The 144,179-nt window shown below is 44.8% G+C and overlaps 1 protein-coding gene across 4 annotated transcripts; it reads left to right on the forward strand.

Moving 5' to 3' along the window:
* Positions 1 to 31,566: 31,566 nt before the first annotated feature.
* On the forward strand, positions 31,567 to 114,562 carry PAX2 (paired box 2). Of its 4 annotated transcripts, none has more exons than XM_054276656.1 (10): positions 31,567 to 31,669; positions 35,503 to 35,671; positions 37,013 to 37,210; positions 65,713 to 65,798; positions 67,848 to 67,967; positions 89,339 to 89,514; positions 91,339 to 91,465; positions 106,487 to 106,588; positions 112,429 to 112,515; positions 114,422 to 114,498. In XM_054276656.1, exons 1-10 carry the CDS (start codon positions 31,627 to 31,629, stop codon positions 114,496 to 114,498), a joined length of 1,185 nt encoding a protein of 394 aa, XP_054132631.1. In that variant the 5' UTR covers positions 31,567 to 31,626. The 4 variants fall into 4 exon arrangements, with proteins under 4 accessions (XP_054132631.1, XP_054132627.1, XP_054132629.1 ...); XM_054276652.1 differs by having other exon boundaries at positions 31,627 to 31,669; positions 114,441 to 114,562; XM_054276654.1 differs by having other exon boundaries at positions 31,627 to 31,669; positions 35,506 to 35,671; positions 65,713 to 65,771.
* Positions 114,563 to 144,179: the final 29,617 nt, after the last annotated feature.

Below are 144,179 nucleotides of genomic sequence, written 5' to 3' on the forward strand. Positions count from 1 at the left end.
TCTTCTGCCTTCCTCACCCACTTCTTGGTGATGAACATCTCCCTGAGTCATTTATAATGAAGATAATGGGTTTAAGAAGAGATGAGCAAACCACAATACATGGAGCATTTACCAAGTCCTGATAATAGGCTAGAGAGGCAGAAACACAGCCACCCTCCCCATCAGTGTCAGCTCCTTCTCCAGTGGTTATGGCCACAGCCTATTAGGTGCCAGAATGTTTTCCTCTGTGGCAAACTTCTCTGCATGGCACCATTTAACATTGGAGACCCCAGGCAAGACAGAACAGAGATGGGATATGCACTTGCTCAGCACTGACCACTGTGGAATTAACAAGGAGATCAGTGAGGAGTTTCTACTAAAGAGATCTGATTACCCATGCTCTGTCCTCCCCACCTCCCTTCTGCAACTTTGACTCACTGACCTGTCTCCCTTAAGTCTTCTCCAGCCCTTCCATTCATCCAGCCTGGGCACTTCACTGGCACACAGTCAGCCTGTAAGAACAAGAACTGCTCCAGAATGTAACTTGAATCCCAGGTCACATCTTTGGTTCTCTGACTACAGCTCTGGCTCTGCTAGCAATAGAAAGAGCCTCAAATATCCAGCATTCCAGGTGAAAAGATCCAACAAGATATTTTGCCAGGGTGGGGCAAAGAGCTGCAGATGGGCAGGGAGAATAAAAAAGGAATGGGAGTGAGTGTCACAGAACATCGAGGCACTGTACTTGAGGGATAAATGATGATGCAGGAGAGGTGAAACTGAAATACTGCCAAACTTCAGAGTCAGTAACACACACTGGTCACAGTGCTGGGCTTCATCTGTACTGCCATCAGTCTCCCTAAGCCAAACTGGAAAGCATGACATGTCCTGTTTGATACTGGGAGGTAACTGGAGTCCTTCAGACTTGCAGGTCACTGTGCATCTCTACACTCCCCTCTAGCACACTAAAAGATGATGTGAAATAATGCAGCCCCCTCTTAGCACACTGCCCAATAATACTCACAGAGCAGCCTGCACTGAACTGCAGAAGAGATGGAGACTTCAGATTGCATGGACACACAGTCCAGATGACTGCCATGGAAACAACTTGGCTAGCTTGGCTCCATCAGAAGGAATACCTGCCCAAGGCCAGCAACCCAGCAGGAATACTGCTCCATTGAAGAGAATAGGAGCCCATTTCCAGATAATTTCTTCCATTCCTCCTGCCAACATCAGCTGTTCCCCTATTGTCAGGCTTTGGCCAGGTGCTTTCCATCAAAGTATTCTCACAATCTGCTTTCCATTTTCCCTAGGCCAAAGAAGTTGCAGTTACATAGGAAGATCCTAGAGTAGACAAAATATTGTTAAAGAGCTTCAGAAAGCAATGGAGGTATTTAGTTCTGGAGTACTTGAATAAAAAGAAGGTAGGAAAATGTTCAGAAGTATTTAACCTGGCCTTGTAGCAAACAGAGATGAAGAAATCCTAATCAGAGTGTGTTAGGAGAAGCACTACAAGCCACTTCCATTCTCAGTGCCTGTTTTTATCTCTTCTCAACTTTCCAGCCACACTTACCTCAGAGCTTTTAGACATACCTGCTCTGTGTCTACAGCACCTTGCATACAGCTGCTGCCTTACAGTGGTAACAGTGACAAATTCCATTGGCAGACAGTCTACTGGGGAAGTTGGGAAAGATCTGGGACACACGTGAACTTGTATCAGTACAGGAAAGCAGAGTGAGAAGTCCAGCAGTATTGCTGTAGCCTTGAAAAACGGGCCTGGCAAAACCCTAGTAGGAAAGCAGCAGCAGATGGGCTTGCACAGAACACCATCCTGTGGACTGGAACCTGGCTGATAGCCCCTAAAACAAAGGTAAAGTAACATAGTAATGATCAGCAGGGAGGAGGGAATAGCTGAGTATCCTTCAGGCCAATTCTCAGATTTATTAATGACATAGAGCAAAGGTTATCAAACATTTCAGTAGATGATACTAAATTTTCTCCTTTGTCAGCTCAGCAATGAAGACAGGGCCAAGTGAATACTCTTGTTTTATGCTTAACACAAGTTCTTGTGCCACAGTTATGGTCACAGCATCCACTCTGTGATGATCACTTCCCTTGTAAGAATGAAATAAACCCCATCCTGCTCAGCATCCAAAAGGAAAAGAGATCAGTCTTCCTAGCAAAGCTGGAGGCAAGCTGGTGTGCGGGGGGTTACCAGAATGCTTGATGTTTGAATCACACTATACTTCATCATGATAAAAAACCAATAAGAAAACAGAAAAGACATGAACACCAGCTATATAAAACAACTACTCATGGGTGCTTTTCAAGACCTGGGAAATTCATAGTAGCTTAGTCTTTTTTTCTTTTATTATTTTTCTTTTTTCTTTTTTTCTTTTTTCCCTGCAGGAAGCGTTAAGAAATGAGGAATGTTTGCCCTGGATGACTTTGCCCTCATATGGAGTGCTGCAGGACAAGGACATGCACAGAACCTGCCTGAAATAACTAATGTCCAAAGCATTCCCAAGGTCATTCCACCCCATGGTAACCAGCTTGGCTGAATCTCAACCAGCCACAGATGAGAATTTCCTGTTACCATCTGAGGACATTTGAACACCATGGCAGTAGCTCCCAGAAAGTAACCATCAGGATCTGTGCAATCAGCACTTTAATTAGTTTGGCTGTAAGTCGGTGGTAAACACACACCAGTCACAGAACAGGCTGATACCCTCCAACACCACTTTGGTGGCATTAGAGAAACCAGGTAGAAAGAAAAAAAGGAGAAAGGTGGCTTTTCAGCCGAGTAGATGGGAATGTCCCGTTAGAAAAGACAGTGAGCCGGCCCTCAGCTGCAATATACAAAGCTCATGAGCAAAAGAGGAGTTTTGTTCACCAATGAGGGAAGGAAGAGGCAGTATTTCTACAGAACACCACAATAGAGGAAGATCTCACTAAATGTAATGGAAATGAAGCAAGCAAAAGCCAACTTGCAGGTTACATGGAAGTACCCCAAGAGAGGATGAAAGCCTTGGGATTATTTAGGCCACTTGAAACTTTCCTGGATAAGGTATCTAATCACACACAGTGAAGAAAAACTTCTGCTCACCACTTGAGGGATACCTAAAGGACCAATCCATGCTCTCTGTGCAGGAGTGGTTTCCACCAGAACAGGACTGGTGAAGCATTCAGCTATCCCAGAGCATTACCCAGTGGTTAGCAATGTAGCCAAGTGCAGGCAGAGCAATACTGAGGGCTCCTTGCAGGCTCTCGAAGCAGTATTGGGAAGTTTGGCTCATCATCAGCCCCTGATGTGAGTTCCTTCCTTTGCCCAAGCAGACTGCTGATTAACTAGGAATTAAGCTGGCATGAGACAAGAGCTTGTTGATGTCTCTATAAAGCTTCAGCTGATAGACAAAAATAACTTCCATGTTGTCTATTCTGCTTCATCTTCTGCAAACATGCCTGGTTCTGCCAGACTGTCAGCCAAGGTCCTCCCCACACTGCAGTTTTCTGCCTGTTCTCAGAAGGAGGAGACGTGCAGCTTGCTTTGCTCCCTCGCCCACACATCCTGTTCACCCATGTGCAGGCTCACATTCACACGTGCCCCACAAGTTCCCACTCATGACTCAGACACCTGCACATGTGCTCACACGTAAGAATCCACAGGCTGCCTGCATATGGTCATTCACCACGTGTTTGAGGATACACAGGGAACTTGCATTGTCACATAGGCACACACACCTTCTCACCTCACCCTCGGGCATGGTTGTATCCATATAAATGTGTGTGCATGTGTGACACTGCCTTCACCTGCAGAGATACATTCCATCTCCTATTCATTCACCATCAAAGCATTCACAGGCACCACAGCACAGATTCCATATGCAAAACCCATACCCTTTAAACATACGGCAAATTAATACTCAAACACAAGACATGCATGCAACATACTTGCAGAGTCTGCGAATACACTGCAAACCTACAGAAAGAAATATTTTTAAGTCATAGTCATTTATGTGTGTGCAAAGCAACCTCACTGAGAAATGAATTGCAGACATTTCTGTAAGGGGAAGAGTTGCTCTTTACTAACAATTAAGCTCTTTTTCTCTTTGCAGTTCATCACCAGGGTAGAAACATGGAGCAGTTATAAACGGCAGACACTTGTTCCCATAGTTAACATTAAAAATTCCTCACAAACCAGTTTAAGAGAAAAAAAAAATCTGCCCTACTCCCTGTGCCCACCACTGCTGCTTATACCACAGCAGTGCCAGGTGAGGGTCAGGAGCCCACAGTGAGCTGTACAGAGTGACCTGACAGCCAGTATCTGAATTCCTTCCCGTGTAGCACGATAGGTGATGACAGTGGTGGGGCCTGCTGTGCCTGGGTGAGCAGTACCTGCTTGCACCCTCTCCCTTTCCCACTGCACAGCTCTGTGCCTCCAGCTTCCCAGCAGACAGCCAGAGCTTTCCCCTCTGGACTCCCCCAGCTCTCACCAGCCTCTGCAGGGGACGGCGCAGATCTGTGCGAGCGCTGACACAGGCAGCTGGGACAGGGTGAAGACATAATGGTCTCTGACACACACATTTACATCATCAGCACAATCACTGAGGGGAATTTGAATCCTCACTTGCACAGAAAAATATTTTCCTCTCTCCAAAGGTGCTAGTTCATCACTGATCTTTCCAATGGGAATTTTTCATACTATTTTGAAAGTATATATTCTTCACCAGTTAGTGATCTGCTAATAACAGGACAGCTACATGTATGAACTTACTTTTTTCAGAATTATGTCTTCTCTTTCCCCTAACTCTGCCCCCAAACGTATGAGGTGCTAAGTCCAAAACTGCTAGCACTTACACAGAAAACACTTCAGTAGATCTGACCAAATCCCTCCAGCAGTCATAAGCTAGCTTCAAACTGAAAAAAAAGATTTTCAGAAGAGAAGCAGTGTGTTTAAGGAAAAAGAAAATAATTATGAGGAAAGGCTCTGCTGTATTTTTGTTGTTAAAGTGAAGAAATTCAAGTTAGCTTTGTTTCACATGCCAAAACAAACACATGGGTGCTACTGTTCCAGACTAAGAGAACACCAAATTTAAGTCAAGGATTGCAAATTTTCATATGGTTTTTGGCCATAAGGGCTCATACTAGAGCAAACATGGTCATATTAGAAAAGCATCTAGAAATGCATTCCTGGAGTATTCTCAAAAGCTTCGGGAAAAAGAAGGTACTGGCACTAAAATATCCTAACACAGATGTTAAGAAGGAGAAGAGGTAGTAAAAAGAAGTTTAAAGTCCCTATAAGGAATAATCAGAGATTACAAAGATTTTGATCTGAAAAAGTATCCAAACTGTAAAGGGAAGGAGAACGGGAAAGGAAATGTTCTTAATATCTCCATCAAATTTTGTCTGACCAAGAATCCTTCAGTGATGCTAGGAAAGGGGTTTGAATGTTGATTTCACAGACAACAGAAAAAGGACGCATCTTAAGTGCCAAGACTTCACAAAATATTACTTTCTTACCTTGCAAGTATTTATTGAGCTCTCACGATGAAAAGCACTCAGGAGTATAGGCTTTTAGGTAATCTTTCTAATTCTTGACTGCTGCCAAGATAAAAACAAACAGTATCAAGAACCTCAAGTAATCCCTTGATGGAGCCTTCAGGTCCCTGTTTGCAACATCAACTCTCAAAAAAAATTACATGCAAACCTCAAGAGGAAGCATAGAGGGCTGCAGTAGCTCTGTGGGATAAGCAAAGACATCTGTGAGGGAAGAACAAGGGCCAGCTGTGCACTCAGGGAGAACAAGCCAGGGGCCAAGGGCAGCCCCAGCACAGGCACACAGTGGTGGGGCAGGATTGCAAGTGCCTGAGCACAGCAGGCACAGCCAGGAGCTGCCAGCAGGCTCCATCAACAGGGTCAGGCAGGACTGGAGAAAACACTGCAACATGAGCCTAAGACCGTGCAAAAGTCACAGCTAACAGACATAACTGGAGGTAAACTGTAAGATGTGTGTAAGGGGGACAGCCAGGAAACAAGCTACTTACAATGCAAGGCCAAAGTCTATCCAAAAGGGCAGGAAAACAGATCCACCTACTGCAGAAACAAAGCAAGGCCCAGATCTGAGCTTAAATAGACTTCTGGGCCCCAGCCCATGGGCCAGACAGTGTGGGGCGTGTGGAGGCTACAGGTGAGGCTGGTTAGAGCATTAAAGTCCACTGGGACATTTGACACCATTTCTCGGGAGAAGGTTCTTTGTCCCAGTAGGATGCAAGCAGCCTAACATGCAGCCCTGCTCAGAACAGAGTGCTCTATAGCCGAGCCACTTCATGGACATCCTGAGAAAGAGCACCCAAGAACTGCCAGGTCCTTCTGCTAAAAGGAGCTGCTTTCCTGTGGGATTCAGGAAACCTGGTGTGACCTGCTGGTCTCTAGACAAGAGCAGATCAAACCTGCTCTTGATTTTGTCCAAGCCTGAGGAGGCAACTGAAAAATTTTGTTTAGTAGTTTTTTTACCATGTTAGCAACAACCTGGTTCCCAGATCTGCTACTCCTCTTCTCTGTACCTTCCATCCACTTTTGCCTTTGCTTCTCACCAACAACACAGAAACATCTGTTTTTCCTACTTATCTGCTCTGTGCTAACTTCAAAAACCATTTCTGAAAGGTATCCCATAAGGTTCTCAGATAGGTGCTTTGAAGAAAAATTCTTTCCTAAATGAAGACTTTAGAGTAAAAACTAGTCTGTATCTTTGCCTTCCAAGGTGACACCAGAGTATTTCCTAGCTAAATAATGACATTTCCATTAAAATAATCTAGTTTACCTGCCCCATTTTATTTTTTAAGACAAATTTGCATCTATTAGACTTGTTCAGCTTTAAACAAATGCATTTAAAAAGGAATAGTATAACTGAAAAATAGTTTCTAAAATTTAGGTGTTTTTTTATTTGTGTGCTTTGATTTCAGGTTATTCTTCAACAATAACATGCAAATTTATGGGATTAGCCAGCTGTAGACTTCTAAGAGAAAAATTACACTCAAAAATGACTAGTAATCCTGTTGTGTGTTTTAAAAGGAGAAAAATGTTTTGATTCATAAAATACAAAATATTCCCATTGCCACTCCCAAACCCTGTATCAGTCATGAGTCGGTTATAGCTTGAGATACGAACAAATTTCCACACTTTACATCCTTCTCATTTTATTGCTAAGGCTTGAGCTAGGCTTTTCCTCACAACTGTACTAGCTGAAAATACATTAAAGCTGAGAACTGCATTTAATCACTTGACGCCAGGAGATGGGACTGAGACAAGCTGCTGTTAGGGTAATCCTGGGGACAGCATTCCAAGAGCTCTCAGGGCAGCTTCTGAAGGTAGCTGGTAGGTAAGGCTGAGGGGCAGCCCTCACATATGCCCTGCAATTAATACAGAAATTCCTCCAGTATTTAATTGACACAAGACTCAGGCTGAGCCTGAGACAAAGTTCTTAAAATCTAGCAACCAAGGGAAATAACAGCATCCAATCCATGTTCAAAATGCAGCCCCTCAGCTAACAGGAACTCAGTTCATTGCTACTGCATGATTCCTTTTTCTGCTGGTTGATGATCATTTCTGCTTGCAAGTCTGATTAATTTTTAAGGGTATCAGAAGTTGGGGAGCTTGTAGGGTGGGGAGGAGGGAGGGTGATTTCCAGCTTTATTTACATCCAGAGGGATTTATTTCATTAGGAGTCCAAGTGCATTTTCTGAACATGTACCTCTTATAGATGCATCTCAGACTACTCAGCAAAACAAACAGCTAGGACTTGGGCACCTCCAGCCCAGCTGAGGTCAACAGAAACCAGAGAGCCAGTCGAGCTCGACTGACTGACACCAGCAGGACTTGCTCTAAAGCTGCTGTTGCTCTGTGGAGCATCTCAATCAGCTCACAAACAGAAATAAGGAAGAAGAGGGAAAACAAGTGCCTAACTTTGCCTTCTTGTGGGCAGCCCTGAGAAGGCCTCCTGCTCACACCTGCAGCACAGGCAGCTGCCAGCAGCACACAGCAGCAAAGGAGGGGGTGGGGGGCAGAGGGACGAGAGCTGGACAGGCCATAGCCCCCATCCCCAATGAAGTGACAGAGCTGGACAATCACCACCCCTGGCCCACCTCCAGCCCTGCCAGAGGCACACCCAAGGAGCACAGCAAGGGGCAGGGGCTGGGGCTCCCAAGGCATCACCCCTCCCCGAAAAGGGAAACTGAAATAAAAGGCAGAGGGAGCCTTGTGTGTGTTTTTATTATTATTATTTCTGATTAAAGAGGAATTCATTTCATCTTTGCCTCCTGCCAGGGGCTGAGGTGCCGCCATTGAGGTTAACGGTGCGGAAGAATACAAAAAAATTTCATTGAGGAGGATTATAAAAGTTACTAGCTGGAACATTAACAGAAGAGTAACTTGTAAAAAATGCAATATTACAATATTCACAAGGACGGTAGAGCGTGGTAAAGCTATAAAATTCAACATTAAAATCTTCTACAGCCTAGATAACCTAGTTAACAAACATTGTATTGGAACTACTTTTTTTCCGCGGTGCCGAGGTGCGCGGGGCCGGGGGCGGCGGGGCCGGGCCCGGGGCCGGGCAGAGCCGCTCCGCGCTCCGCTCCCCGGGCGAGCAGCGCATCTGCGCAGGGCACGCACCAAGGCGTGCAGCCGGCGCCGCTCCAGCCCCTGATTCAGCACTGATGAACTTTATGTCATTAGCAAAGCGTGGGAAGTGATTTGTCTCATCCAAACCCGCAAACAGGAAGCACGGATTCGTGTCATTTGTCACCAGCACCTAGTGCCCATACGAATAACAGCCAATATCTTTCCCTGCGCTGATGGAATTCAAGGGGAAAAAAAAAAAACCAACAACAAAAAAACCCCAAACAAAAAAACCCACCAACCATACCAAAAAAGCCCACAAAAAACCAAAAACCCCTACAAAACCCCAAACAATCAAAGCCCAGGAAAAAAAAAAAAAAAAAAAAAAAAACAAAAAAACAAAACACCGAACTGGCGAGGATCAGATATTATTTTTGGTATTACTATTGCTATTATTATTACTAATATTCTGCTCCTAATAATGGTCTCATGCAAAAACATCGACTTCAAAGATAAACCGATGCCATTCTCCCAAAATCGGCAGAGAGAGTTTGAATCTTCAGAGTCTCCTACATCAGGCGAAACTTATTTCTCTTGCAAGAAGTAGGTACGCATTTCCCCCTGTTGTGAGTCATTTTAATGCTGTTTGTCGCCGCATCCTTCTCCCCCCAGCCCGTTCCCTCTGCGTCCTCGCTCCTCTGTTCTGGGGGCTGCGGAGTCGCGAGAAGCAGAGAGTGTGAAAGGGCCGGGAGAGAGGGAGAGGGAGCGAGAATTGCTCTGAGCGACTGCGGAGCGGAATTCAGTTCCCTGGGGAGTTAGCAGACAGTTTGTGGAGATGTTACTCCAGAGTTTCAGACTATGATAAATATGATAATTTGTATAAAATTTGAATGGGTTCTTGTTTTCAGGGAGAATGCCTCCGATGATGAATGTTCATGATTTTCAGATAGATGGCTGATAAAAAGTGTATTGAATTGTTGAAAGCGATTTTAATTTTAATTCTCTACCTGCAGATGTCTGATAATAATAATGTCTCCTAATAAAATAGGAAGGTGTCAGTTTAAGCAGCAGTATTTCGCTTCACTTCATCCTTCCCATCCCCAGACTGTGGCAACATTAACCTCTTCTTATAAAAAGGCACATAAAATTATTATAATTACAGAGTTATTAATTTTAAAAAGAGGGTTAGCAGGATTTTTTATTATTATTAATAGAGCTCGCAGAGAACCCCTGCAAGTAAATCCCCGTGTGAAATGATGGATCCGATTGCTAATTCTATTATTAGGTATTGCCTAGGAATTGCCTTTCGGGTTTTTAATTAGAGTAATTGAAACTGGAAGAGGCGGGGCTGATTATTTTTTATTTTTTCCCCTTTGTTATTATTTAAAAGTCATTGATAATGTTGCCTGCATTCAGATACCGTCTTCAGAAGGAGACTTGCAACAAAGCAACAAAGGGAAAACAGACAGATCCGCGGGTCTGGAGCTTGAAACTCCCAAGCCAGCAGTGTGCGTGTATTAGGTTAATTGGGTTTTGTGGGTCTGGGGGATCTCTGAGGCTGTCCCCAACCTAGTTCTTACTGCCTCTGAGCTGGGCTGATATTTCATGTGTGAGGGGGAAAAAAAAAAAAAAAGAAGAAGAAAAAACCAAACAACAACAACAACTCTGGTAACATGAAATCAATGACCTGGCAGTTACACTCTAATTAGCGCCTCCTGCGAAGCAGCCCAAAGCCAGCCCGGGCAAACCGCACGCAGGCACGGCACGCCGGGGAGCGGAGGCGGGCGGGCTGTGGCTCTCCGTGCCGGGGGCAGCCCGGCTCCCGCCCGAGCCTGCCCGGTGCGTCTCCCACCCGCGGCCGCAGCCGCGCCTCCGGCTCGCCCACGCGCGGCGCGGAGCGGCTCGGCCGAGGAGCGGGGACCGGCCCCACCCGGCTCCCCGTGGGGCAGCCGCCCAGAAGCCCCCGGCTTCGCTCTCGTTTGCCCGAGCTATTTTTCTCTCGCCCTGAAAAGAGCAGACAATATTGTCCATTCATCAGAAAGGCAGGAATTTGGTGCTTCTGGTTGACTCCGAGACGGGTAATTCAGAGAGAAATGAAAGCTGGATAAATGACTCGGTAGTGTGAATTAGTACGGAGGGTGCAAGCCGCCTGGCAGAGAAGTGCGATTTTATAAACAACGGCATCATCTGGCAAAAGGGTAAAGAACTGCGCAGAGCTCACAGCTTTTCTAAAGCATCACATTGATATTTTATAAATGGAGAAGAGTGGGGGGGGAGAGAGATAAGTGTGATATATGTTCATGTGCACAGGCTATGCAAGCACAAGGGAACATTCCCGTTCAGATCCCCACACAGGTGCATCTCGCCACGTACTAAATGCTCCCTAGCTGTCTCCAAAAGAAATAGCTATATGCAATAAAACATATATAAATTAAAGTCTCTTCATTTTGATATAAAGATGCGGGTTTGTATTATACATTTCTTATGTATTGCTACGTATTCCTCTCCACAGACGAATCTATTTGGGGTATATGTGCGTAGTTGTGAACATAACATATACACTTATAGTTACACAGGGAATCTGAGAGTTGGCAATACGTCTGGCAACGAGAGCACTCGTTATATATATGGTTGCATAAAGGATCGTGTACAGTTACATTAAGTCCCATTAAGACAGTGAATGTCGGTCCGCACCGCTTCGCACACGAAATTACAATTACAAGTTCCTGACTAAAGAGCACGAGGAAATTGTCAGAAGCTGGGGTGGTCCGGTCCCCCGGCCTGGTGCCTGCGACCTCCTTCCCACTGGGGTGCCATCGGACCTAGGAAACCGGAGATGGGAAAAGGTTTTTATTCAGGGCAATTAGAAAGCAGGTACCGCTTCAAAAAAATGGATTTATTAAGGGGGAAAGGAGTCGAAATTATTGTTTAAAAATGCGCATAAACGAGTCTAACAAAGTAGGGAAGCAGAAGCATATTGGCGTGTAAGGTATCACACTGGAACTGCTTCCACTTCAGACCTCGGGATTAATCAAAGAAATCGGTGCGGCTGATGAGGAGTTATTCAGCAGCTGAGCTCTGGAAAACTGCATCCCTGCTTTCTTTATACATTTTATTATTTTCAATTGGTTTGAAAAATTAGAAGTGTTTAGAAAAAAGAAATACACATTTCTTCTTCCAGCGGGCTGGAAAGCTTTGATTTTATCCCCCCATCCCCTCTCTCTCATCTTTCCTTCCCTTTCTATTTTTTCTTCCTCTCAAGTTTGTGACGGGTACCGCAGGGAAGGATGCTTTTGAGAAAGAAATTGAAGCACCTTTTTGGAGGGCACTGCTCTCCTTCGCCCCACCCTCAGCATTCCTAATTCCTGTTTTTACCGACAATGCCAGCCTGGAAGCCAGCAGCCCGGGCGTTCTGTAACCTCCGACGCCAGGCAGGGGAGAGACAGATCAGGGCTCTCCCTGACAGTTTCCCTTCATTGTGCTGTTCAACCTCCCCCTGGCTGGGCTCGGCAAGCGCTTCTTTGTCCGCTTAGGAGTGGCCGTGGCAGGGGGAGGCGAGCTCTTCCTCTCTACATGGACATCCGTCCATGCCAAAACTTTCTTAGGAAACTTGGAGGAAGACTCAGCTTCTGACAATCGGGTAGAGATGACAACTGCCAGAGATGCCCGTGGCCATTGGCTTTAACTTTCTCTCCTTTCAAAACCGATGGGAAAACGCCTCTTTCCAGAATGGCCATCTCCTCCATCGAGTACTCTTAAGTGCAAATCTTTAATGCTGAATCAGAACTTCTGTCTCTTGGCCGGTTCGCAGACAAAGTTGACAAGCTCAGGGGAAGGTGGGGAGCGAAAGTTACTGACACGAGTGAGTGGGACAAGGCAGGAGTGGCCGCACCCCTCCCTCCGCACTCGCCGGGGGTCACGCCTGGCCCTGTCCAGGCGCATGGACCGCTCGGGAAATAATCCCCCGAGAGCGATTCCTATTGATCGCCGGGCGAAGAGCAGCGGATTGCATCTCTCCCCTGACGGTCGGCGACGTGTGACGGCGGAGGGTATAGGGCGGGGAGGGGACTGGGGGGGTAGAGGGGGCTGAAGGAGAGAGGGGAAGAGGGAGTTCTTGGGCCAATTTATCAGTTATTAAAGGACCCTTCCTGGACCTACAGAGCTCAGGGGCATTTCTCATCTAAACTCCAAATAGAAAAAAAAATGTAGTCAGCTATCTTTAATCATTGACTCGAGGGCACATTTCACATCATCTCTCAAATCTGCATTTTTTATGAAGTGGCCAAAACGTGTGCTGTGTGCCTAATTTTCTCTCCCTTACAGGCGTTAAGAAGAGTAATGAGAAATCGGCTGGAAATTAACTTGCTTCTGCCCCTGCAGCCTTCTCCCCTCATGAGAGACTGGAACTTTTATCCTCCTCACACACACTTTTATATCAACTGGTTCAGAGCCCGGGGGCTGCCGGGGTTGCGGGGCAAGGGGGGCAGGCGGAGGGAGCTGCCTGCAGCAGAGTTAGGAGACAGACCTGCAAAGTCCCCTTTTCTCTACAGCTCCTAGACCATAACAGAGATTCTTGTCACAAGGACAATGATTGTGTTCCCGGGAAAAGGTGAAAGGCACACGAGTTATGTCTCCCCTGGATTTTACTATTCCACTCTATGTTTCTCTCTCAAACCTACTCCAGCCTCCAAAATACTGAAAACTCAGCGTGTTCAAGAGATCCGGGGAGCAGGGAGGCAGCGGATATAGGAGGATATTTATTTTCTGTGCTTTAATATACGGAAACACATTATCATTGTTGTCATTATTGTTCCTCTTATCATTACTAGTGCCTGGAGTGTTGGAGTTTTCCACCGAGGTTTGGAGTTTTCCATCGACGTGGAGACGGCGTGTAAGGACAGGCTATCTGGGAAGGGAGGAACCACTGCTTCCTCACTTCTTGCACCTTGAGGTCTATTTTTTGTTGTTCCCGTAGCCGTTCCCCAACACTCGCCCCCGCGCCCGACAAGAGCAGGGCAGCCCAGCCGTGCCGCCGCTTGCTCCCTCCCCATCCTGGAGAAAGCCGTGCCCGGGGAAAAGCAGGCTCTTCTTCCTTCCCTTCCCTCGACGTGCCGGGGAACTGTTGCTTCTGCCCCGAGGCAGCTGCGAGCCGCTCCTGCTGACAGCCCCGGGAGCCGCCGAGGGTGGCCGGGCTGCAGAGCCGGAGCTGCCGCGTCCCCCACGGGCTGCCCGCTGCCCGTCGGCCCCACGGGAGGCGCTTGTTTGAGGGGCAGCTGCTCCGCCTGCTCCGGGCCACTCGCAATGGAAACTGGAAGTGAACCTAAAAAAGAAAAGTGCGGCGGAAAATAATTCTTACAGCTCAAAACAGCGTAAAGCTGAGATTTAGGAGCTCCATAAAATGCCAATGGGGAAATCACCTCGGCACAGGCTGCCATAAATGTTTCAGCTTTTCTGTTCTAATTCTCATGTCTACCAAGTGTTTGACGGCTCTTAAAAACCTCTTTACTCTTTACTTATTTTCCTTTTATCCTTTCCTCTCTTATCCTTTCTCTTCCTCTGCCCCCTCATTCACTTCTTTCCGTCCACAAATGCTAGAAAGATGTGGGGTTGTTTTCCTCTTCTCATATTTTTTATTTTTCCCCCATTCTATTCATTATCCATCCATCCATCCATCCATCCATCCATCCATCCATCCATCTTTCATCATCAAATTAAACGTTCCCTTCTTTATTCAGACCTTTTTCCCTAATATTGTTAAAATCAATGTATGTCTCTCTGTCTACCCATTCATCCTGATTTCCATCTTCTCACTTAGTTCCATGCTTCTTTTATTTTCACCTTCTTTTGCACATTGGCACGGGGCGTGCTCTGCTGCCGCAGTCTCTCATGGTTTTTATGTGATCTTCCTTTTTTCCTTTCCTTTTCTCCAATTCTGGCAACGGCGAGCGGAAGTCCCTCACCTACGTGTCCACCTCCCTCATTCCTATCCTAATCCACGCTGGGACTCTCCAGATTCCCTGCCTGTCCAGATTCCCGGGCCGTGCGGACCCAGGCTGTCCCTAAGCACCGGGCGCCCGCAGGCCGTCTGGCTGCCGGGTCCCCTTCCTTAAGATAGAAACTTGTGTTGAAGCACCTGGAGAAGGAATAAGAGATTCATAGCGACGTCTCCCCAGCTCTCGGGAGAGCATTGCCGCCCGTGCGCCCACAACCCCGCACAGAGGTGCGGTAGCCCCGACCCCGGGAGACTTCACCGGGTTTTGCCAGCCGCCCTCTCCAAAGGGGACCACCAGCCGAGGCCGTGAAACATGCTGGGAAGCGCTTTTGAATCTAAACCTCACCAGAGGGCAGCGAGGGATTAACAGTGCCCGGCTCCGGGGCTGGGGCAGCACCCCCGGATGGGCCGAGGCCGGGGCCCCGCGCCCGGCGCCGCCGATCTGCACTGCCCCCTCTGGCGGGACGCGCGGCCCGGCCGCCCCGCGGGTACCGGCCCGAGGCCGCCCTGCCGCTGGGCCAGAGGAACAGCACCCTGCCCCCGGCTGCCCCCGGCCGCCGCAGGAGCTCCCGGCCGGGTCTTGCCGGGGTCCCGGCTTCCCGCAGCCGGCCTGGTTCCGTGCCCCGGGGCGCCACCGGCACGCCCGCCCAGCCCGCTCCTCCCTGCGCCACGTCCCGGTCGGCAACTTCACGCCGAGGGCCCTGCACCGACGTCGCCTGGCGCAGCTGCCCTGGCTCCATCCCTCCCGCCCACCTCCCTCCCCGCCGGAGACCCGAAAGGCAGCGAGAGCCCCCGCGGCTGCGTCCCGCGGGCGGCCCGGAGGGTTCCATCCTACGGCAGCCCTAACCCACCGCCCCCAGGCATTCACCCCACCCACCCCAAAGTTGTCGTAAACCCTTTCCCACTCGGCTGCTCTGACACCAGCTCAGCCATGGGAAAGGCAGCCTTTTCCCGTGCCAGCAGCATCCCTGCAACTTTGGTAACTCAAAGTACTCCTGCTCATCTCACAGCCTCTACCGAACAAGGGAGAGGCTCACTCCTTGTCCTGCTCCTCTCACCTCTCCCTTTGTCCTCCCCCGTTCCGCCATCACCATGAAAAAGCACCAGGTGGTCAGCCCAACACTAAGGCAACAGTGCGGGGCAGAGCGGCAGCGGCACGGACACCCCCCACATTTGAAGTCACCCCGAAACTCTCGGGAAAGGGCTGGATCTGCCCCTGCACGGCTGCCGGCCGGACGAACCGCTGGGAGCGGCCTCCGAGTGCCGAAGACCCCGGCCGGGGTCCAGCCTCGCCTCTGTCCTTGCATCTCCCGTGCCCGTTCCTCCGCAGGTCATCTTTTGAATATCCTCTCCACCCTTCAAAGCACACCCTGCCTCAGAGAAAGGGAGAGGAGACGTTGGACGAAGGGAAGGGCGCCCATTTCCTTACAATGCTGTCAAGCCAAACAGCCAAGCAGCCAAGCAATGTGAATTTCCCCCAGCCACTGGAAATCGTCCCTGCTCCCCGTGTCGCTAGTGTCTGCCCTATTACCTGTTGCACCACTTTCTCTCTCGGACTATGGGGAAAGAGCCTGTCAGCCTCCCTTTTGCACACCACAGCCCCGTCAGGAGTTTATTCCTTAAAACACTCGGTCCTGGTTTCCTTTTTGCTAAAAGGTGCAGGCAGCCAGAGCCCAGCCCGCTCTGGGGGGATTTTCCCGAGTGCTGCGAGCGGCCGCGGCCAGGGGGAAGCGGCGGCCGGCGCTGGCTGGGAGCAGGGAGAGCTGCGCTCCCTCTGCCTCCGCATTTCCCTGGGAACTTTCTATTACGGAGTTAACTATTAACTGCAGCAAAGCAGGCAATTTTCTTCGGAATGCGAACTATTTCCTTTATCCAGCAGATAGATGTTTGAGGTGATTGATTAATATGGAAACTGATATTAAAATATGTGTCGTAGAACACTTTCCCCGTAGTCAGTCTCACGGCTACCGCCGCACGGAGGAACAGGCGTCCCGGGCAAGCAACGCTCCGAGCTGCTGCCGAGGGTTTTCCTGGTTCGCCAAGAAATGTTTTAATTGTGAAATACATGCAGATATAGTTAAAACAGCTCGCATTAATACATCTGAACAGTGCTGAGCGAAAGGGCACACTGAAGGCGCACAGCAGGACTCACGCGGGGGAAGAAAGCCGGGGGTCCCGCCACAGAAGGGGAAAGTGTTGGGATAATGCTTGGCGCTCCCCTCGGGAGCAAAGGCGAGGGTGGGCGTCCAAGTTGTCGGCAGGGTAAAGAGCAGATATACACGTATATAGAGATGGTGTAGAGCCAAACAGGTACGCTATAACCATTCGTGGGGCACCAGTTTGCTGCAAGGGGAGAAACAAGAAATTTTAACAGAGAAGTCTGTATTTCTAGACTCTCGTTGGATTGTACTTCAGCACAGCTTTAAGGTAGGAAGAGTCGTGTGTCCGTTAAGGTCCCCATAATCGTTCACTCCGTTTATCTGTAGCAGCACCTGCCCTCCTTGATTAAGGGTCGCAGTCTGACACCGAAGAGGAGTGTTACACACTGGGAAACCGGGAAAAGTCCGGTTCCCGTTTATCCCGGACCCACCATGTGTTGCTGTTCTCCCTGGGCTAGCCTGGTGCTAATTAACCTGTGCCCCTTTTAATTAAGAGAGGGCTCTCTTGGCGGTGCCCCCCGCTCTGCCCGCCGGCGCGCAGCCGCAGGCCGCCCCTGCCGCCCCCCAGGGGCCGAACCCCCGGGCAGCCCCAGCCCGCCCCGAGCCCCGGGCCGCCCGCCGACCCGCCCCATGGCCCCGTGGCCCCGTGGCACAGGCGGCTGGCATGGGCACCTGCCCTTCTCGGCCCGCTCGGCTCAGCCTCCTGACGGTATTTTTCGTGCTTTGCCCCCCCCCCCCCCCCCCCCCGTTCCCTTCTCTGCCGATTCACACAAACATTTTATACGGGGAAGTGGGAATTTTCCAGTCTCTTTTGCTGCTTTTCCCCCTCTTTCCCGGGTTTACCCCTCTCCCCCTTGCTCCCTTCCCTTCTGCTTCCTTGCCCCTCGCCCCCCCGCCGCCGTTTGTTTGTCCCAATGCCCGGCCGATCATCGCGGTGTATGAAGTTCTAACTGGTTTGTGTCAGGCAGCTCTCTCTAAGCAGTCTGGCGTGACGGATTAAACATCAACTAGTTAAATAAAAATTAATATCAACTGCCTCCTAACTTCTAATGTCATGTTGTTTATAACTAATGAACTGATTAGGGGATAAACACATCAGGAAGACATTTCTGCTTCCCTGCTCTTTCGAGAGAGATTTGCAGAATTCAGAGTAAATCTCCCAGAGTCCCTTCTGGGTTTCTCCCACACCAGTCCGGGGAGGGAGGACGGGGATTCCGTGGGGTTTGCTGGGGTAAGGTCGGAGGAATCTGGTGCATGTGTCAGGGTTAGCTGGACTTATTTAAACATCTCACCGAGGAAGCATTTCAGCGCGGCTGCGAGCTGGGCTCGGGCTGCAGGGAGGCGAGGAACCACTCCAGACAGATCCAGCGGCTGCTGCACACCGGGCTGGAGACGGCGTCTGAGGCAAATACTCGTTGCTGCAATTATTGACTTTTGGTGCCCCATTTTAATATTTAAGATGAAACTTTTTTTTTTCTTTGCTTGAAGAGGCAATCGATGATTTTTAAGTGATATGAAGGAAAGCGTTCCCTCCGCCTTCCTTATTTTTACAATTCTCCACTTGTCTGGGGCGTGCTTTTCGCCAGTCCGCGTTGTTAACATTTTCCTAAACACTTTAGAAAAAGAAACACATGCACACACATAACCCTCAACAGCCTCATCTTGGAGAGGTCCCAAGCTTTTAAATACTGTTTGCCCAGCACCGCCGGCTCTGACAAGACAATAATAACAGGGGAAGCTTTTTAAAACCAATTTAGCAAATGCAGAAATGTAATTTTAATGAAGAATCGATAGCAGAATGGTTCATTTTTCCTGGGACTCCTTGTTGGAGCTGAGAGAGACTTTCAATCAATGGGGAGATAGAAGGGGGGGAGTAGAAAGAGAGAAAGAAAAATATTCGTTCAGTGATGTCTTTAGCACTAGGAATTTTTCTTCTTTTCTTTAGAGCTTTGTTCTATTTATTATTTATTTATTTTCAGTCGCAAAGCCTTTACCAAAACGTGGTCGTAAGGGCAGGACAAGAGACGAGTGGACAGATGGATGGATGGATGGATGGATGGATGGATGGATGGATGGATGGACGGACGGATAAATAATCTCTCAGAGGCAAAAAGCTAGGCGCTCACAGAGGTAGACTTCACAGGATTGCCTTCTGTCGCCTCCAAACTAAACGGCGGAATCCCCATCCCCCGCCACCCCAACGGGAGTCTGCCCGGACCCCGAGCTGAGAGCTACCGGCTCCCGGGTGGGCTGCGCCACCATCCAGACCTGTTCCCCGCCCGTCCCCGACGCGCTCCCCCCTCAGCCTGAGCCCACCGCCTCCTTTTCAACTTGGAGGAAGTTCCTCCTCTGTCCCGCGTCCCCCTCTCCCTTGCCAGCCCCTCTCCGAGCACATTTTTATGGTAATAAGACAACAAATTAATCTGCTGTTGCAACAAGACTTCCCTACAGGTAGCCAGCTTGAAGGAGGGGGGCAAGGGGAAGCAGATTCAAAGTCCAGGCGTTGTCCCCCCTCCCGCAGGATCCCCGCGGGACCCCCCCAGCCCCTTTCCTCCCTGGCTGCACAGCCCTGGTAGACTGGAGCAGGTGAGCCCCTCTCCAATTTTATAAGCAGCAGCGCTGCATTTGCTTTGATTGTTATTTATTTTCCCCTCCTTTTAGCCTGTCCCGGCTCAGTAGAGCGGCGTTTCTTTCTCTGTGGCTGGCTATTTTTTTTTTTTTTTTTTGGTGGTGGTGGTGCTCTGGTGTGTGTGTGTTGTTATCTAAACCGTTTAGTTTTGGGTGGTTGCGCCTAGATCTCGAAAGTCAGCGGGGGAAAGCAAGACACCCAAGCGGGGAGGAGAGAAGCGAAGAAAAGGCCGCGGCGGATCTACTGGCTTGCAGCCGTCCCGGGGAGACGGGCCATTAGGCAGAGGAGCCATGGCTCAGAGCTCAGGGAGAGCAGGTAAGGCGGGGGGGGGCGCTGAATATTCAGCAGGGAGGGATGAGACCGTCACCCCCAACTCCCTCCTTTGGCAGGAGGCAGCCTGCTTCTGCTCTCCTCTGCGCACATTCTCCTCACCAGATCTCCCTCTAACACTTGCTATCTCACCTGAAAAATATCCCTTTTCTTTACGGGTGTCCGCTCCAGCACCCCTTGAAAGGCTGGGTTCCCACCGTGTTTACCGTGGCAGCTTGGCCAGGACCCGCAGCGGAGCCCCCACACGCGGCGAGAGCCGGGCCGAGCCCCGGTCCCTTCCCTCCCGCCCCGCTCCGACCGCCAGCGGCCCCGGGCGCTTTCGCTCGCCGCCCTCCAGGCGCCCCGGGCGGCCGAGCCAGCCCTCCGCCGGCCTTTGTCTCTTTGCCCCGATCCCGGAGGTGTCTCCCCTCCGCAGAAAGTTCAGGGCATTGCTTAAACTCTTCCTCCACCGACTCCCTCCCCACCTCGGGAAACTTTGCACGCCGTGCCGGCTCTGGATGTGCGCTGTCCCCGCCTCGGGCCCCTCGGGCAGCCCAGCGCCTTGCCCGGGCTCTGCGGGGGCGCAGCGCGGGGCGAGGCGGGCGGGGGCTGCCGCTGAGCCCCCCAAACCTGCTCCGCCGACGGACGCGTCTCCGGATCGCCCCCGTCTCCCAGTCAGCAATTTTATGATTTGCAAACAAAGCTTCAAACAAACCCCGCCGGAGAGGTTTTCCTCGGCGCTGCCGCTCGCGGTAAAAGCACAATTACGCGGTTTGGTTCCCTCAAATTAAGTATATAAACAGAGCTTTTAATTAAGGGATTTTTTTGGGGAGGGGAAAGAGCATAGAGGTTTAAAATACAAACCTCACCGACTGTCAGCACAGAGCCGAGCTGTTGCCCCGGCTGCCAGTCGTTTGCTGCAGGGGAGGCTTGGAAAAGAAAGGCTGCGGCGAGCGCTGGGAACCGAGGCTAGGAAGTGGAGCTAACAGCGCTGGTTTTCTTTTATCATTTCTGATGGAGTCGCAGGGTGAAATATCTCCCATCTAGAGAGGGATTCAAGGGCACAAACAGACACGTACGGGAGGCAAATAAAAATATTCGCCCTTCAGAAAACCTCATCTCTTCAATCGATAGTTTCCCCATATATAAATGTGTCTGCACCACCTCTGTAAATCTCAATTTTAAACACGTTGTGTGTGAATATATATATATGCATATACACGTGCAAGCTTATGTTTTCATAATCGAACCAATTAAATCTATTATATATGCTGTATACTACATATAAATATGACAAAGATTCACCAAACATGAAAGAAAATTACAAAGGCAACGAAAAGGGCCTCCTAAAAGAAAAGGCCACAGAGGCAGATTTTTGCTATTCTGCACCGAAAATCTTCTAAGTCAAAACTGGAAAAAAACCTTCAGAAAGTTTGCAAACCCCTCTGTTCCTTTTCCCTTCTGTGTTTTTAAAGGATCTGCCGAAGTCCCTTTGCATCTGAGGTTTAAATAGGGAGATCAATAGAAAACAGTTGTAATGATCTAATTAATTATGGCAAAATTAAAAGCGAGTAGAAAATCAATCTCTGATGGTGTTGAAGATGGAATTAAATTGATAGTCCATCTGTTCACCTCCTAGACCGTATAAATATGCAACCCAAGGACGGAGCTAATGGGATCGAGCTGCCTGGGAGACTCTCTCATTCTCTCTCTCTTCTTTTTACTTCATTCCTTCCCGAAGTTCACCCCCGTAGCCCCCGTGCTCCCGCTCGCAGCCCTCTGTTCACCCAGAGTTCCCCCTCTCGCTGGAGACACGCAAAACGCTGCTTGTGTCGAGCAACTCAAACCGGCAGCAGTAGCCCGCAAATCTGAGGGTACAAAGCCGTGTGATTGGGAGGAAAAAAAGAAAGCTGAGGAGACAGCGTTCAGTGAGAGCGTGCTCCCTATCGTGCTGTTTTTAAATCAAACGGACATGATGATGATGACGATGACAACGGAGTAGTTTGAGGATGTTCTCCTCCTTCTGAGCATCTTATTTACATTGGTCGTGGGTTCAGGAAAGTCAGCCCTTTCTGTAGCCAGATTTCTATAAAATACTGTGTGTGTTCTGTCAGGGAGAGGTGACACGTTGAATTAGTTTTGTTTGTCCGGTTTTCCTGACTGCGAAGCTCCAGGAGCAGAGACCCAACGGGAGGCCCTCGGTGCCGCCCTGTCCTGGCGCTGTCCCCCTTCCCCACACCTGCCCTGTCCCTGCCAGGCCAGCTGTCCCCAAGTGGGCACTGGGCATTCCCGCGCCGGGCTGTGCTCGGGCTTCTACCCGCCTGCCCACCACGGTGACATTCTGCTGAACGACCAGCGCCACTTGAAAATAAAGGAGAATCGGTGTAATTGCTAAATTAGAGGCATTACTGCATTTGCCCGTTAAAAAAAAAAATCTAATAAATACCCTCTTTCCCCATTTCCGCGGTTATTCGTAGGTGTGGAGCATACGCTAACAGCAGGGAGAGCTAGGGCGAGCTGTCAGGCTGGAGGAGTTCCCCGCCATCCCGGCCGCTTTTTAATTGTGAAAAATTAAAGCTAGGGGCTGCGGTTCTATTGAAAAATAACCAATGAAACCGATGATACTATTGCCCGGGTTAGAGCTGCTTGGGATGGGACGGTGGGGGAGGGTCGCTTAAATAAGTGTAGCCTAAATATAAATTAAATAAGACGGGGGGTCCCGGGCCCAGATCTAACCGCGTGTGCACACCCCCACTATCGGGGCGAAAAAAACTGACCGTATCTCACCAAGTTGTGTCAATTTAGTTCTGCCAAACCCCGAGAGCCGACGGAGGGAGTCCCGCCGGCTTCGCCTGCCGCCCCCAGCGCCGCGCCGAGGCTGGAGCCGGTGCCGGAGCCCCGTGCAGGGCCGGAGCGGGGGAGGAGGGAGGGGGAGGGCGGGTCGGGTCGGGCTCTGCCTGCGGGGACTTCCCTGCCAAAGTTTGCCTGCCCCTCACACTTCCCCATCCGGCCGAAAAAGAGCGCCTCGGGGGCGGGGGGGGGGGGGGGGGGGAAGGGGGGGAGCAGCCCGCAGCACCAATCGGATTTATTAATTGATGTATTGAAAAGAAAGATTGATTGACATCTCCTAATGGAAATTACAGCCTCACTTTCCTGCTGCACGCTGCCCTCCCGGCTATCCCTTCATAAAGAAACCCTTGAGGCGAAAGGTAGATTTTCATTTAAAGTGCCCCAGTCCTCAATTTCACAGATTAGATACATTTTAAACACAGACGCACATATTGCAAATTAGAAGCTAATTTAATTATAAATCAAAACTGGGCATAAATCTGCACTCACCACAAAGGATCCATTTAGCAGAATGCAACCACTTCCCCTAACCCTGGAAAACTGCCTTGCAGAAATAACACTACATATACATTGCCAAAGTTATGGATTGTGCACAGTTTAAAGACATCCACGGGAGATATTCTTCCCCATGCTGGGGGAGGGGTAAAGCCCCATGTGTCAGAAATCAGCCTTTCACATGGTGACAATTTCTCTTTTTCCTAGATACAGGAATTCTCCGACAAATAAAAGTTTGCATAGATGTAGAAGGTTGTAATTCTGAACTTACAGGCTAGGAGGGAGTCAGAAGAGGCAGATTTTTGAAGTCCAGCAGGTCAGGATCAACAACCACGCTCACACACGCACACGCACGCACACACGCACCCACAGAGCCGGGGTTCGTATTGATTGGTGACGTTTGGTTTGCAAACCTCAGAGAGGAGAGGAAGGAGGAAAGTACCAGGGTCCGAGTGAGGAGAAGGAAAGGCAGGCACCCGGGAACAATGCTCCGCTCCCTGAAAACCTCCCTCCCTCCCTCTGTCCGTCCCTCTATCCCGGATCCGCTCGCCCTCTCTCCTCTCTGCGTGCCACTCTCCCGCGCCCGCAGAGTTGCTCTCTGACTCCTCATCCCGCAGGAGCTGCCCAGATGAGGCAGCCAGGGAAACTGGAGGGATTTGGTGTCGGCTCACAGTTCAGTCCTTCCCCGCCCCCTCCACCTTCCAGTTCCTTTTTATAAGTTAGAATTCTCTACTTCACCCACCCTTCCTTTAATCTCTCTTTCTCTTTCTCCACTACGCTGAGACACCCCCCCACACTTCTTTCAGCCCCTCCGTTTCCCCGCACACTTCATCCCTCTGCCTCTCCCTCTGTCTTCCTCCTCAGAGACAGTAAACTCCGAGGCCATTAACAGCTGATGTTAAAGAGGCATGAGTCTTCCTGCCACTTTTTTAATTAGGCGCCTAACTTGAGCTTTGGCGGCTCGAGGGGAAGGGAAGGAGCGAGCCCGTCTTTGCCAATGGCACAGGAGAACAGAGAGCTAAATTCGCCCCTTTTCCCGGCTTTCCCACAAAGAGGGGAAGGGGGAAGAAAGTTTCCCCACCAACTTACGACCAGTTTCTCCTGAAGCCCTGCAGACTCGCATCTTCCCCCCCGCCGCCGATTCAAGCCCTGCTCCGCAAGCAGGACCCCCCGCGCCCGGCCGGGCAAGCCCCAGCCCTCACCTGCGGCTCTCGCACGGGGCGGAGGGGCCGCGCCAGGTCCTTTGTTGGTGCGTTTCCAGCCTTTGTTTAGCGGTGGAAACGAGCCTGCCTTCCCCGACCCAGCTCCCGGCGCATCCCATCCGACCGGAGAGCCGTCCGTGGCGGAGAGAAACGGGGGCAGGAGCAGGGCTCACAACGGGGCTTGGGAAGCACTGCCAGAAACGCAACCGCGGCAACTTTCTCTGGGGAGGGGGATTTGTGTGTGCACAGAAATTGTTCGGGCTCAGCTTGGCAGGAAAGAAGGAAAAAAGGAAAGGAAAGGAAAGGAAAGGAAAGGAAAGGAAAGGAAAGGAAAGGAAAGGAAAGGAAAGGAAAGGAAAGGAAAGGAAAGGAAAGGAAAGGAAAGGAAAGGAAAGGAAAGGAAAGGAAAGGAAAGGAAAGGAAAGGAAAGAAGGGAGAAAAGGAAGGAAGGAAGGAAGGAAGGAAGGAAGGAAGGAAGGAAGGAAGGAAGGAAGGAAGGAAGGAAGGAAGGAAGGAAGGAAGGAAGGAAGGAAGGAAGGAAGGAAGGAAGGAAGGAAGGAAGGAAGTCTCGAGGCATATCCATCACTTTCTAGTGCATGTGTGAAGAAGTCTGCTTCCAACTTCCCCCACCGGCCCTGCGGAGGGAGTGGAGCGAAGCAGTCGCCCCTCTCCCCGGCGGGTCTTTCTGTGCGATCATTTTTGGAGATGTGAATCCCAGGCAGTCATTACCAGACTTTGGCCCCTCTGACTGCTGGAATTACCCTTTCCGGGGACTTTAATGGGCAAGCCATAGGGTTTTTCGCTGATCCGCAGCAGTTTTCGCTGCCTCCCCGTTTTTATGGGTGTATTATAGTTAGGGGTTATATAAATGTTTTTGCGTGTGATAACTGTAAATCCTAACATTTGCAAATCGCCCTGAGGCAAACTAACCTTGGACGGGCAGATAGAGGGAGGGAGGATCTCCCACTACTGCTGATTAAAAGGAGACTTTAATAAGCGTCTAATTCACTCATCGGGAGTTTTATGGAGAAATTACAGGACAAAAAAAAAAAAAGACGTCTCCATCGTGGGGGGCAGGAGGAGGCAGTAGAGGGGGCTCCCACGCCTCTCCCCCAGAGGCAGCCCAGGGCAAAGCCAAGAGACAGCTGGGCCTTGCCAGTGGCTCAGTCTCCTACCACGAAAGAGGCAGGGTTCACATCTGGGCCAGTTCGTTTTTGGGTCAGAGGAGCAACACGAAACCCCCTGCCCTCACCCCCGCTCCGCCGCTCCGGGGCAAAGAAATGAGCAGGCAAAGACCAGAGGGGCTCTGGGACTGCGGGACAGACAAACGGAGAGATGAGTGGCAGGAGTTTTGTAGTGAGCGGGCGAAGCCGGCCCGGGGAGGCCGCCTCGGCGGGAACCAGCTCCGGGGACCCCACTTGCAGCGGGGGCTCCTCCAGCCCGCTCTGGGTGCGATGTTCGGGGGCAGGGACGGACCGAGAGCCCAGCTCGGTGCTGGGAGCCGTGTGTCCGCTGCCTGCCGGCCTGCCCAGGGTGGGAAGGGGCAGGCTGGGGCGGGCTGTGCTGAGGCCGCCCCTGTCTCCATATGTCTATGGTCTATGGGGAGACTTGGAGAGTCGCCCCAGCTCCGGCCGTCCCGGTGCGCTGAGAGGCGGCTTTGTTGCAAAAGTGTCTCTTCACATTGTTGGCTCTCCTCTCCTCCCCCCCTCCACTCTTTCTTTCTTTTTTTTTTTTTTCTTTTTATTCTTTTTTTTCCCCTTTCCTTTTTTTTTTTTTTTTTTTTTTTTTTTTCCCTCAATGAGGCTGCAAAAGGTCTTCGGCTTGTCTCGTTTTTGTGGCAAACGCTCTCTTGTAAAGAGGAGAGGTTAAAGTGTCGGTGACTGAATAAAGAGCAGCACACGTGGGCTATTACCATTCAGGGCAAACAAATGCAGAGAAGGGAAAAGCCAGCAGCAGGCAGGGCGAGGGGGGAGCGCAGCCCCCCGGTACACACACGCACCCGCCCCGCTGGCAGGGCCCGGCCGCCGGCCTCCGCGCGGCCCCGGCGTCCCCCAGACATGCAACCCACCCATGGCTCACAAAAGAGCTAGAGAAAGAGAGAGGGGGAGACATGAGGGGGTCTTAGATGGGAAAAAAAAGAAAGTAGCTTTAGGGGGAATGTGCTGTGGAGTGTGAAATTGCAGCCCGTGGTGCTCCATATTGTACCAGAAGCTCTCCAAAAACTCATCCTCCAACGTGACCAGAGGTGCTTAGAGGGGGAGAAAGAGGGAGAGGGGAAGAGGGGCTCGGAGACACAGGGGGAGGGGAAGGATGGGGGTCTTTTATTCTTTTCGCGCCCTCTTTCTTACTTCGTTTAAAACCTAAACTTTATGTTTATTTGCTAAGCTCGACCACCAAGAGCAATCGCGGGTCTTCTGGGCAGAGCGGCTGGGGGGCACGGGAGGAGCAGCCGGACGCTGGCTGCCTCCCCCCGCCCTGCCGGGCCCTACGCACCCTTCGGAAATCTCCCGCAGCTTCGGCCCTGTTTCCATGTCTCCACGCTACTGCTGGCGCCTCCGCCTTGCCCCATCGGCCGCTCCCCTCCGGCATGATCAGACCACAGCACCCATACAGCGAAGATGTGCATACCCCTTCCATCTGGGTGCTCGTTGGCGAGAGGCAGCGAGAAATCTCAGGCCAGAATCATCCTCTCCTCAGACAAAGCACCCAAAAAGTCGTCCAGGAATGTGTTTTCAAAGCGTCCCCTTCCTTGAAGATCTCTCTGACACACACATACCGACTACTTCCCTTAAATGCTCACATCTTTGGGCAGGGAAGATGTGTTATAATTTTTTTCCTCTATCTTTTTGCAGACAGGGATTTCGCCACTGACTTTCCCAGGGTGGGAGTTAACTTAGTTGACGCAGAAACTATGTGTCACAAAAACACACCTAGACGGTCAGTGTAGATTTATTCTGTGAATTCTTAAATGTGATGTTGAGAATTTTAAGGGTTGAGCTAAATCCCCTCCAAACTACCAACATTTAGGCTGTAAGCATTTGCGCACTTGACAAGAGGAAGAAGGCAGACAGGGTGTGGAGCCGAGAACTTAGCGGCATCTCCATGGTGTAAATCCAAAAGTTCTACCTCTGCAGAACCGTCCTGCATTCTGTGGCCATAGGTCACGTTTAGCTGTTTTCCAGCATAAGTGGCTACAGACAACCCGCAGAAACCAGGGAGCCAAGGTGGGCGCAAGCCCTGGCTCTGGAGCCAACTGCGATGGCAGGCACAAGCGCTTGCTCCAGGCCTGGGCCCTCCGAGGGGCTCCCCCCTCCGCCCGACCCCTATTGTTGTGGGCACGGCGCCCTTCCCGAGCCGAGAGCGGAGCCGGGGGAGCAGTTTCGAGAGCAGCGCCTGTAGAACCGGGCTCCCAGGGACGGCAGGCTAGGGAAGCCAAGGCGGCTCGGGAGAACTCCAATGACTTCGAAGGGAAGCTGACAGGACCCTCGAGGTTATGTGTATTGGAACCAAGGGTGGGAAACAGGATCAATGGAGAAGATTTCGACTTGATCAGATGGAAAAAGCCGGCTAATGAAGCACATCGAAAGATGGCTATCATTGTAACTCCCCCAAAAGTTTATTTTTCTTGAAATTTCCGCAGAGAGGCGGCCGTCTCTTTTGAAGTGTAAATGTTTCTAGCTCGGGGGAAGGCGGGCGGGGGGGAAGGCTGGGTTAGAGAAGAAGGGGGAGATCCTCAGATTCTCTTTGAGAAAAAGAAATAAAAGCAGGAGATAAAAAAAGGAAAACCAAGGCAAAGCAAAGCAAAGAGATTAGAAAAAAAGAGAAGATTAATCTAAAGTGGGAGAGGGGAAAAAAGCACAGAGGGCTCGTGAAGTGGAATAGATGGGAAGCCCTGGGAGTGGAAAGAGGCCCGTGGTGTTGGCCTCGCCCAGTCCCTCAGGGCACACGGCAGTGCCCGGGGGCGCGCAGACAGCTCGGTACCTTTAATTCTGGTTGGCAGAAATTGTTCAGTGGATTTAAATGTTGACAAAGCAACACTTCTAGGAAGTCTACTGTGGGAAGGGGTACCAGGTGATATTTTGTCATGTGTGGTGGGGGAAGGGGACAGCAAGTGGAGAGCCTTCCCTTCCCTTCCCTTCCCTTCCCTTCCCTTCCCTTCCCTTCCCTTCCCTTCCCTTCCCTTCCCTTCCCTTCCCTTCCCTTCCCTTCCCTTCCCTTCCCTTCCCTTCCCTTCCCTTCCCTTCCCTTCCCTTCCCTTCCCTTCCCTTTCAGAAAGCCGTCTTGTTCTACCAGGCTCAGGGCTCCCCGGTTTACTGGGGTTACCTCCCTGAGTGGGATTCAGGCTTCGTGTCGCAGAGTGCTCATTTTTTGTATTTCTCGAGCCTGCTATTCCTGTCTTTCTTCTCAGTGATATGGGAAAATAGTGAAGAAACTAAGGCAAAATACATTATCGGGAAGATGTTTGAGATTCGCCGGCTGCCCCAGACCACCACCAACTTATCTCCTCACTGTGCAATCGTCAGCTCCAAAGGCTCGGAGCATCTCAGAGAGGGTCCATGAACTCACCAAGTGTTAGTGCAGGCGCAGGGAGCTCCTTTCCACCCGGCATTGCCGGGGGCTCCTGCCCGCACCTCCCGCTCTGCCTTCGGCTCGGCTGAGCGCCTGAGCGCGGGGCAGTCGGGGCTGCGTGGGGCGGAAGGGAGCAAGGCCGGGGGTGACTGCTGGAGGACCAGAAGCGACCTAGACCGGTCGGTGACGGAGAGTTGTGACAGGGCCGTTTCCAGCCACGGGCAGCGCGGGAGGCGCCGAGCGGCGGGAGGGGTTCCCGGCAGCGGCGATAAGCGGGCTCCCGGCCCCGCCGTGACCAGGAGACTCTGCTGCCGGGGGGACTCGACAGCCACCGTTGTCTCACCGACAGACACGCAGGGGCCGGGCCGTGCCGGGCCGTGCCGTGCCGTGCCAGGCCAGGCCATGCCGTGCCGTGCCGTGCCGGGGATCCCGGCGGGATGGAGGTGGCCCGGGCCCGCCGCCGGCTCCTCTCCGCTCCGCCAAGCGACCGGAGGGCTCCATCTAGAGGCCACCGTGGGCAGCGCCGCCGCCCGCACCTGAGCCCGGCCGCCCCTCAGGCGCTGCGCGGGGCGGTCCCGCCGCGGCCGGGCCCGGGCCGGGCCGGGAGCGCTGCCGAGGGCCCTGGCGGCTGGGCGAGCTGCGGCCGGCGGGTCAGAGCCGCGGGCAGCGGGGCAGCCCGGCCCGGCAGCGGGGCAGCCCGCGGGAAGCGGCGGCCCTCAGTTTGGCGCTCGGCGGGAGCTCCCCGGGAGAGACGGAGCCGTGCCTCTGCCTCCGCCGGGCGGGCGGCAGCGCAGATCCCGAGCGGGCAGGGCAGAGCCCCCAGTCCCGTGGGAAGTCCACCCTGTGCTGGAGCTGCTGGCAGGGGCGGGCAGGGCCGCCTCAGCCGCGCCTGCCCGCAGCTCAAACCCGCAGTCACCGAGGACTCACTTCCATGTAATCCCCGTGGCATAACAAAAAAATTTCTTTTCCAAATCATCCCTTTTTTTGCACACAAGGGAAAGAGAGAGAGGAGAGAGAAAGATAAAACATCAGCTGAAGTGCCAAAATGATTTATGAGACAGTGAAAAATATTTCATAAAGATCTCTCAGACATTCTTTACTTAAAGCGGTTAGGGGAAAAAAAGGGGGTGGGGGAGCGGTTTTGTGACAGATAAGCAGAGGGATGGGGAAGAATGAAGGAAGAAAAGAGAAGGAAGTATATTTCAGGTGATGGTAAACTCTCAAGTCTGAAAATCAAAATTGAGCTCACAGCAATTTCTGTCTTGCCTTTTTGCCCCTGGTTATTACCCTAAGAAGCTGTTTCTTACTTGCTCTATATTTCTTGGCTAAGTCAAAGCCATGTCTATTTTAGCAGTAATAAACTGCTACAATAAGAAGACTAATTTGTAAAATAATTTAAATAATTTTAAAATCCCACTCTAACATAAAAAAAAATTGAAAGAGAGAGAGGGAGAGAAGCAGCAGAGATGTGGAAATTGTGAGGTTGGATTTGCTGTTATTTCCCCAAATGTATATGAGGGGAAACTTTGCAATGACTGAAACGGGCCTAATCTCTTGGTTTAAAGAGGTGCGAGAAGCTTGCTTGCTCTTTCGTTCTGTCTCGTTCTTTCTTTCTCTCTGTCTGGTTTCTATTTATATTTCTTTCTTTTCCTTCTTTATACATTCCTCTCTTTCTGTCTCTCTCCTTTTTCTTTTCCTCCTTCTCTTCCTCTCACCTCCTTTCTTTCTCCCACACAAAGCCGCACACCACGGAAGCCTTGATGTGTATCGAATCCCCAGCCTGTCCCGCTTTACACCGAGCAAAGTCTCCGGTAAAAAAACGCGGAGCGTGAGAAGGGAGGTGAAACTAGCAAGGCGTGTGTGCTTGCGTTAAATAAGGGAGTTAAGGATCCTGGGCCGCAAGTGACAACAAAGCGGGGCTCCCGTCCGTTCCCGGGGCCGGGCAGGGGCGCCGCCGCCCCGCACACGCACGGCCCGGGGCGCTCCGCAGCGAGCGGCCGGGGCTCCCCCGCCGCCGGTCCCGCAGGCGAGGCCCCCCCCGCGCCGAGCGCCGCCGGCCCGGCCCTCCTCTCTCTCCTCTCCTCTCCCCTCTCCTCTCCTCTCCTGGCCGCGCTCGGCTCGGCGCGCTGGCGAATCAGAGAGTGTCGGAATCTATTGCCTTTGTCTGACAAGTCATCCATCTCCGGGGAGGCGGGCGGGGGGCTGAGGGCGCTGCGGCTTTTAGAGAGACACACACCGGGAGCGGAGGCTCCAGTCTCCGGCCCCGGCTTCTCGCAAGCACTTCCCACCTCGGGCGAAAGTCCGCCGGGCGCCGGATCCACCGCCCGGCCGAGAGGAGGGGTCGCGCCCGCCCGCCGCTCGCCGCTTTCCCGGGGATTGCTACTCTGCTCTGAACTTAAATGAACTAGCCCCGGACCGCGGGAGGAGGAGGAGGGAGAGCCGCGTCCTCCTGCGCCTTCAGCCGCCTGGCCGCCGGCCGCACCTTGCTCCGGCACCCCCTCCCCGCCGCCGGGGATGCTCTGAGCCCTCCCAGCCATGACACCCACCTGCCCCCCGGCGCCGCCAGTCCCTCGCTCCCACGGACTCTGCTGACTCCCCCAAGGCCGGCGCAGCCCTCCCGCCCCCCGGAAAGTACTTCGCTGCCCGCTCCGCCGGGCCGGGGGCCCAGCGCATCCCGCCGCTCCCCTCCTCTCCTCTCCTCGTGTGCTTTTTTGTTTTGTTTTGTTTTGTTTTGTTTTTTTCATTTTTTTTCTCCCCTAAGTCTTGAAGTTGAGTTTTAGAGGCGACACGGCGGCTTCAGCCGATTTCTTCCCCTTCCTTTGCCTCCCCATGGATATGCACTGCAAAGCAGACCCCTTCTCAGCAATGCACCGTGAGTACTGGAGCCCGGCTCCTTCCGCTGCTGTCCCTTTCTCATCCTTTCATTCCTCCTTTCCCCGCCATCCTTCCTCACCTGATCCTCCTCCAGGTCCACCTTTTCACCCTGGCCGATGCCGGGCTTAGAGAGGCGTTCAGGAGGCAGGACGGAGGCTGCCGGCCCGAGCAGCAGAGCAAGGATGCCGGGCAGCCCCGAGCCGAGGGGAGCAGAGCTCCGTGCCGGCAGCGGGGCGGGGGCCAGCACCCCCAGTCCGAGGGCAGGGGTCTGAGCGCTGCTGTGCCTGCGCTGCGTGCCCTGAGCGTGCCAGGAAAAGCCCCCTCCGAACCGGAGCTATGCTCTGCAAATGCACTTTCCCCATCGCCCCTCAGACACCAAGAGTTTATTCTGACTCACTCGTGCCAGCCCCCGGGACGGGCCCTTTCCCTGTCCGTGCCCAGCCGGGCCGGGACTCCCCGCAACGCTCCGCGGCTTTAACCCCCCAGATTTCCCCGCGATGCGATGCTCTTTGCTTTGATTTTGGATTTCGGTGGCAGACAGGGAAGACGCCAGTTTCGAATTAATGGCGGGTTAGTCCGTGCCTGTTCTGTGAGTCGTTTTCGTTGGGCGAAAGGTTGGACTGCGGGAAAAAATAGGACAATTGTATGGGAGGGAGATGAAATGGCTTTGGAGGCTCCCAAGAAGTCACGATCCCACCTAGTTTATTTACCAGATACCCGGTGTGAATTTTAAATACATTTCTGCTACAGAGGAAAGGGCATTCGTGCTACATTTTCAATTTTAAAAGCCTTTCTTAAGAGGGGGACGAAGGAACGTGAAAAGCCTCTTTTACCAGGGACTGTAACAAGGAATTTCCAGTGATTTTAATTAAACCGCAGGGGAGACAATAATTCCGAGATTTAAATTGAAGAAGAAAAAATACGAACAGAAAACCGAGATTGAGAGTATGTTGAGTCAGGAAATGAATAATTAAGAGCAATTTGTAACTTTTGACACCGAAACTTTTGAGGACACGCCCTGCCCGCTGCATAAAACACAAATCGAAAAAATAGAAAATGGAAATGAACTTTAAAACTTTTTGAACTTTAAAAAAATCCCCATTTTGCCTTGAGAAGGAAGGTGCAGAAATACAAACCTAAGATTAAATCCCCAAACGCGGATGTAGGTAATTGCCTTTCTGTTTCCTAATAACCGATTTCCAGAATACATTGCTTAAAATGTGAGGTTTGATTTCCAAAGAGCTTTAACAGCAAACACCCCGTGCTTTAGACATTATTTTTAGTTTTCAGCGGTGCGATCTGTTTCCAGACGCGATGTCAGTAATTCCAGCTCCAGTACGATCCGAAACATGTCAGCAGACCAAAGAGGCATTTCACTGTCGCTGATTTTTTAAAAACTCCAGGGAGATTCCCGACCAATTTTTGGCTTCCGACTAGGGGAAAAGAACACCAAATCTAAACAAAACAATAAGACCCCATCAACATTTGATTCGTTTCCTAAAGTGTATTTCTAGAGCTACAGACTTGGATATTATTAAGCAATTTAAAGAGATGCGGGCACAGGCTCTGACATACAGACAGCACACACGATCGGTACCACAGCGGCACGACCGAGCCTGTGCACACACAGATGCCGGCACTCACACGCAGACAAATACACGTAAATATCTGACTGCTCTGATAGAAAGAATCTTAGAAAACCACGGGGCAGAACAAAACAAACTCGTGTGAAAAATATCCGGACTGCAATAATTTGAATTATTAATTTTTAATCTTTTTGCATCTGTTGCCCTTTAATACTTTGTAATGCGAGTTATAATAGCTGCTTTGAATTATTTATCGTGGAGTTGCCGAAGAAATTGCTATCTTGTAACTTTAGAGGCAACATGTGCAGAAGGGGTTCTGAACAAATGGAGGAATAACACAACAATATATACCCGCGGGTTTCAGTGGAAGAAGATAAATATCCCCCGTCCCCTCTGAAACCCTAAATATGTTTTTAAAAAGACTAACAAAAGAATGCAAAACATAACCCCGGTTCAGCGGGAAACGACGAGGAAGGCAGCCGGCGCCCCGGCCGGTGGGGCGGGGAGGGGATGTGTGAAGGTGTTACTGAAGGGGTGGGGGAGATGGGAAAAACTCTATTTGTACGAAAGGACTTGGATCGATCGCAGGGCAATGAGAGTTTCCACTAAGTTCAGAGCCAATAAGTCAGTGTCAGAAGCAGGAGAAAAAAAAAAACACAACGAAAATACAAACAGATCATTTTTCAGCAAACTGCAAAACGAACTAAGATCTCTTGGAGAGGAAAATGCTGGAGGTTAGGGTTGCGTGAAAGGAAAGCTTTAATACAGAGTGCACTGCACAGCTATATCAGCTGGATATTCCGCTGCTCAGGTAGCAGCGCCAGCGAAGCTGTGCCGCCTGCGAGCGGGCATCTCCCCGTGCCCTGGCAACGGCGAGCTGCTCTCGGCTCGAACGTGCACGCCTGATTCACGACCATCTGTCTTATTGCGTCCCAAAAGGAGATATTTCCCTTAATCCCTGCCACTCCGTTTCTCGTGTCCACTCTTAGCAGGTGCATACTTATTTTTTTTTCCCCCAAGTTATTTCTAGAAATGGAGAAAGACAGATCGGGGGGAAAAAAGCCATCCTAGCAGTGCTATCTGAGCGAGAGCAGGTTTTTGCCTGAAAAGGGGGGAACAGAAGAAAACGGAGAATTTAAATTCTCCATGAATTAGATTTGTACGGTGGGGGAAAAAAAAAAAAAACAACAAAAAAAAAAAAAAAAACAAAACAAAACAAAACAAAACAACAAACCCAAACCCGAAACAGTACGGGTCTGTTATTTTTTTTTTCTGGATTTTTTTTTCTGTAAAGATCGAAACCTAATGAGAGAGAAAGTCTGCCTGTAAAGGAACACCAGCTGTGGGACTCAAAATATTTTTTTCTCTCTCTCCCTCCCTCCATTTTTTCCTTTTCTCTCTTTCTCTGTGAGTCCTTTCAACTCGCATCCCAAAATAACGGGATAGGACTGCTTGCATGGGGGACATGCCGCGGGGTGAGGGAGGGCGGAGTTCGCGAGGAACTGTAATTGATAACGTGATAGAAAATCCTGGAAAGAAAATGAGAGAAAAAGCCCAGGAGTAAAGAGAAAGGGGACTGCGGCAGAGTCCGCCCGGAGCCTCTAAGAGGTCGAGCTCTGGAGTTTGGGAGTGCATCTCTGCCCTGCTCTGTTTCCATGTTCGGCCCATCACAATGGCCGTGAGAATCCACCGCTCCGGCATCCCGATCGGGACCGCAGGACGAGAGCGGCTCGGGGAGGGAGGGCGGCGTGCGGGAAGGTGGAGAACAATCTTCCTCCGTCTCGGGAAAATCCATTCTGCCTTCCCTTTCCATCTTTGCATCATTCCTCCTCTCCTTCCTTTATCTATCTTTTTCTTTCTTTCTTTCTCTCTTTCTTTCTTTCTCTCTTTCTTTCTTTCTTTCTTTCTTTCTTTCTTTCTTTCTTTCTTTCTTTCTTTCTTTCTTTCTTTCTTTCTTTCTTTCTTTCTTTCTTTCTTTCCTTTTCTTTCTTTCTTTCTTTTTTCTATCTCTATCTCTTTCTCTCATTTTCTCATTCTCCCTGTTTTTAGCTCCTTTCTCTCCTTCTCCCTCTTTATCTTCTATCGCTTCCCCACGTCCTGTTCCCCACTCTCGACCCCCTGCCATCACCTCCATCCATTTGTAATGACTGGAGAATTTGCAGCGCGAGTGGTAAAGAATCCACGACTAACGGTGTGTTTCTGGTGTGCGTGGGTTGTTGTGTGTTTTTTATTTCTCTTTCCCCAGCAGGGCACGGGGGTGTGAACCAGCTCGGGGGGGTGTTTGTGAACGGCAGGCCCCTACCTGACGTGGTGAGACAAAGGATAGTGGAGCTGGCTCACCAGGGGGTGCGACCCTGTGACATTTCCAGGCAGCTGCGGGTCAGCCACGGTTGTGTCAGCAAGATCTTGGGCAGGTAAGGAAAGAGGCAGCTCCTTCCCCTCCCCTGAGACTGCAACGTTGCATCCCTTCCCCGCTCCAGTATGACCTTCCGCCCTTCCCGCGGCACCGGGCTCTCCCCGCCACGACCCCGAGCGGCCCCGGCACCTTCGCACAGTGGGAGCCCGCGGCCGAGCAGGGCCCCCTCCTCCGGCTGGCAAGGACGTGTTTCTCCCCCGCCTCCCCCCTTCCCTCACCGGCGGTGTTTGAAAACTCCTGGGAGGACAAAATAATTCGAGAAGAGTGGGTGGGAGGGCGGAAAAGAGAAGGGACGGGAGAAACAAAACGAAAGAACGACCAAAAATCCCCAATCCATCAGGAACAACAACAACAAAAAAAAAAAAAAAAAAAAAAAAAAAAAAAAAAAAAAATCCTAACTCACAACAAGCCGTAAGCAGCCTTACCAAATACACGCGTAAATAAACAAACAACGGGGCAAACAAATAAATAAATAAAAGCCCGCGGTAACCGATCATCGCCAAATGAGGTGTGCAATGTCCCCAGGGGCTGCTCGGGGAGAGCCCGGGCCCTGGCCGGCGCTCGGCTGCGGAGCGCTGTGACAGCGGCAGTGCCCCAGCCGCCCGTGCGAGCGCTACGCGCGCCGCCGTGCCCGGCGAGGGCCGGCACAGAAACGCGGCGGGTAGCAGAGCTCAGGGACCAGCGGGGCGCGGGCTGGCGCTGCCCGCTACCAGCATCCGCTTTAGAGGCACCCCGGGGCCGGGATAAACCCTTCTCCTGCATCCGCAGCCCGGCCAGCGCCCCGATTCGGAGCGGCCGGCCCGGAGATCCAGGCGGGGGAGTGCGAGCCCGCCACTGCCCGCTCCCCACGCCCCCTTCCCGGCCCGATCCCGCGTTCGGCGAGCTTCGCCTCCGCACGGCTGCAGCGGCGAGAGGGTTTCTGTTTAATTTCCCGACCCCAGGGCCTAAAAGAAGTGTGTGCGCGTAAAGCGGGGGAAGAGGGAGGCAGCGCCCCTCGCTTCTAGCATACACACACACATACAAAAAAAAAAAAAAAAAAAAATTAAAAAAAGGGGAGGGGGGGAAGAGAAAAAAAATCAAACCAAACCAAAAAAATAAAAAAATAAAAAAAAGGAGAGCGAGCCCTAGAGAGACGAAGGGATCGCCTTAGCCCCAGGTCATGCCGCCTGGCGCCTCGCGGAGCGGCGATATGCAGCGCCCGAACGGCCACGGCCCGAGGCCGCGCACCCGCGGGCCGAAACCGAGGTGGGGCACGGGGCAGGGGTCCGCGGGGTGCTCTGGGGGCCACTGGGGCTCTGGGTGCTCGAGGATGGCAGGGCACTGACCATCTTTTGTGCAGGTATTACGAGACGGGAAGCATCAAGCCCGGCGTGATCGGAGGCTCCAAACCCAAAGTGGCCACCCCCAAAGTAGTGGATAAAATCGCCGAGTACAAAAGACAAAACCCGACAATGTTCGCCTGGGAGATCCGGGACAGGTTATTGGCCGAGGGCATCTGCGACAACGACACGGTCCCCAGCGTCTCCTCCATAAACAGGTAAGAGCAACCCCGCAGCTCGCGGCCCAGTCGCATCTTTACGGCCCCATAAAACCCCTTCCAACTGCAGGGACGGCCTAATCCTTCCTCAGTCAGGGTAGATCCAGCCTTCTCCGGTCCCCTGTCCGCAGCGGGACCCGTGGGCATAGCCCGCCAGTCCCCGGCCCTGTCCAGCGGGCGCTCCCTGCCTTCGCCGTGACCTCCGAGCCCAGCTCCGGGCAGCGGGACGGAAAGCAGCTGCCCGTTCCCGCAGCAGCCGCCCCGAGCAGCGGGAGCGCGGATCCGGGCCGGGGCTCACGGCGGCAGGGCCGCAGCTTGTGCCCGCCGCCCGGGCCGGGGGCAGCCGGGGGCCGGGGCAGCGCTGCTGCCAGAGCAGCTGGGCTGCCGCCGAGCAGCCCGGCACTGCCGCAAGGTCTGGGTGCACTTCAGGCTGGAGGGGTGACGGGCTGCGCAGCCGGGGTTTCCCGTGTCTCTAGAACACCCCTACCGGGGTGCAGATGACCTCCAGCCTTGCCAGGGCACTAGAACTCTGAGCCGAAAGGCTGCCGTCATCTTCTGCCAAGCCGGGCTCAGAGCCGCGAGCCGCTGGGCGCGGGAGGAAGGATTCCCTTGCACCCACTCCCCCGGCTCACTCCTCATCCATAGCCTGAGGGAACGGCTAAATTCGCCGGGCGGTTCTCTACCCGGCTGGGGAGCGCTGCTCTCCGCGGTCCCTGTGGCCCGACTCCGTCTGATCCCTGATCTCGCAGAAGGCTGGGCAGCAGCAGAATCGATTTCGCACTAGCAAACCATTTGCCCCCCTCCTCCTGCCTCATTTTCTCCCCCGGCTACTAGGGTGCAGATTTTGTTGATTTTGTTCTTGGAGGGACTCAGATTTGGTCTCAGGTTTGAGGTGACAAAAATAACTATACGACAGGCAAAAAAAAATCGGGATCGATGCAGGAGAAAAAGGAATAGATGTAATCAAGTACTGACAGACGTCAAAGCACTCAGACGGCTCACATGCCTGCGCGTTCAAACACAACGTACATCAGATCTTCACACTTTGGCAACACAACACTCTTGTGCACACAGTAAAAGTAATTACACCGTTTTAGTGTTATGTATGTACAGATACCTTGACTGTGCCCACAGAAATACAACCTCTAGAAACTGAGTAATGCAAAAATATTTGCAAAAGGTACATACATAGGCATGAAATACCTCACCAACAGAGTAAAAATACATGAAATTTTGGATGCAATTCCAAATGTATGGGTCTTCCCAGCCAAATAAATATACACAGTGTATGTGTAAATAAGCATGCAGGCTTTTGTAGTGTCTACATAGATAAAATGCACAAATCAGTATACTGGCCTTTTTGATATATAACAAATTTAGCCAGATTAAAAAACCAAAACCAAAACCTGGTGTATTTATAGCAAGGGAAGCAAAAAATAAATAGCAAGGAAAGCACAGTGGTATTTTTTTGTCTTGCACTTTTCATGGCAGATTTATCAAAATATGTCTAATAACTCAGACTGTGTATTTCCAAATCTGGCATCCTATATAAATGGGTTTTAATATTTTGCAAATGATATGGAATTATCCCAAATCATCTTGAAAACAGCAGGTAGAATTAGCTAGTGGAATGTACCTTGGCTAAGAAAGATTCCCTCAGACACACTGTCTCTGTAATATACTGCTAGGCTACCCTAGGAAATTATCCCTGTGTGTGCCATCTGTATTAAAATGGTTATTAAGTTATGAACAGGGTAACATAATACTGATCGGCTAATTATACACCCTCCTAAAAAACCTCCAGGTCTCTGTTACTCTCTCAGTCAGGTATTGAAATAATAACAGTTTGACATTCAGACACCTTACAAAGGCAGCTGTGGAAGGACAGACAGCTATACCTGTAAGGAAGTGAGCTGGTGGCAGGGAAGTCCAGAGGAATGGCCATAGGCTCTTTGGAGAAACAGCATGTACAGACCCAACATATATTTATACTTGAGCTAGCTTAAGGGATCTCAGCATCCAAAAGTCACTGAAGTCTCAGTCTCATGCTAGCTCGACCCTGTGCCTCACGTCTGGGTTGTGTTGTCCCAGGCAGAAAGCTGAGCACCAGATTTGGCTCCCACCACGCTACCAGTCTGCAGCGGGGTTTGGGGAGTTTTGTACCTCAGTTTCCCCACACTGGAAATGAAAACTAATTTTTCTCAGAAGGAGGTGGAAACAGATGCCAGTTAGATTGTGCTTATAAAATACTTTGAGGACAAATGTTTTGTAGCTACTAAGTATTATTATACTAGAGAAGCTCAGCTGTGACCCACCATGACAATGGTATTTGAGTGTGTAGTCCCCAAGGCTCAAGAGCATTTTAGCTTCATAAGACTTAGTTTTTCCCCATTCCTTGTAAAAATTCACACCAAACTTCCCACTGTTCACCTTTGTATGAAGCTCCTCAAAACTCACATCTTGAGGAAGTGAGCCCATAACACAAGTCATAAAATTTGCAAGTCTGTCTTAGACAAGAACACGACAAGAACAGGGGAAAAATTGCAGTGAAATAGGAAATATTGAGTATATTAGCAACCAATCCTAGTGCTGTGGAGAGTAGCGTGAGCTTCATCACTCCAGTGACTTTCATGACTCCAGCTCACAGAACTCACAAAACACAAAGAAGCTCACAATTTAAATATACATTTTTCTCTCCCTCATTGTAAAAATTCACATAGAGAATCTGGACAGTTTCTTTGTAATAGCAAATCCCTTACCTGCAGTAAATTGTCATCTCCCTGATCACCAATCACAAATTGGAGTTAATCTAACACTTAGTCTCTGAGCAGCTTCAGAGAGATGACAATTTTAAAACCTAGCCATCAATAAATATCTGTCTTCTTACTTCTGCAAAATGTGGCGTTTCCAGTACAAAATCTGCTTTTACCCAATGTCTAGAACAGTTAGAGCTACATCCAGGAGCGTTTGAGCATCTTAAGGCAAATTAGCAAGGCATTTATGGAAAAAGAAATTACCTATATCCCTAGATAGACTGTGAATAGTCTTCAAAATGGAGATATCCTTGTAGACAGAAAAAAATTACTTTCGGTTATTATAAGACTTCTCGAAAATTTATTAATTATCTTTTATTTTCTTTCTGAGAATTAGTCTAACATTAGTAAAGGTCTTTGGGTGAGAGACTACAGAACAACAGTTTCAATTCAGTTTTAAAATTCTCCCTTAAACATTTAAAATGTTTTTACGATTTTTTTTTTAATTCTGTGTGCCTACATTGCCATGATCTGTCACTACTGCACTGAGAATAGAAGGACTCTTTTGGGACAACATGCTATTTAGTTCTGAGTTATATCAAAAACTTTTTCATTCCACACTCACGCAGACAAAGGGTAGATACAAGTTCTAGTGAAAAAAACATGACAAGTTCTAGTGAAAAAACATAACTACCCTGTAAAGATTCAGGAAAAAATACTAAAGTCTTCTGCTATAGAGTAGATTTCTTTTAATTACGGGAAAAATCTAGGGAGTATATGAGTTCATAAGCAAAGTGCACCAGAAATGACAGGACCAAGATCAGTTATCTCTGCGCTTTCCTGTTCCCACTTCATACACTAAGCACTATGCAGCATATACCAATTGTGTATGTTTGGTATACACATAACATACATACAAACGTGTATATGTACGTGTATATATGTAAACTCACACACATATACACAGTGCATGTAATTGAGAAGCAGGCAAATGACAAAAGTGTTAATTCTTTGGTATGCAATTAATGTTTTAAATTGCTTGAGCACCTTGCTTCTTGAGCACTCTGCCAGCCCAAACTTTCCCATCTATCATATGACTATAAACCAGTTCTCTTTGGTCCTTTCAGGTTAGACTGTTTCAAGTGAATTTAGACACTGCTAAATTTAGATGCTCCTTGTGGCAGTCTCCTAAAAATGAACTTGGAGGCAGGTGCTAGTGAGAACTTTTCCTTTGTTTAGCAAATCATATAGTTCACCTAAGAACACAGGTTTCATGAGATGATAATCGTCCCAGAGAAATCTGAATTAGACAGTGTACGTTAGTAGGAACAGGAGGGAGCACGTCACGGAACACTTTCACAGTACTGTAAGTTATGCAATTGTTGTTTAAGCACTATTTCCTGCTTCTCTTAAATTAATGAAATATCTTGGATTAATGAATGAGGTCCAGAAAGGCAAAGCAAAACAACCTCCCCCTGATTTTCACCTCTATCCCAGTTCTTGGATGGCCAGGTTCAATAATGGGAACTCCCAGTTCGTTCTTAGTCAACGCATGTCAAAGGTAAAGCATTTCAGAGTTCAGTCAGTCTTCTGGATACACTTTGGACCCTGAGTTCCTGAGAACAGACCTAACTGATACCCCATGGCAGAGAACAGAGTTTAGTTCGTGTATTATCTCAGTCAAACTGCTGGATGCTCTTTCGATCTTCTCTTAGGTATTGGGTACCAATTAATTTCTAGTGTTAAGCATATGGTTTAGGGAGATGTTTCCATTTTCACGATATAGCAATTGGCTAATGATGCCTAGTTAAAGTCTCCAGTAATGATGTGCTTTTAAAAATACATATGGAAAGACACATACATTGACTTGCGTTATAAGGACCAGTGAAATATATTTATACATTGAAATATTATTGAGCATATGGCCAATTTCAGTGGCTGCAGGCCAGCCTGTCGTTTAGAGCAAAGAATGGCATATTCAAAGATCAGATTGCTCTTACCAGTTCTGACATTATTTTTCTGACTGATCTTAGGCAGGTCACACGGACTCCTTAGAAGGCTATTTTGCCATCTGTAAAACAAAAATAACAGCTTTTAGTTACTTTTGTAAGACTCAGTATGATCTTTCACTAAAACTTTCCATTGAATACAACACATAATGATAAAAAGTTCAAAACTGGAGCTAGGTTGTTTTACATCAGCTGAGGCTTTAGCTCATGCAATTGAGGTAAATGTAACATTTCAAGACAATTATCTGCCAAGAAGCAGGCACGTTAGGGCAGGAGTTGTGTTGTATGAAGAAATCAGTATTACGCAAACAGAGCTTTCTGAGCCACCCTCGCTAGCCAGCAGCACTTGAGAAATCCCCAAAGGACATCCCACCAAAGTCACTGTGAATCTCCTTGTTTTTCCTTCTCCCTGAACAAATCTGGAATTCTTGGAAGACAGGTATTGAGTCTAGGGAGAATCTGTAAGAGTACAGAGTATCTCCAATGGCAGCTTGCTCATAGTGATCAAAAGTAGTGACAACTGCATTGTCTGCAGTGAGCTTGGGGTGAACTGCCTGAGTTTTAACCTGCAAGCATGTGTGTGGGTGTGCGGGTCACACAAACCTATCACCACGGCTGGTATTTAGTAGGCACAAATCAGTTTTCTCAATATAGCCACCAAATATTCGATTGTCAGATACACTGGGTTTGCCTCTGTCTGACATTGTTTTGGTGCAAGGCAGGGGTGAAGAAAACTTGTCCAACAGTACTCAATGGAGATTACCAGGACTTGTAAACTGGCCTTCCTAGCGCGCAGGGAAGAAACTTGGGATTCTAGCAGGAATCCTCTCTCCCAGCTGATGCTGAGTTTAAGGTTCCTATGTGGTTTCCTGCATCAGGGCACACTCTCAAGGTAGAAGATTTCTCCTAGCCAGTTGCTTTCAGCGGAGCAAAGAATGTAATCGGGTCATACAGGGCTTCATTACAGGGAATATACTCCTTTAAATTCAGACTCTTTTCCATCAGACACAAACCTGGTATTATCTTCTTTTTATCATTGCAAATAAAGGACAGGCTCATAAAGCAGAGGTTACAAACAATGTTACTGCAGCTGAAAGAGTAAATGAATGCTCACAGCATTTCTCTTTGTCTTATTCATCATATCTGACCATTGGAAGGTTGTATGGGGGGAAGTACAATAAGCTAGCTGCATTTTTTCTAATTTTCATATTGCAGAGATATTAGCTCAACAGAGCCAGTCAGCAAGTAGAATTGGTTGTGCCTGGGAAGTTTTGAACTCCCTGTTCTCTGAACCTTGAAGTTCAGAACCGTATCGGCCCCTTTATCACCTAAAAATCCCAGCCCTTCCTTTTTCTATAGATGTACAAAAAGCTTGATTTTTTGCTGGAAGTCAAATATTTTCAAGGTTTTGCAACTACTGAATTATTGCTGCATTCTGCCATAGAGGTAGCTGCAGTTTTGTGCTGGGTGAGTGAGTCTTATGGAGCTAAACCTCACTTACCAGAATCAGTATTATATGGAAAAAACTCATTTGACTTTGAGAGAAAAGAGGAGAAAATATAAGTGGCTTGGCCAAGAAATGATGAAGGGGTGAGAACAATATAGTGATCTGAAGGGCACAGTCCTTCCAACAGGAAAGGAATTATTCACATTTAAACAAAGCACTATAGGCAGGAATGAAGGGAAGCAAATAAGAAAGGAAACATTTAAATGGTAGCAGAAGGTATCCTCTGATAGGGAGGTCCATTAAAATGTGGAATTGCATCCCATAGGAATTCCTGATTTCTTGGAATATATAAAAGTAGGTGGCATTAATAACAAGCAAATATACAAAAAGAAATAATCTTGTGCTGGCTAAAGAGACAGATAATGGTCTAGCAGGCCAGCTGGACCTTTTATGATATGACATGATGCATACAAAACAAAGTCGTGTTTTCAGACATATATCAAATATCAGAAAACTCCCATCTCTAACCCCAAAGCCTGTTCAAACAAAAGATTTTCATTTTACTTGAATAACAGTATACGACTTCAAAACAGTTGAACAAGACTGATCTTCACTTAGATTCTATTGTCCTTAATTAAGGCATAGTGAAATTCAAATGTAATTCAAGCTCTCCACTGAAAATCAGCAAAATATTTAGACATCACACTTTCGCTGTTGGTCTCTATAAATAGAAAGCCAAAAACTTCTAAAAGCATTTGCCATTGGTCTGACATCCACATAGCTCACTGGGGGTTTAGGAAATCCCATCTGTGTGTAGATGGCTCCAACAATGATTACTAGTCATGAAAGCATCAGAAAGGTTTGAGTTCTTCTCCCAAATGATTATTTTTTAAACTGAGACTAACAGGAATGAGGATTTCTTTCCACTCTAATTCAAATTAACCTATTGGAGCCTACAGCTGCATTGCCATATTTATCAGTCCCAACTGTTTAAAAATGCCAAGGTAGAGCCTAAACTGTGTAATTGGCATAAGAATCATGAGCACTTGTAATACAATGTAGGTTTGTTTTCACTTGTTTTCTCTTTTCTACTCTAAATTTTAAAGGGGATTTGGATATCTGACTCCTATTAAACATCTTTAAAAACATCTTAACAATGCAGTCCTTTGAGTCCTCTGAAAGCTGACAGGTCCCTTTTCAAGCCCCCACAAGCACTGGCAACATACTTTATTAAATGAGAACTGAAATTCTCATGCTACCACTTGACTAGAGGAGATGGAAAACCCCAAAAAACATGGTTCGGCTTCTGATGAAATACTAAACACTATGATATTCAGCACTAGCCTCCAATTTTCTCTATTGCCAGAAACTGAGGGCTGATTTTGCAGCACTTACATGGCTATCTACCCAGCTGAAAATCACAAATCTAATCACTTGCTTTCCAAATTCCTCAGGGTGCACTTACAAATATTCATTTCCAATCAATTTACACCTGCTAATATTTCTCAATGCCTACATGTGATCACAGAGTCAGATGAAATGCCAGTGCTTACTATTTCTATTGCAATAGCATAAAGAAGCTCTGTGCATAGATCACAAACCATTGTCCAAAACAGGCACAGCATAAATAGGAATTTCTTTCAAGAGGCACTTTTAGAAAATCAGCATATACACATGTCTTGGTTTACACCAGCCCCTTAGCTTCTACTAGGCTCATAATTCAGACAGTCCTCAAGGTTTCAGGGGTCCTGAAACAAACATCTTTGTCTGTCATAGGAAATGAGATATGTGGGAAGGGCTCACTCATCAAGTCCAAGTCTAGGTAAAAAGCAGAGCAAAACTGAAGAGTCCTTTTCTATGGGCTCATATTTGACAAGACGGAGACTGCACACCAGCCAGGCTGAAAGAGCCTCCCCCCTTTTCCATGATAAGTAGGCATATAAATAAATAAATAAATGGCATCCTAACTGCACTGAGAACTCAATAAAACAATCACATCAAATATGAGGAGGTATAAATCTCATGTCTGCACAGGTAACCCACTCAATTGCTTTTATTATGGCTCAGCCTGACTCCATTTATTACCATCCGTGGCCTGGGTGAAGGATGCTTGCATGGAGGGTGGTCTCCTGGTGAAATCCTATCCCTGAAGCAGTGACAATCAGCCCATACAGAGGTGGATTTTGGTGGGGAGACCAAAGGCAGATCCATCTGTCTGCATGAAAACTAATCAATAACCCTGTAACTAGACCCCGTGTCACTGGGAAATGGACAACACAATAGTTCAATCCTGGAGCCATTGGAGAGGAATAGCTGTGGTTGAGGTATGAAGAATGACAGGATATATGCATGAAATGTTTGAGACATGGAGAGAATAAGTCTGTCCATACTGACATTGAGGAGGAATGAAGATAAGAAGGAGTGTACAGGGTACATTAGTATATAGTAGGCAGATTTGAAAGGTTAATGTGTTCAGAGGTGGGTATAAGGAACAAAAAAGCCAAATTATACTGCATTTTTTGTACAGGACATTTATACAGGGACTGTAAGTGCAAGGCAGGTAGGCACCTTTGGGAAAACGTGCCTGTTGGTTGGATACTACATATTGGTATATGGTAGAGGGCATGTGTCTCTGAGCAGGCACGTAGATGGTGACACAAAATGCTGCTCTGCAAAAGGAAGCATATTCAGGAGTTCAGTGCAGTCAGGGAAGGATATTCCTTTGTCCTTTGTCTGGCTTGGGATTTATGTGTGTACTAGTTTTGACAGAGAGGAGGAAGAGTGATGTGCCAAAGCCTGAGCTAACAGACTGTGAGTACCCAGATAGACTTCCCAGAAAATGCTCTATATGAAACATTTACCCAAACCTCACTGTTAATTCAGGAAGGGAGATTCTGGTGGCTTGTCCCTGCCTCTATGAAAAATAGAAATAGGACATTTCTTGCTTTTGTCATCCCTTAGCTCTGCAGTTCCTGTAGCATTTCTAAAACCTGCACAGCATACTGTTCCCCAGACTTCTAGCAATTCCCTAACACATGCACACATACACAGGTAGGATGAAGTTTGCCTCTAATAATTGTTCACTCCTGGGAAAAAAATTACTATTCTCATGTTTAGCTCAATTTTCAACAGATCTTCCTCCTTTCAAGGTAAGAATTCTTCCCTCTCTTATGGTTCCAAGGCATAAGGGTTAAATACCCATCTCTGCTTGGAAGACAAATTGCTTCAAGATCAGTGATCAGCTCTGCTCAAAATGCCCATCACTGTATTTCATTTGAGAAGGGTGGTACCCATGTTTTGCAACCAGACTGATGTCTGCTTGCTAATTTACACAAGGAAAAGCAGAGACTGCAACCAGACAACAAAGTCACAAAAGAAACCCTCACGTATCTGTCAGACAGGATGCCCTGTACCACCTCTAGTTCCAGGGTAGTTTGCATAGTTCTGGCAACAAAAAGAGCACTCATTTCATTGGTCAGGAAGGAATAATATCACAGCCCTTTGATTCCCAAAATCAATCCTCATTTGTTTCAAGCTGGGCGAAAATACAACAGCAGCATCATTATCCCACTGCTCACTTTCAAGCTCTCACTTTAAAATTTCACTAGATTCTTTGAGCACTAAGATTTGGACTCTTCTTAAAGGGATTATTGCCTTTCAATATACCCATGTTTCTCTAAAAATACTTTTACGAACAAGTTTTGGTCATCAGCCTCTACAAAGAAAGACCATAGCCTGATGTAGCTAGGTAATAGTGCCTGCTGTTAATATTTGCCTAAATTTAGGCCACTTCTTGGTTGTTTAACTTCAGACTTTTGAACTTGAAAAATTAAAAATTTATACATAAATTACACATACACAAAAATACATATAAATTTATAAAATCAATATGAATGGAGGGGATGTATAAAAGAAGAGAAAAGGAAGGAATAACATTTCTGAAGAAAAGGATATAATGTTTGCAATCCGAGTGCATGGGGAAGTGTATTTCAGGGATACACTATGTACAAACACGCCAAGGCAGTGCCAGCAGAGGCAGAGTGGAAAATGTGCAATGCCCCAAGTTCCCTTTCTCTATGGAACAAAAGAAAATTTAGAGTTTAAAAGAGACAATATTTGTAGTGCTGATTTTGACAGATGAGCCACAACATGAAGTTTCCAAAATAGGAAGAGAACACAGTTGGGTGGGGTTGGATAAGGAAAGAGCAAGAGATAAGGATGGAGGGAAACGCTGAAGCAGATTTGAATTGTATACTGTCAAAATGAGAACTGCTGCAGCTTTGCAGAAGGCAGTTTGGGCCACTGTGCCAAAGAAGATGCCGAGTCATTCAGTATTAACATCCAGCTCCCTTATGTGGCTTTAGCAATTTCAGGCTACACATGAACCTGAGTTTAGGGTCTGTGAGTATGAAGGCAGACAGGATGGGGACAGAGTAAGTGGGTATGGCTGCATGCAGATTCATGTGAGGGGTGCAGGCTGGAGAGCAGGGAGGAACTGCATGGATGAGTTTGTATGCTTGCACATGAGAAAGAACTAACAAATTTGTAAAAAGATGAGTGCCCCAATTCTAAACCCCCTTTGCAGTTTGCATGAGTTTCTGTGACCTGCAAATATTTAAAGAAAAATACACATTTATGGTATACCTATTGCTCCTCATGCCCCACAGAAAAAAATTAGAGAGCTGGTGGCAGAGGGTGACATGAAATGGAAGGGAGTGTGGTCCATTTCAGGTGGATGTGTATACAAGGAAATGCCCCTGGCACAGTGAAAGACAAGGGATAACGTGATCCTGGGGAACACAGTCTTTTGAAGCATGCATGCTTGAGGAGGATGCCAGGCCTGTAAATGAAGCCTTAGCACTGCTCAGAGCACGGCCTTCCAAAATGAAAGCACTTTCTGCACCTCTTGAATATGCTCCAGGATCACTCTGTGCACAGTGAAGTAATTTGAGCATGGAAACCTGGGTGCCTTTGTGCAGATAAACCTTTGAGTCTCTATTGTTCCACTAGACAATCTTCTCTGTAATGGATATTTGGGCGAGACATGCCCTATACCCCGCGACATGTGTACAAGGAGGAGCATTGGGCATATCACTAGGGCAACATGTCCAGCTGGGAGTATAGACTTTTAGCAAGTAGGTATTATTGGTCTGTGTAAGAACTAAGAATAGTCTTATCCATGGAAACAACGTCGCAACTCTGCAGTTACATGCAGGGAGCCACAGTGGTGAGCAAAGGCACAGCAATATGTGGGACTCTGCACGGGATTCTGCGTCACTGCTTCCCAAGGGCCAGAGAGTCTTGTAAATGCACCCATGAGCTATGGCTCTAAGCAGATGCAGGGGAAGTCCTAACAGTGCTCATATCTTCACCAGCAGTTCTTTTGGACAGATGTGGGGATAAGATGCTTTGGGAGCTGTACCACCAATGTGCTGAGGAAACACAGCTGGTGAGATGGGCAGCGTCAGTAACAAAAACACGTGTGCAAGTGTGTACGACAAAGTGGCATCTGCTGAACACAATATGTGTATGACAGGGCAAATACATATATAAAAGAAAATGTCATGCACAAATGTAGGGACGTGTGCCTATTGCGGGTACCAAGTGCAAGCGAGGGAATGAAGGGTGTATATGGCGTGATACATTTGTCAGGGAGTGGATGTGTGGTAGTTCACCTGATACATGATGCAAGAAGAGGATATCTAGGGATAGCAGGGGCAAAGGAGATTACACAAAAGGAGATATTTCTAATTATAGCTATAGTTTAATGCACTGGACTCTGCCCTTCTCTCCTCTCCCCTCCCTTTGCACTCTTTTCCTCATTACCCAGGTTATCTTGTTTGGGTTAAGAGGCCAATTTCAACAGACTATAATTGAAGAGTGAAGAGAATCTGATAAGATAAGGAAGGGACATCATTCCTCAAGGGATCAATAGAGGTTTCATGTTCCTCCTTCCCCTGCTGTGTCCCTAACACGCTAACACTCTGTGTCCATGGGCCTGGTTTATTTACTCTGCTTGTCTGCAAGGCTGGAAAGGAAGTGTGGGAGTAGAATGGGGCTGTAGCCCTGTCTGCCACACAGCCAGAGCAGGCAAGGGGGCATAAGGAAGGGACCACAGTCTCCTCTGGGACTCATGAGGAGGCAGGGAGGTGAGAAGTCTGATATCCTTCTGGCTCTAGCAAGGGCACAGATTAACAAGGGAGGTGTTCACCTTTGGCCTTTTATCTCATCGTTGCTCTGCAATGAAAGGATATGAATAATATTTCTTTATTTAGACTTGCTTTCCCTAGCATCCATGTGCAGACAAGCTCAAGCTTTTTATAAGCACTCAGAGGGCAACCTCTCAGGGCCCCTCAGGGTGACTGAGGCATAATTACCTCTTCCACAAGGAGGGCTGGTAGCTGCTCCTGAGTAGGTTTATGTTAGAATCTGAAGTTCAGGCTTGACAGACCCAGTATCTCATAAGACGTTCTTAGTAGTTTTCTGGACCAAACAGGCATGTTTGGGATCCCCTTAAGAAACATGGAGCTGTCTCAGCAGTGAATACAGGTCCTTGTGGCAGGGCTGCCGGGGCTCCCACACCGCAAAGGCAGAGTTTGTTTCACTCCTGACTCATGCTCGTTGGCAGGAAGATGCGTATCTCACAGAAGCCGTGTGAGATTGCCTATGTGAGATCTACAGGAACTCATGCCCATGTGAGATGCATATGAATGTGCAGGCAGCTGGGGCACTGTAAAGAAGTCCCTCCAGGAGGCCCAGCCTCCCACATCAGGCAAGCTCTGTGGATGTTCCCCCGTCTCTGCAGCTGGCATAGGAATGCTCAGGCACAGGGAGATGAGCTGAGGGGTCAGCACAGTACAGGACACAATCCAGATCCCATACAACAGGGCTGGGCAAGTTGCTGGAGAGACTGAGACACGGAGGGGTCTGGGGCTGGGATATCTTCTTCCAGCTGATTTCTCTTTTATTTTTAACACCCAGAGAAACAGACGCTGAGAGCAAGTCAGTCATGCAGTGAGCATGTGGCAGAGTTGGGAATACAACCCAGATCCCCTGACTCCCAACCTCAGGCTTTAACCACTAGACCATGCTTCCCTCTAAGCCACCTTGAACTTTCCTCAGTGAGGATGGGGGCTACTAAGCCTCTGTGGGCTGCAGTTTACCAAGCTGTCAGGAGTGTGCTCACTGGACCGCCTCACCAGAGACAGCCTTCCTCACGCATGCTAAAAAAGTTGAAAAGAAATTCATTTCATGGCCGGTGGTTGCTTAAAAAAGGCGATTCCAGCATATGTATGTGATAAATGTTAACTGTGCATTAATCGCATTAAAGAGGACCCTATAAACTTTTCATTTCTAATTAAATTCTGGCCGGTGATTCTGGCGAAGCCAGCTCACTCCGGGCCTTTGTTTATGTGGAAAATTAAAATGCAAATACAATGGAATTTATTTCCATTACTAGAGTGATATGCTGGGCTCCTCTGTTTAACAGCCTCCAATTATTTTTCAAACAGGTCTCTCTCCCTCTTTCCCTCCCTCTCTCCCTTCCTCACTCCCTCATTTTTTTCCCTTCTCCCTATTACCCTGATGCTTCTACCCCAGTGTGAGGGGTGGGATCTGGTAAAGCAGTGGTTGGGCTAAGGAACATGTAATCTGCTCAAGGTCAAACTCAGGCCAGAATGCAGAAGAGAAAGTGGGGAAAAGAGTGTGAGAGCACAAACAAGAGAGCAAGGGAAATAAGAAGGCTTGAGCTACTGCAAGGATGAGCAAGGAGTTCCCTGTTAGCAACCTCACTGAAAAATATAAGCTAAATTCACTGGCTTGCTAAATCCCAGCCATATAGATGGCCTGACTGAGAGAGGTCATAGATATTTCCCCGATGAGATATTTTGATGAGAGGGTACAAGTGAAAACTCTCTCTGGAAGTTTTCTGGATCTTTCACGGCCTTTTTCATAGACTTTGTCTGGATGTGACTGCTGCTGGGCTAAATCCTGATGGCTGAGGAAGGACAGAGCAGGCCCAATGCCAGACACATTGCCTGTGCAGAGCAAATAAATTCATGCAGCAATGACACATAATCATCAGCTGAAAAATAACTGAACTCTCTTGCTCATTTCCAAGGGACCAAATGTGGCCACACTGTCTTAAAGCATTACTGCACAATATCCGCACCAGTCAGAAGCCATTGCACAAACCCAGAGATTCATTGTACGTTTAAAATTTCTTAACACATATATTTACTGCTAAATGCTGCTGACACAGAATCCCATTCTTTCTTACATATATGAGAGACCCAGGTCAGTTCAGACTTGGGAACATTGCTAGTCAGTCACACACAGATCAGAAGCATCTGTTAACTGACACTGATGCCCTTCTATGCATTAATGCAGAAAGTCATACAAGAAGACCCTTGCAAAGGCAAGTGTGCACTTCACTGAAGACATGTAGTAATTTATAGATCCTTTCACAGACTCAGTCAAATTTATTTGAAACCGCACAGAATTGTCTCGCATGTAATTGTGAAGAACCTTATCCAAAAATGTAACTGAAAGGTCTTAGCAAAATCCCTGAGAACACCAGAAGACACACACACCTTGAAGCATGCAGCTGAGAACCAGCCAGACATGCCACCCCACGTGTCACACACACGAGAGACGTACCTTTGGCATGCCCCGTGGGCAGGGAGAGCTCGTGAGCCAAAGGGATATTCTTTTAGAGCATGTGAGCATCTTAAGGAATCACCTAGTGTAAATGATCCTGCCCCAGCTGAGACAGGGAAACAGGAGAAGGACACATTCACTTACAACACTGAAAAGAGGCCATTACCCAGTCAAACAACCCAATCCCTGACATCATTATTCAATACACAGGAGCCCTGAAATGCACACTAACTCAATCACACGATTACAAAATAATACTGATGGAATCAATGAGACAGACATGCAGACATACAAAGCACACCCAGCCTGGTGTTAATACACAATAACAGCCTCCCAACAAGCGAATACAAAACAGCCATTCACGACCACAGGGCAAAACACCAAAACATGGGGCCACATTCTCAAGGGAGACTTGAAAACTCTGGTAACAAAACCCACCCTTGCCAGAGGGGTCTTAGGGTATGGGCAAAATCTGGCAGTTGTCAGTCTAGTGAGAAGCAAATAGTAAAAGCCTTGTTGAGCAGCACAACTGAGTACATTCATGTCCTAGTGAGGCTGGTGGACTCCCAGGGCACTCAGAACCATTCAGAATTGCACCCACAGCCTTGAAATAGACTGATCTAGTGAAATGACACCTGCTCAATGACCAAAAGCATCATGCAGGCACTCTTAACACAAGAAGGGGTGCATGACATTCACCAAAACACATGCCATTATAAGAAAGGAAATCCTACAGAATATTGCAAACAAAACAAATTCGCATTGTGGACAGATCAAAATACTGTTCAGCACCCAAAGCCACAGAACTATCTCACAGACGTGCCTCTGTAACACAGAGAAATCCTCTTTCCAAACCACAGCAGCACCCCCAAACCTAACAGAGAGCAGTGTCTTTCCTCTTCAGAGAGGAAAAAGGCAAAGTGACACATAGAACAGGCTCATAACACCACAAATAATCATCCTTCCTTGTGCCTTGCAGATTGTGCCAGACCATGCTAACCCAAGCGCTTAACACACAGCCCAAACAGCCAGCTTTTGCAAATCCTGCATGACCTTCTTGGGAGGGAGATGGGGGAACCAGTCTGTAAGTCCTTTCCCTGGCACAGCAGGCAGCAGCTCGTAGCAGGCTGCATGCACAAGAATGTGCTGTTATTGAAACAGCCAGCAAGGCTGGGGGAAGGCTGCTGTTGGTTGTGTGTGCCTGCGTGTGTTTTGTGTACAGGAATTCCCCTTCCTCTACCCAGTGCTGCTGCTTGTAGCCATTAAAAAGCCCAGGTCCTCATGCTGGGTGTTCAGTGAGTATTGATTCGGTCTGCAAGCAATTTTAATATTTCTTCAGGGACTTTCCAGCAACAGCACAAGTCATTAATTCACCCTCCCAAATTGCTTATTCAATAGAAGGAACATGGCTCCTGAATAAAGTCCCAGAATTTATGTGACTCACATGAGTCAGGAGGTCAAACAACTGTTATGGAGCGAAGTTAAAAATCCAAATAAAATATTGACACTTTTTTGGGAGTGAGAGGAGGGGGAAGGGGGAAGGGAAAGAAAAGGTATTTAAAATAGGGTTTTGTTGCAATGCCCCCAGGATAAAGAATGGAAAGAGATTGAAGACAAGCTGGAGTTTGTAAAATCAATGGGATTTATTGCATATCCGCTTGGCATTTAATAACTCCTTCCTTTCCATCTTCCCCTGCTCTGTTTGTACATGGGGGAGATAAAAACTACAAATAGCCAGCCACAAAGTACACAGATGGACACCCCAAACACGAACACACAAAGGCAGGTACATGCAGGGATGGATGTTACTGGGAGACAGCAGCACAGCATCAGAAGGGCCTCTCAGGGCTCAGGATCTTGACTGAAGCAGATAGAGCCATTCACACAGAGAATTATATTATGCCCATACAGTAGCAAGGAGTGTGTGTCCACAGCCTGAGTTTAAAAAAAGGCTGGGAGGGGAAACTGAGGCATGGAGTGAATTAAAAGACTGCTCACTCACAGAGCTCATCAACAGGGACCCAGGTCTCCTGGTGCCCAGTTTGTGTTTTTGCAGTTGAATGATGGTGCCTTTTATGAGAATGAAAGTGCTCACATTGACTGAGATCAGGCCTCAAGAAGGCCCCCATCTCACAGGAGAGACACACAAACCATACAAAGAAATGGATCTAAAGACACATACAAGCCCATCCATATGCAGATAGATGCACACACAGATACAAATACATACATGCTTTTAGTAAGCTCATTGACATTCAGAAAGCAGCACAGCCAGATCACACACACACAAGTGGGAGCACACCTGCAGACAGACAGAGAGACAGACAGAGAGACAGACAGACAGACCTGCAGTGGCCCGTGTATACAAACCCACAAGCACACACATACCCACACTGGTACAGCAGCACAGCCACTCTGACAGTCACTGCTTCTGCAAGCCCAGGTTTTACTCACAGGGGCATCCTCTCAGCTAGCTGCACACTAATGGATGCCCACATACACTGAAGTGCATTCTGCACAAACACATTAATATATAGGACTGTCTCCTTATTGCATTGCACTGCGACTGTTTCAGTGAAACCATGCTAATCTTCTACCACTCAAAGATCCCAGACTGCTGTAGCCATCAAATAACACTATTCATAAGCAATAATTCCATAAAAAATAGCACACAAAATATTGCCTAACCATCAAATCAAAGAGCACTGGATGGCTTGGGACATTTAAGTGGCTTTCTTTGATTTCTTTGGGGTTTTGGGTTTTTTTTTAGTCTGGTTGACTTTTTAGCAAAATCGTAGGGCAGCTGCTTTCTGAGAGGAGATTTTCCAAAAGGCAATTTTTTCAAGGGTTTTTTTGCATTGTGATAAAGATATTTGACAGAATTTCCTTCCTAAGGTATCTTTTGACCAAATACACAGTGTGTCAAATACACAGTGTGTTTTAAAATTAAGGAAGGTAATGAAAATTTTGAAATTTCCATAATGATGCTCTAAAAATAATAACAATATTCCTGCATTAAAATATGCTTCTGTCTTACTTCTAAGGTTATTTTGTTCATGATTGATTTTGCAACTGCCTTTTAAAAATGACATGATAGCATCTTTGGTTCACCTTATGCTACCTCCTGTATTCTTAGACTAAAACATTCAAGAAAAAAAGTAAAGGGAGTATAGGAGTATGGTTTTTTAAATCTCCTTGCCTATGTCCATCTATATTCCTCTGCCTATGAATCCTGGTTGTATCTGATCTTGCTGAACTTAAGTTAGATTAAAAAAAATTAAATACATGTTGATTTACAGCTGGAGGCATTCTGATTCATTAGGTGAACAAGTACTTAATTCAGATTAAGGGGACCATGTTTTGAAATAATGGAACTGAATAAAATCACTAAAATTCTTTAGGATATCATGATTTGCAGAAATAATATATCATAATTTGCAATATTGTGTTCCACTGCAAAATCCTAAACTGCAAAATTTGAATAATTCAATATTGATAACTCAGGTCTTCAGATAGTGCTGAACAATTGCTGCATCTCTTCTGTATTTACCCCAGCTAGTGCCTGGTTCAGCAAGTCAAGCTCTAGACAAATCAGTCTTAGAGATCACTAAAGCTCACTGGGAGAAAAGTTGTCTGCATGGGGATGTAGGGATAAGGAAACACTTGTGCTTGTGGGAGCATCATTTAAACTGCTCCTCTTGGGAGGTTGGTTGTCAATTCGGAGTTGTTGGAGGAGTCTCAGCTGAGATGGTTTCATTGAGAGGGCATAGAAAACAGGCTTGTTTACACAGGGGCAGACAGGAAAATTAATCTGAATTAACTTTGCAACTATATTGGTTAAAAGCATTAAAACATTGTTCAGGTGTTCATTCAAAATTTGAGTGTCCTAAATTGAATTAAGTTCACTTCATTTCCAAAGTGAATTAAGCTAAACTAAATTAAAGCTGCCTTAATTCTAAACAAGGGAGTCAGAGGTGTAATGCAGTTTAACTAGACCACTTTAATTTCACATATTCAGTTAATTCAAATTATTTTGCAGAGCCTTATGTAGATAAACCCTTAATCTGCTAACTCCTATGGACAGAGACTGTACTTATGCAGGAGCCAGAAAAAGGGGACCCAGAGGCACAGGGTAGTCCCCCAGCCACTGCAACTGTAACAGAAAAGGATGGATGTAATAGGTTGGTGAAGGCTCACAGAAACCCACAGCTCTGCAGTTAATAAGATGGAAGCCAGATATGTTTTTTTGAGAATAGAGCAGTTCTGCCTTCACAAACTTACACAATTATGCAAATGTACACACAGGTATAGGCCTTATAACACAGCAGGGTTCCACATAAATTATTGATCAGTATTCAGATATGTTAGCTATTACATCATAGATATTAGAGCCTTGTTAAAGACTAGTGCTAGGTGATTGTGACATATAATTTTTAATATGTATGTGCTGTACAAAAACATCCATATAGATAGCTGATGATGGTTTCAAGCCACACATCTAAATATTTTCCCATAAAACTCTGTTAAAACTTGAAATGGTTGAAAAATATTTATCAATTCTTCATGAGACCTGAATATTTAATATGTGACCCAAATGTCTAACTCCATGTAGGCACAGTTATAAATGCAGACCTATAGGTAAACAGGTATGCTGTCTGTGTGGGGAATTAAAACATGCCAAGAAACAAACGCTAATGCATTTGCCAACACAATATGGACACATAAACATACAACTTGTATCTCTAAACACTTGACCTGACAGTGACTTATATGACCCAAAAAGACTGGTTACAGATTTATCTTTTCACTATATAAAACTGACTTTGTCCTATAAATACAAAAACTAGACAATCTTCTACAGAGACAGGCACCAATTTGATGCTGGGAGTCTATGCAGCACCCACACCCTGAAGCGCTCACTTGTGCTTAACTGCTCTGGGTGACACGATGAAGCAAGGAATAAATGACATCAAGAACAACAAGGACTAGAGCAGGAAGGGAAAGATTCGGGTTCTTTGTGAATATTTTTTGTGTGTTTTTGAATCAAAACTTTATTAAAATTCTACATTTCAGAGTAGTTAGAACCTTCTTTTTCAATAAAATCTAAACATATAATTTTTATTTTTAACATAGTCAACAATTCATCTGAAAAAGGTAATTTTAAAGGGAAACCCAAAATTTTTTCCTCTCTAATAATATTTACATTTTTCTTACAAATTTGTTGATTTCTTTACAAGCTGAGGTAAAAAGAACATTAGATTTAATAAACACATCCTCAGCACTTTTTTTAAAAAATTTTTTTGGGAAAAATCTTCTAACGTAAAGGGTCCACTGTGAAAATTTTCCTCAGTTCTGAGGAGTGTAAGGGAGGCACACAAAAGTACATCCCTGTAAAGGGAAACATTTACTTATCCAACACATGCAAGCATGCACTGCAGTGCAGCACTCTGCAGGACACAGAGATAATACACAGCTAATACACAATGCTGCCAAAACCAAAAGTTAAAAAGTCCCGAGTCAGTACCCTCCGTAATGAAGAGACTGGCATAAAATTCCCAATACTGTAAATAAGGTTTTTTTTCCCTTTGCCTCCAGTTCTGGCCCCTTGGGAGTCAGCCAGGTCCCACTTCCACCTGGTCCTTGCAGTTATGAAAGCCAGAAATACCTTGGTATTAAAAGAAAGCTGAACTAATTGTTTATCTTCAAGATCTGAGGCTTTACACAAAATACCAGCTATGGCATAACTTGCAAGAGGGCTGAGAATGTTATCTACATTTATCTGATTCCTCCCAGTTCAAGACTCCCTTCCTAGTACACACATGTCTTCTGTTAATCAAAATGAATGTCCACAAGGAATTCAGCACAGACTCCTGAATTTTAATAACTGGAAACGGGCTCAAAGCAAAGCTTTCAATTAAAAGTTCCCATGCTCCAGATTAAGATATTTAACCTTGGCAAGCCCATGTGTTTCTGCAGGTCCTCTTAACTCACCCGCTGGCACGGCGCTGCTGTGCCAGCTCCAGCGCGCACTGCGCGGCACTGACCGCGTGCTGGCAGCTCGTGGGGCCGTGCCCGACGCCAGCTCCATGGTGCTGCAGCAGCACTGCTGGCACCACTCAAGCCAGCCAGGCTAGAGGTAACAGAAGATGACACTCTGAACTGCAGAGTTGGCACTCTGAACTACACATCATTGCACAGTAGGTGTAATCAGAAAACAATTCTTAATTCCTAAGAGGTCAAAAATTTCTGGGCCTTTTCATCGCAGAAATGTCTTGCTAGTGAAAGGGACTTTAGCTACTAGTGATGCTTTTCTCCTGTTCTCTTCCTGTGGCTTGCTAGTTTTACAGCTTTTGGTCTTCTGTTGCAGAGATTATGAATTTGTTGAGGGGGAAAGGTAGATCTGTACCTGCTTTAATGGATATTTTGATGGATCCTCTGAGTTGAATGTCTGCTCCATGGTTACCTATGGTATTAAAATTTGGACTTGATGACCCAGGTGGCTCCTCCTAGGTCTGTGTTTCTACATCCAAGACCAGTAGCCCTCTTTTTGTCATTTAAGATTTCCTCAATTCACCTTAAAACCAGGTTGTCAAAAACCCAGGATCAAGTTTACTTACAATATTTTGGTACCTGTACGATACCTTCTAAATGTTTGGATTTTAATGAATTTCTCGAAGAAAGCCTTCCAGACATGAACTGAGTAAAATGAAAGTAGAAACATCTGCCTGAGGACATTTCTATCCTGCAGTCACTGCTTGAGTGCAGCTCTTGTAGACATGCTTTAGCCACCTTTAAGCCAGCCAGCCTGGGTCCTGATGGCTCTGTAGCCACAGCTTTGCATAGCACAGCAAATATTCAAGTACACCTGTTTCCCAGGTGGGCAAATGGTTCTTACAGCCACATGCAGCAATTCATTCTAGGGGGTCAGGCTAGGCAACCAATCCTCATGGGGCTGACCTCTGTCAATCATCAGTGCCAGGGCCATGAAGTTGCATACTATTGCTCAGCAGAACGAGGTGGCAGGCCAGCCTCCTGCCTGGCACATCTACTCTCAGAAGGCAGACATCTTCTCCTTTCTTTCTTTCTACCCCTCTTCCTTATGTCTGCACTTGTACCATGTAGCACAGCAGAAGTGGAATGGGTAGAGATCTGCTAGAAGCTGAACGTTAATGCTCTGCTCAAATTAAATGAAATAAAACCATATGGTGTCATCATGGGTCACTGATTTAAAACAACAAAAAAATCCTAGCTCCACTCTAAGCCCTTCAGATAGTAAAACTGATGCTGTGAATTGTGTGTCTTAGAGTGCAGTCAAGAAATGCAGTGAGAGAAATGGGCAGGATTGGGCTTTCTCTCTTGTTCGTAGTGAGCAGGATAACCTGGAACAAAGTGACACTTTTCTCCCCATGTCTGCAGGCATGATGTCAGTCTAGCCCCAGTGAAATTGATGGACCCACACAGATTAACAGCACATACAGAGTCAATTCTCCTCAGAGAGGGCTGGGATTGTCTTTTGAAGTATGTAAGGCATCTCCATTTTGACCTCTCATCTATTTGGAAGCTTTGAGAAAACAGACAATCCCTCTTCATGTACCTTTTAGGACCATCAATCTAATCAATCTAATTAATCTATCACAATCTAATCAATCTAATTAATCTATCATACTTGTGCTTATATGCTAACATAGTACATGATCACTCGTCTTCTCTCTCCTTTTCCAAAAGGTAGGGAGAAAGAAATGCAATTTTCATGATAGAAGCAAGTTTAAATGTGTGAATATTGCTTGTGGCCCCTGAATATGGCAGAGTTTGAAGGCATTCTGTTGTTTTGGCAAGGAGTGCCAGAGCCCCAGGCCAGCTAGCGAGGAAGCTGCTCCTGCCAATGTCAGCTATTTTTCTGAAGGTTCTAAGTGTTGCAGTAGATTTTGAGAGCAGTAGCTTCTACTGCTCCCACCCTACTTCCTATGAGAAATTATTGGTTGGCTTTTATGTAGCAACTGCAGCTCTGATTTTCCCAATTACATCTGCTGTTGCAAATGCAAACACCACCACCAAAGTCTGTGCAGCTGAAACACAATTCCTGTTGCCTTTGCCCATTTCCCTTCACATAGAGCCACTGTCAGCAGGGTACATGTCACTTCTGCTTCAAGCAGGAAAATGAAGCCAATACTGTGCTACAGCTCGCTGAAGCACTTACTTGGCCCCTGTTTATTAGAGAGTCTGAGCCCTTCACTCCTCCTTCCAGCTGTCCTCGCTGTGCCCCAGGTGGCACGGCAATGCTCCTATCTTCACACTTCAGGCAGGAAACAGAGCACAGAGAGAAATGCCATTTGTCCAAACTCTTGATGAGAGAGGTCCATAACAGAGCAAGAACTGAAGCCCTTCCCTAAATCGGATTAGGCTCTAACTATCAGACTTTTCTATTTCCCTTCCTTCACCCCCAAATCCCTTGGCTGTTTTTCCTCACCATGTTACAAAGCTTGCTTTCCGTTTTGAACTTTGGGCAAACAAGATTTTCCCTCCCCTCATCTTGTGCTCAACCGTGAATTCAGCTGCGTTTTAACCTATGCCCAGAAACATAAGACTGCCTCTGTTTGAAGCAAAGCCACATTCAGAGCTCTTTATGCCTCTGCAGCACTGATCTGCAGGTGAGATATTGATGGCTCCATGGGGGCTTTCAACAAAGACCCCAAAGCTGCCTCTTTTCATCCGATGTTGTCCCTCTTTGGCAGCATCAGTGGGATGGTCACAAGCCCTTTTTCAGGAAGCCATGTGATGCAGAGGAGGCTCTGTCCCGCTCAGCCCTGCCCGTGTGCCCGCAGGCCGCCTTGTGCAGGCAGCCCGGCTCGGCAGTACAGCCCAGCGCTAATTAAGCAGCGCGGCACAGCAGGGTGTGTGTGCCTTGGCCATCACAGCCTCCCCTGGACACAGCGCAGAGAAAAGGCTGAAGCTTCACAATGTTAGCCTTCCAAGAACTGCTTTAATTGCCCAGTAATGCACACCCTGGGGTCTTGTAATGTGCTTCTAATATGAAGCATTTAAAATATGAATACTCCAAAACAATTACAAGCAGTTTGGTGCTCTGCTGAGTGTGTCCTTCCACCCTCAAAAATAATCCACGACAATGGAATCTGATCAAAGTGATGATACCAATGTTTTCTGAAACCTGTCAGGGTCTTCTTGAGGCAGCAGAGCACAACAATCTTTCCTTCAGTTCAACTTCACTCTGTTCTTCCAGGATTAAGACAATTTCTAGATTGTGACTCCAGATTATTCAATCCTACCTTATCTCCATCTGATCAGCCCTAGTATGTTTTTTTTATTTGAGATACTGTCAAAACACTCTGCCAGCCATAGTGAGAGAGAAGAAACCACCAAGTATGTTAGGCTTTGAGAAAGTTTGGATAGAAATGTCAGAGAAGTAAGGTGAGTTTTCTGCCATCTTTTCTATGTTCTTTTAGCGAGTAATTTTCCCACAAGTTTAGAAGTGATTTTCTACTTGCTTGTTTAGAAGGAGTGAAAGGTCTTCTCAGGAAGCACTCTGGCTCAGCTAATTTTAACTTCTAATATTTCTTGTTACATCTCTTGATTAGAGCTTGTTACAATTGTAATACTAGAAGATTTTTGTCTGTCCATCTGTATTCAGAATCAGGAGAAGGAATTCCATTAAAACTGACAAAAATAATGAAATAGAAATCAAAAATTGGAAATTCATGACCTAATGTTGAGCATTTTAAAAAGTCAAAGGCATTTGGAAATAAGCTGTTGTTTTCAGCTGGTGCTGTATGTAATATTAAGTCTAGAAGGAGTTACTACAAGCCAACTATAGCAACTCATGAATTCCAGGATGGATGTATAATTCACAGTATGATACTATTTACTGTAATGACATTATATGCCATCACTTAACATAATATTGCATATTAAATTCAGATTGTGAAATGAAGTTCAGTTGCTTTACCGCAATCAAAGATCTATAAATGTCCTGTTGCTGAAACTTCAGAAGGCTTTGTATTAAATCTCTTTATATTATCCAAAACTCAAAATAGTCAACTTGTACAAAAATCTCCCACTAGAAAATGAAAAGTGGGATTTTACAGTAAGTACCAGTTTCTGTTCTTAATTAAATACAAAAGGTTGTTATTGGAGTCACTGATTGTGATGGAATTAGAGCAGGGATGAATTTAGTCCAAAGGGTCAATTTCTCTTGGAAAAAGATGTTGGAAAATATTGGCATTTATCTCAAGAAATCAGCACTGCTAACTGATGTGTCAGGACTTGTGTCCCTTTTGCTTTTGAGAAGGGCTGAGGATGTAATCTGCAAGACTTCCCTTTCTCCAGTGTCTGAAGGCAAGAACAACCCATCAAAGACAGCAAGAGGTGATCGAGGTTTTGTGACCTCTTACACAGCAGTAATCCAGAAATCCTAGATTTGAGGCAGCAGAGCTGGCTTAGTGCGTATTTCAATCCCTAGTAAGGGTGAGAAGCTTTCAGCAACACTGAAGTTTAAAGACAGCATTATTATGCTGCATTTGTTGCTACGGGGCCAGGTCAGCTCTGTTCATCTTTCATCTGCTGTTTCATTAGGTGGTCTTTTGTAGGACAGACTCACTTGAAGCCTCTCAAAGCAGCAGCAGTGCTGCCTAGCTATTCTGCTGTTTATCACTGCCCCTAAGTGAATCGACCCAGGGGGATGCACTGCCATGTTCTGTACTGAGCATTAGAGTCCTGAATTTCCCCTCTTTCCTTAAAACACTGGAGTTGAGTCATGACTTTAGGGCAAAGGAACACTGATGGGGAGAGTCTTTTCAAGATCTGCCTCTTCTTTTAGCCATAGAAAATACGTTCTACCAGATACCTCATTAGGTTCACTGTGCATCTGATGCCACAAATTATTTGACCCAAGCCACGGGAGGCAGCACAACCAGAACTGCTCTCCTCTGCTCACGGTTTCCGGACACTTTCTTTTGACATAAGACGGGTTTCATTCTTAGGAATGGGATGTTTCTGAACAGAGCCTTTCACCTCTGGGTCACTAGCAGAAATCTGGCCCTGCTTGGTAGTGACCGAAAATCATTACCAGCTGACAGCTACTTGGTGCAATGAGCTGGTGAGTCTCATTCCAGCTCCTAATGGACACATCTCAGTAAACACAGTCACAACTGGCACTAACTGGTGTTCTCAGCCAAGAGACCTCGAACTGAATGGGAAAGGAAATTGAACCTTCCTCTTCATCCCCTGCCTGGGTTTTGGGATATTATGGATAGGCATTTTATACCTGCAGCGTTTCACAGGCTGTTTTTACTCTAAATGGGTTTTTGAAACTTTGCAATTTTCATGCAGCATGATTCAGCACAGCCTGATCTGCCATCTCAGTATAATTAGACTCATCTTATGGTTCCCCTCAGTAGAAGCTGAGGTGTCTGGTGCCATGTCCCAGTACAAATGGAAAATCTGATGTCACATCTCAGTATGAATGGAACCATCTGATGTCACCTCAGTGCTAACAGGACGTTTTATAATATGTCATCTAAGGCTGCAGGGGAAATCTTCTAATCCATTCACTATGCTACACTACAATAGAACATAACACAGTATAATGTGTAGGTTAACTTAGACACCCTCAGGCAGATTTTGGATAGACGGATAGATGGATGGATAGAAACATTTATACAAAGTATACATATATTATATCACTCTATTGATTTTAAAAAAGTTCCAGGACTGCCTAGCTATAATGAGATTTTTGAACTTTGTGTTGCGATCAATGAGGGGAATATTATTGGCGTGGAGAATTGATATACCCGCTCTCTGTGGCTTGTTCTGCTCCTGGACTGCCCCTGCCCCCAAGGTGTACGATTCCATCAGACACTTAACCTCTTTTACAGTGTCATCAGGCTAAAAGGAATCTAATAGTGACACGGGACTTGTGCTCAGCACTCTGGCACTATTGCTTTCCTGTCACAAATAATTTATAGCTTTCTATTTCCATCCCTTTGCCTGCACCCCATCCCCTTTTTCTGTTTCTCTGGGCTGGGGGAAATCAATAAACTCACACAACCAGAGTGGCACTTCAGGGGGTTTTAGGGGGAATGTGAGAGAAGAGGGGAAAAAAGAAAAAAAAGAGAAAAGAAGAAGAAAAGTTATATTATTTGCCATAGCATACTTTTCAGATCAGCTCTTCACCTAGTGTAAATTGTATGACCTCAGAATCGGGCCCTGAGGTCTTCACACACTTTTTGTATAGGTTCTCAGCAACTGTAGATTAGGGCATCTGGTACCACTGATCTATATGAAGTGAGGATCTGGATCTCCATCCTCAGCTAGAACCTTGACATTCTCTGTCTCCAGCTATGTCCCAGGCACTCCAGCTACAGGTTAGGCTTCATCAAGCTTGTAGCAGAGTCTTCTAACATGCTGAGGTGAGATGTTCTCTTTTCCTAAGAAGGCTTCATCCTCAGAAATAGTGTTTTTTAAAAATTGCCCCCACAATGTCTCTGCCTATCTCTATCCATGCCATATCACTCACATTTGCTCTTTTAAGTTTTGCCAACTTACTTTTCAGAACAAATTTTTAAGGGAAGCCCTCAAGTGGGCAGGACGAATCTTCTATTTGCTTTCACTTTCTGGAGAGATTTTTGGGTAGAAAATAAAGCTAATAAAATGCAGGGCTAAGAGTTCCAGAAGCTGAGGCTGAAGAGAATCTGCACCTACACCCCAGCTGGAGTGGCTGAAGAGAGGAGAGACTTGTTCTAATCTCAGAAAGGAAGTTGGTTTCCATGGCCTCCACAGGTCATGGCTTATTTACTGAGTTCCTTGGTGGAACAGCCGTTCCCAACTCACAGATACCCAATATCTGCCAGTAGTCAGGGACCTTGCAGTCAGGTACTAGGTACTAGTGATTTTCTTTCACCACTGACCTCAGCTGGATTTAAACCAGTGACCTAGAGGTGAAAGATTTCATGTAACAAGAAACAGAACACTGACAATTACAGTTCAGTTTATTGCCATTCTAAGCTACACTATAAGTTTCGTGATGCTTTTTTGAGTTTCCCATGCTGTGTTCATTCACCACCTGACAAACACCAATTTTTGCCCTGTTTGATTGACCTTTTTTTCCTGGTGGTCTATATCCCATCATCAGTCCCTACAGATGCCTTCCACTTTCACCTCATTTATGAAGGGCAAGGGCTATGGGCAAACCTTACACAGTACAAAGCATTTAGTAGGTTAGAAGGGTATTTTTCAGGTAGACAACAAAATTACAGCTACTCCATTTGTAAATTCAGCAATGTCTCTATTAGCTGTGAAGACTGCACTGTTATTATGCTCACAGACCAGACCATAAATGACAATGCAGCTGTTAACACACAGCAGATCCTGGCATGCTCACTGAACACCATCCTTATGCAGTGAACATCCAAGTTTGGGATAAAGATGACGGAGCAGAAATAGGATGATTCTCTGAGAGCTGGACTATTAAAGTAGTAGAATCAGGACCACAAGGCAAATGAAGCCACTCTGCTGCACTGAGAGCTCAGATCGAGCCTTCAGCTTCTGATATCTGGGACTGTGGGTCTGCAAAGGCACAGAGAAGATGCATTCGAGTTCTGAATGTGTTTCACTCTTTTCCAGGATCATCAGAACCAAAGTTCAGCAACCTTTTCACCCAACACCAGATGGGAGTGGGACAGGTGTGACTGCACCAGGACATACTATTGGTAAGTAGACCGGCATGAGGGGTGGTGACAGGTCAAGTGGAAATAGGGATGAAGCTTAGTTGAGGGAACAAAGTCTGACAAGCAGATGCTAAGCAGAGCAAAAGGGAGGAGGGGTGAGGGGAAAGAAGCCTCCATGAAAATCAGAGTTTTCTATTCTTTGTCTCCCCTGTTGCAATGCAGAGAAGTGAATCACAGAGAAACTAGCCCAAAGTAGGGGTTTGCCCAAGTGATTCTGCCTTAATGTCCATTTCATCTTCATGCTCTCTCCTTCATCTCCTTATACAGAACTATTTACTGCTGTCCTGTCTAAGCATCCAGTCTTCACCTTTTCCCTTGTCCTTCCTCTGACTCTCTTTTTCCTCCCTACCAATTTTTCTTCTCTCCTCTCCCTTTGATGGAAATGGTCAATTTTTTAATGGTAGTAACACACAAACATGGGTAAGATATTCCAGCTGCCTCACAACTAAGTTCTTCATTGTTCTAGCTCTGCAGTCAGGTATCCTATGGGTGTATTTCACTGAGAATGCTGTGGGAGATGTTTTGCTAGTTTGTTGAGATGAACAGAAGATGGAGGCTGTAATACAGTGACCAAATGCCTCCTAGTCTGTTTAGAGGTACTGTGTTAGATGTGTGATGAGATACTTTCTAATCTGTGAACTGTGGGGTGGATATGTCTGCTCTTGCTAGCAGAGCTTTATCTAGTGACAAACTAGAACAGGAAAAACATGCAGTATTCTGGGATACTGTGAATTACGGTGGTTTATTTGTGGCCTAAGACTTTCTTAGATTCTGTTGGTTATGGAGAATCTGCTGCTACATAAGGATTTACCAGAAAATTATCATCTGCATGGGACAGGGCTGGTAGATGTCCTGTACACAAACTGTAATCAGGATTACAATGGGCAAATATGGAAGAACATTTCTGGATGCTCTTCTAATATGGACTTGGTCACTGGACTGGCGATCACTGATCACAACAGATGGAGCTGGCAGATTCCTTCTTGGAACAGTAGTGCAATGTCTAGGGAATGCAATGGCTGAGCTGGGGTAGTGATTGTGAGTGCTTCTAGTGGAGTCTCATTGCTCTGGGATATTCTAGGAAGTGGGTCTACATTGGAGAGTGTTGAAAGGTTCTGCTTCATCCTGAAAGGCTTCTGTTGGATGTATTGATTACTTCAGATCAGTGCTTTATGAGCTGAATGACGAATAGTGGCCTGTAAGAGAACTGGGATATTCTTTCCATTACTGGGACACACTGGGACACAATAGGTATGCCTGCTGGATGCATAGATCTACCTGTTCTATTTTCTAAAGGCCTGGTTATCATGAAGGGATCATTTCTAATTTGGATTACTTGTCACTTTTGATATAGTGGAAATTCATGAGCAATCTTGGACAGCCAGGTGGCCAGAGCATTCTGCCTATTGATATTGGTCAGTACAAAAGGAAGGCACTAGATTTTCATTAATCTGGGTGGTAGTATGTATCACCCAGTCATTCCAGTAGGGAACTGAATTTAATAGGCTAGTACTATTAACTAGTAATAGGTTAGAAGTGCTTCTAACCTATGCTAAGAAGGTAATTTTTTCACTAAGTGTTTCAGGTGGGCATGTAAGAGTCTAGTCTGCCTAAGACAGAGCATGTGCACTCCTGGTGAAAAAATACTGAGAAGAAATGATCTGGTAAAATATGGATGGACTATGAGGTCACCAGAGAATGCGGCCTATGCAGCATTTCACTGGATTACCTTGAAAGCCTGCTCTGAACTGGGATGTAACAACATTTAGCTTCTTGATGAAATACACTTACTTGTTATCAATGGCCCTGTATTGAAAGGCTGTGAAGCTACTGTATAGCAGTGGACAAGCAAAGCTGGGATGCAGCTTTGCTGGGATACAGTAGAGTAAGTCCTTCAGCATGAAGGACCCGGAATCTGCTTAGTGCCCAGGCTTTCCTATTAGACTGGTGGCATGCATAGCTTTCAGCTGGGGATCCCTGAGTGCTGTGCTGCTCTCCTGATGGCCCTTTCTCCCTTTTCCTTTCGTCCAGTGCCCAGCACAGCATCCCCTCCTGTCTCCAGTGCCTCCAATGATCCAGTGGGCTCTTACTCCATTAACGGGATCCTGGGGATTCCTCGGTCGAATGGCGAGAAGAGGAAACGTGATGAAGGTAGGGGGAGGGGAGAAGCTCATCCTCCCTTTTATATTCTTTGTCCCCATGTACAGGCTCCAATTTCAGGCCAAGGTTTGCAGCTGCTCCAGGGGCTAGATCAGTTTTAGCAACAGAGACCAGTTCCCCGCCACTGCCCTGCTGGCTTGGAATGCTCTTCTTCCGAGGTCTTTCATGACAGGCTGCGTCTCCAGACATCTGCTCAGCAGGCAGAGAGCCGTCTCCATTGCTGGAGCTGATCCCAAGTTCATTCACTGCTGGAAACGGCTGGAACTGAGCTCCCCAGGAGCCAGCAGGTGCCCGGACTTTGAACTGTGGGTAAACATGGTTTCCCTGACTCACTTGATTTCAAACTAAATGCCATCTTGGAGAAGCACCAGCAATGTGGGAGCTGTCTTTCATTCCCCTTGCAAACAAGTTCCTGCCCTGTGATGTGCCACGAGCTACATTAGCTGGTGATCACAAGGGCCCAGTTTTCAATGAGTAGCATCTACCACAGCAGAGCTGTCATGCTTGCAACAGCCTGAAAGGAGAACAGGAGGTCTTCTGAGTATTGTGATCCTAGGTTGTTTCTAAGCCTTTCAATAAGGCTATAATGAAACAGTATTAAGCTTTCTCCTTTTGCATCCTACTTGCCGTGAAGTATTCAGGGCAAAGATCCTGAAATGAATCAAAAGCTGGAGCCTCAGGTCTAAATAGACTGAGTCAGGAGGGGTGGGTAAGGTCTTGGTGCTCTTATGGTGGCTTTCAAACACTTTTCCTTAAGTCTGTCTTTTTAAATTTGATTTGTTCTAAACCTGAGGGCCAGGAGGTGAACTTTTTAAAGAATATTGGCTGACCAGTTTGTTGGGTTCAGCTCTGACTTCAGTATGTTGTGTTGCTTGTTGCATGGAAAGACCTCTTAGGACAGGTGGCTCAGGGTGCTGTGTGTGCTGTAATCCCAATGCTGTGCAGTGCAAGAGAACATGAGAGTTCTCTGTGATATGTGGTGAGAAGAAAAAGCTCCCCTGAGACAGATGCTGCATTTTGAGGTTTTGCTAGTAATTTTCTCAGTATTGGTTCTGGTGAGGTTCACATCTGTAAGTTTTTGATCCAAACAAACACAGTAATCCTAAGAACAACAGGCAGTCATCATGTTTCCTTCCTCCCTTATACAAAGTAAAACTAGAAGCAAGGACCCAATCCAGCTTCTGTTAAAGCAAAGGGGAAGATTTTTGCTGATGTCATTGGAAATTGGATCGGGGCCCCAGAGGAAGATCCATTTCCCAGCTAGATGGCAGTAGGGCCCAGCTCAGAAAAAAAGTGTAGCAATGGAAGGACTGAGTCAATGCCTCAAAGTCAAAAAATGTCAGGAATAAGAGACAAGTATTGCAAACCTTTCCAGCATTTTCCATCATTACATACACAGGAAATAGTCACATTTCAAACTGAATGACACGTTTCTCTAACAGTTGTGCAGATCTCCTGGCAGTTATTTGAGGGTTTTGAGAATCCCTATTCTCATACAGTCCAATGTGGTGATCACCATCTCTCAACATGGTGTCTCCACATCTCATTAGAAATTAAGCTCTTCAATCTGGCTTTAGCTACTATTCAGGGTATACCTGGAAAGATCATCCCACTTTAGATGCAGCCACACAGTCACTTCCAGCCTCAGAACTGAGCTTTCTGTGGAACAGTACAATTAAACACAGAAACAACACAGCAGCCATCTAAGACTGTGACACTTCACAATGATACATTGACAGTAAGAACTAGTCTTTGTGTCTGTCCTTAATTCATTCCAGATTTGATTTAGGCAACTGACACTATGCAGCTCCTTGCTGTTGGCCAAGTGCCCAAATATCCCACTAGGAATCAAAAAGGTTCCAACCAGACAATCCTGCAGATGTTGTTTGTCTTTAGCTCTCAGAGTTTTAGGTGGCAGTTACATGATATGGTTGCAACTGCCTTAGATAATAGCCTTAATCCTGCCATCCCAGATATCTGCTGCAGGGACACATGCTCCTGACCCAGAGAAAGCTCACATGGGACCTCCAGCTAGCTGCTCAACATCTCTAACCATGAGTTGAGTTATCTGGGCTCACACTGGCCTTCAGAAATTATGAAAAATATTGTCCCTTTGCGGGGCTGAGTCGTAAGGTTAGAAGGATGCAAGGGGAAGTTTTGCAAAGCCAGTGATCTTCACTCATTCCTGGGCAGTCTCCTCTGTAGCTCTGAACATTCTGATTGTTTCTAGTTGAGATGGGGAGTAGGAAAAGTTTGTCAAGAGATACAACGTGAGTATTTCTTTCATATTCATGCTGGATGCATACACCTTCTCAGTATTTCCCAGGGCTTCTGAACACTTTTTTGCAGTTTCTTTCTTAACTTCAGGTTTTATTCTCACATTGAAAAGCCCTTGTGAGCTTTGCACATCTACTTTCCAAGCATTTAGGGAGCGGTTCTTCCCTAAAGGAGGCAGAAGAAGCAGCACTGCTCTCTCTTTCTTTCCGCTCTGTTGGACCAGCTCTGCTGCAAGGATTCCTCTGTGAGGAATGCAGCTCAGCAGAAAGGGGAAGTACCAAACTGTTCCTGAATCACCAGTTCTGAAAACCTTGTTAGCAACCTCTGTGATGGCTGGGGGGAACAGGGTAGGAGAAAGACAGAGAAGCTTCTATGTGAGCACACCCCCTCCCCCAGGTCCTCCTTGCTGCAGCTAGTGTCTACATTAGACAGTAGCACAGATGATTAAGAAGAGAGATAATTATGTGTCAAGATGATGTAGCAGAACTCCCGATTGGACAGAAAGAGCCAGACGGATGCGTGAGGTGGGCTCGGAGATGGACGCTGACAGCCAGGTGTGTCCCCCACAGGGAGTTAGAGGAAAGAGTGGGAATCCCAACCTACCAAATACACTGCTTGAAAGTGCAAGGGTGGCCTGGGTGATGTATGACATTGAGAGAGAGCTAGCTGGGAAGCAGCTCTGAGTGTCTACTAGTCACAACAAAGAACTGTTGGCCATGAGTCTTTCCTTAAAACTCAGTATGTCTTCCTCAGGTGAATGCCAAGAATGGATGGTCAGGATTTGCCTTGTTAAGACCAAAATACACTTTTTTTTCAGTTTATAACCAGTGATTGCAAAATTTCTGACTTTTGTGATAGAGCTGGTCTCCTGTGATTTTCAAAATAATTTGACTAAAACGTTTGACTAAACATTTGTGTAGCACTGTGGGCATTGCCAGTGGAGCTGTAACTTCCCTCTGACCTTACACCCACCATCACTTATACCCACCATCTTCCAAAGGCAGAGGTCACCCTGCAGCATGTGATGACTTTCTCAAGACCAGTGAGGGTCTTACACTATCAAGTTGCATCAGAAAACATGCATTCCTGGCTCTTTATGGTTTGAGTGTTGTAGTACTCTGTGTTGGCAGGCCAACCATGTTCAGCAGGGTCATTGCCAGACTAAGAAGCAGCAATACAATATCCAGAAGGACAAAGGGGAAGAATATGCAACTATTTCAGCTTTTTCATAATCCCTTAATTGACAGCTAAAAGAATGAGAACTGGGGTGACCCAGAGGCACTAACAAAAACTTAATGTCACTCATACTGTAGTCTTGAGCATGGTAAAAGGAGAAAAAAAGGAGAAATGCCAAGAAAGCGAAAGACAGATAAATAGAAAGACAGATAGATAGATAGATAGATAGATAAGTAATTAGATAACAGGAAAAGAGTATATCACGCTGCTGCCAGCGTGGGTATATAGAGCATATAACACTGCATCTTCAGCTGGGTGAAACTTCAGCAATTTTTACGAAACTATTCTTATGAGACACAGCCCTTTCTTTCCATAATAGACTGCAAACAGACTTCCTGTCTAACCCTAAATTCTCATTTGGGATTCAACTTCCAGTGAGGTTGATGCTGTAACATTCTCAGCATTATTAATCTTGGTCCTTGACAGTATCTGTAGTATTTGACAGCATTACTGGCAATAATATCTGCAGGGCTGACAATGGCAGAGATAATATCCCCCAGTATTATCGACATTAGCGGGGATCATATCTGCAGCCTGTTATTGGTGGGAGCAGACGTAATGTGTCCAGTATTATTAGTATCAGTAGTAATAAAACCCAAAGGCTTGTTAGTGTGATCAGTGCTAATATCAGCACTAGGTTTGTGGGAGAGGAGGGGACTGAGTGATTGCTACTGTAAATGGCAATAATACAGTGTTTGCAGTGAAGGAATCCCCAACAGAGATGGGGGAGCAAGCCTGAAAAGGCAGAAGTCCCTTCTTCCCATCCTTCACTTGTCATTTTGATGATTAGAGTGAGTTACATTGATGCCTAGTAATGCAGGGCTGTGTCAGATGCAGTGGGACAATGAAGAGTCACCAAGATTTCTACAGATCTGGTGGCGTTTTCCAAGAACAGTTAACCATATCAGTGCAGATGGTTCACACGTTTTCCAAGAAGAGTTAACGGTATCAGTGCAGATGGTTCACCATACTCCTCAAATGGAATTGGGCCGTGCTGAACAGGGTGCTGCCACTATCTGTAGGAGTATCTGCACTGCTAATCCTGGAGCTATAGGATAGGCAGCATCACTGCCCTTCTCTTTGCTGCTCCTCATATAATTTTCTGACTGTTATTGCCATAAGATCCTCTACTGAAAATCAGTGCTTTTGTTACAGGTGGTTTTCTCTTTCCTCACTCCAAATGGGAGGACTCTGGGTGCAGAGCAGGGTCTTGACAGTGTTCAGCTTGGGACTTTTCCTACCTTGTTGTGATCTGATGTTCATATTGGAAAAGTAAAAATGCCTCCTTCTGATGAAGTGCGAGGCAGGGACATCTGTGACAGTTCCACTACTGAAAGTTGTTTTTTAAAATACTGCCCCAGGACATAAACTGTTTTAAAGACTTGGGTTCAAAATTTTCTTCAAGTGGAAAGTAACATAGAGCAGAAGTGTGTAATGTGTCTAAGTTTTTGAGCAGGTATACAGCAGCTGAGTATGCCACTGAAAGTATGATCCCATTTGTGTTGTTGAGAGTGGCAGGGATAATACGGTGTGAGAGACACAGCTATGATATTTCAGACGACTGTGCCATTGTCAGTGGCACACAGTATGTGTTTGCAGGCAGTTTGGTTGTGGTTATCCTGCTGCAACTATCACTATAGGTTGTGGGTTTGTGATGCTAATGATGAGATTAACTGTATCACTACTTGGTCTGCTGCCCCATTACACTCAAAGCCATTACACTCTTCACAGGAGCAGGTGTGAATTGTTTTTTGTGGTATGTTTGCATCACGGCATGCAGTAAGGGTGTTTCAACATGGTACTTGTTGGTTCACTGGTGCAGTTTCTACTGTGCTGTCACTGCAATTCATAGAGTTGTTACTGCAGCTGATATAATGTGTTGGTTGAAAATAGACTGGCCATGACAGTGAAGTCAATACAGCTATGTCACTGCAGCACCATATTCAGAATGGTGTGTTTTCATGAAATGTGATATTAGTGTTCCACAGCATGCTGGGGTCATTTCAGAACATACAGTGTGCTTATGGTGTCATCTGCAGTATGGTGATGCTTTGCTTATGCTGGAGTTGTACCAGAGCGGAGGTCTAGCCCAGAGCTGTCCTATGGGGAAATGCATTCATTCATTTTTCTATGCTGCCTGCATATGTTTGCTAAGAATATGAGTGAGTCAGCTATGTCGTGGCCTGATGTATGTCCATCTCTGGGCATAGTAGGTATATTTCTGTTCTCCTCAAACCCTAATAATTGTTGAAGACAACAGGGTCTGTTTGGACCCCTGCAGGTGATGGAACAGCACTACTGTCTGTGGCGAGCCTGAATTGTTTCACAGTGTGATTTTTTGTCACCACAGCTGACTTGTTTGTGTTATTCTATATGGCTGCTTTATTGCAGGTCAGCCATAGTCTTAATGATACCAGAGACACATGCAGTTATATTGCCTCAGGTGCTAACCCTATGTTCCAATCATCACACAGAGTTGTGGGGTGTATACACAGCAGTTTATGGATGTGCAGATGGGCTGAGCAGATTCTGGAGTCTTTCAAACTCTCACAATGTTTTTCTCCTACTTTCTCTGGGACTGCTGTTTTATGCAGCATGGGTGAGTTTCCAGTGACTGGCAGCTTGCAGAAATGGTGTATCTCTGCAAACAGGAGCAGTCACAGGGGATCAGGCTCACTGTGTTCATACACACAAGTCTAGGAAACACTCCCTGCCATTCTAGATGAAAATAGAAATTGAAGAGGGAGTTTATTCCAAGTGATCACCCACTTCTCCCTCCTGAAGGTCTTCAGCTAGTGAGACCCCTGGAAGGACATAAGAAAAGCACCTGCTACTCATCCTGCACCTCTATAAATAAGCTGCAGGAGGATGTCAGAAAAGGGAGAGTGTGTATAGGAAAACAGAGGAGGGGGAAACTGGATGAAGCAGAAGACAGTGAATAAGCAGCACAGCGCTGACAGAAATGTGGGCTGCTGCACCAGGAATCTGGAGGTCAGTCTGTAAGCAGGAGAAACAGGATACATGTGTTTGTGTGAGGTGTCTGCACATACGCTGAGAGTTTGGGGAGTACACATTGCTCAGAAAGAAGTCAGGTAAGGGAGAGTTAACAGCTTACATCACAGAAAGCAGTTTGGACAGAATGCCTGCTTCCAGAGCTTATAGTGCTGCTTAGTTTGGCAGGGGCTGCTATTCTCTGAAGATAAGCTGGTCTGGCTGCAGTTGTATTTGTGTGCATCTCTGATTGTGTATTTGTATCTCTAGGAATGCACGCCTGTTTGGTGTTTGTATTTCTGTGTTAGGATCACTGGTCTCTACTTATCTGTGCTTGTGTACTGGGGTGAGTGGCAGGTTGGACCCGTATTTTTGTGCATGCCTATGGAGACCTAGAAAATGTGTTTGTTAAGCTGTGTATAATATTGCCTAGTAGGAGGATGGGTACTGTGGATCATATGGATGTCTGGGCATGTATGGCTCAGTATTAGTGCTATGTATTTTTATGAATGCGAGGTATTTGTATTCACATTTTGAGACTATATGTGAATGTTGTATATTTGTATGTATATTCTGAGTGTATGTGTTGTTACATACTTGGAGTATCAATGTATCTTTGTGGTTGCTGGATATGAGTATGTAGCCTGCTAATGCTGTGCACTTCTGTATATAGTTTGTACAGATGTGTATTTGCATTGAGGTTATATACTTGTGTGTATGTTATATATATATTTATATATACACATATTGGTTGTTCTTGCCTGTATAAAGGCTGTTTATTTATGTAAATATTTTGTGTTTGTTTACATTATTTGATTCTGTACATGTTAATTTAAGGAAATTACTTTGAGTTACAGGCTTTCATTTAGTTAGTGTACATATACTTTTGTAAGTTATTTGTTTATTCAGAAATTACATTTAATTGACATGCACCTACATTAGTACCTCTGTGTGTCTCAGTTTGCATTCTTGTGTCTTTAATGTTAATTTGCTATGTTTTGTGGGCGCTACTTATGCATAGAGCTTTTCTTTACATTTATTTGTGTGAGTACCATAAGTGTGTGGATTTCTGACTAGTAATTAGTTTGTGGTTAGATATTTTTCCACTTTTTGACTCATTCTTGGGAGCTAACATGTCAACAGGAGTCAGGCAGCTACAACTCCTCCTAATGTCTCTGCCTCCTCAATGATTCTACCTGTGCAAAGGCTGGTCCCCAGTTTTGCTAGATGCCTGGTTCTCTGGATCTTCTTGTTCACTTTATATGAGTCTTACATTGGGTCTGCCTGTAGTCATGGAGGTAGCTGTTATAAGTTGTCATGGAGGCAAAGAGTATGGGAGTCAGAGGGCATGGTGTCTGAACCCATGAGGGTCCCAGGTTAACGCGCAGTGGATGACAGAATCAACTGCAAAAGGAATCAGAAATAGCTGGCAATGTGCAGGCAAATGGTATTTTAGAGGGTTGTTGGTATAACAGTGGATGAGGATGCCATGACAAGTGAGAGGCACTGGTTTGGGATCAAGTGACAGAGCAATGAGAGATAAGGGCATTACTACCATGGAATAAAGGTGACATGGCACTGACACAAAACATGGGTCATGGTGACATGCCAATGACCCAGGCTGATCTGTCAGAACAGGGAGAGCTGGGATCTGTCCATCAGCTGAATAAGGCAAGGGAAAACAGGAGGAGGAGGGTGAAGAAGATCAGAGGCAAATCAACAGACCTGTACCTGGGCTGTAGGACCCAGATCACCAGTAGTTTGGGACATGCAGTGTCTCCACAGGATCAGGTGTGTCCTGGTGTGAAGGGCCAGGACAGCCTGTTAGCAGTGACTGTTTGCTCACAGTGATGGAGAGCAGGGATAACACAGGGATGACACCAGGTGGTGGCCATATCCTGTGAAGGTAGCCATGCACCATGGGGACTGTGGGCAGGGACATTATTCCCAGTTGGTGGAAAAACAAAGAACCTAACAGGCAGTAAAACAAAAACAAAGGAGACTTGGAAGCACCTGACAGCCCTAATTCATCACAGCCCAAGATTTTTTTCCCCCCTCATGTTCCCATTATATTTGTTTGTAAAAGTGGAAATCAATTTTGAAGGTAATTTTCTGGAAAGAATGGAAGGGAGGTGGGAGGGCCGGATAAGGCAGAGATGGCAAGAGGAAAAAAAAAATTTAGGCCAGGCACAGCCCAGGGGCAGCTCTTGGCAAGGTGAAAGAAAATTGCATATTCAATCTCCATCCATGAATCTCCCTTGCTGCTGCCCGCCTCCTGCTCGAAAACAATGAAGGCTTTCTCCCCTACGCTGCACAACGCCTGAGTATCAGTGCTCACTTTAACTTCAGGGTCATTAATTCACCTGATTATTGCAGGAGAGGAGAGGGTTGCAGAGGCATCCATTCTAAAGAGCCCTCCCTTAGCTCATCCTTTGATTAGTTCAGGGTGGGGGGACTTTAGATAATGTGTTGTCTTGGACACAGTTTAAAATGGGAGGGGTTGAAGAGGGGGTGGAAGGAGGCAGAGAGGAAAAGATGTGGCCCAGCTTGCTGTGGAAGGGAGGGCTGGAAAGCAGTCATTCTTGCATCCCTCTGCTGTGGTGTTACTGCAAATTAAAAGTAGCATGTTCCACTTCGTAGCTATCTTTCAGGGAGGGGAGGGGCATGGGTATATGTCGGCATGGGGATGGGGGGATCTTATCATTGCTTCCTCAGCAGCCCAGCATAGTGTCACCCTGTGAGGTGACATTTGAATTTACAATTCCGCAGAGAAAAGCCATTAATTCACAAATTAACATTTCTCCCTCTCTCTCTCTCTAGCTCTTTCTCTCTCTCTCTCTATCTCACATGGATGTGCAAGCAATTGAAAAGACAAAGGAAATAGCCTTAAGGAAGAGACTTTACTGCTACTCTGTCTGTGCAGAGATTGCTACTACTGCTTCTAGATAGATAAACCAATTACCTGAGCTGCTCTGCTCATGGCAGCCTGCTATTACCTCCTTTTGTAGAGCTGATTCCATTGCTGGATTACACTGTGTGTATCTCATTAATGTAAACCAGCATGATACTGGGCACTGTTTCTGACCCTTCTTGCCATAGCCCCTTGCTCTGCAGTGGAAGAGGGAATTGGGAGAGGAATTGAAGAGAGATGACAGTAGGCACAACATACTTCCCAGAGCAGGCGACACACAGAGCTCATTAGAATAGCTGGGCTAAGCTTAGAGGAGATGGGGGCTTCCCTTCTGTGGAGCAGATCTCATGGCATTAACCCTGATTTCTTCCACATCTTGGTGAGCACCAAGGGTGCTGTGCAAGAGGCCTCATGTATGGGCACCAGGTATGGGCAGTCTCTTGCATTCTCAGCTCTACATGGAGTTTTCAACAGGTGTAGAAATGCGTGTGGCAAGCAGACGCAGAGGTGTGAGTACAAAAGCTGCGTATCCATAGCTATTGGACACGAGTGACTGACTCACAGAGGAACACAACAGAGCTCAGAATAAGAAGCAAGAGTAAGCACTTCAGCTTACAGATTGAGAGGGCCAGATTTCTCTGTAGCGCAACTCTACTGAAAGCAAGTAAAGGATGCCTGTGGACATGCTCTCGTCTAAGACAAACACTAGACACTACTTCTACACAACCCTGTTGTCTTCTAAATCCCTCCTGTTGCTCTTTCCTGCCACTTTCTTTCTCATATACTTCTGCTATCACTGCTGCTTTGGCTGCTTGGATGGCGCACACACACACACACACACACATAGGCACTCAGCCACACCCTGGTGCCACCGCAGGCACACATCTGTGACACTGGCAGCCTGGCTATGCAAACTCATAACTCTGCAGGCACGGCTTCTCGCCACCTGCTCTGGTGAGGTCTCTTCAGTGGCTCCAAGACTACCTGCTGCAGGACACACTGGCAGTCAGCTTTCTGAGCACCTTCTGGCACTCTCTGCAGACTGCCTTGTAGGAACATGCTGGCTACCCTGCCTTTTAGCCTGATCACACAGCTATATGTGTTTGGGGAGAAATGTCCAAGCAGTGTTGTTTAAATAAAGACTTGCACATACTAATGTGCAGTTATCCAGGTAAAAGAAAAATGGACCAGAATGGCTGTTTCTAGAAACCTAGTCTCCACATGCTCAGTGGTCGGAGCATGTGCCTTTCTTCAGCATTGCCTTGGGTCCTTAAATCTTCCTAAAAACTTATCCTTTTAACAAGAGCATCTGCCTCTCTGACATTTCCTGTGCCCCACACCGTGCACAGCACATGGCTGGGGAGCATCATCCCGCAGCTGGTGCTGGAAGACGGATCACGATCACCGGAGGAATCGGCAGGCAGTGCCAGTAATTCAAACCATCCTGACCGTTCAGTGAACCTGAACCTGCTGACCTTGACAGCACTAGACAGAAGCGGCCTCAGGAATCCCAACCTTTAGAGAAGCATTGGCTGGAGGATGGCTCCTGCTCTCTCCCTTTCTTTCTTCCTTTTTTTCTTTCTATTCGTGATCACATCCAGCAGCCAAGGGGGCCCAACAGTCAGTCCCCAGTGCACCAATTAGCTCCTAATTTGGCTATCTCTGCACTCCCAAATCTACATCAGTGTAACGTTAAGCATCGCTCGCTGTTCATAGATGTAAATCATTCCTATAGAGGAGTGTCTTCTTGTGCTAAAGGAAAACACTAAGCACCTTGTTCTCAGTCAGGGCCACAGAAATTCCTCCTCCCAAAACGGGAGCTGCTGCTCCTGCTGTTTGGAAGGAAAGCAGAAGCTCTTTACTTCCCTAAGTGATAGTATCAGATCCTCTGGCCTTGTTTCACTGGATCCCAGGGGAACAACAAGATCTCACCAAGCGATTAGCCCATGAGAATCTTGACTGGATAGATGAGGGGCGAGGAGGCAATTTGATGGAGAGGATAAAGTAAGAAAAACCAGTGTGTTTAATTTTGTCACCAGACCTTGCTTGAAAAAAATGCAGTTTGTGAACATTTTATGATGCTTTCAGGACTTTCAGGACTCCAGCTATCTCTGCTGATAAATCAGCATTTTGTGTTGACCTGCAGAGGCTATTCTAAGCTCTAAGATATTGCATATGAGGAATAACTCTCTTAGTAGTAGATGGCTGGAAAGAAGCAATTGCAGATACATATTTGTATCTATCTATTGACACACACCAGACATGTTCTGTCTTCTGTCTCCATCCATAGCTCTTTGAAGATGATTTTTCCAAGAATCAATCAGATAAAATAAAGGATGCTTTAAATAGGTGTCAAATGCAATTCATGCCCATCTTAAGGCCCTTTAAAAAGCCAGAGTTTTGTTAAGAGGCCTAAAAATAATGCCTGGATTCACATTTTCCTTTCACTTTTCCTTCATTCATCCAAGCATCCTACTGCTTACATCCCAATAGGTTCAAAGTAGAAAGGCCTTTTCCCACAGAGGTCAACAGCTACAGGAAAACACATATGAGTACAGAGCCAGAACAGGAGCCAGGTCATGGGTATCACGGTTTCCTTTTGGATGTGCATCAGGTCAGGATTTCTTTCTCTCTTTGGCCCTGCCTTTTTTTTTGGTCAGAGGAGCTATTCTGGTTTTAAGCTAGGGGATCTGCATTGGAACAGATTGGTAGACATCTGATTAAACCTTAATGAGGTGATTGTTGTTATGAAATGTTCATCAAACCTTGAGTGCCTTGTACTCCTCTCTTAAATGCCCTAGAAAAGGCTGTTATAAAGGACAGGTATACTTCCATGCCTGGTTTCCCAAAGGACGTGGTGCTCTTTTGCTTTGGCTTTTGGCATCTAGTCTGAGAAGAGGTAGGGTTGAACAGAAGGGTTGACTTTCCAAGAAGATCAGAACTGTTCTAGAGTTTGGGACAACTTTATTAAATCCCAGCAAGCAAAAAACAATACTCCACTAGCTAATCCTCAAAGATACTTGTGGCTTTTCTCTGCAGAGACCTCACTTGTTTGTGAAACTGATTGCTGCCCATGGCTGGGCCCTCTCTTGTTTGGAGACTAGCTCTTACAATTTGGAACATATTGCAATATACATTTTATAGAGGTCACATCAGTATAGGTTCCTTCATGAACCTATAATGGCCTTCGTGTGACCTCATGCAGAAAGATGACAAATTCTTCAAATGGTTAACAGTTATTATAGGAATGAGGATTCAAAAAAAAAATATTTTGCATGGTGCTGTTTCAAGCTGATTGCTGCCTACTGCAAGCCTGTAGCTCTTTTATTGCATGGCATTTCACAATTACCCATCCTGTATCATATGTTGTTTATTAACCTTCTCATTCTTAAGATCTCATTTTCTACTGAAATGTGGCTGACTCTCAGGTGGACCATGGCAGATGTTGAACAATACAGAGCATCAACTGTGAAATTTTGCTGTGCCATGTCCAAATGAAACCACAGGAGAATTAAGATATGCTGTGGGTAATCACTCAGGCTGGATTTTGTTCAGGACAGCCAGGTTAATGTCGGCACTCTTGCAAAAAATGCCATGGGAATTTTAATGACTCTGAGTGATTGGAGCCTTTGTTTTATGGCACGTCAAAAATGGCAGCTCTAAAAACACTCTGCTTGAATACTGGTTTAGTGCTGACTCAGAAGAGCTTCCAATAACATGATTCACAAGTATCTGGCTCAGGGGCAGGTACAGACTCCTTTGACTGATGAGGTTAAGGTAAAAGTGTACATGAGGGGAAAATAGGTGGAATGAAAGGAAGGGAAAGTCTAGCGGGAAACAGAAGGAAAGGAGGCATATTAGTGGGGGACCAAGCTGATGGAACCAAGCAGTCTAAAGTGGAATTCATATTTTCTAGACTGCCCATGGTCTGACCCAGATCCACTCAGTCTATATGCTGGTGTCTTCTCAGTGCTCTCCACTGGAATCTCAGGGATTCCCACAAACTGGGAGGTGGAATTGGATGGTGACAGTCGAGCTCTGGGCTCCCTGCTTTGTGTCTAGCAGTCCTGATTGCAGTGTTGATTTCCATGTCAGGCAAAGCGCTGCTTGAGGAAAAAAAAAAACCCTCCAAGTGTGGCAGTGTCAGCGCTCGCTGTTGTTCGACAGTGTAAAATTAAATTAATAAAGCCCCCAACACAGGAAAACATAACAGGAAATTAATGGCCTTTACTGTCGCTCTGATGCAGTCATTTGCAACCCTGCTTTCCGCACCAAAGACTTCATAAATGCAAGCAGTTTCTCTAAACAAGCATAGTTAGGGCTGCATGCGATGTAATTTTTTGTGTTGCTTCTCTCCTTTGGAGCTAACAAAAGCCACCCCTTTTTTATATGCTCACCAAGGGGGGATCCCGCTGAGAAGTAGCTCCCCAACAAACATGCTTAGGAAGATGAGAGAAGAGAGTTAAGCCACACCAATGATGCTGGCAGCATCACCTTCTCTGGCAGAGGGAAAGCATAGCTCAGAGCTCCCTGCAGCAGCAGCTGTACCCGAGGACACTGCACTACAGGCGGTGTTGTGGACACCACAACACCATAACAGCATAAATCAGCATAACCCTTCTGATAACTTTTAGGATGTGTAAATCAGTATAACTACTGAATGCAAGAGACTTACAGATTTACACTGACCAGAGGATCTGGCTCACTGTATAAGAATGCCAGTTGCTACTCTGTCAATGTAAACAAAGCAGTGTACTGGATTCTAGAAGCAGCTGCATTTCTGTTTGTCTAACAGTCAAACCTAATAGCACTAGTAAGAGATACTGGACCTAGGAAACTACTACCTAGGCTAAAATCCCTTAGGAAACTACTACCTAGGCTAAACTTGCACACCCACACATGCTGTAGTATGTGTTGTATACACATCTGAGACAGCTGCTTGCATCCTAATGCCTGGAAAGACTTTTGCTGGCATTTTCAGTAAGGCTGATGTGCTGATTTTTACTATCCAACACAGACTTAGTTTCCCAGATGCTCTTGTCCAAATTTGCAATCATACACTTAGATACAGTAGTAAATACATATGATTTTCATATGCATATACACACTCACTTCCTTAAATGCATTTTACATGCTCCCATGATAATCCAAGACTGATCTGGGCACACACTTCATTACACATTTGCACACACAATTCATTACATTTACATTCTCATTGAGCACTGCCATTTTTGCTCATGTAAGCTCTGTATTCAAGCTGCACTGCCCGTTCCTGCTCCATCTAGGGTACTCAGTCATACACAACCCTGTGTAAAAAGCACTGCTGTCAGGCACCAGCATACATCTCACTCTTCCTCAGTCAGGCACACTCATTTCCCTGCACGAGCAGCCTTCCTTACTCACCAATTCCTCATGTGAGCTATACCCTCATTTCAAAACATAAAATCTGTTGTTTCTGAGCCTTTCTGCTTTAAGCCTGAGCATGTAAGAAAGAAATACATACAGTCTATGTGTTGCTGACACACTTAAACTACAGGGACACATGGACCAGCACAGTACTATCAATTAGCATACTGAAATTCAGGTTTGTGGATTCCCTTGAGGCAAATGGACACAGGAATCTGAACAAGTCTGGAGTTCATGAAGGCTGATGGTCTTCCTTGAGGTGATAATCCTCCAGTATTTATGTCCCACTATCCCTATTTCTGCAGGATACTGTACATAACGTATCTTCTTTCACCATTGCAGCGTACATCCCTTGATAACATTCCTTCTGTGTGCATTCCTGAACCTTGCCAGCCCCTTCCATGCTCCATCATCTCTATTCTGCACTCACTTAGGATGCTTCCCATCTGAATTTGAAGTTCATCTTTCTCCCCACCAGTTATTACAATCAAAACACTCAGAATTCTTGCAACACTACTACATGCTAAAACATAGAAGTGACCCATCTAGAGATGACATCTTTTGCACTGTCTAAAAGACCACAAAAATTCTCCTGGAAGGAAATGTAACCCAAAATTTACAGCCTTCCTTTTCCAAACCTCTAACTAGTGGGGCAAGAAAGGCAAAAAGATCACCAGGTAAGGACTGCCAGTCCTTGCGCTTATGCTTACTGGGGGGAGTACAGTATTAGTTTAATAATTACTGAGGATGCAAACAGTGTCTCTAGAAACATTGTGACAGCTAGACTGGATGAGCTTGTGTGGATCAGGACATCAGTACCAGACAATCCTGGCCATCTGAAAATGTGTGACCCACTACCTCAGGACAAGGTCCTTGTCCTTGGTCTCTCTCTTGGTTGGGGTCAGTTCAGACACAGATGCAGGATGTGTGCTGTTCCCAGGGGGAGCCTGAGACCCGGGTCTGAAGGCCAGCTCTGCTGGTGCTGGGGTCCTTCGTGTTGCACTGAAGGCAGCACAAGGGCCTGCGCAGGGCTGGCTGCCCTGAATGACAAGCACTGGCTATCGATCGCGTTCTGAACTCGGCCCAGCCGATAGAAGGTAATTAATGACTCCATTTGCCTCAGTACCGAGGAGAACAATTGAGTTTGAAACTGCAACAACTGGCAGTGTGGGGAAAGGCCCCCCGGGATGAACAGGAAAGCTGCCTGACAGGCCCAGGCTGCATGGGGACAAGGGAACACATCAGAGGGGGAAAAAAGAGAAGAGAAATCGGAAAAAGGGAAAGAGCAGTCTTAACACAAAAGTGTGATTTGGGAAGGGGCAGCACATGTATCCACAAATGCTCAGGGAGTAGGAGAGGGCTGCTCTGAGTTGAGCACGCTGGCAGGGATGGTGCAGGTAGGCTGCAAGAGAAAACAGGGTCGCCTTGCTAGTGCAGAGGGACAGCATTGCAGCAGCCAGCTCAGCATCACTGCATCAGACAGTTGTGCTTCCCTCGGAGCCCTTGACAATTAGATGGGTTCTGCTGTGTCACCTGGCTGGCAGTTCTCATGCCAGTCACATTCGCTTTTGTTATGACTGTGATTTTTATTGGTAGAGCTGCAAGGGCCCAGCTGAAATCAAGGCCCCATGGCACTGCAGGCAGACGTCATAGGAATGGTAACAGCCCCTTCCCTAAAAGAGAGCAGTATCTCCATGTTTATGTGGTAGCTGCACAGCTTCTCATGACCTTCCTAGATGTTTCTGTGCCACAAAGATCTCCCTATGTCAGCAATACTTCTGAGTTATTTGTTGAGATGGTCCTGTCCCACCCTGAGCAAGAATTCTGTCTGTCACATGTAGCCAGGGAAGTAATGAATTATGCTTCTTTGTGCTAGTTGTCCATTTTGGTGTTTTTGTGGCTTCCAGACCTCAGAATGTCTCTTTGTTTTGGAATTATTTAACGGGCATATTCCCTGTGTCAGATGTAGTCAAGCTTGTTCTGTTGTTCTTTGGCACAGCATTTTCTTGTTATCTGTCAGAATAGCTCTGTGACACCCATAGAGCATTTCTGTGTTTTGTGTTGAGGGTTTACTCTGAACATTCACTGTGTGCACTCCCTTGGCTGTCCCTTGGAGGAGAGATATTTCCTGTCACATGTGCAAGGCCTGATCACACTGACAGCAATGTGTGCTTTTGTGAGGGACAGAGTGATTGAGGCCATGTTTTGCCTCTCAAGCAGTTTGCTAAGATTCTTATGATTTAAAAGAGAGGTTTCCCTTCCACTAAAAGGGAACTGGGAAAGGTGATGATGCTGCTTCCTACTGGGTACAGTTACCACAGTTACCCACGTGGCGTCCTCAGACTCATCCTGCAGCTGAAGTCTTCCTTTACTCCTTTGAACAGGACCCCTTCCAATATCTGCTTTCTTGGCAAATACCTGTCCCATAAGCTTTTAGCACTGTTCTTCATCAGCTGAAGTGACTGTTGCACACCACAGTGCCATTCCTCCTAGGATCTGACAGACTTTCCCAAATCAGATTTTCCCCACAAGCTCTTTCTTCACTAGCACCCTCAGCCCTCTGATGGACTCCATCTCTTCTCCAAAGTCCTCTCTGGTCTTTTCTGCCACCTTTGCTCATACCCACATGGCTGTCAGCTCTTATACTTCGTATATTACACTATTTGAAGCTTCTCCTGACAGTCCAGCTTACAGAGTCATACCCTTAGATGAGAATTCAACTTTGATCTAAAATCAGATATAAGCGTCTGGCCCTTGCAGTTTCAGAGAAAAAATGAAAACACATCCTCTGTAGGTTTTGACACCAGAAGACAAACACAGGGGACTTACAATCATTTGCTTTTGAAGAAAATAAAATGATCTGTGACTGTGAATATCTCAGCTTTAGCAACACAAGACATACAAACCTGTCTTTCAGGATCACCTCTGTGAAACCTCTGCTTCAAAAGTAAAATATATATGCACAATTCATATAATTGCTCTGTGAAATTTGGGATTCATGCATTCTACCATTACTAAGCCAAATCCTACTGCAAGCTGTTTAGACAAGATCGGCATCGAGGTACCCTGCAGGCCTCTGTCAAAGTTTCCTTGCTTTTGCAGATTTTAAAGCATAGGCTAGGGCAGAGTGGCCCATCCCCCTCCTTCGTCCCTCTCCCCTCCAGGAATTTCAACCTAAACTAAAGCATTGTCTTTTGCCTTACAACTTTTGTACCCCTCTCTATCCATTTGCTTGCTTTTATCAATCTTATCTCTTATTTAACCCCAATCTTTACCCTTCTCCTTCCTTCATCCTTCTCTTTCATTTCCTGTAGACTGCACAGATGCTCTCTCATCAGCTGGTCCTGGGTTTCCCAAATACACATACATGCTTATGTGTGCACATGCACACGCACACACTCTGACATAAATAAATAAATAAATAGAAAGGTCAGTGAGCAGAGCAGCAATAACCCCTAAAACAGTACTATCAGAGGGACATGATTGATCAATTGAATTCCATAGCGGCTCAAAAATGTGGGATTAAGTAGTGTATTATACGCACAATGAGTTGAGGCATGATGTTCATTTCAAGTTCATTTCGCCAGCCCTCTGCCACCAGATCAGGCAATCAATAGGGGCAGCAGATATCATATATCACCTCTCTCTGTGCTAGGCAGAGAGCACCATAATCTCCCGCAAATTTAGAGTGACAGATTTGTCAAGATCTGAAGGGCCCCTGAATAAATGAAGGAAAAGAGACTCTTACAGCGACTCAGGAAAGCTGTGATTTCAGCTTCTTCACACAAAGGCATGGCCTGTGCACACGCGGGAGACACATGTGCACAGGGCTCTGAAGGCAGACCGAATTGCAAATAGCTGTGCATGTGTGCACAAATCTGTGTAACCACTCAGGGCAACTCACTAAGGGTAAAATCTAGTTTAATGACAATCAGTGAAAGTTTTACTGTGCATCAGGCCACTCACACCAAACACCATGTGGAGTTTAAGGCTGCGATCCTTGAAAATCAGATATAGCCAAAACCAGCAGCCACAGACAAATGCCTGGTCAGGTATGTACTGTGATGCAGAATCTAAAGAATAACAAAATAATTATCTACTGCAAAAATACCCATGTGTATTAGTGTCATGGTGTGTACAATCATACACACTGACTGACACGTGGAAAAATCCTCAAAGACAAACAGCTTCACAGGCTGCAGACAGGTTCAGGCTGATACAGAAACATTTTTTTTTCCTGAGTCTGGACTCAGGAGTTCTGTGCTAGCTTTCTGCAGGGAAGACCAGAGTTCTAGCCCTCCTGAAATTCAGCACCCGCAGAAACAGCCCAGTGTCATATAAAACATGAAAACTGTACTGACCCACACAGTGTGCAGTCCACCAAGCCTAATCCTTGCTTTGTTTTGTTAGTCAAATCTGTCATGAACTCCAGATTTCAGGAAATTTATAACTTTCTCTTGGGCAAATAAGCCTGGGGAGAGGAGAAAACTACAGGGATCAGTGCCAGTAAACAGCCTTGCTCTGGCTTGGGGTGGAAAAGAAAGAGAGAAGAGGCTGCTTGAGGGAAGGCTGCTGGCAGGGACAAATCAATATGTAATATTTTCTATGGTCTTGTGAGTGGTACTGTACTACGCTACTGTATATAATGTACTATTGATTATATCATATCGTATAATCACCTATAAACGGATATATCTCATAGCCAGAAGGCAGCAGGCTCAGTCATAACTCTGGGCCACCAGTTGGGCATTAACTGTGCCAGGAAAATACCATCCTGGCACTATCCATGAGCTAAAAGAGGAAGCAGCAGAATGGTATTGTTCTGGATGCTGCACAGTGAATGTCACTCCAGGCTCCTGGGAGCATCATGTGTCCATGAGCACCTCATGATTGCATGGAGGAAGGAAAAGGTCTATACAGAACCCTGGACCAATTTCCTGACAGCAGATTTCTGAGATTCACTGACTGGAGGCCACCAAGAAAGGCTTAAGTATGAGGCATATTAGTGAAAAACCAGGAAGATAATTGCAGCACAAGAGGGAGAACCTGATCTTAGGTTAGTCAGGGTGATAAGGCAGGCCGACTTGTGTCTGATGAAGCACAGTAGGTAAGGACTCAGCATGGAGAGTATGGAGGTGTATCAGCATGGATGAAGGAGGGATTATTGCCAAAGTTAGGCTGAGATGTGACAGCAGAAAGATACTCAGCACAGTTGGAGGATATTATAATGAGCAGACTTGCCTTAGATGAGATGAGGGATTATGACAGAGGAAGATTCACTTCAGCTGGGACAGGAGGTTATAACAGACAGACTCACCTCGGATATGACAGATGCTAATAGCAGGAGACTTACTCTAGATAAAAAGGGGTTATAACAGAGAAAAATGCACCTCATTTGAGTTGGGGGATAACAGAGGGAAAAAACCAAACCAAACCCAGATAGGCGATCAGATAGTTTATCATAGGAAAAAAATCACTCTGGATGGGGCAGGGCATTTATAATGGATTCACAGCAGCGGGGATGAGTGAGCTGTACGGGATGTAGGATGGCACAACAGAAAGAGAGACACCCTGGAGCATGGCAGAAGGCACTGCTGTGAGATTGGACTGTGTCAGAGGGCTGTTGTAGGGACAGAGATGCACTTCCAGGGAAGCTTCTACCAGAATGCAGCTATATTCCTAGTAAGAACAAAGTAGTACAAGGAAGGCTGAATCCCACTGAGCAGGTGGGAATTTTGTAATTCCTACCTAGGTTTTGTAATACAGTAATTCATTTTGGATAAGAAGGGAGACTGGCAGAGACAAAGATTCATCTCATTTTGGAGGGAGTTTTATAACAGAGATTTGGGTCATGATAAATCACAAGCTACACATAGGTGAATGGGACAGAAACCAACATATGTTGGATGGGATAGCTGCCCCGCAGGGAGAGATTTGTCTCTGGTGAAACATGGAGTCAGAAACCAGATTTCCCTGTTATCTAAGGGGAATGAAAGGAAATGATCAGATGAAATTAGAACAGTGATAGCAGCTCATAGGACTGGGGAGCTACAACAGAGACTGGCTCCCCTCCAAACTGTAAGAGAGCCTTTTTCCCATTGCAGGCTCCCTCAGTCCTCTCCACTACAGCCCATCCTCAGCACTCTTGTTTCTCTGTGAACTGCCTCTCCAGTGGTCTTCTAGCGATGCTAATCGCTGTGCTTTGCTCCCATTTTATGCTCGGCAGTGGAGATTTGGCAATTTTTAACACTGAAAATCAGTGGAACCGAAACTCATCTCTGAGCTAAGCGCCATTCTCCACAGCCTCACTCATCCTGGGCAGGAGAATCCCACAGAACCCACTGGAGCAGCCTGGCCACTTATCAGAGAGAAGGGGGCTCCTCTTGGACCCCTGCAGCCTCCTCTTCCCTCAGGAGTGGCGCAGCTACCTGGGTGGAGGCACAGAGCCTCCCTCTTTCCTGCTCTGTCCTTGTCCTGCATCCATTACCCATCCAAGCCAGGGTGGTGCTAACTCCCTGTTTTCTCTGTCTGTGCCCTGCAGATGTATCCGAGGGCTCAGTTCCCAATGGAGATTCCCAGAGCAGCGTGGACAGTTTGCGGAAGCACCTTCGTGGCGACACTTTCACCCAGCAGCAGCTGGAAGCTTTAGATCGAGTTTTTGAGCGTCCTTCTTACCCTGACGTCTTTCAAACATCAGAGCACATCAAATCTGAGCAGGTGAGGGCCTGGCCTGGTAATGGGTACCCACAGGCACTGCGAGGATGATGGCAGGGAGATTCCCCCACCAAAATCCCTCTCCTCCTCTCTGACCCTTGTTCTCAGGCTGACCTGTTAATTGCACATACCTTTTACAGCCCTGTCTATTCATAACTGTATCACTGTGCTTATACACAAGCTTTACCTTCTCTGGTAAACTTGCCATAAATGTGCACACTGTGCTCTCCCTACATCCCCATGACCACTTTTCCCTCTGCACACAGACCTGTCTGTAGCTTGCCATGAACATGCCTACCCCCCATCTATGTTCACTGGCAGACAGCACTGCATAGAAACTCCTGCACCCTGAGATCACACTGGTGACCAGCGAGCCACAGGGTTGGGTTTAAATGGATCATTTTCCTTCATGGCCCGAAGCTGATACTCGACTCCTATCTCCAACATAGTTTTCCACACTTCTGCAGCTCTGCCCACCTTTTCTTTACTCCCCCGCTCTCCCAGCCTTTTATCCCAAAAGCTGTTTGTCTTAATAAAATGAAAATCAAAAGTCTTTTTAAACCGCCCCAAGCCATAAACCAACAAAGGAAGAGAAGGAGAGGTTGGCTGTGGACTCCCTTCATCCCAGAGTCCCTGGGTTTATTACAATGAATAACCTTTATTTACTTTCATTAGACTATTAAGCACCAGCACAGTCATTTTTCCCCCTGAAACTCTGAGCAGGGCCCATAAAGCAAATCCAAAGCCTAATTGAGTTCATTTTAATTTCTCTCCGATCACAGCGAATTACTCTGGTGATAAATCAGGGGGCAGGCTCACCCCCAGTAGAAGGCCTAATTTGCAGCTAATTACAAAACTGATTTCTACAGGAAGATCAATACAAGAAGGAATTGGAAATGACTAGGCAGTCCTAGCCAAGCAGGGACAGGGGCGGGGAGGGGGCAGCATGCGGGGAACCTGCTGGAGGAGGGGAAGATGTGGTGAGGGGGCTGGGAAGTGCATGGAAAAAACCAGAGGAGAAAGAGCAGAAAATCAGTTTTAATTTAACGTAATATTAATCAGAGCAACTTTTCCTGCTGTTTTGTAGCCTTCCTGGTTTCTCCAGCTCCCGTGTCTGGTCTGGAGGCTGCTACAATAAAAAGGCAATTACCAGAGGCTTTCGGACAGGACACCCTTTCAGATTCAATGGCTCTCCCCCTCCCACCCTTCTGTTAGCCATGTGGCTCCCCCCTCCCCAATTTCATACCCCAATGCACAGAGTGACAGAGGCAGGGGATGAGGCTTCTTTGTTTTTAAAAAGCTGGGACAGAGGTAACAGCGGAGGGGAGAAAGGCGACCCAGGCAGAGACCCTGGCGACAGTGCGCCAACACTGGCTGCTTCCTACAGCCTGCCTGTCCTAGTCATGTCATTGTAGTCATATGCCCCAGCTGTCCTTGTCACCAGGGCAAACACCTCCCATCTCCACTCAGCCAAGAGGAGGGGATGTGGATTTCCCCTTTCTTTTCCCATGGGCTGGTACAGACAGCCATCCCCATCCCCACAGTATCAAATGAGGGCTCAGCCATACCACAGATAACAGGCCAGATCCCTCACCTCTCTTCCCCTTCACAGCATCAAGCAGGCAGGTGGGATAGTTCATCCTAGGATACCCCCTCCTCATCCCCCTCAACCTTCTTGTCGCTTTATCTTCTCCATTTCCTCCTCCTCCTCCTCCTCTTCCATCTGTGCAAGGGTTTGCATCTCTCCTCTTCCTCCCCCCCATCTGTGCACCCTTCCCTTTCTCCCATCACATCAATAGCAAGCTGTCTTTCTCCTCTCTTCCCCAGGGTAATGAGTACTCCCTCCCAGCTCTGACCCCTGGTCTCGATGAAGTCAAATCAAGTCTATCCACCTCTGCTAACCCAGACCTGGGGACAAATGTGTCAGGACCCCAGACGTACCCTGTGGTGACCGGTAAGCTGCCTGACCAAACAGCAGAACCAAGCTTTTTATTTATTTCCCTCATCACCATTAGCTTCTGCTTTTTCTGCTAATGCAAGATACCCCTCTGTGGCAAACAAGGAAAGAGACAGAAAGATTGTGGAGAACATAAGGGTTCAATAGAAGTTTGAAATTCAGAGTGTTGGCAGTTTTGAGTACACTTAGATGTGTCCAGGTGTGACTCAAAAATAGGCAAACCCAGATGTGAATCACAAACTTGTGTGCCCAGATGGGGCTTAAGGTTGGGATGTTGGTGGAGAACAAATATGTCCAAATACACACTGATTTTTTTCCTTTGTATCTAAGAACAACGGGGTCATGGCTTACCCATGATCTTCACTTGGTTTTCTTTTGGAGAAATAATAGTTTTATTCAGCCCTGGCATTTGGAAGGGGCATTTGCAAATTAAAAACTAAGATCTGCTGAACTGCAACTGCTAAACTCCCTCCTCCTTAAGTCCATGAGTCTCTTAGGAAAGCTGGCAAAAATATTTGTTCACAGCCTTTCTTCATGTGTGGGCACCTGAAACTCAAGTGTGTCTGGGAGAGTAGAAACTGTGAGCAAGCACATGAAAGCAGACAAATCGGGATGCAGAGAAATAGGAGCAAGCCCTGTAGCAGTTGCTTCACTGAAACTTCCTTTTTGCTGGTAGCACATGCAGAACCTGAGTGGCACAGTTTGGCCTGAGGCCACGGGTCACTCCCACACTGTCCTGATACTAGTGTAGGCTGCCTGTCCTGCGTGTGTCTAGAGCCGTAAGGAAATATTCTGGTGTCACAGCCCTTCTTCTCAAGGCCTTGGTTGCCACTGGTGGCTGCCTCTCCTGTTCCTTTTACAGCTACCACACTTGCACATCTTCTCCTGGGTAGGTAAAGTGGCTGCAAGGCTCAAGTGACTTGCCCCTGTTTGGAATATTCCCCTTTCTCGACAACTTTTGTAGCCCCTCTAGAAACCTCGTGGCAGAAGATGAGAAACAACTCATGACAAAGGTCTAAGTCTTGTTAGTAAGGGAAGAAATTTCTTGTCCCTTGACCAAAAAGGTGTCTTCTGATGGCACAGAATCACGAGCACTGGAGTATGTATGTCTGTTTTTGCTTGCAGAAGCCCCAGCTAATAGCTCCTGATGTCAGGGCAGCTCGTGGCTGAGGCAGGCAGTCATTGCTTGTTCAGCAAACATTGAGCAAAGGCATATTGTTGTATGCAACTTTTGGCTACCAAGAACTTTGGGATCAGGCAGGATTAGTAACAGTTAACTCAAACACAGAGGACATCCAGCATGTCTGCAAAATCTCATGGAGAGTATGGGAGATGAACTATATTATTCAGGAAATGTCTGGAAAGTATGACATCCCAGACCTTTTTCATGGCTTTTACAGCTATCAGGCTTGATTCAGAATCCTTGTAGACATGCAGTTTCTTAGCCAACCAGAAAAAAAATGGCTTAGCTGTGGCAAAAGTGTTCTACCTTTCTTTGTATTTGCAAAACTCAGCTGTCATTCATCTACTGTTTAGCTGATTCACATCTCTTACAGGAAATATCTTCTTGTCTTTGAGGGGCAAAGCCAGTAGGAGAGCAAGGCAAATCCCCACAGCTAAATGTAAAGGTGATGTGTCTACAATCAGTTTAAGATTCAAAGAAGCCATGAAAATAGTTCTTTTTAGTCCTTTTGCCTAAGTGAAGATGGTGCATTCTAGCTTGTCAATGTGAGAGGAGGATTCCTGAAGGCTGGGACACTAAACAAGCCTTGGACATGACTCTCACAAGGGCACAGCATGAGGCAGATTTGGTCTCACAGAAGAGACTGTAGGCTGAGGAAAAAAATTTTCTTCATGTCCCTCCCACCCTGTGCTACCCCTACTCTGTTCCCTGCCACACTCTCAGCTCAGCTTGAGAACATCCCCATCTGATCCATCTGGATCCAAGAGTGAGAAAAGTTCATTTCAGACCCAGCTTGACATTCCCAGGTGGCAACTTAGCAGTAACATCTCAATCTGTATGCGACATTTCAATCAGTGCAGAGTAACAAAAGCAGAACTATTAGCACTGGGAGCTGTTCACTGGTGGTAATGATGGAGAAACTCAGAAACTGGAAATGAAAAGGGGAAGAAAAAGCCCCTCAACAACCTGAAAGGCATCAAGGGAAGAGGGGTGGAGAATTTTTCCTGTACACTTAGGCCAGGATCCAATGTTTGGATTAATGGTGCCATTACCCAAGAAAGGACTTCAGATAATGCTCATTCTTAAAATGTTTTTGCTGGCAATTAAATGGTTGCAGGTATTGATCTTCATTGATCTGATGTTCTCAATCTGCATAATCTATTAAAGATGAATGATTCATGATATGTTTGCTATGGGGCTGGGCAATGCTTTCAGGAAGGAGCAGAGATGTGAGGAACTCAATCCTGCCTCCTGATCTACCCCAGCTAGAAAATTAAGGAAGAGGCATGCAGATTTCTTTGGTATCACCCAGCTCCTGATCCCAGGAAGGGATATTGGAGTAATAGTGAGTACTGAATTGCTAGGTGCCTCTTTTGCTGCTATGGTATCATCCTTGAAACGCCTCACAAAATGTCCAGGGCAGTCTGTGAATTCAGGTGATACCTGACACCTGAACTCACGTTTTCACATTATGAAACAAACCTACCCATTCAGGGTACAAATTCTGTGTGGAGTCACTTCACAATGTGAGATTTAGAGCTTCAGTCTGCAGGCAAGTCTCGCCAGCTTAGTCTTCCCAAACAGAAAAACATAGTACTAGGTCTTTCCACACCATAACTATATGATACCAGATAATACAGTCTTCAGAAGGTCCTCCTTTCTGAAGACTTCAGAGAAAGTCCTTCTTCCTGGCTCATGACTAACTGTCCTCAGCAAGCTCTTTCAGCTCACACCATTCTGAGACCTCACCCCTCCAAAAGGCATCAAACCCTCAACAATCTGTAGCTACCTAAAATCTTGAAATGCAGTGAGACAGTTAAGGATCCAAGTTAAGGAATGGTGTTGCTGAAGTCCTTTTATCTGTCTGGGAGCTTCTTGGAACTGAAGAGCTGGAAATGCTGCAAAACAGGCAGCCACCTCTTCAACTGGCCAGAAGGCCCTCCCCAAAGCCCTGGGTATCTGTTCAAAGACACAGCTTAGCACCACAGCTGTGTACAGCCCAGCCTTGCCTAGTACTGCCAATATCAAACACTCCCTTTCAGACAATTATTCTATTAACACATCTTAGATGGCTCATTTATTACTCAAATCTCTGAAAGCAAGTAAACAAAACCATTTTTTTACTATGGAGCAAACAGGTCATCGTTATCTCTCCCTGTTAAGTATGTTCAAGGAATGTCCATGAATGAGTTGTCACTTAGTGACTTGCTGGACACTAGGCTAGGAAACCTACCCTGCTGTCCTTCATATGGAACAGACAATGCAGAAATTTTCAATTGCATTGTGAACATTCAGAGAGAGAAAAAAGTTCATGGATTTTACCTTCCTCCAGACCTCCCCTCTCCGGCATACAATCAGGGTTTTTTCAGTTTATTTTTTAATTCAGACATGAATGTATGCAAAAAATGTTGGAATTACTGACAAAAAAGGATTCTTGCTATACCTGAAAGACATAAAGTAGTATTCAAACAGAATGTGATTTTCAGGAAAGCAGTGATGCTAGTCATGGGGAAATCACTGGCTAGACAGTTGGAAAGATTTTCTGAAATGCTAAACAATCCTTCGAGAACTTTAGCCTCCCGCAGATGTTATTTCCTTAATTTCAGATTAGCAAGTGAACCAAAGAGAATTTTGTTCAGTTCAATATCTGGTCATTTAAAATGAAGAAACAAACTCAGATTTGAAAAAGCAGGAACATTTGTTTTCCTCAAAGCAAGTGAATTAGAGTTGGTAGGAAAGAATGAAATATATTATTTTTAAAATATGGTTCTTAAACCAATCCAAATTCCTCCTTATAGCTATCCTTCCCTCCAGTTAATAAATAATTTTTTAATGCAAAACCTGCTTAGAAAAGCTTGCATTTTCTGTTCTAATGTATTTAGGAACTCAGGGAACTTATGGTCATTTTATTTAATTAGCATGAATAATTACAAATACTGTTTTTAATTTAATTCTAATTTCCATCCAAATATAACTTGACACAGATAACAAGTAAAAAGTTAATAATCTAATAAAATAATAATATGGACTCATCGTTCACTATTTTGCCATGTAATAATGTGTGAAGGCAAATTATATTAAACAACATAATTGCTTAAATAAATGTGCACATGATGTAGTTCATCTACTTAGCAAAAACTGAAATAACTATGTTTAGGGTGAATTTTGTATTTGTCAAAATATTTGTTACCTCCCATAAAATTCAATCTTGTAGTGAACAGCCTCACAGTGGAAATGTAAAACAAGTTGATCCAATTTGCTGTTTTAAATAATGACTAAAATTGACCATTACATTTAGTGGCACTTATAACGTTACAGTGAGAGGGGAAGTATTTTCTTTTCCTTTTCTTTGTTTGTACTGGTGAAAAATTCCTGCCTTACTCCAGTCCACTTTAGCCTCTGATACCAGCAAGCAATGGCCCTGGTCAGGGCTTGACTCCTCTGACTTAAATAACCTGCATAGCAAACTGCTGGGGGGCCCAAGCTGGCTTTGGTGACGGCAGATCCCAGATGCTGACCCCACCCAGCAGCCCAGCAGCAGGGCTGCAGTCAGCTCTGGGTGCTCCAATGCCCTGAAAATGGAATTTGATTATCAATCATGCATCTACTACAAGGTTGTTACTACCCTGCCTCACTAAAATGAAGGTAGTATTTTCTGTGAGCAAGACTCTCAAATTGAAGACAAGGAACTGGCCAAAGGAGAAGTCCACAGGACCTCCAAGTTTAATCAGCCATTTCCCTTCTTTAAGAAGAGATAGCATCTTCTTATCTAGTCAAGGAATTTGTAAAAGCAAAAGGCGTTACTATTCTTCTCTGGGACCAAATGGCTGAGAGTGATAGATGGTCAGATGAATGATCCCTGAAACAGACAGGAACAGGGGTGAAGGGGAAGGAATCACATAAACTATTTATATGCATTCAGTGGAATTTTCACTGACAGTAACTTTATGATGTTGAAAAAAGCAGCTGGTGGGCTTTAAAGGCATATTCAACTGAAAAACACAGAAATGGATGGGCCTAAAAGAAATAATATCTTTGCTTTCCTTAAATTAGCATTTAAGTGGACAATAGCAGTGAGTGAAAATAATGTCATATAATGACAGTAGCAGTGAATTGGCATTCCCAGTCCAATTTTATTCAGCAAGAGGCAGCATTGCAGGCTGCCACACTCTATGCTGCTGGACAAAAGGGGACTTTTTAGAGAAAATAATTGTATTATATTGTCTTTCCAGCAATTTAAGTTTTGCCTTTTCTTCTGAAGTTAAATGAAGGATCCAATGAGTATGATTTTGATAAAAATTCTTGTGATGTATATATTTGCCCAGTGTAGCAAGACTGTGCTTTATACCTGAGTTAAGCAGACATTAATAACTTTTGGTGTCCGTCAACTGTACTGGATTGAATCAGGCTCACTTTTTGTACAACCAAAATTGCCCACTGCAGTCTTTCAGAGAAATTGAAAGCTTAGAGTAATCTTTGTTCCATTTTTTTAAGTTTATCACTGCTGTGGGCTACCCAGGAAGATCTATCCTATCTTGTGATCAGTAAAATACCATGTTTGATGGAACCTTGGAGTTACCTATAATGAGGACTGCACGAAAAACTAACAGGTTTTGCATTGCCCAGTATATATTTCAAAAGCATTTTGTTTAAGAGGCAACACTCAAGTCACAAAACAGCAAGGAATAAGCACATGCTAATTTCAAGACAGGTAGAAATTGCCAGATCCAGTGGGCTGGGACTCAAGAAAGGCAACAATATAAACTCCACTGAACTTCTCTGTTTGTCAAGTCCACAAGTTGCATGCATATCTTTCTCCCCTCCACCCAGGACTTCAAAGCATATCTTTCCTCTTCAGCTCCATCTTTAAACAAATGTACTGAGAGCCACATGAAATAGGCTCCAGTAGAGTTCCCAAGTGATTAGGATTCAAGTAGCTTCAAAGAGTAAGTCCAGATCACAGGTCTACTGGAAGCTCCATGTTTTACTCTATATGAAGGGTATACAATTTTCTCTTCAAAGTAATGTACAGAGTTAGCATGTCAGTTTACTTGGAAAGCAGCAGTTGATCAGATCAGACTAGACATAAAATCTAGATTTATAATATTCAGTTAAATGAAAAAATACAGAAAATACATTACAAAATTTGACGTGGGATGTGATGTCACAACAGCGTTGACTCTTAGGGGAAAGCAGCCCAAGGTTGTTAAGAACATGGGTGAATGTGTGCACAAACAGAAAAAATCTGAACACACAAGGCACAGTCTCCAGTCAGTAGGAAGACAAGAAAGGTATAATGAGAAGCAGGTTAATCACAGGACACCTACAAGTTCTTCTAGCAAGGGTCTGTTAAGATCAGAGAAGAGAAAAAACACAGGACGGTATTTATTTTATGTCCAGCTTGAAAAATGCTCTCACAACAGAAAACCTAGGAAACTAAGAATAGGAAAAGTGGTTATTCTGATATGACAGTAAGCAAAAGGAACAGTATGCTGAGTGAGTCCTGTCTGGTCTTTTGTATGGCTTTTGGAATTTGAGGCAAGATCACCACAAGGGAGAAAGTGATGTAACTCCACTGCCTATAGTGTAAACTCACCAGTCTATGAGCTCTGAGGACCCAGTCCCATTCTATTTACCACAATGAACCTCTTCTAAGGAATAGAGAACACAAATACAGAAAAAGACATTTCAGAGGTGGGTACAAGGATAGAATTCAAAACACCTGAGATAAGATTCAGCTTTGGCACAGGGCCCCTACACAAACTTGAGTATTCTTCTCTGGGCTCAGTTCCTCACAGATAAAAGAGTGATCCCTAAGCAATGCTGTAAGGATATGTGTTGTGAAGGGTGGGGCACTGGGGTCATACAAATATTTGGTAGAGATCTCAGGAAAAGACAAAGAACAGGAAACATTGCCAAGATGGTAAGCAGGGTTGAGTGGGTGTGTGAGAACCATCCCTCACGCATGGATGTGCCATCTTGGTATTCTTTGTGTACTATAAAGAAAAGGAGCACTGGATGCAGATAGCTTATCCTCCAGGAAAACAGCAATGAAAAACAAGCAGCTCATGTAGTCCTGCAACCAACCCCCACCCCACTTCCCTTGCCTTCAGCAGGAGAGAACATGATAAAAGCTGAGATGAGTCTCCATAGGAACCCAAAGCTGTGAATCTTCCTCTCACTCTGTCTGGCCAAAATCCCTTCATTCACAGTAGGAATTTAGGCTAGAGATCACCAGTTCTTGCTCTCCGCCAAAATAACAGAAGAGAGGGCTAGAATGGAATAAAAACAACCATAACTCAGAAAATACAGTCAGAAAGAGAGGAGTAGGTGATTCACAAAATGTTGTCCTCTGCTATGTTTCCAGCTATATCCCCACCCTGATGACTTTCAAGTTTCCCCCACCACGACAGTGGGTGATTTTTTTTTGCCACCTATAAACAAGGATATTGCCTTTTAGAAGAATAAAGGAGATTGGGGCAGGAATATATTTCTGCTGATTTGGAAAGGGGTTGCTCATTTCCCTCCACTCTCCTCCGATTTGATTTCAGGTTGGTATTCCAGCCCTGGGAGAAAGATATACCTTGGGATTCACTGAAGGAGCCTTACTAAGAAACATTCCCAACAAAACACAGACAAGCCAAAATTGCACTGCTATACAGCTTGCTGGCAGTAGTGGGACTTGGGATAGGCAGAGGCAAGTTCTCCATCACAAATATGAAAGAATTAGAGAATGGAGAAAATCAAAATTGAAAACATAAAAGATGCAGCTGAAGTTTGAGGTGGTTAAAATGAAAAATGAGACTGTGCCATTCACAGGCGGATAGATAGATCAATCAATTGATTTCATATACAGTGACATGCTTTGGAGCTATAATTCACTACTGGGGCAATTATTCCAGCATAGCAGTGGCAGGAGTTATACCAGAGACAGAATTCAGGTGCTTTTAGTCAGTGGAGAGTTGGACAACAAAGGAGTAAAAAATGGTAAATGCCATCCATCAGTAAAGATACATGTGATATAAATTATGTCTGTGCAGTTGCAGAGTGTAGAGGGAAAGATAGACAGATAAATAGACACATATAAGTCTGAGTTTTGGTTGTGCAGTCATTCGCTGTCTGACCTTATCCTTGCCTCCTTTCCACTATTAGAGAGAAGAGTGTTTAGCATTATTGTGTTCAAGTCTCTTCGCCATGTTACTGTTGACTTCTTTATCCCCCCACACACTGAGTAAGTGGCGATGGCTCTGGAAGGTGCGATGAATTTTTCTTCATAAGCCTTGATGTGTTCAAGAGAGGGCTGGGCTCATCTCCGCTGTGAGTCTGACAGGGGTTTTAACAGCCTCACAACATTGGGACAAATAGCTCCTGGTCCCTTAACCCTTCCCAGCTTTGCAAGGCAAGGCCTAGCACTATTATTCCCATTGCAAGGGCTTTACACAGTCTTTCAGGCTGAAATCCTCTCTGTGGTGGCTGGGCAGAGCGGAAATCCAGGGGCTGGATCAGATTGGCCTAATGCTACAGCAGCTTAAGCGGTCTGTTTTACCAGAGATTATGGTTTCACTTACACAGAGCGCCTGAAAAATGCTGCGGTTTAGGAAGGATTATAGCTGAAAATTCCATGCTTTAAAAGAGAAATAAAGCAGGGGAGGGACTAGGAAACCCAACGTGCCTGGGGGCTGTGCAAACAGGATTAACCCCTGCCCATAGCACCTCTTGCTTCTGCCCACCCACGCTTCCATGTCCACCTTATTCTCTGCCCTTTCCTCCTCAGCAGTTCCCCACACCTGCTGTCTCTTGTATAATAAAAAGAGTTGAAATAAGAGTGTGGAAAATGCCCAGGACTGAAGTGTCCCCAGTTTATTTACGTATCACTGTCAAATGACTTCCTTGAAAAATATCCCTTTACTCGCAGCCTGTGAAAGCCCAGGGAACTTCTGGGCCTCTGCCTGCAGATAGGTCTAGTCATCCAAATTATCTTGTATCAACATTATTTGGATAAAGGCTTCAAGCACTCCCAGAATGGTGGTGGTGACTCTGCCTCTTTGGTCTGAAAGTAAATCTGTGCATTCTTTGCCTTGCAGAGGACAGAGGATGCAGGAGAAAAATAGCTTGGGGGGGTTCTTGATCTACAGAGACTGGCTGTGGCACATGAAGGCTCACTAGTGGGACAAGTAGGACAGTGTATGGTTGTAAGGCTGGGTGCTGATGGGCTGCCTATTCTGGGGACTTGAATTAACTGTAAAACAAAATCCAGATACTCCAAGTTCCATTCCCCATATCCTCCACAAAAGGTCCTTGGCAAACAGAGCTTTGTAACAAAAAGGGAAAAGAAATGATGATGCTCACTTAGCGTACCAGTGACTTCACTTAGTAAACTAAGTGAGGACGAAGTGTATCCCTCTTGGCCAGGACTGATCCTTCCCAACTAATTGAAACATGAGCGTATGTCTTTGCTGCAAAGAAATCTTGGTGATGAGAGACCTTTGCTAGAAGTAGCTAGAAGTAGTCCTTTGTTAGAAGTAGTTGGAGTAGAACACAGATGGCAAACTATGATTTTTGCCAGGAAGCAAATCTTTAGGAAACAAATATCTCAGGGTAAACAGCATTCACAGAGAGAAATTGCCCAGCCCTTTATTGTCTAGGTGAGCACTACAGCCTCACAACAAGGCGCCTAAAGTTAATTAAGCCAGTTCTACATTAATGAAGTCAGATTTATGTCCTAATTACATGTCACATTTCTATTTCTCTGTATAAATCAAAACCACCAGAACTAACTTATTTCATAGGCCATTGGCAATAGTTGCCATCACAGCAGAGAGATGGCTTTCATTTATTAGCTTGAATTTGATGACCTGAGGATGGATGGTTTGGTAGATAATTTGGATTGGATCTGATTCACATCATCCATGCTTTGCTTTCAGGTGTCCAAATACAGGATTCTATTACTGCTGACCCAACAGCAGTGGGTGTTCTGGAGTACCCATGCTTTAGGTCACAGAGCTCTTCAATTCCCAAATATCCTACTTGGCAGCCAAGTTAGGAACAGTGACAAAGCTCAATCGATCAGAAATGGAGGCCCAATGCAAACAACAATGAAAATTAGATCTTTTACAAGTCCCCTACATTTTGTCTCTTCCATTATGTCTCTCTATCAAGGTATCTATCTGGCAAAACTACACTCTGGGAACAATCAGAGTCAGTTTTGACTGTTTTTATGGTTAAATCTCCAAAATGTGCCACTGTGAACAAGATCAATTGATTGATCCATCTGTCCATCCACCTATTAATTGCACAGTCCCATTTGTATTTTAACCTCAAACTCCAGCTATACCATTTTTGTCAAGCTTTTATGAAATTTGGGTAGAGAAGTTTGGCCATTACACCCAGCAATCTGTTTAATAGATGCTTATAGCAAGGCTACTCTCCTGAGGAAGGTTACCTTGGGTTTGAAGAGAAAAAGTGGTGCAATTCCTTGGGCCCAAACTGTGTAAGCGTAGCATCTTCATATGCCTTTGGCCAGCAAAAAAAAGCAGCAGGAAAGGGAGCACAAAAGCTTCAGAGCATTCTTCTTCCCAATCCTGTGCTTGTTCCTGTCCTCCCTCTCCTGCATGTTCCCTCCCTCACCTCCTTCTCTTCTTGCCTCCCATTCCTCCCCTCTGCCACTGCACTCCATTCCCCTCATCTCCTGCTGCTCTGCAGAGGCATTCCTGCAGTCTGAGCCTAGCCCCCAGGCACATTTACTGCTGTTGTCTCAGCACTGGCTCCTCTGCTCTACTCCTAGCCTTTTTATTTTTATTTTTGTTTTAAAATTAATTTCCCTGTAGATTTTAACCACTCCATTTTCATTTACCCATTTTGTTCTTCCTCTCCTCCCTTCCCCACCCTCCTCTTCCTTCCCCTGTTCCCTTTGTCTGTCTGTGTCCATCCCTTACCCTACCACAGAAAACCTCTCCTCTCCCCTCAGTATAAAGCAAGAGCCTCATGGAGCCTCTCTCACCCCTTTCACCCCCACCACGCCGGTCGGCTCTGGGCAGGCTGATCTTCAGCCCTTCCACATGGCCCTTTCAGACGATGCGTCCACGCCTTGCTACAGTGCCTTCCTTCATCATGGTGCCCACTTTGGGCAGTCCAGCAGCCAGCCTCTGATAGCAGGTAACCGGCCTTGGCCACAAACTGAGCGGGGATGCTGTAGGCAAGGGGTTCAGTTTCGTCTGATGGGGAGGCAAGTAAATGCTGCAAGCTCTTTGAGGGCAAGTGGGAACCAGAGCAACCATGTTCCAGGTCTGCATCTGCAGTGTATGTTCTCAGCTCCATGAAAAATCAAAAAGTTTTCATGCCTGTCCTTCTTTTTAAAATAAAATGGGAAAAGAAGCTGTAACTACCTAGAAGTGACTGGGTGTCCCAATTGGATTGGGTTTGGGACTTAGCATAGAAACATTCATACAGCAAAATCCTGTGTTGACTCAATAGCCATGAGTAGGCATGTACTGCAGGCGCAATACAGTGTGCTAGCCTGAGGCAGATGACAGCAGCGTGAAGATTCTAGCCAGCTGGAGGCCTGCCTGGGTTGTTCAGCCTGGGTTGCAGATACTAAGTCAAATAGACACGGGCAGCTGGTGAGCACTGCCATAGCTATGCTGTGAGCAGTGTTTGAGTCACCTGATTTGGGAGTGTCAATGTGAGCTGGTGCCTTCACACAGCAGATCAAGTAGTTAAGAAACCCAGCATCATGTCTGAACGTCAAGAGCAGGAAGGATGTGTGAAAGACTGTGTTTTCCAGCCAAAGGAATACAGAGCTGAGGTAGCCTTTAAGGGAAGAGCAGGTGGCCCTTAAGAGAAGAGCACAAGTGAAGAAATAGGTTGCAGAAGATGGCAGCATTTATGAGCAGCAGGCAGGAGGGAAAGATGAGGAGGAATGTCAAGTTTCAGGTAGGTACTAAGGGAAACTCCTGAGCAAGGTGACAGAAGCAACATTGCTGCAGAATCTCAGGGGTGACTTGGGTGAAATAGTGGGTATCGTCTTGGGTGACCACTGACTATTTTTCAAACAATGTAATCTGGGCTTTTTCAGAAAAGATAAGACTTAGTGCAGACCACACTAATACTCAAGAAACATATCTTCTTCCTAACACTCAAGAAACGTGTTTCTTACTTCTGCCTTCTTCATGTTCCTATATTATTTTTCTCTTTTGACTTAATATCCTTCCTTTGTCTTGTCACGTGAGATTTCCATTTCTAAACCTCCATGTAGGAAAACAGCAAGTAAGAAGGCTTGTGTTCATAAGACCATCTTGGTCCTACCTTACTGCAGCCAGTAAGAGCCTCTGAGTTCTGGGCACCTCCTAAGCCAAGAAATGGCTCCAAAGTAGAGATCTATCTGGGGATACTGTTATATATGACCATCTTCTAGCCTAGAAGGCTCTGTGTTTCTTGAGAGGCACATGCCTTAAGGCTCTTAGAGGGAATTAGACTTGGAACAAAAATGTTCAAAAGCGCAATGTCACAGTGATTCAAGTGCTGTTCCTCACTCAGAAAGTTCTTGCAGGAAGAAGAATGGCTGCAGTTGGAAGCATGTTATGAGCTAGCTTTGCCGTAGCCCTGCAGTACAAGAATTTAATAATTCTGTCTACCTGTTTGTAATGAGAGAAGGTTATGGAAGGGGCCTGTTTGTATGTAACAGCATTTGAAGAGTTTCTCTGTGGGAGTCTTACTGATGTTACTGATACAGTACTTGTTTGTTATCTTCTTTTTCAAGACTGGGATTCTGACAAATAATCACTTCCCAACAAATTTTCCATGCTCAGTTTTGAACATCAACCTCTGTGTGCTCATGTCTGAATAAAAACACAGGGCATATGTGCACACATCAAGTAGCAGAGTGAGTGTATATGTGATCCCATCTGAATGAAAGTGTCAAAATGAATTAATTTTGCCTGCAGCTAGATAATGTTATCTCTAACTTTTCAGTGGCACTGTTTTCTCACTCATCACTTGTTATTTCTCAGGTTAGTCAATAAATGAAACCAAAAGAACAAGATTTTTAAGCATAAAAGTTTCTTGCCTTAAACCAAAGTGAGAAAAATATGACTACATCTACTAGGTGTTATTCATACAGTTTAACATACAGCAAAAAGTCACTAAAGGAATGATGGCGATAAAAGAGTAAAAGAGTGTAGAATATTAATCCCTGATACATTATGTTTTTATTTTTATCAGTATTGGGGAGTGGCTGGAAAATGGCTTAGCGGTTGTCTAAGAGGACATAAACTATGTCCTTCAGTCACTGATAGGGAACCTCTTCTGGAAGAAAGAATGAACTTGCATTTCTGTTTTCTTGAGTAAATCACCTCAGTAATCCTTACTCAAAACTGTGAAAGCAATGGCACTGGTTTAGCCTACCTCATCCCAGAGAAACTTCCTCCCTTCAGGTTAATGTTCCATGCTTATTAGTTTTTGCTTTGCCTTGTAACTGTTAATTATTTCTGATTCCCCAGCCAAGGTTCATGCTTGTTCCAGGGCCTGCTTTTATCAGTTATCATTCTGCCGGTAGTAGAGCTAACCAAACACTTCTTCTTTCATTGGCATATCCCAGCATGGTTCCTGTGACTCCAGTGGTGTTAATGAGCTTTACTTAGCCTGTCACTCCTAAAGGTGAATCAGACTCTTGCCAGGAGAGACAAAATTTAACAAAAGAATAACAAATAGCACAAACTTCTTGGTGAGCTATAGTTCACCTAGGGAATGTGAAAGGCTTTTGATGCCTGGAACAGGCTGACATCTCAGTAGGCAGTGTTGGAGGTTGAGCTGTAAATCTCTCAGCAGCTGTGGGGGAAAGATTATCTTAATTTATTTAGCGTTTTGTTTTGTTTTATCTTTCTTTGTTTGTTTTGTTTTGCTTTGGCTTGAAACTCCCAGCAGCTTCTGAGATTATTTTAGTTCATTTAAATGCAATAAGCACTAACAGCAAATGCCCTTCTGGCTGGCCCATTTTCAGGCTAACCAGTCCAAATGAGGAAATGCCTCTGGCATCAACCAAGAAACCCCCAGCTGCACTTCCTAAGAGAGGAAAAATAATCTACAATCATACACCAAATCCACACCCCTCTCTGCTTCTTTGGTGATGAAAAGTTATCACAACTTAAAGTATTATAAACAAAAACACTTGTACCTGCGTTAAAAATGAAGTGAGACTCAAACTAATTTGCATGATCTTATTATTACATATAGTACACCAACACCTGGAAGGAGTCCAACCATTATTGGTCTCATGTTAAGCACTGTGCAAATGTACTAAAAGTGTGCTCTTGCACCAAAGAGTTTGCAGCACAAAAAGAAGCACAGAGAGGTAAAGTGACTTGCCTAAAACCATATGCAGGTGAATTACAAAGGTGGGAAGAGAGACAGGCACAGAAAACTCTTGGATCACTTCCCAGTGCCTTGCACATTGATCATGCCCTAAAGCAACATCACCACAGTTTTGGAACCGCATCCACTGCATATAGGCAGGACCTCAGCTACTCTGGCAATGAATATGCTGCCACTCTCTGTGCAGATCAAGGCCATTTTGATTTAGTTAAAATAGATCCAAAATCAAACCAAATTCTTTTGAGCCTCATCAAAGCTAAGTTTTTACATCCATCCTTACAGTGTGAGATCAAAAGTGCCCCAATCTTCACCCAAAATTTTCAGTGAGCAGACAGAACTCATGTAAGAGAAGGCTGTGCAGCAGTTGCCTATCAAGTCATGTGACAGTGGGACAAGAGATGATACCAAATCTTTCAATATTGATCTTATCTGTATTGATCACCTGTCCTGATTCTCTCCCTTTCCAGGTCGTGATATGGCAAGCACCACCTTGCCTGGCTACCCACCCCATGTTCCCCCAACTGGACAAGGCAGCTACCCAACATCAACTCTTGCAGGAATGGTTCCTGGTAAGTCAGCTGCCAGCCCTCAGTAATGGTGCACACATGTCTGAACGCTTACCAGCATTGTGAGAGCTTTCACAGCTGGCTTGGCTATTGCTTTGCTGACATGAAGAGCTATTCTTTTCATAAAGAAACCATCAGGAGCCTATAACCAATGTAGCTAACAACTCTTTTTGTAATGTATCTCTTTCCCCCTAGTAACTGATTCACGGCTGCTATGGGCAGCTAGCTAGCTATAACCTGTGGCAATTAATTGGTAATTAATTAACCCTAGTATTCATTAACTAATGTAATTATTTTCCAATGACCCATGCAGATTATTATGTACTGCTCATGGCTCAAGATACTCACCTATCCACTAACTAAGGGTGACAACTCACCTTTTGTCTAAATCCATGGCCATCAAGATGAAAATTATCAATGGCAATTTAATACCTGCAGTATTTGAAGACCTACTGTCTATATAGCCTAAACTTACTAAGAACTCAGAAATTATTAACAGCATTTCATGAGAAACTAACTATTCACTCTTAGCTACCAACTACCTAACCACCTCCTGTTTGTAAAATAGTGCCTCCAGTCCAGGAAATTACCAACCTAATCCTACACCCAAAGACAAACTTTCTTTGATACCCCATGCTTTGGAGAAATACCTTATCTCAGCATTTGGATTCTCCCACTCTTTCAAAGAAGAGAGAACCATTTACTCTAGGACAATTGAGGAGTTTATTACCTCAGGCTCTATTACCCACTCTCCTCTGATGACAGTTGTCCTCAGTAGATAAATGAAGAGGCAGGATTTTTCTCAGACATGGTAGTTCCGAACTCAGAACTCATCTGCCACTGATTTCTGCTTTTCATGGCCCATGGTTGTGAGTTGTGATGATTAAGGGGCAGGTACACAGCCATTCTGCAGCCTCTGCTTCTGAAGGGATGAGTCCAGAACTAAAGCAGCAACAAGTTGAGGGCAGAAAGCTCTTAAACTATCATATGATTTGCCAGGCCTTACGAGTGGAAAGCCTAACTTAACTCTGACCCAGACCTCAGAACAGATAGCTAAATGAACATTAACATCAGTGAGGACAATGAAAATATAACTCTTAGGAAATGTTTTCAGGTCAAAGTCTTAACATCTTAGAGTGACAAATCATAGAACTGCCTGAGTTGAAAGACACCTTAAAGGTCACCTAGTTCCAACCACCCTGTCATCGGTGGACATCTTTAGGGGATGTGCAAAGCCCCATCCAGCCTGACCTTAAACACTTCCAGGGACTGGGTATCCACAACTACTCTGGGCAACCTATTCTGGTGGCAAATTTTAGGGATGTCCTACACTAAATTATTCAGGAAGGATTCATTATCCAGAATCAGACATGCACTAAGACAACATAAGATCAATTAACACCCCACACACAACTCCCCCCATTAACAGTAGGTAAATTCAGTTGACAATATTTAGATCATTTCTGGTCAAAACTTATAGGAGGTCACAGCATATGGAAATTATTAATAATATCAAAATGGCTGGCTCTTTGAGTAGAAACTGTTCAGTGATTACTATGTAAGTTTAGTGTCGTCATTACAAGGATGATACTGACTCCTAAACTGGGACATAATTTTTAAGACCACTAATATCAGGGGTCACTTATCCAAGAATAAGGTATTTCAGCTCCTTGATGTGGAGGCTGCATATGAGATAGTAGTGTCCCCAAAAAAAAGGCAACCCAGAAATATTCCCCAAAACAAAATGAATAGAATTATACAGAAAAAAAAAAAGATAAGTTATACTTCAAAGTTAAAAAAAATTATTCTGGTCAAATGGATATCTTCACATTAAATCTGATGTCAACATTTAATCAGAGGGAGTTTTTCCAGTGGCCTGCTTGGGCATCCTGCAGTAGTTACTGCATATTTCAACAGAGCATCAGGTTCTGACTGTTTCAGTCATACCCCACTGGTCAGACCCAGCCAGGAAGCCCTTTTCTTCCTGTTTTCTGGTGTGACTGAAGCCAACAAGATGGAGATAAAGAGGCTTCCTGGGAAGAAACAGAAGATTTTCCTTTAATGGGTCACTCTGCAGACCTCTGCAGCCACTACTTTGTGTCAGGGGCAAACAGGGGAAATATGGGGAAGGGTGTAAGAGTAGAGCAAGTATGTATTGGTACTTTCTTGAAAGATCTCCAAGCCTCCATGTTGCAGCTAAGAAATATTTTAAGCCAGACTTCTTTCTATTTAATATTAAACCCTTGATAGGTTTTCCATCTACAAATGTAAAAAATATCTCCTGAGCCCATATAAGCCTTTAACATGCACAGAAACCTTTTGCAAAAAGTTCTATAGCTAAACTACATATTTTGTGAAAACTATATCCCTTATTTTTTCTGAGCCTGCCACCTGCTAGGCTCACTTCATGCCTCATCATTTCTGTATTAGAAGACTAAACCATTAAGATTTAAATACAGATGCCAAGAAATAGTGTTAGTAAAGATTCCCTGAGCACAGATTGCACAGAATACAGGCCTCCTGAGATCAATCCTCTGTGCTGACTTGCAACCTCTGTTAGGAGCCCAGTTTGAACAATCCAATACAATGATGCTAATGGTTTGTTATGTACCCTCAGGCCAAGAAAGTTCAGAAGCCAGTGCTTTAACTACACTGGAAACAAGAAGCCAGCAAGATGACTACTCAAGAAGTATCTTTAAGAAAGCCACTAACATGCAAACAAACCTATTGTTCAGATGTGAGAAAACATAGGAAAGAGGCTCTGTCCTCTTTTAACAAAGGTGCAGAGCTAAACACACAACTGTTCAGAAATCAGATTTCTAACCCATTCAAAATTCTGATTCCTTGATATTTGCTTTCATCTTGCATTGGTATGAGGAGTCAGAACCCTGCAACAGTTCAGTTTGCAAACATCAGGATGAAACATTTCAATAACATCAACTTGTTCTAGATGTCAAGGCATATTAAAATAATGAAAGAATTGAAAGGAAATTAAATTAAATAAGAAAGGCAAAATGAAACAAAACAAGAAAGTTGAAACATAACACTTTGTTTCAATTTGCAATAACTTCAGAACTTTTCTTTCCAAAACTCTATTGAAGCTGACAAGCTTTAGCAAGACATTTCCATTTCAATGAGACAGCATTTTCCAATGGAAAACTGTTTCTGAGAAGATTGCTTAACCAGTGCTAATCAAAGCTGCTATTTTCTACCCATGACAACCTTTCACTAGACTTCTACTCACATAGTTAGAGAAAACCTTGTCTCCTGTAGCACTGCATTCATGCAGCATGGCCAACAAATGCAAATGTCTCTGAGGTTTATGCAGATGACAAGATACATATCCCTGCATTTGCCCTTCCTGTAACTTCAGGTCCCAGGCTGTAAACATGGATGAAGGCCAGTGGTCCTGAGCACACACTTGGAAAAGCAGGGGTTAGTCACTCACAGACAGATCAATCAGGTATTGGGCTACACTTAACCTACACATCTGAGAGAAGTTTCCCACAAAGGTAACAGAATACCTTTGATTCCTGTCTCAATTCTTCCTCTTTCCCAGAAAGGACATCAAGTTTCTGCGAACTGTTTTAGTGCAGTCAGCATCCACTGCAGGAACTGAAGTTTACACAGAGCAGTGCAGAGCCTGCAGAGGGCTGGGGACGGCAGCGGCAGGGAGTCGTTAAACAGAATCCAATGTTGATGAGGAAATTACACTTGTTTCATTAGTGATCGGGGAAGGCGATAGCTCAGTTCCTCTTGGTCACAGTTGAGCTCAAAAGCTCATTATCCTGCTGCATGCATGCTTTCACTCCTCGTCAATAAACACTGTTTCCAGTGGCTGCCCTCCCTCCTCCCCACGCTCCATAGCTGTGGCTCTTTCTCCTGTGCTTAACCCATGCTTTAGCAACCCTATAAACAGTTTAGTGTGTCAGCTCAGCAGGGAGTGAGAGAAAAGTCTTGAAATATCAGAACAATTTCTCTCCATACAGTAAAGTTATGTCATATGAAACACTTCAAAAGCAGAAATTCTCATAAGAATAGTTTTTTTCTCCTTCTTTGGGAAGCAAACCAATTCCAGTATACTTCAGAGATAAGTCAATTCAGTAGAGAAAAATCTGGACTGCGCATTGCACGGCCATCTTCACAGGTTTCACCTATTCCTTCCTAGCTAGTTGCCAATTTTCCATGCAGGATGTTTCTAGCTATGGAATTATGCTGAGTTATCATCACTAAAACAGTAGTCAGCAAGATCTCTCACAGAAAATGAGGTTTTATACTGAAACTAAATGCTCCTGTGACTAAAATATCTTTGGATTATTATTTCGTTTGATTCATACTCAGTTTTGCACTGAGTACTTTGGTTATCACCCTGAGTACCTCTAAAAACCTTGCTGGAAAGATTCTCTTCAAGTTTAAAGCAGTGCAAATCCCCTAACTTGAACAGACTTCATTTCCACCATCTGAGAATCTGTGGTTTTGGCTTTAATACTCCAGTGAGAGGAGATTTGCAGAGATCATGCCATAATTAATTGACATTCTTTGGTAATTGTATCACAGGCATCCATCCCATCTTGCATTACCTTCTTTTCCTCTTCCATGCTATCTAGCAGGAACTGCCAGGTGCTTCTCAAACACTTCTGTTTGAACAATTCCACCTCTGCCTTCAGGCAGACCAGAAGCTAATACCTACAGTATTCTAAGCACATAAGGCCTTTCAGATGGCCTTAATTGTCCACAGTTTGTTGATACTACATTAAATTGAGCTTATGATCAGATCATGTCATGATTTTCCATAATAGAAGCATACATGTTTAAGTTTGGAGATTTGTTTATTTTGAATGCAGCACCAGACCCTTTCAGTTACCAAATACCCTGCACAGCCTTCTAAGAAACAGGGAGACTCAACTCCTTCTGCACAATAAAACTGAATGTTTTAGAAGACTCTGCACCATTCAGATCTTGGTTCAGAGCGTTACTAGGTCACAAAATTTGGAAGTATTTTGGTTTGGGCCCATTTTCCTAATGTGAAAAGGGGAGCTGTAGCACAACTTGTCTTTCAGATTCAGCACAGTACCCAAAGTGCTAATCATTAGAAAAACATTTTCCAGAGCTAGAATGCAGGAAGCTTTCTCTATAATTCACTAACTAAGCATAAAAGAGAGGTTAATCATGTATGAATCACTTTTCTGACTAATACCATCATCCAGAGTAAGAAAGAAAGTGATTCATGTGTTTTCCATTTTGTTTTGTATCTAAGCACAGCCAACTCAGAACATTTCCAAAAATGAATGATACTCTTCTTCACAATTATGCCATCACCCTCAGTATCCTAATAAAAAAAAAATTAGCAATACATATTGCTATCAACAGCACTGCTAGCTCCAAAGAGTTTCTTGTGAGCTTGTCCCATTAACCTTCCATGCCTGCTGTCTCGATGCTACTGGAGAACCTTCAATGTTATTGATAAGAAAGCTGATAATTAAGTGCATAAAAACTTGCATATGCAGTCCTACTGCAGTTTGAGAATTGGAAGACAGAAGGCAATGAAAAAAAAAAAGGAAAAAAGCCACCCCACTTAAATAATTTATTTGTATTATTGAATTTGAACTGATTTCTTGATTGTGAAGATGTCAGTTTTGTGATGCTTAATGGTATGGGTAAGCAACTTTGCACTGAACAGGCACAGCAGTGCCTTGAAGGGAAGAGTTCCAGTTAGACAAGGAAGCTACATGCTCCAGTTTTCCTGCTGGCAAATGCATTCAGCATGAACGCTGGTCTGATGGAACAGCAGACATTAATCTTTATTGCTTACTGCATTTCACACCTTCCTTGGTTTCTTCCAGGGAGCGAGTTCTCAGGGAATCCCTACAGCCACCCTCAGTACACGACCTACAACGAGGCCTGGCGGTTCAGCAACCCTGCATTACTAAGTGAGTACCTCTTTCCCACAGCACGCCCCCAGCCTCGCGCTCCTTCTGTTTGTCTCTTTGTTTTCTTTTCTTTGTTCTCTTTGGGTTCTTTGTTTGTTTGTTTGTTTCTGAAGAGGGGTTTCAAGTATTTGGGCAGGTGAAAGGCCTTTTTCCTCACTCTCCAGTCCAGTTTGACATGGGTATATACCTCATGCATATTTCGTACTAGTTCTGAAGTGGATTCCTCTTTCATGAGACAGTTCAGAACTCGAGTTCTGGCTCTGGCTTCTCCATGGGCTGCATCCACACTTACATCAACAAATTATATCAAAAGGTAAATTTAGGTTCTGCTACTCTTAAGCCACAACCAGCATACTTTCAAGGCCTGGTTAAAAATTCAGATAAGGTTTCACTCCTCTCCCAGGCTAAATCCAGAGTCAATTCCTAGGAAATCTTTAAATCTCATAGAATTTCTTCCTACTGGACAAAGTTGGACTAATGTCTAGAGCAGGAGACAGGCTGCATCACAAGATTTATAATAGTCAGTAGAGTTCCCATGCAGGGATATATATCCATCTCCAGTCACTGATATGCTCAGAAATAGTCAAGGGTTTTTTCAGAAGGGAAAAAAATTCCTATAAGACATTAGCTTCTAATACAACATTTCTTTGCAGGGGAATAGGAAGATATTTACTATATGTAAAATAAATCAGTTGTGATTATTACCTATGTATTTACTGAGGTTTAACAACTGGATAATAGATGCACATTTTATTCCAGTGCCGTTAAACTTCAGTAAATGTGATCTTAATAATCAATCACTATGTAACACACATTCGATAACCATCTAAAGATCTTCCATGCCAATTGTGACCCCAATCCCAATTAATAAAACACTGTAATTTTGTTTCTTTTCTCCCCTACTGGTTTTAAAGTCACTTTGTCAGGTGCACTCAGAACATCTGGCCCTGACACTTTCTTTGTGGCTATGGGTGAGGTGTGCCATATTGTGCTGCAGTGTTTGTTGTGGCTTAACCCCAGGCATTAGCCAAGCCCCATGCAGCCACCCATTCACTCTCCCACCAGGAGGATCAGGGAGAGAATTGGAAGGATAAAAACTAGAATATTCCTGGGCTGAGACAGTTTAAAAGCAAAAGCCACACACACAAGCAAAGCGAAACAAGGAATGAATTCACTCCTTCCCATGGGCAGGCATCTCCAGGAGAGCAGAGCCCCATTATGCACAATGGTTACTTGGGAAGACAGACAGTGTCACTCCAAACATCTCTCCTTCCTCCTTCCTTCCCCGCTTTCACATAGTGACCAGGATATTTTCTGGTCTGGAATATCCCTTTGGCCAGTTCAGGTCATCTGTCCCAGCTGTCTCTCTTTCCTTCCCATGCATCCCCAGACTCCTCACTGGTGTGGCAGCAGGAGAAGCAAAAAAGCCTTGGCTCTATGTGAGCCCTGCTCAGCAATAGCAAAAACATCTCTGTACTATCAACCCTGTGCTCAGCACAAATCCAAAACACAGCCCCTTACCAGCCACTGTGGAGAAAACTAACTCTACCCCAGCCAAAACCTGCACAAATGCTCGTGGGCTAATTCATTGATTGTCAGAGGATGCAAAAAGATCTCCTTCCCGTAGAGGGGTGTCCTATCCAGAGGCCACCATAGCATCTATCGCCTGAAGTATGGCCCTCAGTTGGCTTCCACTTACTGCCTTTCGCTAATCCCATTAGGAGCTCAGTCTCCAAGTTCTTCTTTTGGTTCTTTTGCTTTTCTTTCTACCTTTCTTTTTGTTTTCAGTTGTCCTTAATTTCTTTTCTTAGTTTGATTGTTTCTGTTTTTTGTTTCGTTTTGGTTTTTTTTTTGTTTACTGTTTGTCCTTTCAACCAGTCCATTCTTCTCCTGTGTTAACTTTCAGGTTCCCCTTATTATTATAGTGCCACATCCCGGGGCTCCGCACCTCCCACTGCTGCCGCTGCCTATGACCGCCACTAGTTACCATGGAAACCACATGAAACTGCAGGGCGACAGCTTAGGCCTCCACATTGTACCTGTCTGATCACCTCCCTCCATCCCTGGGAAGGGTGAAGAGACCTTCTCCGTTCCTCCCCACAGTCCAGTTCCTTCCTCTTCGCCACGAAGGCGCCAGACCGAGCGCTCACCACACGAGACTGAGACCCCCTCATTCCCCCTGCCCTCCGCCCCCACGGAAACAGCCTGCGGCCAAGTGGCTTCCCCTGCAGGAGCCCTCCAACACCCCTGGGTAAAGCTCAGCCATGCCAAGTCCCCTCAGCTTCCAGGACTCCAGGGGCACTGGGAAGCAATGCAGCTGGCAACCATTGCCTTACAGGACCCCTTTCTGGGAGCAGTAAGGGCCAGGGAAGCAGGGGAGAACGTCGCTTGTGAAACACTGTTCCCCAAAGATCTACTCTTCTGTGGTGGACTCTTTATGTAACCTGTGATGCTCACCCTCTTTCCTTGGACAGAGGGAACAGTCTGGCTAGAGCAAAGATGGCAGCACCTGGCCCATCTGGCAAATGAAGAAAGGACCAAGTAAAGATCTGCACCCCATGAGGGGTTCTCTGTGCACCTCATCCCCACTTTCCAGCATGGATTCCCCCAGAGTTGGCTGCACCTCATGGGTGGTGACTTTGCAGGCCAGAGTTGGGAGGAACCTCACACATACACCCACAATTTCTGTGACACACAATCAGCTCAGACAGGAGGATGGAGCAACATTTACAAACAAACCGACGAAATGAAGAAATATATAAATAGATATATAAATATAACTGTGTTTTTATGCTTTGTCATGAAGGTCTGTAAAAAGGAACAAAAAAATCCCCAATTTTCTAAAAAACCCAAGCAAACAAAACCAACAAAAAAACCAAAATAATAATTAAAAAACCCTACAAAAATAAAACTCCAAGTCCCATCCCTCCCCACCACCTGAATGGCAGACAGAGTTCCTCTGACGTTTGATGCTCCTCTTTCACTCTAGGGTTTTGTTTCCTTTCTGTTTTGCACTACAATGGGATGATGGTATTGGAGAGGATTGGATGCCAGCTCCACCCGGTCGCCTCCTCCTCCCCCTCCTTTCCCAAATCCTGTCTCTGGGGAGCAGTATGGACAAGTCACATCTGACAAAGTTACCAAATGCATCAGTCGACAAAAAAAAAAAAGCACTCTGAGGCAACAAACGTTTTCCATGTCACTGGTTGGCAAACAAAGAAAACAAGCCCAGCTGCGCTCTCACTGCGCTGAGTGGTGGAAAGTGTGGGGCTTCATGTGGGCCCATCTGATTGCCCTCTGGACAGCTGAGACTGAGATGGACAAATTCAGGATTGGCTGGGATAATTGCTTGGTTCCCTTGTCCTTAGCCTTCAGTCCTTTTACCTTAAACTCTGTACCTGTAATGACTTCAATTCACCCGCATCTCAACTTTTGCAATTTTAGATATGCCCAACACCCATTCTCCAGATCTCCACTGCTGGTGACAACCATGTCATTATCTGTGCCCAACACCTAATTTTCTAACCATTACAGCCCTGCTATATGGGCCCCCCCTTTGATTCCCCACCCATCTGCTCATACATCTACTAATTTATAGGCCTCCATTCAAATCCATATGCTTGCATCCTACCAGCCAGACCCAATATACAGTCCTATCTTTTCATCTTCAATCCTGTATTGTGCACCCTAATATCTACCCCTTATCCCAAATGCTCACCTGATGATTCTCAAGGGATTCTCTGCTCATTTTGGTTCACAACTGATGGACAAACACTGTTCTGCAAAGGCTGAATGTCAATAGAAATGCTTATTATCCTGTATTGTCAGCAAACTCATAAACTGTTCCTTGCACTGACACTTCCTTAAAATTACTCAAAGAAAACATGAAGGCAGCTATAGCCTGTCCCCAGGGCACCAAGTCTGCCAAAGCAGATCCTTGTTGTTTTAGAGAGGTTTCAGATAAAACTCATGGGCTATTGTCCATGGACAAAGACAGGATTGAGAATAAAACCCCCAAAGGGCATAAAAGTGAATGGTGGAGCAATCTCTACAGCCAACATCATGTATAAAATCCAAAGTTCCAAGCCTCTGAGGAGATGTGGTAGTGGACTTGGTATTCTGTCTCCAAGTTTAACCTGTATGTATGAAATCCACCTTCAGTAAACAGCTGTGTTGATCCCAAAGGCCCCTTTCACTTAACTTTTTCAGCCGCTGCATGGCTTTAGCTGATTATAGGTCTGTGTCTTCTTTAATGGGGTGCCCAAATGAATAAGGGTGTTTGGGGGGACATTTACATGGAAGATATAGAGCTAAAATCTGTTCCTGTACAGAATAAAATCCAAGAGGTTACTTCTGATCTATTAAAAGTGTCATTCTGCACATCTTACCTCTGAGTAACCTGCTTCATATAGCGGAGTGATTACACTATCACCACAACCAGAATTTGGCCTGTTGTCTGATCTTACTCTGTGAGAGAAGAAAATTCTGTTCAATTTCTAAACAAATGCTTTCACCACTCCTTCTGTTTTCCTTCACAGACACCAGATAGATGCTGAACCCTGTTAGAATGGTCTCTCTTTTAGTCTCTCAGTACAACCTCTGCTCTACTTGTGCACCATACAGATTCACTCAGGAGGTAGTGCACAGGCAAGAAACCCCAGGATCAGCAAAGAGAAGCTCCTGAGGAAGCTAGAGAAAAGGAGTGTCACAACTCACACTTGGCCACCTGCAGCCCAGGGCCCAGGTTGAGAGAAGCCAGAAGCTCAGAAATGCTTATTTTTCTAATGGTGTTTCACTAAACTTGTGGACATGAGCTAGAGTCTGAAAGCAGAATTTAGTTGTCTCACTCATGGCTGGCTTGATTTGACTCTTGGAAGGCCAAATCTATTGCTGGTTTAACTCCACTGGTAAAAGAGGATTTCCACCAGGCATTGGATTGGTCTGGAAAGTTCATAAGTACAGCATGTAGTTTGACCAGGAAAATACAAAGAAAAGCAGAATTATGCAAAGGACTGGGCAGTCTAATCCTCTTCCACCACCATCTGTAGACCCTCATGCGAATGTACTGAATTACATTTGCCAAAGAGTTCCTTGTGTTGGTTGTTTTGATTTACAGTCGGTGGATGCATTGTAAAGCAGTATTATAGCCCAAGTCTAGTAGCTGACATGGGGATTTATGTGGTGATATTATGCAGAAGAAAACCATCAATATTCATCTAGATTCCATTAGACTGGACTATGCAGGAAACGCAAAAATTCTACCAATTATTTAATATTATGTTATTTGCAAAAAACAATTGCTGCTTTGTAGGAAGATAATGTGTGTAATGTGAAGGCAATTCCTCTTGTATATAAGTTCATCTCCATCTTCATCATGGTAGTTATTAAAACAGCCTCGTCTCATCCTGTAGATAAGGAACACGCTGTGTGTACTGTGCAAGTCTCGTTGTGCTCACTGAAAACAAAACAATGTGTTCAATAAAGCACAGCACAAATCCAGAACTTGAGGGAACAGCCAAACCTTGTAAGGACCCTTTCCTCAACAGGCCAACAGCTGCTTTGCTATAGGTGGGGGGTTTTAATTATTTTCCTTTTAAAAATGTTACAGGAAAAAGAACAAGGATTGGAGGAAGAAATCATTATGCAAAATCCAGTGAAGCCTATAACACAAACCTCTCCTCCATTCTGCTGTCTCTTACCTTTCTCACATTTCTTTCTCATACTCTCTTTCCAATCAATTTCTATCCCTCTCTTTTATTATTTCTCATTCCCAATGCGCTTTTCTATCCAGGGAGAGAAGAGCATTACTGATATGAGAACAGGTTTCCGGGATCTCAAACATCCTAGTTCTCCTTGTGGGTCTAGAAAACCTTTGTCAACTCCAATTTCCCCAAACACCTCAATTCCAACACTGTCAAATGGGAATAACAACAGTTTCTAGTTCACAGGGGGATTGCACAGCTGAATTAATTAGCACTGGCACAGTGCTTTGAGATTCTGGATAGAAAATTCTATCAAAATTTTAAGCATTATTGTGAATAATAATTAATGTTTCCATGACATTTCTGTTTTTCTTTTTCACACAAATCATTCTTTGTTTCTTTATTCTTCTTCTTTAGCTCTCCCTTCACTTCTTTTTTCTCAGGTCATTCTTAGTTCTGTTGCTATGTTTGGTTTCGCTAATGGACCAAGCAGAAATGTTGTGAGACTGGGTCTCCTCCGTCTCTACTCGATCGTGGGGGAAGAATCTCACAAAATCTCAAATGCTGTGCTTGGCTGGAAACAACAGGGACCATGGCATTCCAAACTGGGCAGTACCCTTGAGTCCTGCCCTCTGAAGCTCTCATCCCTTTGGCCCAAAGGGATGTGGGGAGGATTGCATGAGGTGGATGCAGTAAAGCTGACACTTGTGGCCTGTAAATCTGTTGGGGAGGGTTGGTGGCAATGAGCCCTGCTGTGGAAACAGGGAGAAGTTTGCATGCTGTCTGACCCATCAGTAGCGATGAATCAAACTCAGAGTAAGACTTTGGAATTAATCACAACATAAATGTGAGGATGTTAAACAAGAAAAGGAAAGCAAAAAGCCCTGCACCTCTTTCTTCTCTTGAATATAATTTTATATATACTTATTAACATTTTCCTAAAGGAATTTTTGTTTTGCTGAACTGTTGGAAAAACTCTACCCTTTTGTCCCCAAGGAAAAGCACCCCTCTGGAAAAAGAAATAAGTATCATAGCTGAGCTGCCCCCTTTGGCACTGAGAGAGTGAGGGCTTCTGAGGGACCCACAAATACCACAGAGTGCTCCTTGGCTGAGCCCAGGATGGTGGCAAACTTGCAAAGTAAGAAGGAGGAACCAAACCAACAATTACAGAACTGATAACAAATGTAACTGTAGAGCAGCTCTGCTGATGATCTCCAGGCTAAGCCAGATGTGAGACCAGGGAGGGAGGGGGCCAGTGCCAGGTGCAGGGTCACATCCATTCTAGGCTTCTGCAGCCCCTCTTGGCTTTTCCTCATCACTTCAGTTCTGTTTGACTCTTTTCTTTTCTCTTTTTGTGCACATGAGAAATAAAAGCAAATTTTTTTTCTATGTCATTTTTGTGGCTTCTGGCTTGTTTCTCTTCCCCTCTCCTTCTTTCTCTCTCTTCCTCCACTCCCACAACACTTCACTCTCCAATAGATTCGCCTTGAGGTCTCTGGGAAGTTACATTTGTTGCACCTGGCACCCTTTGGGCACCGTGTAAACAACATTATGATTGTTAACATCCACCATGCTGCGTGATGGACGGCACTGCACATGCTTGCAACACCCTACAGCACAATCCAGCCTCTGAGCCCCCAGCAGCCACCACACGCTCCTGTGCATTGCCAGCAGGACTCCCTCTTCTATTGATCTCACTCAATTGATTCCCAATGATCCATAACACATCAGGTACCCCCAGGTAGTTCGAAAAATCAAAATGCTATTGGGTAGCCACAACATCAGAAAGATGTGGAGTGAAACGCAGAGCCTCCTCCCCCTTTAATCCCATTCCTCATAGCCCAACAGACATAGCCTGGGAGACTCTGTCTAGATGAACTGGGGAACAAAACCCAATGTAAAGTCATAAATTACCCATTCTCCAAGCTATTCGTCATCCACCTAACAAAAGCTGGGCATTATATTCTGGTATGCTATAAACATACCAAATACTGAGGTATTCAGTCAATTCCTCCTCAGTTAAGCATAAGTTCTCCAGGAAGTCCTGTATAGTTTAAGGTCATAGAGGTGGACTAAAAATGTAGCAAGAAGTCAGACTAGGCCAAAACCGTTTTGCTCCTACAATTTTTAGTCATTATAAAATATTTTCATAACTCCTCATAAAAGCCAGTGGGCCCCATTTTCTGCCAGTGCATGTGTATCTTAAGGCAAGTCTGCCCTAAGTGCTGTCATGAAATCAAATATTTTTGCTCATCAGAGAGTTAAAGAGAAATCAAATAGTTTTGCTCATCAGAGAGTTAAATTGCCTTTTGTTTATTTTCTATTTTTCCCTTGCAGTATTAATAGCATAGGCTGAAAATCCCCCAACAGGACATTTTCTGTAAGTGAAAGTCAATTCATTGAAATCCAGACAGACTGTAAAAGCAATTCAGTTTTCACAATACTGCAGCAAAACTGCCTGGCAACTCTCCTGAAGTTGGAGGCCTCAAGTTGCCAGGGTTTGCTGCCTGCGAGAGACAGGCCTGGGATGTGAAGTAGGGATAGGCTTGCACTCAAAATTGGAATAAAACTGGATTCCCCAATTCGGACACTTTTTATGCATCAGAATTCTCTTTCTCTACCAAAGTTTCAGTGATAAGAATCAAAAAGAAAATTGATAGATGAATCCTAGATGTTAAATTGACTGGAATAAAAGGAAATCATTACTGTACATTCACTGTCAGAGGTGAAAGACAGGCTAAGAATCACCAGATAGATGTGTCAGACAAACGCAAAATGGATTTTCAAAATTCATCCTATAATCTTATAAGAATGATTTAGAAACTAGCATGATTATCTCATTTGTATCACAAAATACAGCCCAGAGATCTTTGCCCTGACATTCCTGTGTAAGTCTCCATAACTGGCAGTAGAACTACAGCAAAACTTTTGCAACTTTCAAGAACTTATATATCTTGCAAAAATAAATACTTGCATGAAAGAGCTATTTCCACCATTCAGACTAGTATTATTTTCCTTTAATAATTCTGCATAGTCAATGGGAGTTTTCTCAGTGTGAAAATGTTATGTGATAAAACTAAAAAGAGCACCACAGTCTGTCTCCTAATGAGGAAAATGATATTGTGAAGGTTTATACAACACTAAGTAAAGAAATCCTCTTTATGATGACTCTGACAAGAAAAATAAAGAAAAGATTGAACATTCTGAGATGATGACAATCTTCTTTAAATACACTCTTTAATAATGAGTGTAGGCAAGAAAAGATAATACACATCTGAAGGTATTCATTTAGGTAGAGATGAATATACTGGACACAAAATCAGTACTGAAAAACCGTAAGAACCTGAGGAGGGGCAAAAATGGAAGAACAGCAAACATGACATCAATGGAAAGGAACAAGGAAAAAGACCATCCTGAAAACTACAGTCTAGCAAACCTATACAATGATGTCTGTGTCCGAAGAAAAATGCTTGAAAATATTAAGGGAAGGATCCACTCGCTAAAAAAGTAGCAGTTAATGAAGATATGCCTTGTAAACAGTCTGTATATAAATTTTTCTCTTCTTTAGAAAAAAACTGGAAAAATCTTCAGGACAGTTAACTTACATGATTCAGGCCCCGTCTGCAGCGAAGTAAAGAATGTTTGTATTGTCAGCACTTCATACTTAAAAATCATGATCCAAGTACAGGCAAAAATCACAAGATACGTTAGAAATAATGTAATTTGTATATAACAACATTTTGTATATATGTATATTTATATACATGAATATAACATAAATACAAAAGAACTTTTATCTGACTTCTAGTTTCAGTGTTCTCAAGACATCTACAGCTACATTATTAATGGTGCCTCTTCCTCTGTAAGAGCCAGAAATTTACTTCTAGTGAAAAGGAAGGATCTCATTGCATCACAGGGACCTTGTGGCTCAGTGCTTTTGGAAGCAGCTCAAATGTCACAAGACCTGGAAATGGCCCAGCAACTCCTGGCAAGGCTGACAGGGCTGGTCTGATACCAAAGCTTATCAAAGGCCTGGATGTTTTCTCCTGTGTGATATTTTGGTGGAAGATGTCATCCAAAGCCTATTTGATAATTTCAGGTTCAAAATTCTACCTGGAAATTCATTCTGTAGTAGCAGCTTGGAAAGGACTGTTTTCCACTGGTTCTTATCCATGTACCAGGAGAACCCCTCTTGTGAACCTTGGCTGCTTCTTGCAAACCCTGTCTCCTGCCAGGCCCTTCTTTCAAGATCTCTTTCTGTGCCTTGCCAGCTCTTCCCCAGGCATGCTGACCCCTGACGTTGCTCACAATGAGGAATACGTGGGCTCTCTGTAAACTCTGTTCCTCCTTCTCTCCTCCTACCCTCCCAGGTATAACCTCCCACATGTTTCTTACACACACTGGGGAGAGCATCCAGCACCCTACACTCCATGCTCAGGTACTAGTGGCTTCTCCACACTACTCCCTTTCCCTCACACATTCAAAGCAACTTCTCTGTCCTTACTGTTTTCATTGTTCTTCACAGTCTCTTTTACTAAGGAACAGAAAGTTTCAGGAAGGAGGCAACATCTTTACTACAGGCACCCTAACTTTTTTCTGCCATTTGTAAGCAAATGCTGACCCTCTGAAACTGCAACCTTCTGTGGCTTCTGACCATTGGAAGAAAAGCTGTAGGGGACTTGTTTTGAAGTTTTGAAGGGTTTGTTTGGTTTTATTTTAAACTCAAAGAAGATAGATTTAGATTAGATTTTAGGGAGTAATTTTGACTGTGAGGGTGATGATACGTTAGAACAGGTTGCCCAGAGAGGTTGTGGATGCCCCATCCCAAGAAGTGTTCAAGGCCAGGCTGGATGGGGCTTGAGAAAACCTGATCTAGAAAGTGGCATCCTTGCCCACTGCAGGTGAGTTGGAGTGAGACAAAATTTAAGGTTCCTTCCAACCCAAACATTCTACGATTCTGTAATGACTTTTAACCTGAGACTAATTTCAAACACATCCTGTTGAACATCCACAAAAGGAAGACAAACAAAATCTACACAGAAAACTCAAATGGACTGAACAGGGTGAAACTTCACACAGGTAGAGAACCTCTCTTCACAGAAGAAAGAAGCTTTTTTTTTTTCTATGTTAGCATCCATGAGAATCCTGTCTTAACCACAGAGCTGCATTTAGAATGTCTTTAATACACCAGCAATGGTTAGTTACACTGCCCAAATAATCAGGCAGCTTCCACATATATACTTCACAGACTCATATATGAAAGTCAAATCATCATTTTCAAGCAAATCAACCCAAAGCCCCCTATTTTCACGCTGCTTTCTCTAACATCAAGATCAGTAGTTTTTAGTGTACACTTTTAAAATCACTAGTTTATTTTTAAGGAAAATGCCTTTAATGTAACTGGGAAAGGTAAGCTTGTGGACAGAGATGGACTGTACAAGCAGTTATTCTTCTACTGCTTGCTTTTTGTTCTTACTCTTTGCTAATTGAACAAGATTGAAAATCATTTATCTGGATATGCTTCATATCACGGAACATGACATAAAATCCAGGAACCCAAATTTTAACCAGTAACATCTAGCTAACAGTTAGCTGTCTGACCTATCAGGAAAGTTTATATATCCTATCTCCCATCAAAACTGAGCAGAAATAGGATAACAGCTTGCTAGTGCTACCAGCTAAGTCAACCTTTTTTCTCAGGCCAATACAGTTCACAGTCAGAAAGTTCCAGACAGACTCTGCACAGAATCATTCTCCTTAAAATGTTGTGAATTGCCTGTTTGAACTTGAAAAGTCCCAGAGAAAAAAAAAAGAGTAGTACAATAATTGAGCCAAAGCAACAAAGCAGGGTACCCAAAACTTAGTAAGTGCCAGAATACAGAGAGATTGGACAGAACTCTGCAGGCAATGTGCCAGAGGGAACAGGAGAGAAATTAAATCAACCTGTCATACTTCTTGCTCTCTAACTTGGTAGTCTATTAGTAACAGGGTAAGATTAGCAGAAGGGGTTTGCACCATCATGAACAGAAATTCCTTGTACACACCCTCATCCACCTTTGTCCAGCAACCCATTAACATCAAGCAAGTATAATATGCTAGTAGGTTAAATTTCCTAATCAACCAGGATGTGAGCATGTTATAGCTACTTAGTATTCAGTTTGCTATTTAAAAAATGATTTGGTAGAGAATCAGGCCCTCCTCACCCTCTCTAGCTGACTCTCATCTGATTCTAATTCAATTTCTCTGCCTATTGTTTATTTCACCGCTCCCCTGTGAAGTGTCAAATGCTGATGTTCCGTCAGCCTAGAACTGTCGTTTATATTTGTCATTCAGTCCTTGTTAAAATATAAAACAGGACTGCGCCTGCCTTGGAGCGCTCTGCCTGGGAATTCCCTGTGGTAAAATTAGTCCATTTAGATGGAAAGTTTTGTGTCACTCCCCTGTCTAAATTGGCAGATCTGGCTCTTTTGCAAAAACCAATAAACTGTGAACCTTGATGCATCTGTCAATCAAACTCATCTTTCGTGAGCAAAGCCAGATGACAACAAAAGCTGGGCAGGCTCCTCCGATTGGTTCTTCTCATTTAGGCATATCAGGAGGCACCTGTCACTCCTCTGGCTCAGCATCATGCTCAGAGGGACTCGATTCCCGGAGAGATGAAGCCTTATTGGGGGCTGGGTTGGGGCTGGGATGGGAAAGGAGAAAGGGGGAGTTTACCCTTCTCACTTTCAGTACAATCTGCAGCTTGGCTCCTTCCTCATAGCACTGGTGGGAGGCAAGGAACTGGCATCACCTTTTGTTCTGAAAATGCTTTTTTCACATCTTAAGCAAGCACTTTGATTTCTTAAACTACAGGTTTTCTGGTGGCTAAAAGGAGCAGTAAATATGACATGCTACATCCCTGGGGCTCTGGAACTAAGCCACAATACCAGAGGAGAGAGAGGACATATTCCAAACCCCTTTCCAAAGCTGCTGTGCCACTGTGCCTATCTGGTCTGCCACTGAGGAGAAGCAGAGAAAGTATTTCTACCTCTCTGCTAGGAAAGAAGGGGTTTGCAAACTGTTTGCATTTCAAAGGAAGTATTTCATATATAAAGGCATAAAAGAGGGAATAAAATGGCAGCAAAGATCAATAGCTCACTCCACCAGACTTGAGAGGAGCTGGCACTTAGGAGCTGATGATACTCTGGGAACAAACCCCAGAGGGAGCAGAACTTCATAGGACATCTCAACTTGTCCAGTTTTCACTGGAAAATTCTGAACTCTGCTGTCTGCCCCAAAAAAGGAGGCCAAATCTTTATTATTTTTTTCTTTTGCTTTCCAAAAACTGATTTGAAATTATTTTTATAAATGTTCTCATTTGCATACTTGCTTTAGGTTGCTATTAAATCAATCAAGGAACTTTTTCTTCCACAGAACTGTTGCTTGATGGTGGACTTATGTTGCCTCTTAGGCACCCCATCACAAACCTCATCTCAAGTACCTCCTTTTTTTTTTTCTACTTTTTTTTTGCTCAGAACATCCCTGCCTTCATATGTGACTGTTTGCAGGAATCATTGTAATTATCTTGGTAAGGCAGTAGCCAAACAGTTCTCTCAAAATCAGAATACACTACATGACTATTTCTCACAGTTACCGTGCAAGTCTCATCAAAGTTTTGTGCTTTTGCTCCAAGAAGGATATGTGATAAAAGATTGAAACCTCAGCCTTCCTAAACAGTTGTGAGTTCTTTTGGTTCTACCATCCAGTGTCAATTACAGGCTCAAAAACAAAAGACAAAAAGCCTAAAATCAAACTGCAAAAAAGCTCTTTACAACATTAAAGGTCATATCATTATTCTTACTTACTGAGTGTATGAGACTTGCCAAACTGGACATAGTACAGATTTTCATGTGAGATGAATCTGGTAAAATATTGACCAGGTGATACTAGTTAGCCTCATATACACACCTGCTGGGCTACACATATAAGGTCAAAATACAATTTGTACCTCAGTGTCTAAGGTCTTGAACAGATTGCTAAAAGACTGCTTTTAGCAGGCAGGTTACAGAGTATGGAGTGATTACACAAAGCAGCATAGCCACAGGCTGCAATCTTGGAAAGGAACATTGCAAATTGTGACTATGAACCATATTAATATCACCTACAGATCCTGAGACAATGACTCTGTGCCTCATGCACTGTACACAGTAAGACATCATTCCTGTCCTGAGCAGCCTACTTATCATTAGAGAAAACTGAAAGGGAAAGTGACTCATTCAGAACTGCTCACCTGATCATTGACAGCAAAGGAACAACACATAAGTCTCAACAGCTCTGCCAGCTGGAACCTCCTGCTCTTTATGCAGGTATGGATAAAAGCAAAGGGAACTATCATCAATTGGTTTGGGGTTTTTTTTGGTTTTTTGTTCTTTTTTTTTTTTAACAGATTCTTGTGAAATTAAATTAAAGAAGAGATAATAAATTTTCAAAACAGGTTTTCTACCTGCTGCATCATATTCTGGCAGGGGAGTACATGCATGTAATACATACAATGTCTAAGCAAATGAACTGGAAACACTGTGACAAAAAAAGAGAAACTTTATAAGGCTGTTTTGTGGAAATAAAGTGCTAACAGAGAGCACACCAATAGGCCAAAGAATGTCAATAAAGTTTTTAAGTGTTTCGGGAGACACTCAGCCAAGATTCCAAAAGCAGCTCTCTAAAACGTAACTCATACTCAAGGATCTAACCAAACATCACAGGTTTCCCAGAATCACCAAGAGCCCAGCACCTTCCCTGTTCACAAGCATCTTTTCTTGTTGTGGATGCACGCAGGAGGGGAATTCCTTCCATGATTTATTCCCATCTCAGGACTCTGCTTTGTAGGTTCACTGCCCAACAACTGCAAGATACTGGCCAGTATTCTGAACTGCATAATCTTTTGTTATTTGGTTTCTCCTTTGTCAAAATATTCCAGAGGCTCAGTCTCTGCAGTTGTAACCAGCTCTTCTAAAGAGTTCAAATGTGAGCTAGGTATGTAAATATGTACAGTTCAGTATTTTCACTACAAGACTTTGAAAAGTGTTTGGACACTCAGTTGCACATTATACAATGAGTTTTAGCTTTTTTGAATTTTCTTGTTAAAGATCCCTGAAAACCCATCCATCATTTTAATGTCTATCTACTCACATAAATTAATTCATTTATGCTTAACTTGCTCTTCTTTGAAAGCTCTGGGCTTTAGGTTGATTAGGAAAAACTCATCCTGTTTTTCTACCAACTAGATTACATATTCACCATTCAACTTCCTTTTGGGTTTTAGTATAAATCAAAACAAACTTAAATTATACCCCATCTCCAGCTATTTCATTGTGCTTTCCCTTCTGTCTGTATCAGCTGATCACTCTCACTAGATGTAGATATTACTGTCTGCAGCAGAAATTCTCTTGCTGCTTTGTGTTTGTACAACAGGTACCATAGTGGGCTCTTGGCCCCCTCCAGTAATCTGAAAGAGCTCCCACAAAATAAACTTTGAACAGCAAAATATTTTTGGAGAAAAGGTCACCAAATAGCATTGTTGTGAAACATTCGGGTGATGCTGAATGTATCTTCTCCTTGGAGGTGAATTCTCTGAAATTACTGGCTTCCTGGAAATTCCTGCTCTGGGTCACAGTGCCAGATATGAAGTTTCCACCAAAAGAGGGGAGAGAGAGTGGAAACAAAACTAAAAGTATTTTAGAACAGTCTTGATTCTCGAGAGTTGTCAGTCTCTATCAATATCTCTGATATTGTCACAAATGCCTTTCTAGTTTTGTCTTTGATATGGATTGCCCATTTTGACTCATTGTTTGTTTACTCTTGTGTTTTACATCTTCATTTGTATTTTGCTTTGATAATACAACAAAACTAAAAAAAAGAAATAACATTTTTATTTGCAGTCCCAAGCTGAGTCTGAGCACAGATATCATCCATTCCCTCAGAAGAGAGGGAGACACCAGAACATTTGAGACCCATGGCAAACAGTCTGCAGGGAAAGGAAGATGTTTCCAAGGACATATCTCAGGGCTGGGCCTCATCATTTTTGTGTTCCATTCTAAGGTGACTGGAAGGCTTTTTGGAGTCTTTCCTTCTAAGTGAGTCATACACTGGCAAGGGTACTAGGTTATTTTTGTCATCTCTGAACTACAAATATTTTAATTTATGAAAATCAAAGCTTTGGTGTATCTCTTCCCTTGTATAACCACTCAGAACACAGCAAAGTTGAGGCTGGATTATTTGGTTGCTTATGTACAGAACATGTTTTTTGTGCAATACGTATCTATCTGTGCATGTTAACAGTGAGCACCAGAGCACACGTTAAATGGCCAACCAAAAACCCCAGAAGGCAGCTGAAAGCTTAGACTAATGAGCTTGGTTTATGCTCCAGAATAGTTCCTAATTTGCCAAAACAGATACTAATTTTGAAACACCCGATGCTGCTACCACAAGAGATACATACTGACAACAATCATACAGAGGCAAGAACTTCCTTATGCTCCTTCTCTTCAGACATAAGTGTTGTGATTGCAGGTCCTCTCACTTTGTCCCATTAACCCTCTTTCAAAGCAGGGTAAATATGTAAGCCACTGATCATTTGGTTTGCTTAGCAAAGACAGAAAACATTTTTCCTGACACTGTTTCTCCTTTGGCACACAGAACTAGTGGGCAGTCTGTCTAATATGGCTTGCTCCTAAACTGCTCAACCTTGAAAAAAAATTCAGGATTCTAGTTTTGGTTAGCAGGGCCAAAATAATAACAACATACTGCTTCTACCATCTATTCCCATTGTATTATATTTTTCCCTTAAAATGAGCTTTTGTCAACCTCTTATTTAAATGCTGAGCAAGTCACCTAAGATACAGCCCAGACTGAAGAAGCCAAAGAGAGAAGAAAATGGTCATTAGAAGGAGGAGGGGAAAGAGTTTAAAACCAAAAGCACCAGCCAGACCTCCTCCATGGAAGGCTTCATGTCCCTTGAATAAACACAGTGCTAAAGAACTCCTTCATACGACTCTCTGTGCTGCCAAAGTAGCAGACTGATACTCACAGAAGTTTCTGCTGTGAATTCAGGCATGATTCCAGTGTTTGAAAATACATGATATTGATAGCAACCAACTTGTACATACAATCAATTATGGTTCTCAACTTGAACAATGAGATTTTGCTTTTTTGTCCTTTCTGTACCTTTTCTTAATCCTGCAGGATGTTCATCTTTATAATGGTTAGCTCACTCAGACTCACTGGAGAGCTCCTATCAAGCTCAGTTAACAATGCAGTATCGGTACCACAAGTTACCTGTGCTGTGCTAAAAACAGAGGTTGACTCTACAAATACCAGTGAGAATCTGTCAGTTCTGCTCCTAACTGAGTATCCACTTGGCCATGAAGTTAGTCCCCTAAATTTCATTTTACTAGCCATAAACAGAGTTGCTTAAAGACAAATTGCTATGAAGACCACTGCCATCTTCTGCTTGAATCACAAGCACACCAGAAGGCACTCGGGGATCTCTTATCTACAAGCAACTACAATAATTCTCCCTTACAAGTCACACATGAATAAAAACCTCTTGTTTCTGATTAGACCATCTACAACTTTCTGTAAACCTCCATTCCAGATTAGTCACTGCATAAATGAGGCATAGCATTGTTATTACTTCCTCCACCAAGTATACAAGAATCTGTACATAGCTCTTCAGGGCTCCAGGCAGAAATCTTAGCTGCACAATTCATTCAAAAACTCTTCCAAATTCAAATGCTTTTCATGTCTTCAGGAATTTCTGTTCAAATTCATAATTGTGACATTTTCTTACCTTTATCTGTGCTTCACGTGGTCTGTTGCTGTGCTGCTCAGGGCATTCTTTGACCTCTGCATCCCCTGGTGTCAGAAAGACTCTTAATTGGAATTCATTAAAAAGGTTCCTAAACACTCCCCAGAAGATAAGCGACAGGCTTCCTTAGCAGAACCAGACTCTGCAGGCCACAAGAACACAAGAAAAAGATGGCAATTGATTAAATTACAAAGTAGCAAATTAAAAGCTGATTAAAATTTTTCCCCACCAGTTTGTATTTTGACGAACTGAATTTGTAACCACAGGAAGTTACGAAGATTCCAGAAAATTCTTGACAGTTTTATAAACAGAAAAAAAATCCAGAGTTATGAGCACCCAACAAGCATTCTGCAGGTTATCTGAGCTCACAACAAAGTGGAGGAGATTCCTCTGTCTGCCCATTGCACAATTTTACCTTCCTGTAAGGAATCTGTTGAAACTACTGCTAGAGATGGTTGACCATGCAAAACATGAGCATTTCTTACAAATCCTATACTTTTAAATACACAGAAATACCATTAAAAGGGAGGAAACAGCCTGAGACTTTGGCTTGCATTTCTAACTGTGGGGCCTGCTGAAGGAGCTGCATATTGAATAATTTTAAGTCATTTGTCTTGCTGCTTTAGCTACCTATTATATCCTGGTTAGTTCTAAATGCAACCCTCTTGAAGCTTATTTTGGTTCATTTTATCTCCATTATTTTATGCAGAGTTCAGTTTTGAATGAACTGCCTCTTCAGTAACAGGAGTTTTTTCATCTGTATTTCGCAATGCATGAAGATTTGCATTTTTTCAGGTTTTACTCTCTCTCTTCAATTTTTAGGGGTAATTTTTAAATAAAATTGTTTGTGTTCCTGTCTCACAGATTCAGTGTCATAGGAGAAAATATGCCTGTTTACTTCTTTAATGTGTCCTATGTCATGTTCACCTCACTGGCTCAGGACAGCTTGATCATAACCGTTTTTCGCAGAAGCTTGATTTGCCTTCTGTATGCACCACTGTCAGTCAGCCCTCTGAAGTCAAAAGAGTAACATTCATGTAAACAGTGAGCAAGTGAAACTGGAATCAGGCACTGACTTTTAAGATAGCTGTTTTCAAGTTCATTGCCACAGCCACCCCAGAGGAGACTCCTATTGCACTGTGATCATCTTGTCTGGCCTCTGATATGAGATACCCATAGGGCTGCTCTGAATTAATTCCTGCTGTGGGTCCAATAACTGGAGCTGAAGTAGGAGAATCTGTTTCTGAGGAACATTTGCTATCAACTGTAAAAGTTCAAGTGCTGGAAAATACAGTGAACCCTAACTGTAATATTTTGACAGCTGATTACCTGCACTGTTAGAAATATGCACATTTTTTCTGGTTGAATTTACCTGGTATCAATTTATAGGTGCTGGAGCTTCTCAGATAGCAAATTGTGACCAAGCTATATTGCAGAGTTCTTTGCTACCAAACAATATGTCCTTCATTTTTGTTCATATGTATAAACTGTAACACTACTAATCTTACTTTTATGGAGGAAAAAAATCCTTTTATAAATAACCTGAATTTAGACTTTATATCTGTGTGTGGAGTCACCCTAAATAAAAGAGACTATTCTTATGTTCTTTCCTGTACACTTGCTTTTAGCACAGTAGCTTTAAATGTCTTTCTAACTGGCGGAAAACTTGGGGGCTCTACAAAAAGACTGTCTCAAATCCTTTGCAGTTTTACTATGATAGCTGCTGCTGGCTTCCTACATCTCCTCACCCAACCTACTTTGTTTTAGCACCCTACAAGTTCTGATGCTCGTACGTTGTCCGGCAGGATGAAGGCTAGAGGCTTGACCCAACCCAGCATAAAAGCAACAATACAAAGACAACCATAAACAAGCATTTGGTCTCCTCAAAGCCCAGTTACACAGTTTTTAATAGATGAGAATTATATTTATGTTTGCTTTTAATATGACCGAACAAAATAAAGAGAGATCATCTACCACACATTGTTGTGTTTTACCACCCCCAGTTTGGGGCTTGCCACTCAAATTCAGTTCTGTCCCCAGGCTGTTTATGATATGGACACTCATTTTGACAGGTGGACTGATGAAATCTTGAGTCCCAAGATGGCTGAAGGCTGGTAAACTGAGCCACAGTGCTCCAAAACCAAGACATGCCCAACTAGCCCGCAGCTAAAGGCTCTGGATGGCTGTTCCAGAAATGCTGAGCTCTGACTTAATGCTGCTTGCAATGAGATGAGCAGGAATGCTACTGGTAATTCTTCCACTGATCTCAGCATTGAGTTATTTTGATACATCCCACTTACAGGGGAGAGAAGTCCACGGGAGGAGGCTGAGGTCAAGATGAAGATAGTGAAGCTGGTCCTCTACCCATGCATACAACCAACATTTCACAGACCTATCTCTGCCTGACCAAGTCTGTAGTACATCTCTTTAGGACACTCAAAGATTCCTAGAAGATACATAATTTAAAAATTCATTTAATGTTTATGCACATACTTTTGTTGCACCCAAATTGAATTTCCTTCTGTCTTTGGTTGGTTTTAACATTATCCATGCTGTAGCGCATGCATGTGCATGCATACCCACTCTTCTGCATTCAGAAGTTGTGAAGTCAAAAGCAGTAAAATGATCAGATACATTGCTCTGACTAAAAACTGAATCCCTATGTGAGAGTCATGACATTTTAATGAAAATGTAACAGTGATGTAATTTTAATTATATTGGGAAGCCCTGCATTGTCTCAATTGTGGACAATGTGAAATTATATAACCTGGGATCATCAGTGGCATATATAGGACCAGGCACCCCTTTACGACTCATACAGAGACAAAACTAGGAACCCAAATCACAGAATTTGTTTTGCAAGATGTGATGCTTTCTTGGACATCCCTGACAATGACAGACACCAATGACTCCCAAGGTACCAGACATCACTCAGTATCTACTGAAATTGTATTTGGGCCCCCATCAGATTTTTGAGGGTTAACCAGATGTGTCCCTAACTTCTCAGTCACTTTGTTATGAGGGAGAAATAGAGATGTAAGCATTACAGGTGGAAGCTTGTGGCTGAGCCCCAAAGACACCACAGAACAACTATGAGCTTTTATTGTTGGGGTTTTTTTCTTCCTTTTTTTTCCTCCCAAGTCATGGTGCTATTTGTGGAAAAGCAGCACTGTGACTCCCACTATGAGAGACGTGGCACTCCCTTCCTCTCCCAATCCTCCTTGTGCACTATCCATTGCACTGAGTTGTAATGAAGAGTGCCGAAAAGGAACAGAATTTTTCTTGTCTTTCATTTTATTTTTTAAGCAATCTCTTCCTCCACCTCTTCTTTCTTCTACTCCTCCTCTTCTTCATCCTCCCACCCACCCCCATCCTGTCCATCTCCCCTCATCCTACTCACACACCACTCCCCCCCTTTACCGGTATCCAACACTGTCAACCCAAACACATGATAAATTGCCCTGTCAACAGAATTCATTCAGGGACCAATTAATTCCACAGAAATGAACCAGGAGCCATCAGTTGCTGAAAAACTCCAAGTGCAGGGAGCGAGGAAGCTAGCTTTGTGTGTGTGTGTGTGTGAGAGAGAGAGAGAGGCTTGGGAAGTTAGTCTGACAGAAATTGGTCATTTAATGCTTAAGTGCACTGTAGACAGCCCTGTCATAGCAGCCGGCATGGCAAAAACTCCCCCAGTGCTTTATTTATTAATTATGTGGAGCAGCACGGGGGTCACTTCACTGTCTCAATACAGACTCATCAACTTTACTTCTTGTCACTGGGAGAGATCCCACAGCATGTGAGATAGAGGGCCAGGCCTTTTTCTGGCTCTGTCTCCTGCCACCCTGCTACAATACAGGATAGAAGCAAGTTTGGAAGAGGACCACTTGTGCCCTCAGTGAGAGTGGGCAGCGGCAGATGGGGACACAAGGACATCCAGAGGTAGAAGGCAAACCATTATCCTGCTGCTGCCCAGCTCTAGAGCAGGGATGGTGGGAGCCTGGAGATTTCATTTGCAAAGCTTCCTCATTATCCTCCTTCAAACTCTCCTTAGCCATGATGCCTGCAAAAATCTGACAGCAGTTAGGCTGCTGATGTATTATGAGTACTGCCTATCCTGCTGATCAATAGTGTCTCATTGCTCCTTGCTGTATTCCCCCAGCTGTCCGTACTAGCCGTTGCTTCTTTGGCTCATATTCGTAAGCTCTCTGAGGGCAAGACCATCCTTCTCTCACACACAAGTACAGCACCAGGCAATGCCTAATCTCTGAGAAGTCCTCCTCAAATGGTAGTAACAGAAAGAATAATAACAACGGTTATTATAATAATAATAATAACAGTTATTATTATTATAACAACACAATTCTATCCTTTCACAGAATTACAGAAAATAAGGTTGAAGTTGGCCTTAGGAGATTGATAAGACCATGCCTTTGCCAAGACAGGTTCAACCACCGTTAAAGTACTAAACCTTTTTGTCTGGCCAAACAAGTCTTATCAACAAAAAAGGCTATACAACCTCCCAATACAGTCCTCCTCAGTGCTCCACCACCCCATTTTGCTCTTCACCTTGCACGTGGCTTTAGAGTTTGAAAACATCAATTCCCTCACAAAAAAACCCCATCAAGCCAGGTCCTGAAATGTATCTCCACCTTTAAGTAAGAGACAGACATGTCTCTACCACATGGTATAGATTTACAGATGATGCATGGGCTGCTCTTTAATATTTTCTTGCCTGCTTATAAAACAACAGGATGCATTCTAGTTTAATCTAACAGAACATGAATTTTCCAACTGGGTCAGTAGAACCAAATTTTCATCTTCCATTAGACAGCTTAAAAACATTCAGAAATCCTGGGAGTGGTGATACTGCACTAGCATTGCAGATTTTAGACCTCTCACTAGTAGCTCTGCTCTTTCAAGTCCCCCACTGAAGAAGAAACAACTTTTCCTTCACATTTGATGTCCAGTGAAGAACTGCACTGTTGGACCCTTCCACCTGACTCTGAGATTAGTTCAGCTGATTAGAGTAAGGTGCTAATAATGTCATGGTTGTGGCTTCAATCTCTATACGGGCCATTCACTCAGGGGTTGGACTCGATCACTGTGAGTCCCTTCCAAGTCAGACTGTTCTGCCATATTATTTCATCTGATGCCTGAAGAAACAGACCTATACTTCCAAGTCTTTGATTCCTGATCTGGATTTTACTAACCTTTGGGAATACTCAAGAACAAGGCTTAAGTGCATTTCTTCTGCAGACGTCTCTCCAAATAAACATCTGTCTCTTCATTCTCATCAGCATAATAAGGAAAAGCAAAACCACAGCAAAATTCTGAGTTTATGAACTACTGCAGTTGTATCTTGGCACAAAGCTGTTGCCTTTACCTTTCCCAACCCCATCGTGGTTCAGTTTAAAGAGGCCAGAAATCCTTTCCCTGCCTATCACGGTACACAGAGGGGAGAACATACCTAGCAACTTACCTGCCTAAGCTAAAACACAACAGGTCATTAGTTCCTAGTGTGAAAATGTCAAACCACTTCACTATTTACTGGGGAATTACACTGTGATGCAGCTGATAATGATTTATGAGGAGGAGGCTGGGGGTTTCAGAGGGTACAGACCATCATCATCCGAGCTTATGCAAATCAAGGACACAGACTTTGCAATGCAACTAATACTGACAATCAGAGAAAGGAATCCTTTGATTCTAGGAGATCAATATGGACCGTCATGAGCACTATTATTGCTGATACCTTTTCTTGTAAGAACAGTCTGACTCTGTAGGCTGTTAACTTAGTCAACAGCAGAGGATGAAAAGTGGTATTTGGCTGATGAGCTTTCTAATAATGGGGGTTGCTATCTACAAGTGTTCAGCAAGTCAGAAAACAGCCTGAAAAGTCCAAAAGCAAAAAAATGGCAGGGATGACTGAGTGTTTTCATCTTACTTTAACCCTTTCACCTTTTACATGGCTAGTAAAGCTACATTCTAAAGTGAAAGTTACCTTTTAGGGTAATAATTTTTCTCCTGCTGTTGACATTTAAAAGAAAATACACAATTAAAATATTATAAAGACATAACAGCTTATAATGCCAGAGTCATCCCAGCCTTGGATATGCAGAGGGCTTATTATGCAGAAAGCAGTAGGAAGACTGTCTATAGTCTTTTCTTGTAAAACAGATGTGTCTGCCCATGACACCAAAACAGCTCTTCTAATACAAGGAGTTCTGGACTCACGCCCCAGAAGGAGTTGTTGTTGATAGTTTAAAGGACAGCAGAGAGCTCTGACCCCATCTCCTCCTTCTCAGGCCATTTTTTCTATTTTAAGTTGCTGTACACAGCAGCTCTCAGAGTATGGGGGTCAGTGCTGGGGCCCAATTACTTTAACAGTGTTTGCAGCATCACAGCACAAAGGATCACACTTGATGCCCTTGCCCTCCTGGAAATCTCAAGTTTTTGTTATCTTATTTTTTTAGGCTGAACTGAATGTTCTTCTCACTGATACAGCTGGAAGCACTCAACACCATCCAGGTGTGTTTGCCAGTGTTTGTTCTTAAGCACACATATCAGTATGCCCAACACATTGGAGAAGGCAGGATCAGGACTGTGAGGCCAGCCTCAATTAGATGCAAAGTACCTACTGAAGCCTGTGAGGTCTGAGATATATACACACTTGAGACATATATGTAAGAACTCAGTGTAACAGGAGGAGAGAACTCCGCCATAAAGGTAGGAGGAGCTGCTGTCATTGTGTGAGAAGAAGAACCTTGGTTTGGCCCTGGAGCTTACAATGAATGCTTGTTTTCCAGCAGGTCAAGCCAAGCTGCCTTCACTTTCTGCATGATGAGAATTTTCAAAGAGCACCTGAATAATTCAGGGAGGCTTTGATCTGAGTGCAGATGGACACAGGCATAAACTGTTTCCAGAGCCAGCTGGGAAGCAGTATTCCTGGCACTTCTCACCTCCTGCCACCTCTCCTTGACATCCGATCCTAGGCCAGCAGCTCTCCCAGCTCCCATTGTGTTGGCAGCTCAGTGACATGTTTGGTGTCAGTGGAGATGCCACAGCCTCTCTCTGTGCCACCCATTTACCACTTGAGAAGCGTGGTGGAGCATGAGACTGCACACTGCTGCTCAGGTCTCCTTTCAAGGATGGATGAGATTGTCCTTGGGGAGAAAAGGTCAGTATGCCCACCTCACTGCTTGGCTGAAATTGCTCCTGATCCAGAGGCAAAGGTCTCTGCAAGGGATGCTTGGGGTGTATTTTTGGGACAGTCTAAGTAGGGGTAGAGCTTTTGTGTGCAGCCATGAGAGAAGGTGATGAAAGGAGCTTTTACCAAGTTTCTGTGGTCTCCCTGTTACTCCCTTCCTTTTCCAGGTAATTCTGCATCTTGATCAGGCTTTATTCAGCATGTCAGGGTTCACCCTGACCTGGAAAAAATCATCTGTGATATACATGAGTCCAACCAGGAAAATAATCTAGTCCCTTATTGTTAAAAACCATATCTCTTTCTCAGTGCATTTACAGTTTCTGGTGTAACACTGACTTGATGATACAGCAGTGACTTGATTTTGTTCAAGTACATACACTGAAAATTATTTTATTCTTGTTGACTTTAACAGAACAAATCTTACAGATTTACACCTGTAAGTCCATGAGGAAAGTGAGAATCATAGAGTGTGAGTTGATGCATTCAGCAAAATAGAATTATTTGGTTTTGTTTGGGTTCTTTTACTGTAAATTTTGTATGATCACTCTTTACACATGCTTTTTTGTCTCTTCTCTCTTTCTCTCTCTCTGACTAAACTATTAAATTTTATATGAGCCATGGAAGTTTTTCTGATTTCACTGTATCTCCCTATAGTGCTTTGTGTGGCTGGACCTCCGCCCAGCTAATGAATCAATCAATTCTACCTTTCACTGATTTGTTTGTATGTTCTGACAAAAAAGGATGGGGATGAACAGAAAAAAAAACAAAAGTTAATACAACTAGAGGATCCCTATGCAGTCCTTATTTCATATAAAAGCACTTCTCTGTCATATAAACAAGACACAATATAATTCTTTTCACTCACAGTAACTGCCTTTCTAGCAGCTTTCTAAGGACATGTTTGAATGCATCCCACCACCATGGTTTCTCAGTTCTGCACAGGCACTGCTCACTTTGACTCCAGACTAATGCAGGACTTCCCAGGAACTCAGAACCTTGCCCATTTTACAGCTGGGGACCTGAGGCACAGGAATTAATTACTGTGTGCATGGTCACACTGCAACTCATAGCTCAGCAGAGAATCGAAGTAATGTCATTTAGATGCCACTTAATGTCACTTATTATTTGATTCGCTAGACTGTTCTTCCCACAGCTGATCACTTTTGTATGTAAATCAGCCACTTGAGCTGAAGGAAAGGCACTGTAAACTTAGATATTGAGAGAGGTAAAAAGCTGATGAAAAAAATGTAAACAGAGAACTACCTGGCAGGGTTTACAGAGGGGAAGATTATGCTGTGATTAGCAGTAGAATATGCAGAAGTATGGAAGCTTTCTTTTGTAATGCTGATGGCTGTGCTGCCTAGAATTTTCTATCACCTTTCAGCCAAGCAGTGACATGTCTCTGTGAGGCCAGAAATGTGGTCTGTGTCCCAACATGAACTGAATGTCCTTCAGAATGAAGACTATATTTTGTTGTGTGTTATTGTTTATGCAATGTGCTCTGGTCCTTGCTTTTTTAGGAATACCAGAAGTGATAACTTGGTGGACAGGCTGGATACACCCAGTCCTGCAGTTCCCAAGTCAGTTTTCTGCTTGTGGATTTACCTGACATGGAATTACAAGTTTCATAGCACAAGGGCAAGAATCAGAATTTGTGCCCTGAGAAGAGAGGAAAGGTTATGAGTAGGACTTAATGGATGAAATGAAAGAAAATAAGCAGTCCTGGAGGGCAAAGATGCAGGCAAGCAGTATTATCTGGATGTGTTGTCCCAATCAAGCCCATAAATCTATTCAAAGGAGTACTTCGTACATACACAGTGTTTGCAAACTCAGGCCATGATTAAACAGCAATGACATGTAGCAGCCTATGAAGGAAAGCAGCGGGTGCTAAAATGCTTAGCTGTTTTTCTTTTGAGAATTCAAGTGTGCTTTAAAGATAACAGGCCATGAAGATTAAGCTGCTACTGCACCAAAGGAGGAAAGCAGATGGAGCCACCAGCACTGCTACAGATGAGTACACAGAGATGTTTAAAGGCTAGAGATTTTATCAGTCCCTGCTCAAGGAGGGCTGTAGGTTTCAGCTGTGGAAGCTGGAGAGATACAAAGAGGAAAAGAAGGGGAAGAACATGAAGTGGAAGGATTTCATTAATTAAAAGAGATTAATTAGCTCCATAGGAGCAGGTACCATGGATTACAGCAACCGTCAGCAAAGAGCAGCGACAGCTGCAGCAGGGCTGGCCGGCCACTCCAGCCCAGCCACTGGCCATGTGCACACCTCAAGCCTCAGGGCAGTAAAGCCAGGCAGCTCAGGTGTCAGAGTGCTCCCAAAGTGAGGGGTAACCTGGAGGATGGATCTCAACCGGACAGTGGAATGAGCTGGGGCTGGTTTTTGTGCATTCCCTGTCACCTTGAGCAAATCACTGATCTTGCTATGCTCCAGTTCCTGAAATAGGGAGATAATTCTTCTGAACTGCCAATTTAAATTGTAAGACCTTTGGGGCAGAGAGTAGAGCACGCCTTCTATTATATTTATAAAGGATCAGGAAGCATTAAAGAAGTGCTGCAGTAAAGACCTAGTTAGCTGGTAACCACAGTCCAGATGCACAAAGCTAAAGTTAAAAAAAAATGTTCATGCACTCCCCCTCCACCCCTCAATATACCTTTCATATCAATAAAGCATTTCATAATTTAGCTATGCCAAAGATATTTTTAACTAACCTGGAAGCAAATATTACCAGTTTATTTGTTTGTAATTCTATTAAAAACATTTTCACTTTAACATTTTCTTCTATTTGTAAAACGCCAGAATACAGAAGGGTTCTAAAATTAATATCATGGTAATTTTTCCAAAGTGAAACATTCACATTGCTATTAAAATTGCTTCATTCCCGTTTAGCCAAACTTCTCCAACTATTATGGATCACAGAATACTTTTGATTCCCAAGAAACTCTCTATTTACAGCTATCATTATGACTACCTCCAGCTTGTTCCACTGCAGCACCACAAGTAACACAGACTGTTCACATGTGAAGCATTTTAATATTTGCTATTCAGCATCTATTAGTCCTGTAAAAAGACACTTATTTAGAAGCAAATAATGTGTGTTAGTTTAATTCTGTATATGCACAGCACTGGAGGATTTGATCTCCACTAAAGGTCCCATTTGATCCTTAAAACCACAGCATGTTCTTCTGTTGTCAGAAACAGGCTAGAAATCTTGCAAAGTGGGGAGAGCTCTGGAGAGGCTCCTGCTCCCAGCTTTCTAACTCTCAAAGGCACAGAAGAGTCCTTGCAGACATTGATTAGCATCTCATTTGCCTCAGTTTCTACACATACAAACTGAAGATATTACTTAATACAGCTCCACAATATGTTGTAGGGCAAATATTTTTCTCTCTGCCAGTAGAGCAGACAGAGGCTTGGGAGGACAAAGCAACAGAAACAAAACAATTGATATCTCCTAATTCAGAAACACACAGAGTTCATCTTCAAAAACCTGAACATCCTGGGCAGATTTTAAGAATCTTTAAAGACAGAAAACTAAACTCCAGCAATGAGCTGGGTTTTCTCCTGCACCCTCAGATGTCATTGCAAATCACACACATCATCTGGATTCCAGCTTGGGGGAGAGAGAATGTGAAAACTGCAGATACATTGCTGTACACCCTACCATTTGGATTGCAACATGTGAGGGACCCGTTCTTGGCTCCAAGCACAGGGGCAAGAACTACAATATGAAGCTGTAGATTTACTATGTGACACTGGGTGAATCACTTATTTTCCCCTTGTCTCAGTTCCCCCATTAGCAAGAAGAAGGAGGGAGGTAAACGACATACCTCCTGGAAACACTGGAAAGACATAGTTCACCCTCATCCAAGCACACAGTGTCTGCAAAAAAGATGCATCATAAGCTGGTTTTGACCTGAGCACTCTGCTATCCATGAGAGCTCCCCGCTCCTTTAGGATGCTGAAAGCAGCAGTCCTGTAAAGCTCTGTACCTGCCTGCTGTGCACACAGCAGCCATCTCAGCACACAGTGTCAGACTCTGGGCTGCTCCAGTCTATTTTATCACAATTTACTTGGTAACAGGTTACAAATGTGGCATCTGATGAAAATAATGAGCCTTGATGTCACTTAGTGCACGAGGCTCCCTGCGTGTGTGCAGGGAATAGCAAACAACAGCCAGTCTGGCCTCCTCACAGGTGCCCAGCACAATTGGTCCCATGGCAGCATCCTCTTTCTGTGCTCTGCCTCAGCAAACCTCACCACCAGCCACACTCAGGCACCATCAAAAGCCCACTGCAGCATCAAGATCAAGCCCAAGGCAATCAGAGCAGGACTAGTCTCCACTGTGACAGGTCAGTGTCCCTTGGAAACCCACCCAGTGGCCAGCTCTCAAGGACACTGCCCTCAGGTGCATCTGTGTCCCACTTCCAGAGGCACAGGTCAGTCAGGAGCAGGAACCAGCCCACTGCAAGGAAATGATCCCTCTTTTCACCTTAGCATTCTTAGTATGATGGGGAAAATTTCAGTGAAGAAAATCCCACTACAAATCTAGAGGAAGGTTATCCAGCTCTTAAGTGACTAAGTACCCCTGGTCTTAGGGGCTGGTCAAACCAAGTCAACATTTGCTAGGTGGCTCCTACCCAAGCCCCTTTGCTCTACTGAGTCTTATTTTTTCTGTTGCTGAATGGAGACAAAAGTGCTCCTTATACTCCATGGGATGGCCTTAAGGGTAAATCTGACAAAGAACAATGTGGGGCTATGGACAAAGATAAATGTGGGAAGGGTACAAGCAGCTGTGATACAGAGCAGAGAGAAGTGCACCAAAGATGGGATAACCATAGAAAAGATCATGAAACAAGTGCTAAAGCAGATATAGGAATGGAAGTAAAAAATTTAAAAATATAAAGGCTGTGGAACAGAGCCATGATACAGCTCTTCATTCATGCTCTGACATTTTCCCTTTTTCTTCTAAGTTGGGATTTCCCAGAGATTTTTCAAAGTTTCTACAAAGAAAAAAACACAAAAAACAAAACAAAAACCCCCCAAAAAAACAAACAAAAAACAAACAAACAAACAAAAAACCCTCAAAAACACCACAAACCCCCAAATAACACGTCTTCAGATGGGAAGCAGGACTCTGTATTTTTGGATGCTTTGGCTAGGTATCTAGACTGATGTCTGACAGACACTGTGTCTGGAACGGGCCAGGTTTAAATGCTTGAAAATCCACTAGAGGAGTCACCTGATCAGAGAAGAGGAGCTTTGTAGCCCCTAAAATTTACTACAACTGTTATTATTATTCATTTCACTGTATAAAAATATACCATGACTATATACAGACTTACAATCTTCTGGAAGTAGGAGACAGTATAGAAAAGCACCATCTTTACTCTTTCTAAATCCAAGTAAAAATATAAAAGTTGCCCAAGACACAGAAGAATCCTGCAAAATCAGAGCTGGACTAATAAGCAAGAGTTCTCATTTTGCTCCCCTGTGTGGTTGAAAACTGAAATAAATACTTGATTTCCTGTGTGTGAGGATACAGCCTTCCAAAATTTCAGATCAGTTGGATTACAAAGCCAAATTATTATCTGCTTGCCTTTTTTTTTTAAACAAGAGACAAATCCTATCATGACAGGGGCTCTGATCTCACGAGAGCCTTTCATTGCTATTGTAACACAAACACTAACCCCACTCCTCTCATTAAAATCTCATCTTCTTCCCCAGAGCTTCAACACTGCTCATAGTCAGGTCACTGAACATAGCCCATGTGTAAAGGGAAATGGCAGCAGGACAAGAGAGGGTGGATGAGGACATGCTGAATACTTATGTTTGTTGAGCTGGTCACAGTGACACCTAGCTTTTTTTTCCTGAGTTGACAGCATAAAGCATACAAGAAATGTAAATCATAGCTTTGGGTGTGCATAATCTTGCACTGAGTCTAACAGAGAAGTATCTGAACAGAGAAAAAACAAAGTATAAAAGGGATTTTATTTTAGTCTAGTAGAAAAAAAGCCTAACAAAAAACAGTGATAGAACACAAGAAGATAGAACACAAATTCAGATGAAAAATATACTCCACTGTTTCAATTCACTGTGATTAGCAATTGAAAGCATCAACCGAAATAGTGAGTTCTTATTCTCACAATGTAAACTGTACACTATATGTCTTGCTCAGGACGTCAAAGTAGATTATTTCAGGATTCCTTCTGTGTGCAAATATATTTTTTCTCTTACCTACTTGTCCACTGCTGCCAGTCCCTCACATGATCCTTATAGTCTTTCCTGATCTTGATCAGCATGCCAAACTTTGTCACACCTACAAATTCCTCTTACGTATGTTTATTACTTTTTCAGATAATTAACAAATATATTAACCAATTCTGGCATTGCTACAGATTGCCTGTTTTGCCTGAATACTTCTTTCAGTGATAGGAGAATTTTCACCATACCCCTTGCCAGTCTGCTTCTTAATTGATTCTCATATTTGAAGAATTTTTTTCTACTATGACTTCAGTGTATGTGAGTCTCCAGAATATGTTACCAAGGCATTTTCTGTAAATTTCTGTCCAGCATAGTTTGAGAGTGCCCCTCCTGTAAGGAAGTCTGAGCATTCCTATTTTGCAAATGTAAAAGTATGCCACAAGAGACCTACATCCTGATGCATAAAGCATTTAAATGTCTAATTCTCACTGAACTCTTATCCCTTATAGATAAGATCTCAAATGACTGTGGGGAGAGCACTCTACTTAAAAATCTTATGTCTTAGGCAAAGTGCTTTAGAAGTACAGAAGCAGACTCCCAGCTCCAGAAAGCCTCCATGCTCACCTGCACACTGCACTGTAGAGTCAAGAGACAGACCCACTAAAGGCAACATGTGAAGTAGTTACCATGCTGCTT

Source organism: Melozone crissalis, unplaced genomic scaffold (genome assembly GCF_028551555.1).
Source record: "Melozone crissalis strain CALT ecotype California unplaced genomic scaffold, PUWL_Pcris_2 ptg000019l_1, whole genome shotgun sequence".
Lineage (NCBI taxonomy): Eukaryota > Metazoa > Chordata > Aves > Passeriformes > Passerellidae > Melozone > Melozone crissalis.

Bases quoted from the DNA above. Each gene is read 5' to 3' on its own strand.
- PAX2 (XM_054276652.1), top strand. From the start codon at position 31,627: ATGGATATGCACTGCAAAGCAGACCCCTTCTCAGCAATGCACC. The intron at 37,211-65,712 runs GTAAGAGCAACC...ACTCTTTTCCAG, and splicing joins AGCGTCTCCTCCATAAACAG to GATCATCAGAACCAAAGTTC. The intron at 91,466-106,486 runs GTAAGCTGCCTG...CTCCCTTTCCAG, and splicing joins GACGTACCCTGTGGTGACCG to GTCGTGATATGGCAAGCACC.